General features: G+C 39.9%; 7 protein-coding genes and 2 non-coding genes across 20 annotated transcripts in view; 2 read left to right on the plus strand and 7 right to left on the minus strand.

The window, feature by feature from the left end:
• The window catches only part of rps4x (ribosomal protein S4 X-linked), a 9,476-nt gene extending 1,624 nt beyond the window's left edge, over nt 1–7,852 (minus strand). Inside the window, exons 1-6 of the mRNA XM_028564078.1 lie at nt 7,765–7,852; nt 7,088–7,165; nt 6,423–6,603; nt 4,097–4,194; nt 3,045–3,216; nt 2,796–2,953 (exon numbers count right to left, since the gene is read on the minus strand). Of these exons, the coding sequence (XP_028419879.1) occupies nt 2,796–2,953; nt 3,045–3,216; nt 4,097–4,194; nt 6,423–6,603; nt 7,088–7,165; nt 7,765–7,767 (690 nt within the window). The 5' untranslated portion in view covers nt 7,768–7,852. The remainder of the gene's footprint in view (nt 1–2,795; nt 2,954–3,044; nt 3,217–4,096; nt 4,195–6,422; nt 6,604–7,087; nt 7,166–7,764) is intronic.
• Nucleotides 2,504–2,573, minus strand: LOC114546262 (small nucleolar RNA SNORD61). The gene has a single exon (XR_003691007.1). It is a non-coding gene; the product is annotated as a small nucleolar RNA SNORD61 (small nucleolar RNA).
• LOC114546263 (small nucleolar RNA SNORD61) lies at nt 6,185–6,260 on the minus strand. Its single transcript, XR_003691008.1, has one exon. It is a non-coding gene; the product is annotated as a small nucleolar RNA SNORD61 (small nucleolar RNA).
• Nucleotides 7,853–13,320: 5,468 nt separating the features above from the next.
• cited1 (Cbp/p300-interacting transactivator, with Glu/Asp-rich carboxy-terminal domain, 1) lies at nt 13,321–22,290 on the minus strand. Of its 3 annotated transcripts, none has more exons than XM_028564262.1 (2): nt 22,219–22,290; nt 13,321–17,165 (listed from the first exon to the last, which is right to left on the minus strand). In XM_028564262.1, the coding sequence occupies exon 2, from the start codon at nt 17,143–17,145 to the stop codon at nt 16,570–16,572; it is 576 nt and encodes a 191-aa protein (XP_028420063.1). In that variant the 5' UTR covers nt 17,146–17,165; nt 22,219–22,290; the 3' UTR covers nt 13,321–16,569. The 3 variants fall into 3 exon arrangements, with proteins under 3 accessions (XP_028420063.1, XP_028420061.1, XP_028420062.1); XM_028564260.1 differs by having other exon boundaries at nt 22,066–22,249; XM_028564261.1 differs by having other exon boundaries at nt 22,171–22,229.
• An 8,759-nt stretch (nt 22,291–31,049) lies between these two features.
• Nucleotides 31,050–64,830, minus strand: hdac8 (histone deacetylase 8). 2 transcript variants are annotated; one of them, XM_028564372.1, is made up of 11 exons: nt 64,411–64,830; nt 64,246–64,298; nt 63,233–63,363; nt 59,721–59,862; nt 58,961–59,073; nt 58,712–58,789; nt 58,512–58,620; nt 57,281–57,453; nt 56,096–56,190; nt 43,716–43,821; nt 31,050–31,124 (listed from the first exon to the last, which is right to left on the minus strand). In XM_028564372.1, the coding sequence occupies exons 1-11, from the start codon at nt 64,522–64,524 to the stop codon at nt 31,102–31,104; spliced, it is 1,137 nt and encodes a 378-aa protein (XP_028420173.1). In that variant the 5' UTR covers nt 64,525–64,830; the 3' UTR covers nt 31,050–31,101. The 2 variants fall into 2 exon arrangements, with proteins under 2 accessions (XP_028420173.1, XP_028420174.1); XM_028564373.1 differs by lacking the exons at nt 31,050–31,124; nt 43,716–43,821 and adding an exon at nt 54,057–54,122.
• Nucleotides 64,831–66,022: 1,192 nt separating this feature from the next.
• phka1a (phosphorylase kinase, alpha 1a (muscle)) lies at nt 66,023–102,543 on the plus strand. 9 transcript variants are annotated; one of them, XM_028563808.1, is made up of 34 exons: nt 66,023–66,382; nt 70,782–70,940; nt 72,046–72,093; nt 72,984–73,152; nt 73,713–73,795; nt 73,971–74,051; nt 76,433–76,531; nt 77,050–77,196; nt 77,287–77,340; nt 79,281–79,403; nt 79,727–79,822; nt 80,951–81,058; nt 81,931–82,009; nt 83,270–83,404; nt 85,152–85,261; nt 85,760–85,904; nt 86,198–86,276; nt 86,962–87,125; nt 88,662–88,823; nt 88,924–89,018; nt 91,234–91,379; nt 92,679–92,832; nt 93,938–94,096; nt 94,188–94,317; nt 94,713–94,814; nt 94,939–95,054; nt 95,627–95,662; nt 96,482–96,517; nt 98,009–98,038; nt 98,708–98,752; nt 99,659–99,820; nt 100,064–100,117; nt 100,474–100,674; nt 101,803–102,543. In XM_028563808.1, the coding sequence occupies exons 1-34, from the start codon at nt 66,305–66,307 to the stop codon at nt 101,974–101,976; spliced, it is 3,759 nt and encodes a 1,252-aa protein (XP_028419609.1). In that variant the 5' UTR covers nt 66,023–66,304; the 3' UTR covers nt 101,977–102,543. The 9 variants fall into 9 exon arrangements, with proteins under 9 accessions (XP_028419609.1, XP_028419616.1, XP_028419610.1 ...); XM_028563815.1 differs by having other exon boundaries at nt 86,962–87,029; XM_028563809.1 differs by lacking the exon at nt 98,009–98,038.
• Nucleotides 102,544–114,197: 11,654 nt separating this feature from the next.
• leap2 (liver-expressed antimicrobial peptide 2) lies at nt 114,198–119,541 on the minus strand. Its single transcript, XM_028564584.1, has 3 exons — nt 119,235–119,541; nt 118,307–118,482; nt 114,198–117,121 (listed from the first exon to the last, which is right to left on the minus strand). Exons 1-3 carry the CDS (start codon nt 119,310–119,312, stop codon nt 117,067–117,069), a joined length of 309 nt encoding a protein of 102 aa, XP_028420385.1. The 5' UTR covers nt 119,313–119,541; the 3' UTR covers nt 114,198–117,066.
• Nucleotides 119,542–129,859: 10,318 nt separating this feature from the next.
• Nucleotides 129,860–133,500, minus strand: bmp15 (bone morphogenetic protein 15). Its single transcript, XM_028564583.1, has 2 exons — nt 132,973–133,500; nt 129,860–131,977 (listed from the first exon to the last, which is right to left on the minus strand). Exons 1-2 carry the CDS (start codon nt 133,316–133,318, stop codon nt 130,977–130,979), a joined length of 1,347 nt encoding a protein of 448 aa, XP_028420384.1. The 5' UTR covers nt 133,319–133,500; the 3' UTR covers nt 129,860–130,976.
• Nucleotides 133,501–138,173: 4,673 nt separating this feature from the next.
• The window catches only part of shroom4 (shroom family member 4), a 77,852-nt gene continuing 71,846 nt past the window's right edge, over nt 138,174–144,179 (plus strand). Inside the window, exon 1 of the mRNA XM_028564582.1 lies at nt 138,174–138,582. Coding sequence (XP_028420383.1) covers nt 138,460–138,582 — 123 coding nt within the window. The 5' untranslated portion in view covers nt 138,174–138,459. The remainder of the gene's footprint in view (nt 138,583–144,179) is intronic.

Consider the following 144,179-nt stretch of genomic DNA (forward strand, 5'->3'; position numbering starts at 1 on the left):
AAGTATTGACTTTCTACTCACAAAGGTTTAATTGTAGCCTATTTACAGAAAAGAAACAGCGTGAGTTCATCTGCCCCAGCAGCCGTTGGTAACTCTGTATCGTTCCCAGTCAGGTGCTGCGTGTTTTAACCTTTAACACACACACACACACACACACACACACACACACACACACAGCTCAGCTGTGTGTGTGTTTTAACGCTTGAAATGATAAATAACAGAACGCATTTTTTCCAATTTACATTTTGTGAATTCATGATTATTCTGCGGGCCAGACTAAAAGCTTTGGCCAGTTGACGTTGGCTGCTCTACAGCGACACTAGCGGCTGGCTGACCAAATTGCTCTTCCTGCAACGTCAACGGGGGTAAACAACACGGGGGATTTGAATGGGACTTAAGTATCGATACTCGCGGCATAAAAATCAATACTTTCTTGGGGGAAAAAATATTGATTTATATTGCAGAATCGATAAATTTGCTCAGCCTTAATTTCCTGGTTCTCCTTCTCCATAAACATGAAATAAAGGAGAGGGTTAACTTCTCTTGCTCCAGATTTCCCACTGTGTTCAGAAAGAACAGGGGAGACACTTTGGTTCTCTCACTATAACGTTAGAGTCTCTTCTCACTCCGAAGAAAAACGCCTTCACTCTCACTACTTCCTTGCTCTAACACACACACACACACACACACACACACACACACACACACACACAGAGGCTGGCTCGACGCACACACCAGCGGAGAAGTATAAACAAACATCAGCTGCGTGGAGCGCCTTATTTAGGTGCCACTTAAATGCCTGCGCTTCTCTGATGATCCGAAAACTGACGTTAAGGGGAACTCAACTGAAACATCGCCGCACGGGAGGCTAGTTAACAAACACTTGGCATTAGCGTTAGCTAGTTAGCGCTACACCTGACAGCAGGTAACGTTAGCCTACAGTTAGCTAGCAGCTAACGGAGCATTTTAAGAGTAAAAAATGACGTTAAAATGCTGACAGCTAAACGGTGAAGAGTGTGTCTGTATTTCACTTGAGAGAACTGTAACACCAGACTGTAGCTGCCGTTGTCTGAAAAACAGCACAGACTGAGCCTCACGCTGCATTCAAAGAAATTGTAAAATACGCTTTTCCATAAAGTGTTTTGCCCATTGACATACACACACAGTTTGGCCTCGCGCTCCATTTTTTTGTGTCGTTAACAGGAATTTACTGGTGAAATAAGATATTGTTATAAGTTATTGTTATTACATTTAATAAATCATTACATTTTTTATTTATTTATTCATACATACATACATACATACATCCATACATACATCCATACATACATACATACATATATATATATATATATATATATATATATATATATATATAATTCTTTCAGTTCAGGCAACATTTTAAATGTATTGTTTTAGCACTGGGAAATATGACATTTTTGATGCGTTTTCCCATAACTGTTAATTTTACATGTTTAAAAATATCTAAATTAATATCGATATATTCATTATCAATATCACATTTTTTTCAATATCGTGCACCCCTACAGTTCATGCAGGTGGACAAGGTGCACCAAAGTCTTTGTGATCATATTCTTAATTATAATTCTTCATTCACAGCATTAAAACATCTGCTGTAAGAATTGCAATAGAGGGGAGAGGGATAATCTTGTGCCCAACAGAAAAGTGACAAGTTACCCATTTAAAAAGAACATTTATCCAACAGCCAACATTTCAGCACAGAAAGAAAGATTAAATGTCAGCAGCAGAAAGACAACTGTGCTGCTGACAGCTCTGGTCCCATCAGTGGCCAAATAAATGTCAGGTAGCAGAGAGAAGTGAACATTTTACTACTGACAGTCCACAGGCCAGGTCCTCATAATCCTTAAATGGGTTTGATTTGATGATCGACAGAGCACATTAATCAAGTGTCTAAACAGTATGTCACTGAATATCTACCTCGTCTTTCTGTGAATTATGAGCCATTCAATAACAACTTATTCTGTTGACCTTGATAAGGAAAAAAAAGGGACAATGTACCATATTCAGGACACACTATACTGTGAAGTATCAACAATGTGCTTAACTCCAACTTAACACATTTTGGGAAAGTTAAGAGCAGGAAGCCATCACATTGAGCAGCAAATTGCGCATTTTGTGTTTAACACCAGACAAAATATCTTTAGTTTTTGTATTTCGTTGACCGCGTGTAGTCTATTCATTCTCTCTTGTGGACACTGGTTGCCTTCCAGGAGCACCTGCTTTGTGGTGCATCTGTCAGACCCAATAAGCATTTCCACCAGTTTTTCTGGCATATTTTACTATTTATGTTGACATTTAGTCTACTTATTTTTTTTTTTTTTACAGCACAGTTAGCATTTATTATAAATTAGGCTAGCAAAGTTAGCTTAAACCAGTTAGTCTCGGATGTTGAGTTTTTGTTGTAGGAAAAGTCAGTCCGTTTCAGAAAGTGTTTAAAAGATGAACTTCTGTTCTAGTCCAGGAGCTCAGAACTTCTTAGAGGAATTGGTAGTGTATTTTCATTGCTGTTCAAAACCAAAAGTCATCATTGCTCCAAAGTCCTCTAATTTCTGTCTCAACTGAGAAAATAAAACTAGCCAATAGCGTTTGTGGGTATGGATGGAACTTTAATGCCAATCTTGACGCCTCTTCTGTAAGCATACCTACACGCGGGTGTACTGTTTAGCTCTTAAATTCACCGACTGCTCTTCAGGAACTGGTTTATGAGGACGGACCATAAAATTGGACAGTGCCTGGTCAGAAAATTGTCTCACCTTGCCAACGATGAAGATGTTAGAGAGCCTGGTGGCAAAGTTGTTGCCTGTGCTATCCTTGACGTGAACCACGTCGAAAGAGCCAGGGTGACGCTCCCTGTTGGTGATCACACCAATACGCCCCAAGTTAGCACCGCCAGTCACCATGCACAGGTTACCTGGAGGAGATAGAGGGCGAGAAATCACGTCAGAATCTTTCACCATCAAAAGTAGGTAAGTGCTGGCTCTTTATTTGCGAAAAGAACCTACCAGTATCAAACTTGATGAAATCTGTGATCTTGCCGGAGTCCAGGTCGATGCGGATGGTGTCGTTGACCTTGATCAGGGGGTCGGGGTAGCGGATGGTGCGGGCGTCATGGGTCACCAGGTGGGGAATGCCCTTGGTGCCAATCATGATCTTCTTCACCTTGCACAGCTTGTACTGCAGCAGGAAGAGGACGGTGGGTTAGGAAGAGTACAACAGGAACATTTAAAAGATTATAACTGAACATAATTCTACTCTAATTAAATATGGTCCTAGTCTGTGGAAAACCACTACACAAGACATCTTTCAGCACTCCCCGACTCTGCCTTGCCAATCTACGTTGTAATTCTTCTCACAGTAGAGGATTTTAACCAGATTTGACCAAGGTTTTACAGATTACCGTAAACTAGTTTGAAACACCAGATCTTTAAAGCCTATTTCACATCCCAATTACACACGTTAAATCAGCATAGAACCGGCCCAATCTTAAAGTGCTCATGTTATGCTTTTTGGCTTTCCTTTGTGTTATATATTTTTTGTGCATGTTATAGGTTTACAAAGTGAAAAGCCCAAAGTCCACCCCTAAAAGGGACTTATCTCCAACAGAAAACACTGTTCAAACTGCTCCAAACAGCTCTATTGTAGTCCAGCCTTCACTTCTGTGACAAACGTGCGTCACTTTGTAACACGTTATAATGCTCGCCTAGCTGCTAGCATGGCACCCCTCATACTCTGCTTCTGACTGGCTAGTAGTCTTTAAATTAAATTAAACCATGTAAACCTTTTTCTGGTATAAGCTCTAAATTCAATTATGAACCTGAAAATGAGCATAATATGAGCACTTTAAAACTCATCCAGTATTTAAAAAAAAGTCCTCTCTATAAGATTTCAAAGATAGAAAGCTTTTAACCCATTCACTGCTAATCATCCTCTTTCCCTTCATTTCCTGTCCTTTCCCTTCATTTCTGATTTCTTGTTTAAATGGTGCTACCTGACTGTTACAACACTAAATAGCATCAAGGAGCCACTTCTCAAAAAACCCTTTTCCATTTCTTACCTTTGCCTCCTCAGCGGTGATGCGGTGGACAGTAAAACGTCCCTTCACATCGTAGATCAGACGGAAGTGCTCGCCGGTCTTCTCGATGCTAATCACATCTAGATAAACAGAAAAAAACTGTCTTAGCATTCAAATCATGTTTTATTGAATGTATAAGAGTTACTTCTACTGAAGTTAAACACCCTCTGGAGTGTACAGAAGTCAAAGCCAATTAATGCACCGTAAATAGTTTCACTTTTACAGCTGACAGACCACATCTTTACTCCTAATGGTCTGTCTCATGCCTTTTCCACCTGGCAGGTTTTTTCCTAATTTAAGAGCTCATGTTTGCAAGGTAATTGTCATCCCTTCATTACAACCCAACACTGGTTAACTCCCATCATGTCTAGCCAATTTAAACCATAACACCTATCCACACTCCTACTGTATTCATTCCAACCTACACGGTGGGAACAATATGCAAATTCTACCACACTACTTCATGCCTTATTTGACAACTTTCAGTCGACTCCAATAATTGAACCTTGAGGCTACCAATTTACGATCTTTCAATAAAACAGATCACAGAAGATGAACAAGGACAATTTACCATCTCAGAGACCAGAGGAAACCAAAAGCACCACCTCACATTTGAAGATTCACACTGATTTTAACAGAAAACTTAGAGGGATTCAGACCTTTAAAGACACTTCGATTAGATGTGCAGGCATATGTGGACAGATTCAGCATCACCAGTGTCCTTTTTGGTTCAAGTTTCATCCCACAAGTGCCATAAACCACTGAAAGCCCAAGTATGACAATGTGGACACACTATCCCAAAATGCCAGTTTGGTTAATTTATGTTACTTGAAATATAGTGAACTCCGTTAATTAGAACAATAAGTAGGCACAATTCATATCCACTCAAAGACACATTTATATATTAAAAAAAAAAAAAAAAAAAAGCCATCAATTTTATTGCAACAGAAATTTCTACAAATTATTCCTCCACTGCTTTCAGCCCACAGTGACTGAGTGTTTAGAGTGTGCGTTTGTGTATATATAAATAAGCAGCCATCATGCTGTGAAGGCTTCCCTTGGATTTGGAAATTAAAACACCACACCTCCATATGGAGGCTGTTGGCCAGTGTCAAGGTGGGTGACAGGTCTGAAAGAGGTGTGACAGCGAGCATGGACAAAAACTATTAACTCTTCTGTTGAAGGGCCCACAGCCCGCTCTGCAATACTTAGTTTCCATCATTGAAAAAACTGGTTGAAAAAAGAAATGACTATTTTTAATACTATAATTGAGATTAAGCCAATGACGATGTGAGATTATTCATTCAAGGCGCAACGTTAATTAAATTTGACAAGAGCTGGACAGACCAGTCCGCGAGTATTCACACATTTTTACACCAAAGGTAAATGGATGGTAAAGCAGAAAATCCATGTGTTACTTAGTGGCAAGTAGTGGGTGGACAAACCCTAAAATACGCAGTACAATTAAGAATAAAGCCACCCCTCAAATTTGTAAGTGACAGCACTGACGACTGAGACGGATTGACATTGAACGAGGAGTTCATTTTTGGTCCCAACCTCTCCCAACTTTGAATATAGCCAAGAGGGACACTCACATTGCCTCATCTGTTCAGTGGTTTCAGCAAAGTGTGTCCAATAATCACTATTCCACTCACAAATGGCTACATACCATCAATAAATATTAACAAATGAATCCAACAGACTTAGTTTCTCCCCCATAACTCACCTCAACACATCTAACCAAATGACTTGCTGCAATTCATCCCAGCCTTGTCCAATGTTGACAGTTTTTACATTAACAAACCCCATCGCAAATCCAAGGTGACCAATATGTGAAAGCTTGACCTTTCAGACAAATCTCTGATAGCTCCCATGTTCAAAAATGGACAAATTAAAAACTGAGGGGACACTTTCCACAGAAGAAAATCTGATGACCGACACTGAGCGAGGGTAAATAAAGCTTAAATATTGTCTATCAAATTAGAAGCAATCCCATCTCAGAGACACTTTGAGCAATAAAGCAACACATTAACTTGCCTCCAACAAGATCTGATAACAGTGTTGTAATTGGAGCTCAGAACTTCTTAGAGGAATTGGTAGTGTACTTTCAGCTCATTGCTGATCAAAACCAAATAGTCATCATTGCTCCTTGTGACTAAAAAAAAAAAAAGTTCACATCCGACAACAATTTACAGACCGCAAAACACTAACCAAAGACAGATTCTGCGGAGTTTAATAATCCCTTACAAATCCTAGAGTAGATCCGAGCTGCACTGACAGCTCTGAAGAAGTCTGTAAGTCAGCTCACCCATGAATCCAGCAGGGTAGGTGATGTCGGTGCGGACCTTGCCGTCAATCTTGATGAACCTCTGCATGCAGATCTTCTTCACCTCATCCCCAGTCAGGGCGTACTTGAGGCGGTTCCTCAGGAAGATGATGAGGGGCAGGCACTCCCTCAGCTTGTGGGGACCGGTGGAAGGACGAGGAGCCTAAGAGAATAAGTCATGTTATCTTGGTTGTCGTGGTCCATTACATTTATGATTAGAACTTCAGATTACAGACCAAAATACTCAGCACTCATAAGCATATATCCAATATTTTGTCCAAGCTATCAACATCCTTGATTACAAGTTACAATGTAAAGTTACTCCTTAAAGTAAATGCAATTTATTACATCAAATATTAATAACCGTTAAGTCTTAAATGTGTTACCATAGATGATTAAAATACACATTTGTGGCAATAGCCTTATGCAAAGAAATACAGAAAGATGACTTGGGTATGTATTCAAATCTGTATATAAAACCCTAAGTGAGCAACCCCCATCTGCCCTGCGTTTCCATCCTTTAAAAGAACATTTTACATGAGACCCCCAAAATACAAAGCTAATTTAGAGATTAGCCAATAACAGTTATCAGTGATAAAAACCAAACGACACGTTGAGAGTGTAAAGAAATAAGAAATGTTACTTACGAAAACTCCAGTGAGCTTGTCCAGCATCCAGTGCTTGGGCGCTGCGACGCGCTTCAGATGCTTCTTCGGTCCTCTTGCCTGGAAAAGAAGAGGTAACACGGGTTAAGTAACGGGGCAACAACAGGTTGTGACCGTCCGAAGAAACAATAACTACAAATGTATATTAGCGGAATGGACGATGCCTGGAAACTCCGATTAAGAGGTTACGCTCGGGTCAGTCCGGTTAGCATAGCTAGCTACTAACATGCCGCAGGAATTTAGCACAACCGTCTGAGGCCTAGCCGTGCTAACATTTGCATAAATATTTCACGTTTTTTTATTTTTTATTTGATTTAACATTGTAGTTACTCAAAAATGTACAAAAATCGCCTTAAGTCGCGTACAAAAAGCCGCACTACCATTACCGAAGAGCAGTTTTCTATCCATTTAGCAAACTAACAGCGATAGCCACATTCAAGCTAAAGAGCCGTGAGTGATAAAAAACCCAAGCTGGGTGACATGATTTTTAAATCATCAATAAAGAACAAGAATCGATACTTTTGGTTACAATTTAGACATCGGTCATTCTATAAGATGTGGAATTTCAACCTAGGACATGTACGTTTGTGGTAATACAACAGCAAAAAGTGATGTTTAGTGATTATTTCAAAGAGGAATCGTGAGGAAGCACAGCTCACCATGTTGGAGTCTGCGGGGAAAAGGACCTCCTGGCTTCCGGTATTGAATGTTAAGCCCGATTACGGCAGACTGGGAGGGACATAAGTGCTGAACGTCGCAATATAAATACCAACTAGTTATCGATCGTTTTTGTGTTCCGTATACTATAGATATGTAAGATATATCTTAATATAGCTACTAAACCAACATAATGTATTTTCACATTTTAAAATTAGATGTTTATTATTGTTATATTTTTATAATATGCTTGATTTTAGATACTATGTACAAATACAACTTTATATAAAAAATAAATATTTAAAACTATTGTTTATATAAAGCAGGCATACATTTTAACTTTATATTATGAGTATTTGCACATTTATTTCAATTAAAAAATCTCTCTTTATACTACAAAATATATATTCTACATATCTTTTACTGAAAATTTCTATTTTATATTTTTGCGGTACTTGTATTTATAATTATACACCACAAAACCACGGCACATTCCGTCTATGTGAAAACCAATCTATATTATGCTCCTGTGTGTATTCACACATTTATCTCTGGCGACCAACTTTGATTTATTTTCTGGAAACATAAATCTTCAGAGTCTGTTTTTTAGGGCAGTGTTGCGCCCCACTAACCTACCTTTTATTCATTTTGCAGAGATATGGAGGAGCTCAGCAACGTGGCCAGTAGCAATCAGCAAGTTGAGAACCCATCTACGTTTTCTCAATTTTAATTTCCTGAGCCACTTCCTTACAAATACTGTTGTAATGACCACTCAATCCAGGAAGTATTATAGGATTGAAGACACATTTCTGGAGTCATATTACAAAAGTTGAAGGAATAAGGGTCACTTTTGTTTAAACTGGCTGTCTAAAGGCTGCAATGTTACAGATGTAGAGCATGGTAATAAAGTCCAGCTGATGGAAGTAATGAAAGCTGGGACTGTTTTTGTTTTCTGAAACACACACACACACACACACACACACTCACACACTCACACTTCAGCCAGATTCCTCCTTTTAAAAAGTGCTTTTCCTACTTTGTACGCCCCAAACAGATCATTATTTATTAGTCATCTTTAATTACTAGCATCCCTTTTTTGTTTTGTTTTTTTGTGTGCAACTGTTGCCATAGCCATATTCATATTCATTATCATGGTCTTATTTCTTCTCTTTATTCTTTATTCAGTTTTGTTCTCTCAATGTAGCTTCACTTTCCACCTTGTAAGCAGTGGTGGAATGTGTATGTACTCAGGTAGCCTACTGTAGGTATACTTGTACTTTACTTTTAGAGCCACATATTGTACTTTTTACTCCACTACATTTGTCTGACAGTTTTTCATCCCTTTCCTGTCTGGGTGAAATCCTTGTATCTCCAGATGTGTTGATATTGAATTTTTGGGATAAAGTGAAGGATGAAGTGTGTCAAGAAACTTCTCCTCATTCTTAAGCTAAATATAGTCTTTAAAAAGCCTTTTGGATCAGCTGGGAAATGCATCGTCACAAAGCTCAAAAGGGCTGCTTTTCTGAAACCCTTAACAGTTTTAAAACTTTTTAGAGATATGTGGTTCTCACAGGACAGCGGCGCTACAAACATATGCTGATCTTATAGAATATGGTGCTTTTCTGTAGATTAAACTAGCCAACAGTATATAAAAGAGTTAAAATGAGCACAACCTTAAAGATTTACAGCAGTAAAATGCAACATACACATTAATGCAGCAGGAATATTAATCCAGAAACATCAGATAGAAGAGGAAACACACTGACAGGGAACATTTTACTGCACAAGGAATACTGTTTTTGCACTTTTTCTGAGCTCCACAGTCCATGTTAATTTATGTATCAATCAGTTGTTTCTGCATGAAAGGCACAGAGGAACAACATCAGGCCACTGGATGAGTTGGTGTACTGTACACGCACCTAAAGGATTATTAGGAAAACCTGTTCACTTTCACGTTAATGTAATTATCTAATCAACCAATCACACGGCAGCTGCTTCAATGCATTTAGGGGTGTGGTCCAGGTCTAGACAATCTCCTGAACTCCAAACTGAATGTCAGAATGGGAAAGAAAGGTGATCTAAGCAACTTTGAGCGTGGCATGGTTGTTGGTGCCAGATGGGCTGGTCTGAGTATTTCCCAATCTGCTCAGTTACTGGGATTTTCACGCACAACCATTTCTAGGGTTTACAAAGAATGGTCTGAAAAGGGAAAAACATCCGGTATGCTGTAGTCCTGGGGGGACAAAAATGCCTTGTTGATGCTAGAGGTCAGAGGAGAATGAGCAGAGTGATTCAAGCTGATAGAAGATCAACTTTGACTCAAATAACCACTCGTTACAACCGAGGTATGCAGCAAAGCATTTGTGAAGCCACAACACGCACAACCTTGAAGCAGATGGGCTACACCAGGAGAAGACCCCACGGGTACCACTCATCTCCACTAAAAATAGGAACATGAGGCTACAATTTGCACGAGCTCACCAAAATTGGACAGTTGAAGACTGGAATAATGTTGCCTGGTCTGAGGAGTTTCGATTTCTGTTGAGACATTCAGATGGTAGAGTCAGAATTTGGCGTAAACAGAATGAGAACATGGATCAGTCATGCCTTGTTACCACTGGGCAGGCTGCTGGTGGTGGTGGTGTAATGGTGTGGGGGATCCCTTTCGCCTTCAGAACTGCCTTAATTCTTTGTGTCATTGATTCAACAAGGTGCTGGAAGCATTCTTTAGAAATGTTGGCCCATATTGATAGGACATGGTCAAACACAGTATTAGTATGGTGTTCCTAATAATCCTTTAGGTGAGTGTATATGTTAAGTATAGCTCTGTGCAATGCTATCATCACCACTGGATGGCAGCACTGCATTAAGTTCCATATATATGCAAGTCTGACACCAGAGAAGAAGTTGATTTGACAACTTTATTGGAAAGAAAGCCTGGAAAAAAAGTATGTTTAATTAAGTGAATACACATTCATAGTGAGTTTTTTTTCTGTATGGAATAATCATCAGCTTTAATGTTAAAGTCACTGAACTGATCCCTGCCTTAAATCTTGAAAGAAATAACAACAAAATGTATATCTGTAAAGGTAATTTAGGAATTATTTTACATGTGAGTTATTGGATTGAATTGCTAACAATTTAATAGGACATTTTTTAGAACAAACTAAGTAATTTGGCACTAATTCTAGGGGGAAACACATAATTGGTCAGTCAGTACAAGTCAATACCTAGAGAGTATTTTACTTGGTGCAAAGGGGGTCAGCTGAACATGCCAAATGTTTTCCAATCTTTTTACAGTCCCATACCCCTTCAGACTTTTAACCTCCAGCTACATTCTCAACATTCTTATATAAAAAGAACAACATAGTAATGTAAAAAAAATAATAAAAAAATCCCCGGTCTATAATATGTTATTTCATTTTTTTCTCCCCAACCATCTAGCGACCCCCAGAACTTTTCTCGCAACCCCCTAGGGGTTCCCGACCGCCGAACCCCAGGATGAGAACTACTAGTCTAAAGCTCATTTTAATTCATGGGCCACATAGTCCTAGTTTGATCTCAAGTGGGCCAGACCAGTAAACCACTCCAGAAAGACCAGAAACTTTATCTGCCACAGAGTTTCTCGTCAGCTTGATGTTGGCAAACGCAAGTTGCTTCTGCTGCAACAGTGTTCTAAAGCCATTGTAGGAAAAAATAATAATGTTACGGACCCGGGAGGGAGGGGTGATATTCCAAGAAAAAACTTTCTAAGAACTCAGATATTCTCTGAGATTAAAGTGGTAAATTTGGAATCTGAATCAATTACTTCTCTGCAATTTTCACACATTGCAAAGTCATCCTGTGGGCCTGATCAGACCCGGCGGGCCGGTTCTGGCCCACGGACCGTATGTTTGACACCTCGCTCTAAAGGTAATCATACACTTTGACATACAGTATATATAGAATATAGTTTTCAATAATAAATTAATAACTAGGTTTTAAATAGAGCAAATTTCAACAGAAATCAACAACTCCTTATAGCAAATTGCATGGTTCTTTCCAGGAAAGCTAAAAGAAATTGTAATGTAATAACAGAGCCATAAGATAGTGTAGAAAAGAAAAGTTATATACTTAGTATATATTTAATATATCCTTCCACATTGTCAACTTGTGTATTTACATTCACATGCCAGCAGATGGAAGCCTTGTCCAATAATGTTGAAACTCCAACAGTTTATAAAATATTTTGACCATTCATTATCTTTGTTTAAACATATATGCGGCTATGATTCTGTATGCTAGACCTTAACTGGTAACTACATTTTGTTATATAGTCTATTCATGGCACATTTATCTGTTGATATGGTTTAACCTATCAAACATTAAACATTCATCAGTGTGCTACATCACTACATGTCATACTGTATGTAGTGTCTGTCTGCTGTTTTAAATGACAAACATTCACTCCAGCTCAGTTTTCACTTTCTTTATTTCCCCCTCAAAACTCAGAGCCGTAACAAAAATACAAGCATTTCTTTTTTTTTTAATATGATCTCAGTCATTTACATATTCATATAGATGTACAAGTGAGAGCCGGTGAGCAAAAGTGCTTTAAAAATCATCATCTTTGAATAATATTCATTTCATCATTAGAAAAACAAAAACAAGGAAAAGAGACTGCACGTAAAAACCAACAACAAAATAAGACTTCAATCTACAGGTTTTAAAGTAAATATGATGAAGGAAAAAAAAATAAAAAGAGGAATGAATCAGTGCAGAGTCTACTTCATTTTCACAAGCAGACCTGGCAGCAGAGCAGTGGCTGAACGTTTCCATTACTGTGAAGAGGAAACCTTGTAACAGAGACCTTTTAACAGATATATCACTGCTTATGTCGAAGGTTTTCACAGGCCTTGATGTGCTGGAACATTTTTCATGACCCGGAGGCCCAGAGGCAACGGCCGAGTGTGCAACAAATCACTGCTGTCACAGAGAAACTGTAAATCCACTTCATTCGCTGTCGGGACCGTGAAGGTGTACACTCAGGGCTGTTTCTAGCTTTTGGTGGGCCCTATGCAAGATGGGGGCCCTTATTTTGTCAAACTACGAGTGAAGGGGAGGTTCAAACCTTTAAGATGATCCGTGGAGATGCATCAATAAAGTTACACTTTAGGAGGAAAACAGGCTAGATTTGTAAAAAAAAAAAAAAAAAGAAAAAAAACTCTTCTAATTAAGCATCTCAAGTTGAACCAAGCAATTTAAACCTACTTTAAATTACAAAAATTACAAAATTAACACAGATTTTGCAGTTTTAGGTGTGGTATTCCAAGCTAAATTTAAACCAAAATATCTAAGAATATTTTGCATGGAGTTAAGTTTTTGTTATTGGACACCAAATAGCTGAGGTATATTTTGGTTCAAAAGGTTAATCTGCAATGTCGGGCGTCAAGGAGAAGAGGAAATGAAAGCCCTCAGACGATTCAAACATCTCGACCAGGCAACTTCTCAGGGGGAGGAGAAGAGGGAGGAGGCGGGGTCCCTTCACACAGCAAAAAATAACATTCACTTAGCTGGGATCAAGGCCGGACAAAAAACACACACACACACACACACACACACACACACACACACAGGGACTTTAAAACAATGTCGAGCAGATGGAAACAAACACAAGACTGTCTTCGATTTGAAGAATGTTATTTTGACCCACTTAGACGACGAGACGGAGGAAGAGAGGAATCTTTTGGATTTGGAATTGATGAGAGGCATCTCCATTTCTTTCAATAAAGCGCTTGTTGCGAGGGAAACATCCTGCAAATCCCTCCGTCAAATTACTCCTTCATCGGGTTTTCATTAATCGCTGCTTCTCGCGTTTCATTAAAGAAAGAAAAGGAAGTTCATTGACTGTAACCAAGACCCTAATCAACATCAAAAAGCGGTATGAGGAAGCTGTGTTTGTGTGGTGGGAAAAATAGCCGGCTTGTTGAGGAACTGAGTGTGTGTAAGCTGACCCGTCTGTATCTTTATAAATTAACGAGGCCCTGCAAATTTTTTCCTCTGCCAGTGGTTTACATGTGGACGGATTACCTGCTGCTCATAGTTTCCCCTCACACACTGACATTTTCAGACTTGCATACAGTCTAACATCACTATCTCTCTTCACGCACGCACTCGCGCACACACACACACACACCAATACCCTGTGAAGTCTGTGTGTAACTGAACAAGTGCCTGTTTCATGGTTGCTACTCCCATTTCCCTGCTGTAATACCATCCCCATGCTCCTGTGTGTGTGTTTATTTCGGTGCCTTTGTATGCCGCACATAGCTGGGTTTCAGTGAGTGTGTGTGTGTGTGTGTGTGTGTGTGTGTGTGTGTGTGTGTGTGTGTGTGTGTGTGTGTGTGTGTGAGAGAGAGAGTTTCCATTGAGGTGAGTTGTGTGCCTGTGCGTATATGTACAGGTGTGTTATTTCATGTGTGTGTGGTCCAAGAGGAGACCCACAATGCACAGGAAGACAGGCAAACCAGGTTGAGGTGAAAGGCCTTTGTTCCCGCCGCATACTTCAAGTCCCCGTCTCTTCTTACCACAACAGATACATAGGTCAGAGCCCGCATGCTAACATCCATCCGTCTACAGCAAGAAACAGCACAGGGGTGGAGGAGTGGGTGTCAATTTAACCCCTGGGGATTCTTTCAACCACTGAAGTCTGCAGCAACAAGAAACAACACATTTTCCATGAGAGAGTTGATTCCATATAAACAAATAACTGTTCAAATGAAGCCAGAGAGCATGAGGACTTCGAATATGGCTGCCAGAGGGGGCACAGCTGCGTTATTATGGATCCCACTGCGGTTCTAGGCAAGACCCGCCCTACGAAGCAGCCCGATTGGTTGAGGCTAGGCACTGACCTTGAGTAGTTCAGGTTAGGATAGCCGATTGGTCAGGGGATAGGGCCTGAACAAATCGGGTTCCGTTACCCCGCGCAAGCATGGTCGCCTGGCCAATCGTAGCGCGCGAATGCTACTGAAGAGCGGGTCTTGCCTAGAACTGCAGCGGGTTCCGTAATAAGGCGGCACAGCTAGCTTGTTTGTATCTGCCTTTAAAGACACAGTAAAGCTCATGTCAATCTCAAAAAATCATGCTAGCCGCAAGTAGCGGTAGGGCGTGAAAGGTTTAGTTCACTTTGGTCCGACTCCAATCATCCTAAAGCCTGGTGGTGCTTAAAACCAAACAACAGTGTGTATTCAGGTCAAAGGCTGCCCTGCAGTGTGTGCAAACAGCATCCTCCAGGCCTAATGATGACATAACAGACGATGCTTTCTTATCAGGGACACAGAAGTGTGGCTGAACAAACTGTTTTGACACAAACATCAAAGCGGTGAAACAGGAAAAACAAAAAGCGCATGAATCTGTTATCAGAATAATTTGTTATTGCATTAAGTTTGACAAGACCTTGTATCCTTATTGTAAGAGGGAAGTGCTATCCAGATCACTGACACCACCCGGGTCAATGGTTCTTACACTGCGAGCCAGAAAACAAAACATGAACATGTTCGTTGTGACTCACAAGGCCTCGATTTAATGCGTTTTAATGAGGCTGTGTTCCAGAGCAAGAAACAATTTTCTCCATTCAGGTCCCATGCTCCGAAAGATTCCCCATCCCTTGATCTAATTCATTATGTTCAGAAAAGTAGAACCGATTATAGACGCGCTACAGAAGCGCTCCTTGTCCAGAAGTCCAGATGGATATCAGCCACTGTCTTAAATAACAGGTTCTGAGAATGCGACTGGTTGAACTTAATTCAAACAAAAAGGTAAGGAAAGAAAAGTACATTGAGATAACCGGTTCTCAGACAATCAGTGTCTTTGTGAAGGCGAGAGACAGGAGTCTCTTTCCCGTGAGACCAGAGTCTAATATTGTCCATTAAGAAAACAGGAAACATGGTGTTTGACATCCATCACAAATCTCCCATAATGTCATGCTTCCTTAAAGCAACACCAAATCACTTTTCCTCTTCGGTCCCCCTACAGGTTGGAAGCGGAATTGTATCCATTATGTCTCATTCGAACTACAGATCCGCTACCCGATCTGGCCAACTTGCATAGCGCATTAGCCGCTAGAGGGCCGCAAAGCGAATGCAGAAGTGCCGTTCACCCTGTTACGAGTTGATGAACCACTGAAACGATTTTGGAAACATTACTTTAAGGTACAAAATAATCTTTGGTGTTGCTTTAAGTTGACGGAGAGAGAACAGAACTAAGAAAGTCCGATAAGTGTGTCGATGTCATCTCTACTGCTTTTTTTATCCAAAAAAGGTTAGAAACGTCTCCAACCACATCGTTTTTATTAAGCCAGCGTGACGGAGCAGAGGCAGAAAGAGTTCTTGTTTCTGCTTTGTTTTTGTTTTCTTTAAATGAAAAGGAAAAAAGTGTGATGAGCCAAAACCAAAGACTTCTTAATCCCATCAGGTTGGTTTCGACCACCAGTTCCATCCAAGAAAAGAAAAATGCACTGATTGAATGAAGCGAAAAACAGTTTGCTCTCTTTGCTCTCTCTCTTCTTCTCTCTGCATTAGCAAAACGACAAGTTTGACAGCAAGCTGTCTTTTTTTCTTTTTCTTTTATTGGTCTGTCTGCACATAGAGTACGAAAGCAAAATAGAAACGAGAATAGGCCTCTAACGTCTTTCTCTTTATCGCTCAGCGTCTCTTCCGTTTCCTCATTTTATCAACCAAGAAATGGAGGAAAGAGAACAACAACAACTCTCTTTGTCAATCAATTCCACTGCCAACCTACGAATCTCGATAGTTTTCTTTTCTCGTAGGTCAGCACCCGGCCGGCACGTCTGACATGAAGTCAAACTCGTTCTGACCCAGCCAGAGCTCGGGCAGCTCGTTGGCTCGGTCCAAACCCAGCTCCACCACCAGAGACATGAGAACCTCCTCGTCCACGGGGTCAAAGTCGATAATTCCACCTGCGCCGGAGCTTTGGTTGGCCATGCTGATGCCGACGCCCAGCCCACCTCCGCCGAGGCCTCCAGACGGCCCCAGAAGCTGGTTTCCCGTGCCCAGAGGCGAGGCGCTGAAGCCCCTTTGAGCGCCACCGGGTGCTGGGTGTCCGGCAGAAGCGCCGGTGAGGTTCTGGTAGTGCGAGTTGAGCTTCTGCAGCTGCATGCTGGCGAGGAGGTGCGGCCCCGTCTGGAGGCAGAAGGGCTGCGGTTTGGAGAGCGGCGCCGACGACAGCGTTGACCCGGGCGAGGCGGCGGCACCGGCAGATGGGGAGAACGGCACAGCGGAGGTTTTGGAGGACGGGTAGTGGAGCAGGGAGCTGAGAGGAGTGGAGGAAGAGGAGAGGTCCTTCATCGCAGCGTGGGCGTTGCCAGGAAACAGCAGTGAGGTCATCACCAGGAAAACACCAGAGCCTAGAGGAAGAAATGGGAGATGTTATGCAATGTCATCAAACTGGGACATGGGAAGGACGAGATAAGCTTGTTAGCTAAACAAAGGCCCGCTCCATCAAGTAGGCTAGATGTCATTAAAGACAAGACGTCACTGTCAGAGATAACTCCATAGAATCTGATGATCTCATATATAAACTCACGCTAAATCCAGTTTTTTTATTGTAGCATGGTCTGCTCTACGGTCTCATATCTATTTGACTCTATCTGACTTACACAGAACCCCTTCATTTAATTGACATTAAAACCCCACATCACAGTTTGAACCAGATGCACGCAGAAAACAGGGAATCGATATGATGGCATGCATCAGTGTTTAAAACCTAAAGCAGTGTTTGGATGGTGAACTAATTCCTCTAGTTTGACATTTTTGGAAATATATTCTCTTTTTTACCAAGAGTTAGATGATAAGATCGATACCAGTCTCATGTGTATCTGCTAAATATGAAGCTACAGTCAGCATTAGGTTATCATAGCATAAAGACGGAAGCACAGGGGGAAACAGCTAGCCTGGCTCTGTCCAAAGTTGAAAAAATGTGCCTACTAGCAGCTCTAAAGCTCACTAATAAACACGTTTTATCTCATTTGTTTAATCAGTACAAAAACTGAAGGGAGCCAGACTAGCTGTCTCCCTCTGCTTCCAGTCTTTGTGCTAAGCTAAGCTAATCGACTGCACCTTGGATAAAAACATACATACATATATACATATATATATATATATATATATATTCTCAAATCTGCACTTTCATATGGCTCTTTGTAGTTGTGCTTATTTAAAGCTAACATACTTGCACTTACTACTTGTTGTCTGGAGTTTGCACCTTCAAGGTTGAAAGCACTTAATTGGAAGTCGCTTTGGATAAAAGCGTCAGCTAAGTAACATTTAATGTAATGTAATGTAATACCCGTCTGGCTCTAGTTTTACAGTATATTCAACAGACAGATACTGTATGAGAGCGTTATTGATGTTCTCATCTATCTCTCAGTAAGAAAGGTCAAACTATTCATACTCAAAATGTTCTTCACATGCTTGGTCACACATAAACCTGAAAGACTATTTAGTAAAATAGATTTTAAACATGCATTACTGTGGGCCTAATCAAAGGTTATCAAATTTGGGAGGCTGTTGGTGCGACTTCCTTATCTCATATCTGTAATATGTGTACACCTTTGAAAAAAAAATTTCTAGGAAGCTCACATTCTGCTGTACAAAATGAACCTGCTCACTACGTGTATGCATTTATAGACATTTAAAAACCGGAGATGCTCTTTACCAGTTTTAAGTGATGCCGGTTTTAGGAGCCGCTCCAGCTAGAAACATCACACACAGGTGTGAATCAATTCGCTGCACATATGCGAGTTTCCACTCTGTCATTATGGCAACAACAATGATGCAGGAGATGCATAAGGAGTATGATGGCTTCACATTATGGTAGCAGAGTCACTGGGCTGTAATGTGTGCTTAATATCTCTACTGTTTGGTGGCAGGGACTTCTACTGCTGATCTGCATTTGGTTGCTGGGTTACATCGAATTGTCCAAATTTAATGAATTGAATAATTTTGCAAACATTTAGAATGGTACCAAGCTACATGTCAGCTGGGAGAAAAGCACTGTTTCCATTAAATATGAATGCATGGTAAAAAAAAAAAAATTACAGTGATAGTTTGACATTTTGTCAAGTTCTTTTACTTAAGTAAAGGATCTGAATACTCCCTCCACCTCTGAAAACATTTGCTCACTAAACAAAAAATGACAAATGACTTAAGTGGTCATTAAATAGTTTCCTGACAAACTTGTGGCTGCTTCAGACCGCAACAGCAATGGCGTCTTCAAAACTCTTAAGTCATGACTGTCTGGGAAGCATGCAACAAGCCGACCCTGGTGACTGGACGGCCACATGACTCCATGTGTTTGAGAGTGTGTGTATTCGCTTGATGTCTGCTTTTCCTCTTGACCTATTGGGCAGAAAACTAACCATGAAAAGGCTGCGGGTGAGTGAGTGTTTATAGGTCTGTGTGTGTGTGTGTGTGTGTGTGTGTGTGTGTGTGTGTGTGTGAATGGAAAAAAGAGTGTGTTGTGTAAACCCTGACACACTGAGCAATGTCATTGAGAAAAAGTCTGTTTTTAGTGTGTGTGACTCAAACCCTCTTGCAGATGCTCATGTTAAAGTCCTAGAGCTGGCTTATATTACATACAGTTCAAACAGCATGTGGGCCTTAACACACACACATCATGCGGCTATCCTTTGAGTAAGTTAATCACTTCTAATATCTCTCTCTCTCTCTCTCTCTCTCTCTCTCTCTCTCTCTCTCTCTCTCTCTCTCTCTCTCACACAGCCCCTCCTTCCAGCACTGGCTCTTATTTATCGAGAACATAATTGCTACAGGCAGGCATGCAGCTGCACTCCACTGATATAGTTAATACACACACACACACACACACACAAACACACACACAAAGATACCAAACAGCTGTCAATGGCAGGTCTGTTTGTGTGTGTGTGTTTGTTTGTGTGTGTGTGTGCGTGTGTGTGTGTGTGCGCGTGTGTTCATTATTCATTGACTGATTACTGTCAGGGCCAGCCTGCACATGGTGCCTCTGCTCAACAGCTTTCCAGCACGTTGAGTCCAGGACACACAAACACATAAAAACTGCACACTTTTTTTTCTCGGGGAGCAGAACAGAACACAACTGCAGCTTTCTTCTTTTTTTTTTTTTTTTCTTCTTTTTTTTGATTCCTAGAAACTATATAGAAACATATATCTTCATCCATTTCAATGGAAAAGATGATTCCAAGATGCAGCCAATTTGCAACAAATGTTTTAAGTCATGTTGAGAAACTAATACTGTTTGGTGAGTATTTCATACTCCAAAAGACAATTTCAGTGGCCTGTTCCTTTACAAGTGAAATCCCAACTGTTTCCTAAAGCTAAAGCGCAGTAGCTTTAAAATTAATCACATTTTATGGTGGGGGGAATTTTAAGTCATAAGAGCACATGTCGTAATTTGACTATGTTGCACATGCCATTTTGGAGATTTTAAGGTTGACACAACCACATATGCTAAACTTAAAAGCCTTGCTGAAGTACCTGAAGTTCGTCTTTTTAAGAAAATCTAAATGATTGAATCAGGTTAGTACCTTTTGTTTTTATTCCTCAGCAAAATAAAGTTGTAAGTTTCAGCCTTTGAATTGAGTCAATTTGACATTTATAAACATTCAGGAGACATGAAAATGCTTGGAAGAAGTCAAGAAGTAAGACGTTTTTTTCCCCTCACATGCACATGACAGCTTTTTGGGCTGAAGAGTTGCTTTAGACCACTGTTATAATGTGAAACGAGGATGGATTAGAGTCAGAAACGTCCTTGCAGGTTGCAGAGCAGAGAGGACAGTCCAGTGGAGTGGAGGAAGGATGCTGTGTGAAACTGCAGGAGGAGTGCTTATGTTTTTTCCTGTTCACAGCTGACCTGACTCATTGTTTTCTACCACCACCTTTTTTTTTTTTTTTTATGACGTAGTGGAATCAGCCCTGGCTGTAGTTTCCCTGTAAATGATTTCATTAGCCGCCTCGACTGCTGTCTTGGCCGTGGAGCGCTCTGCATTTATTTTAATTATCAGCCGTGAAAGTCTCCCTGCCAGATTAGTTGCTCTAACCGAGAGCAACAAGGGATACATATATTTATCTTATATATAATATTGATTGATCAGATGATCTAAAAGGGAAAATTGTACCATGCATGATGTAAAACAGAGAAAATCTGCAAATATTCACATCTGAGAGGCTATTTTTTGGCCTTTTTGCTTGATGAATGACTTGATTATCCATAAAGCTGCCCAAACACAGTCAGATGTCAGTAACTACAATGTCAATATGGGTTCTACAAACTTACATGAGTTCCTTTTGGGAATATAGGATCAAGTTCATTCCTGACCAAGATCCATTTAGTAGCTGTTCTGGAGCTTTCTTTCAAATTACATGTCTTCATCTTGTCACGCAACATGATGTTTAAGTCCTTTAAGTGTGTAAAAAGAGAAAAATTGGACATCTACCAGCTACTAAATGAACTAATTATAAAGTATTGATCACACACACACACGGACGGACGCACGCACGCACGCACGGGCGCGCGCGCGCACACACACACACACACACAGAGGTTTCAATTACACATTAAAGCGTGACGAGCCAATTGAAACGTCTGTCCCTTTCAAACAGACTCGAACACACACACACACACACACACACACACACACACACACACACACACACACACACACACACACACACACACACACACACACACACACACGTAGCCTATATCCTATACACACACCATATGCTGCCCCAGCGTGACGCATTCACTACTTGCTTTAATTGCCTCCAACTCCACACTGAACACGGTTAATGAGAAGACAATTAAAGAAGAAAAAAACAGAGTAGCCTACTTAATTTTTTTTTCAGCAAACTTTGTATCCGTTGTATCTTGTAAAACTTGGGAAAAGACTCCAATTGCTTTTTAAAACTCCAGTTAATAAGCTTGTGACACATGAATCACAAAGAATGCACATCATCAGACGCTAATTCCCATCAGCTTTATGGCTTATGCAATACTGTCATTCATTTCTACTATAAAGACAACATCATGTAGGGTTACATTTTGGATTTTATCCATGACATGTATGAGTTCAAACCAAAAGCTTCTGCAGCGAAAGCCCTCGATCAGCTCGATGCAGAAAAACGCTCGACTTCATGTAAGATGTTATGTAAACACTTGGCAAGGAAAACAAACTGTCAACCGAAACGGAATGGGACAAGTCCTGTCACATGCAGCGTAAAGAAACCGAACCAGAGGAAATCACCAACCTGTGAGAAAAGCCCGGTGCAGCCCAGAAAAAGTCAAATAAAAGTAGATGTAAAGAGTCCAAAGTGTTTGTTGTGGGGATAAAAGCCAGTAAACGGAAGTTGAACCTATATTTTCAGAGAATCGGAGGCTGAAGTGTGCGCACACTGACTGACTGCAGAGACTCTGGAGGGTTCAGCTCCTCAATGAGCTCCTTACTGAAGAAAAAGCATTTAGTGCCTCGCTCTCTCCTCACTGACCAGCCCGGCGCGTGTGTGTGTGTGTGTGTGTGTGTGTGTGTGTGTGTGTGTGTGTGTGTGTGTGTGTGTGTGTCATCCCAAAACGAGGAACTGGACAGATGGATCCGGATGGATACATGTTATTGGCTGAGGTAAACACCAGTGGGCGGGACTAAAATAGATGTTGAGAAATTGGTCAAATTATGAATTAAGCAAACTATTATTATTCATACATTAGAATTTATTTGTATTTTATGTAGCTACAGTATAATCACTGACAATCATGGTTAAGTTGCTCTAAGTTATTTACAATAAAATGACATTTCTTGGTCTTATAACTTCACATTTTGTGGTTTGTAGACCTTTAGTCCTTATAATATATATAGTACATCATTGTTTTGAATCATCTTACCCATCTCTTTTGGTCTTTTCTCCTTTATGCAAAAAAAAATAATTAAGTGTACCTTTATTACTGGAGCAACCTAGATCATGTCTGTGATTTTTCAATGGAATTTAAGTGATTATTGATTATTTTTCTTCCTATAGAACGAATTCCATACTGCAGACACTGTAATGTCCATATAAGGGACTATGTTATTTTTTTAAATATCATTGAGAATTCATAAATGCCTCAAACATAATCCAAGTTTTTTGCAAATCGTCCAGGATCAACCGTCAGTGTGGCACGAATAACACAACTTGTCTTGATGAGTTTTTGTCCAGATGAACTTATCAAAGACTTGTCATAGCGTGGCAAGAGTTCCAGTGAGCCAGCATGCTCAGTACCAGGACCCGAAAACTGAAGCCGCTTAATGGAATTCAGCCATCAGTTAATTTCATATTGACACCTGTGCTTTTTCCTACAGTGATATGTCAAATTGTCCTCTGTGGAGAGAAAAAAAGGCTCCTTCCAGCTCCGTGTATGCGGGGGAATCCAGCCTCCAGAGTTTAGTCGCCGCCGCCATGCAGGGCAGATGCTGTTCACTCTGAGGCAAACACCACATGGAATCAAATGGACCATTTCAGACCACTCTGTCTTTGTCTGTCACTCAGAGAGAGAGAGAGAGAGAGAGAGAGAGAGACATAGAGTCAGAGAGAGAGAGAGTTTTCTTTTTTTCATGCACATAATTTGTTTATTATCTGCATTATATCATAATTACCCTGTTCACTTGTATTATTATATCTGATGTATTTACTCCTTGTTGCTGTTTATATGTATATATGTTTGTCGTATTTTTTGTCATGTCAATAAAGCAAACTGAAATTGAAAAAACAATTGAGAGAGAGAGAGAGAGAGACAGAGACATAGAGTCAGAGAGAGAGAGACAGCCAAAGAGAGAGAGAGAGAGTCAGAGAGAGATAGAGATAGAGAGAGAAAGAGAGAGAAAGAGAGAGAGAGAAAGAAACAGTCAGAGAGAGACAGAGAAAGAGTCAGAGAGAGAGAGAGAGAGAGAGAGAGAAAGAGACAGCCAGAGAGAGAGAGAGAGACAGAGAGAGAGAGTCAGAGAGAGAGAGAGAGAGAGAGAGAGAGAGAGAGAGAAAAGATTTTACTGTATATTGATATACTGTTGTTGCTTTCCTGTTTTTATTTTTATTTTTTAAATGTATATATTTTAGTTTAGGATTGTATGTATGTATTTCTTTTCACATTATTATCCTTGATGCTTTGGCAATATTGTATTCTGACATTCATGCCAATAAAGCAAATTGAAAGAGACAGCCAGAGAGAGAGAGAGACAGAGTCAGAGAGAGAGAGAGAGAGAGAGAGAGAGACTGGGGGTCTGTGATTGATTTGCAGAACTACATGTTGTTGTTGTTGTTGTTGTGGAGATGTCCTTGTGATCAGAGACACTGATGAACGTGTAATGAATGATAGATTAGGTCAGGTTGGTTGGCGGTTGGAACGTGTCAGCAATGTCTCCCTAATTTGTGTCTCATAAACAATTCATTTACCACTTTTTAAATACAAAGTGACACTTAACACCCTTTATTGGTATCATTAAAATGTTTTTTTTTATTTTACCATATTTTACATGGTCTTATTGCTCACTCAACTGTGTGCATAACATTCATTTCATTGACATGCTTTTGTAGCTTTCACTTGTTGATTTTAAACTCACGTCTTCATTCTTTCTTGCTGCAACAAATCAACTTTCTCCTGGCGATCAATCAAACGAATCTCTAGTTGTATTCATCTTTAACACCGCACCACTCCATCCCAGTATCATCAGAGGCAAAAATCAACATTTTAACTCTACTTTTTCTGGTAAATATCAGATACCAGAGGTGCACCGCCGCCGGCTGTCCGTGGTCACAGGATATAGGCCTGTGGGACTGATTAAATGTTTAAAAGTTAGCTCAAACTGAAGACACCAGATCTGCTGAAAAACAGATTACCTTCTCCTGTGGGTGGATTTAGCCTATTTTATTCATAAAGGGACAAACAAAAGGCTGCTTGGGGTAAAAAAAAAAAAATCCCCCAAAAGTGTCATTGGGGAACCTACATCAATTAAAAAAAAAAAGAATTCTTAAAGAATAAGAGAGAACTCCTCTATCCCTCCCCCACGTCCTGCTAAAAAGAACAAGTCCATTCACCATTCATGTCAATAGTCTGTGGAAGGAGGACGTCATTACGCGCCAACAACATGCGTCGGCGTGGTCAAGTGCCACGCGCTCGGCCTCTCTTCCGTTAAGCAGATAAAAGGTGGCATCTGTCTTCATTGTGCGGGGAAAATCCCCTCCGCCATTGACCGCAGACACTTCACATGTTGATGAGGAGGAGAGGAGGATTTATTAAAGGAGGACGTATAGACGGAGCCCCCCGCCCACTTTGTTGTTCCTCCTCTGGGGAGAGACGTTATGCAAATCAAACAAACCGTTTGTGATTTCCATCTCGGCAGGACAAATCATTTTTAGCATGCTGGTCATACTGACAGGCTACAGAGCTGGACTTCTGTTCCGAGGGTTGATGGATTGGATTGGGGGGGGGGGGGGAGTGATGAAATCATTAAAAACTGCATTGACTTCCCCCGATCTGTCCCCCAAAGTAGATATGGTCTGCTTTGGTTTGGAACAAAAGTTTAAAATGCAAATGTTTGGCGCCACTGGCAAAGTCTTTACACACCACAGAAACCACAGAAGAACCGAGGAGGAGGCAGGCCGACGCTTTGGTTTATCTCAACTAATCAATAGCGAGGGTCAGATTTCTCTATTCAAAGCACCGGCTGAGTGGCGCTCATTTGAATAAAAGTCGTTGGGGAAAAAAGGTTTTGTCTTGGAGCAGTAAAAGGTGTGTTATAAGTGGGTATATATATGGAAATCCAGGAGCTCCCTTAGTGGGTACACTGCGTATACCTGCGGATCACATAGACTACACCACTGGTTCCAAAGGAAAGAATAAAGAACTTTTCATTAAGGTTTAATGAAACTGATGGAGCATCCGAGCATAATAAAATTAGCTAAAGAGCCCGGGATATAACCGTACCAGAGTTAACAAGCCGCCACCTTATTGAGCAAAACTAATCCCAAAACCATAGATTGCAGCACTGTCTTCCATTTTCATATTGGAAAAAAATAAATAATAATAATCTGCATGTGTCTATGGGAAGACAATTTGTGCCAGATATGAATTACAGCTCAATGCTGGCAGGGAAGCTCTGTCTTCACCGTAATGTGGAAGATCATTTTTCTTCTACAGAATACGTTGCATCTCACTGCTGGTTTATGTGGGATTTTTTAAAATGACAGACAATCTCCATAATCTTGTCTCTAGGTCATTTCAGTTCCATGAAAACAGAGCTGGAAGTGGAAAAAAAAAAAAAGTTAAGTACTATATTCTGACTCCAAAAGAACTCGTCATCTTTTGTTTGATGCACCCACATTTGTGTCATTTCTGACCAATTAGATGGGACCGGAAAGGTTATTTATGCTACATCAACCTAACACATCTAGAGTCAATCATAAGAAGGTATTTTTTACAAGCAGTAGATTAGTAAAGTATTAGTTTCTTTCTCCCAAATATCTGCTATATAAACTTGCGGGGGAAAAAATGATCAGGAAGGTTTTTGCCCACTTGGTTCAGTAAAAACACTAAAAGACCTCAGTATGCTTCCGGCAAAGTGCTTGTCAAACAGCTTTTATAAAACCGACAATCCGACAATCCCAACTGCCACATGTGCAGAGGTGTGAAAGTTGGAGCGTTTTTAACTTTTAATAAGCCCTCTCTTTTTTTCTATTCTTCACTCAACTATACGTCTGTCACGTTTTGGACGTACAACGACATCAAAAGCCTCCGAGGAGAGTCTCGTATAGGATCCACAGCTTCAAGACCATAAACAAACGGAGAACGCGTGGCGTTCAGGGAGGCAGTGCGAGGCTACGACAGCAGGCTCTTTGTCTCGCCTTTGAGCGGCCTTTCAGAAAAGCTATAAACACGTTTTCCTTTAGATGTGGTCGGACGACACTTTGTACGACCTGGTTTGTTTGAAGCATACTGAGGCACCTGGAACATATTCTGGAAAAAGTCCAGTCTATTATTACAGATTGGGGGTTGTTCTGGGTTCTTGGTTTTACTCAGCAAAGTTAATAAGATAGCTCAGTAAACCTGCCTCTTTAGAGGTTTATAGATCAAAACAAACAATCCTATTACTAGACGAAAAATGTTGACTTAAGAAAATTCTGCAAAATCCTGGATAATGTTGTGTTCAGGTTTGTGGCAGGACATGAACTGCATAGAAACTACACTACTGAATACATAAGGAGGTGCAGAATTATCCAATATGGATGTAAATTTGAGGGACACTGTGCTAGCATGGCTCAAAAATTAGAATATATATACACACACATATATATACACAGGTATATATGTCTATATATATATATATATATATATATATATATATACACACACACATATATATATATATACACATATATATATATATATACACACACATATATATATATATATATATATATATATATATATACACACATATATATATATATACACACATATATATACACATATATATATATACACATATATATATATACTGTATATATATATATACACATATATATATATACACATATATATATATATACACACACACACACACACACACACACACACACACACATATATATATATATATATATATATATATATATATATATATATATATATATATATATATATATATATATATATACATATATCAATTTTTTCAAAAAGTTTCTCTATCAGAAATTTGGGTTTCTTTCTACCAAATTGTCCAAAAAAAATAACGTGGATGGTTCCATACCACACGCTTCACAAGTAAAATAAATGATCAGTTCACTACTTTCATTGAATTTGGGTGTTTTATTCAATTTTATTGCATTTGAAAATAAATGTATAAAAGAACGTTGAAAAAAGAAAAAAACCATCGGAAAAAGTAACAAAAATGTCGAAAAGTGACAAAAGCGTTGAGGAAAGTGATAAAAAAATTCAAAAAAAGATGACCAAAAAACACTGAAAAAAAAAAGTTTTCATTTGAAAATTTTGACCCAGGAAAACTAAAAGTTGCATTGTCCACGGGAAACGATATTACGAATCCCGCTGTGGCCACGCCAAGACCCGCCCTTCAATAGAATTTATTGGCCAGGCGTCCATGAGAACGAAAGGTAACGTAACCCCATTTGTTCAGGTCCTATCCCCTGACCAATCGGCTATCCTAACCCTAACCACTCGAGGTCAAATGCCTAACCCCAACCAATCAAGCTGCTTTGTAGGGCGGGTCTTGGCGTGGCCATAGTGGGATTCGTAATTTTGCCCACGGGAAGCGATATTTTTTTCCCCACGGTGGCCATGCCAAGACCCGCCCTTCAATAGCTACTATTGGCCAGGCGTCCATGCTTATGCAAGGTAAGGTAACCCCATTTGTTCAGGTCCTATCCCCTGACCAATCGGCTATCCTAACCTTAACCACTCAAGGTCAAATGCCTAACCCCAAACAATCGACCACTATGGCAACGCCAAGCGGGTCTTGGCGTCACCATAGTGGGATTCGTAATTTTGCCCACGGGAAGACAACACGAGGGTTAAGTATTTAGCGAGAATGATGACATGGGAAAGTTTGTGTATTAGAATATGAAAACAAAACGTTGGATTCTTTGGGTAGGCTATTTTTAGTTTTGCTTGGCTACATACTGTAGGCCTATGCAACCGTAAAACAACCAGGAGACCCAGTTTGCTTAAATAAGATCGTATGGGTCACGATGGAACACAATCTTTTTTCTTGCTTTTTGTTGAAAAAAATAAAATTAAAAAACAAATACAACATAGGAATTCCAGCGGTGCCCTGAATCCTCTCGAGGCCCCCCGAGTTTTTCTAATTTGACTCTGCGGTGCATTGAAAACTACATAAACACACACAAAGTCTCTCACGTCTCTCATGTTTACAGCCCCTAGCCCATTCCCGTGTAAACCGCCCCCCCTCCCCCTTCTCGTCCTCCCAGTTTATGAGATAGAATTTCAATCGCCTCTCCTTTTCTGAACTCGTAAACGGTGTAATGAGTTTCATTTGCTTCGGCTACGTTGGGCTCAAACCGCCAAGTTGACCGCAGCAGTGTTCATAAAGATCACAGGGAATCCTCACACACGCACGCACGCACGCACGCACGCACGCACGCACGCACGCACGCACTCTCACTGAACACACTCACTTCTCTTCAGCATATGCCAGCTCTCACTGGTGACTCCTACATTTGGTGTGAATTTCCAGGCCATTAATTTGGAGAACATCACTTCTAAAGGAAACTGGCCGACATTTGTGGTTCCTTTTTCAAAACGCTCTCCATTAAAGCCTCTATTAACCACCCACACAGCATAAATCACTGCTTAAAAAACGCAGCAGAGACACATGACAACAACATGCTCTCCTGTCTTTTATTTCAACAAACGCCCGTGGTATGTACATCAAAACATGCCGACATTTAAAAAAAAATAAAAAATAAAAAAATCATTCTGTAAAAACAAATGCACATAAAAAAGGGAAAAACTCTCTTTTCAATCCAAAGTGTGGTGTCACTGGTCACATACGTATATTGAGAAGTAAACATGGTGGTGGAAGGCAGGTTTTTCATTTTCTTTTTCCATTATTGTGAAAACTGGAAGAAGAAAAAAAGAAACAAAGACATATCTTTACTTAAAGGTGCTCTAAGTGATGTGACGCGTTTTTTTTGTCACATACAGAAAACATCTCCTCCCTCCTTTTTTACAGTGTGTTCAGGGGACAGGCAGCTAGCGGATAGTGAGGAGATGTTTGCTGTATGTGACGGAAAAAAAAAACGCGTCACATCACTTAGAGCACCTTTAAGGTCCACTCTCTATTGTTTTCTGGAGCGGGTGAAGTTTGAAGAAGTATGGAAGATGAAAAAAAAAAAAAAAAGCTAGACTTCACTCCATGGTCAAAAGTGAACTTTTTAAAAAGCAATTTGGCCCTCGACACTGGAACTGATCAATGCAATCGGATTATTAGTACAATCCAAAACTAAAAAACAAACATGCCTGTGATGCTGCTAACATTAAGCCTTCACTTGTTTTCACACTTGTGTCAAACTCCCACAAGAACCTCAGCGTCACAAAGACCATTTGCCGATTTTGGTCAGTGTTCGGTCTGATGTGCAGCTGTGTGATGGGACTTAATGCCACGTCACAAACACTACAGCTGGGGGAGGGGGGGAGGGGGGTGAGAGGGGGGTGAGGGGGATGGAAACTAAACAAGACGGTTCTGCTTTCCAAACTTGTACAGACATGGAAACAATCAGATGCACTTTGCAGCTATTTTTAGACTTGTTTAGGCATTGTACAGAAAGAACTTTGCATTTACAAAGAAACTACAAACGATACATTTACAGACTTTTACATTTACAGAGTACTTGGGGACATTATAGCTACATTTAAAAAGGCAAATAAGAGTTTTTCTATTTTTTTTTAGCTGTTTATATTGCAGAGTGGTTTCTGACAATTTTTTCATTTTCAGAGTTCCACTTTTCACCGCTGATTCCCGAGATTTTGGTCAGCGTTTTGAGTGATTAACTGTTAGTGAGGACATGTGATGCTACAGCTGAGAATAACACAGAACATTAATACTTTCTTGACCTGCTATAGACGTATAACAAAGCGTTTGGGGGAACCTCACGGTTTCGCTTTTTTAGTCTGTTTTAGTGCTTATCTGTCCTCAGGGGGCTGAAATCACAGCAGCACCGGGGTGAACGTGAAACCGGACACCTGAGAAAATCTGTTTTTCCGTTCAGTTTGAAATATCGGCCTGATGGGATGCACACACGCGTCCACAGATACTAAAAAAAACTGGGTGCACTGACCGTAAAAAAAAAAAAAAAAAAACTTGTTGTAATTCAGTTTTACATACCCACAGTGAACTCACCACAAACTCTCTCATTCACACAAACACACATACCTCTTCCAAAAAAAAAAAAAAAAAAAAAAAAAAAAAGGATTAACAGTGAACACTGTACAGCAACCACATCACCCCCTTATTTAACCGTTTCCCCCTGGAAACACTCAGCTAATGTTTTCCAAACCCTCTCTCGCTCTTTCTCCTGCCTTCATCCCTCCCTCGATCGCTCCGTGCCTCGGGGCCGAAGGGGTCCGCTCCATATTGTCTTCATTAAAGCCGCCGAGCATCGACCTGGTTTGGAAACATGGTGTGGGTGTGTGTGTGTGTGTGTGTGTGTGTGTGTGTGTGTGTGTGTGTGTGTGTGTGTGTGTGTGTGTGTGTGTGTGTGTGTGGAGGAGGCTGAGGCTGCCGACTCCTAAACCACATTCTTTAAATTCCCTGTAAACAAGAGAAAGAAAGAGAAATGAGAGGGGTGAGGAGGGGGTACATGGGTGAACGCACACATATAAGGACACAAATACATCCGGACACACACACACACACACACACACACACACACACACACACACACACACACACACACACACACACACACACACACACACACACACACACACATAAACAGGGAGGAGGAAGAGGAGGAAGGAAGAAAAAAAGGGGTCAAAATCATGACATAAAGAGAGATATAAAAGAAGGCTAAATACACATATTAGACACCAAGAGAACCAAAGATGGAAGCAGAAATACACACGCGTACAAATGAAAATGCAAAATAACATCTGGCCGAGGTAAGCCTGGTCGCTCCCGAGGAAATACAGGCATGCAAAAAGGGAATCGATATGGAAATGACAACGCTGAGCAACACTGCAAGTTCATTTGCATGAGGACACAGATTGGTTTCCATGTCTGGCACGCACGCTCACACACACAGTTGTAACACAATAGATTCATTATAAAGTCTAGTTGCCGGTTTACTTTCTACGTTACGCTGCAAACAATGCTGCTTTGTTTGTCTATTGTTATGTTAAATTGCCTAATTGAGAAAAATACACATCACGCACGCACGCACGCACGCACGCACGCACGCACGCACGCACGCACGCACGCACGCACGCACACGCGTTCAGTTGATGAGTAATTGCCCTGACGCGGTGAGGGAGGATGTCCTGTTTGTTAGCCATTGTGGAGCTGTCAGTGGAGTCCTGTCATGTTCTGCCTGCAGTGACAACAACAGCAGCAGCAGCTTTATTGAAGAGAAACTAAATTGTTTGTAATGCTTCCATGTGTTTTTTCCTCTGCATGCTGATCGCTCGGTATCTTAGAGAAGCACAGATTTAAGAGTTCAACATCCAGAAACTCTTTGAATTGCACAAAAGAGGCTTTAGGTTGTGTTCAAACGGACTCATTTTAACGAGGCCACATTGCGTAGATGACTCCCACAGAAAACCACATCTGGCCAAAAAACGCGAACCTTTTCTTCTACCGTTGTCTGACTGGGGCTGTGATCCTCGTAATAGAATGAGGCTTTGTGTGGGGGCATTTTATAAGCCTTCAAACTCCCGGATTGCTCATCCCTCTTGAGGTTCCCGACCCACACGGCCCTGTTAAGACAGGCTCTAACACTCCTTCATCGTACACAGTGGCTGTGGTGGATCTGTGGTATATGGGAATCCGTAACAGTGAATCCATAGTTATCCTGTAATTGTTGATGTCTAGTCGGTTTTCTTCCGTCTGAACCATTTGCATTCAGACTACTATGTTGGGGACCAAGAAGCTGGTTAAACAGTGATTTGGCTCGGATTGAGTTGACTGGTGAGACACAGGGGAGGCAAGACAAAGGATCTTGGCCTACATGTGAATCCCAAAGCCAGTTTCACCAAACTCCTACAAGCCGCCACTTCACAAGATGGAGAAAGTGCATTCAAACACGAGGACGGCAAGGCAGACTGGTGGTGAGACAAAGAACTGCTTCACACCTGTGGCCAGGTTGCAGTTTTTCCATTGGTCGTCGGGTCCTTGAATGCACCACCCCGCCACTAGGAGGCGGAGGAAGGATAAAAGCTGTCCGCGTTTGTGTTTCTTTTTTTTTTCACGGTAACCCCGGTTGCTGAAAGGAGGCACTGGTCCGGGCTAGTTAGCCAGCATCACCTCGCTGGTCGAGATTTGAGCTGGGACAACTTTATATCGGTCTGATATAAAGGGGATCCGAGGAAATACTGGCCGAAGTATTCCCTCATCTGCAGCGGGTTTAATCAGCCTGAATTCAAGAAAAGGACGGCGTCCTGTTTCTTGTTTGGTCGACCTGGATTACGTCTTGTCCCCTCTGCTTCGGGACGAAACGGATCGTTAAACTCTGGCAAGAGTTTTAACTGACAAACAACGCACACAGTAAGAGGCTTACACAGTTCTGGGCAGATATTAGAACCAGTGCGTTTTTGTTTTGTTATTAATGTGCAAAGGGTTCGCTACCATGGTTGCCATTAATGTGATCTGATTTAATCATGTACTGGTCCATATGTGATTATTAATCTGTGCTGTGAATGTATAAATTGATCACTATACTCGTTGATTTATGTTGTGTTAAGTAGCTGGGTATTACTGTAATCGCTACCTGCTTAAATCACTCCTTTCAGGAGTTTAGTTACTGTCTGCGATAAAATCGTGAAAATCAGCTGTTAGTCACTGAATTAGTTATAGTGACGTTCTCCTCAGCAAAACGAAGTCTCAGTCTGTCCTAAACCACACGTTAGCCCAGACCTGAGTGGCTGAGGGGAACTGGGTCATTATCGATAACTAAAGATCAGAGTGCCTTTTTTCTTTATTCTTCTTCTCTTTCTCCTCTTACTAACACACACAAACACACACACACACACACGACACAGGCTAGCCGCGTAGCTCCCGAGCTAACGCTGCAGGCTAGCTTCACACGTGGGATCTGCTTACGTTGGTATAGAGCTAACACAGGAACTAGCTACCATACCAGCTGAGCGTGCGCGTTGCCTAGCAACCCCCGGCTTCTTCAGCCCCTGCCCGTGCACCCAGCACCACTACCGCCCTCTTGAGGCTAAATAGTTTGTGCAGCTCACAGGAGTAGCCATTTTTGGAGTTGTTTGATGTGTTAGAACTACGATCGACACCGCCCCTCCCCTTTCACTCATTCCCTCTCACACACACACAGACACAGACGTGTCCATGCTGCGTTGCTTTGTTTTGCTTTGTTTTTGGTTGTGATATTGTAAAAAGGTATATGAGTTTATTAGTGAAGGATTATTGATTAGCCACCGATAATTGTGACGTTAATAAATCTTATTATGCTTAATTAGCAGTTGCTTGTGATTATTTGTGTACTTGTTGTAATAATTGCTGGTCAATCAGGTCCGTGTTTGGATTCACCCCTTCCTTTAATTCCTTTTTAAAGGATTACCACAGAATGAGACTGTTCCACAGTTTGATTATTGGTCCCTGACTTGCAGGGTGGTGCCCCGTTTTTGATTGTTTGTCGATTTGATAAAGTTATTAATAACCATATTCATAACTTTATTAATATTGATAAAACATATTTGATAATTTGCCAATGATCAAATCTGTACCCTACGAGAATCCTACAACTACCATTCAGAGTGTCAGACACTAGCCGTTTATCACTACCGTATCGATTTATTAGCCTTTTGTAGTAATTTGCTAACTCGTTTTTTTTTTAATATAACTAGTTTTCACTCACTCTCAACGTCAACACGTAAAGGGATACGCCACCGTTTGTTGAAATAGGGCTTATCACAGTCTCCCCTAGCTGTAGATAGGTGGGCCAACGCATTGTTTTGGTGCAACACCGGCAGCGCCGCCGCTAGTTAGCTTAGCCTAGTGAATGGAATCCTATGTTGCCGGTTAGCATGTTGTGAGTAAAAGTGAGCCAACAAAAGACAAAAAAACAACCTAATTACTTGCACTGAGACAAAGAAATGCATTGGCCCACCTATCTACAGCCAGGGTAGACCGTGATAAGCCCTATTTCAACAAACGGTGGCGTATCCCTTTAATGTAAAGGTGTCACAAGTGGCTCAGGTTGGTGGAAAACTGAGCTGTGCCTTGTGCAGTCAGAAGAAGTAAAATTTTGTGGCACTAACTGACAATAAATATACTGCAATAAAACAACATCAAACTAATTAGCGATGTTCATTTCTCCTCTTAAATACAATATGGGGATGCACTTCAAAATAAAACAAATTCTCATTTCTATTTCTTCACGATAGCCGGACAACTCAGCAATATGTTCTGGTCCACCGTGGTAACTGGGGGTAACTATTTCATCTTCCTCTTATGCACGGCCCCTTGTGTTTAAAATTGGAGTGCTATTTTCAGTCTAGATGTGGCCTAATACTGTGCTTTTCACCACAATACAAAGCAGTGAATGTATTTTTGTTGAGACTGTCAAAGGTGTTAACTCAGCACAACGGTTTCTTTTTCTGGGGTTGAGATATTGCCTGGCCACATTACATTATTTGTTATAGTTTGTGCGCCACAAATTCAGGCAGTACAAAGGCAGTTATAGCTACGAGTGAGTCACATTGGCTTCTATCTTTATACAAGAGCTTTAAAAGATCACACGAGGACAACTAAGGACAAACAAGCTGCTGACCGAGTCCCTGGGGCAGCGGTTTCTCTACTGTGACGAGGGGAAAAACTCCAAAATGTCATGACGTGTGATTAAAAAACAGGAAAACTGTAGTAGAAAAGAGGAACAGCGGTCACAAGTTGACCCTCAGCAATGCTGAGTGAAAGACGGCTAACAGGATATTTTCTCAAATAAAAAATTGATAATCTCAACTTTTAATGGTTTTATTTGTTTCATAGTACAATATTCCTCCTGAATATGTTTAGGTGTTGGTCAGTTAGTTGTACGTCACCATCGGCTTTGAAAACTTGTGATGGGGACTTTTTTTTTTTTTGTATACATTTTTGTATATTTTATAGACTGAAAGAATAATAAAAAAAAATGGGAAAAAAGTCGCAGCTTCTTTCTTCCTTTTACCTTCCATCAGTTCTCTGCCTCTCTCCATCTTTCTGCTTCTTCACTTTCCAGATGTAGATGGTAAATTCTGGTAAAGTGACAGGGGGCTCTGATATTTACTACCTGCAAACCTACTGCATCTGGGGGTATTATACTGTGTGTGTGTGTGTGTGTGTGTGTGTGTGTGTGTGTGTGTGTGTGTGTGTGTGTGTGTGTTTCCTGGGTGGTATTTTTTTTAACCATGTCTCCTCGAGTTGGAATGTGTACATAGATATTCTCTGAACATGTTTCATGTATTGGGTGTATATCTGTGTTAACGTGTAACAAGAGTGTGTGTATGTGTGTCATGTGTCTGTGTGGAAGCACAGGTGTGTGTGTGTGTCTGTGTATGTGTGAGACAAGCATCTTGTCAGCACAGGGGAGAATTAACGAGCACGAGTAGCAGGATGCAAAGACACACACACACGATATACAGTCCCACAAAAAGGCTAGCAGTTTATACAATCACACACACTTCACACTGATTATACTGAACACACACACATACACAGACGAAGCAGCTCCCTGGGGAAATCACGCTACCAGAGTCTCGTAAACACAGAGTTGTGAATGCACAGTGAGACAGCTGCTGCCGCCTCTGACAATCACCTAATCAAAATCACATTTTAATTGATACACCCGCTTAACAAGGCTTAGTGTGAGTGTACGAGAGAGAAACAATGGGAAAGACTCAGTAATCCCCCCCCCAAAATAGAAAACACTAGAAAACCCCAAATCACAGTCAGCCTTATATTCAAAATGATTGTCACAATGTTTATCATTTGTTTGTTCTGTCAATATTCAGTTTATATTGGGATAATAATAAAAGTTGTTTCTGATGTGTGTGAGAGAAACATGTTGGCTTTTATTATTTCTGCAACATTAACTGACTTGGTAACAGAAGGCCTTGGTTTGATGACTTTTTCGATGTGTTAACACTGTGGCCCTAATGTCTCTCCAAAACTTAGGTCCAAAGTGAAATATCTGGACAAATGTTTTATATATTGCTATTATATTTGTTGCAGACAGCTTATTTTTTTATTACATAATGTATTGCTGGGTAGCTTGTGAATTTCACAAAGGGATCAGTCAAGTCTCATCTTTATCCATAATAACACATCATCAGTTATTTGTTAATTATATTTTGTATTTGTAATCAGAGGCTGCAAAGTAGCTGACATAAATAAGAAGATGTAGTGCAGTAGAAGTATAAAGTAGCAGATACAGAAAATACTCAAATGAAGTAAAAGTACAGTAAAAAGTACAGTACTTGAGTAAATGTACTTATTTAGTTTCCATCACTGTCTAAAGCTAATTACTAAGTAACTTCTTCACATTAGCATGGTAAATTGCCATTACGATGGTATACTAACAAACCACAAGGAGTAACATACAACAACAAAAGTAGCATCCAAACCATTAGCATTGTGTATTTAAACATACAACAAAACAGAGGTAACAAAGTACTTTACAGAAAGAAGAGACTGTGAAAGTGAGGAAGGACATGAAAGAGACAGAATTTAAGAGTGCTAACGTTAGCATGTCCTTCCTCACTTTCACATTCTCTTCTTTCTGTAAAGCACTTTGTTACCTCGGTTTTGAAAAGTTCAATATAGTGCTTGTTTGCTATGAGTTTACACATTTATTTCCATATAAGTATGTTAACAACCTTTGGCTGCCATTAAAGTACAGCTGAGCCTAAATACAATGTAGGCTAACAATGTAGAGCTAAATCTAAGTTTAATGCTAACGTTAGAATGTTAATGTACCTATGTTACCATTCAGCTCAAAGCAAAGCTAAGCCTAAGAACACCTAATTAAGTACGGCAAAGACTGATAAAAGTTAAGCCAAGTCTAAAAATAAAGAAAACTGATGAAGCTAAACACGACGTACAGTAGAGCGTTGCCTGACAAGCTAATTGCTAATGTAAACACACAGCAGATTCTACATTTTCTGCTGGTGTTAAAGAGCTTTTGTGAAGAACTTTGTTATAGATTGAAAAACAGTAACGCCTGCCTTGCATCACTTCCTGTTGGTACAAAATGGAATTTTCTCATACACCGCCAAAATAATGTTGCGGAGAGTTCATATTGTGCATGATGCTTGCCTTGTGTACAGCGTTCGTTAAACATATGGGTTTGGGACATAACACATGCTACACAAAAAAAAAAAAAAAAAAGGAAAGGATTTTGGAGATTACCACTTCTAAGATTCAAATCTTTACGGTCCATTCGTGCCAGCAGACGGAGCAGATGTGGGCACCCACACGCAAACACACACAAACATACATAAACAAGTCACACTGCCCAGTTTCTCAGGGAAACCAATGTTTATAAACAGCACTTGCAAACCCGAGAAACACGTATCCACCCCAATGATGTCATGTGGAGTGCCTAGAGGTGTGTGTGTGTGTGTGTGTGTGTGTGTGTCGCCTATTCTTATTCTGTGTTCGTGTGTGTGCATTAGTTAAGTCAGCAGACATGTGGGTCTTTCTTTAATCAAAGACAGAGACAAAAAAGAAACGCGCATTTGCTCCGATATTTAAAATTATAATACGCTCGTTGGTGGTTTAGTGTCTCCTTGTTGTGTGGAGAAGCACTTTGAGACGTTTGGTGAAAAGAAAAAAAAGACAAGTTTCTGACTTGACAGCGAGCACAAAATGGTAGAAGAGACAAGAGAGGCATAAAAGAAAAGAAGAATGAGAGGACACAAAACAGATGTGACAGGTTGAAAGCAGGACCGAAACTTCAATGAAAGAAAGAGAAAGAAGAAAAAAAAAAAGTGGGTGCAGGGAATTTAGTTTTAGATAGCGTGAGGGGAAAAAAAAACGCTGTAAAATCAATACATATTTTCAATAACTATAAATTCTGTAAATGTACACACTTAAAACTTAAAGACCGAATCAGCTCTGACTGAGCAAAGGCAGGACAGAGAACCAGAGATCTGATAGAAGAGGCAGATGGGACGCAGCAGCCAAACACACATTTCCCCACTTTCTCTCCATCTTTGTCTGCATTTAATTTCTTCTTCCCTTTTATTCTCTCCATCCATCCATCCATTCATCCAGCCGTCCCCTCCGTTGCCCCTAATAAAAGCCGTATGACTGTAAACCAGCGATACTTTCAACCCCTCCGGTTGTGATGATTTAATGCGAGCCAACAGACCAACTGAATTTCGGCAAATAAACTCCTGTTCCCCTGATTTGACGTGACCTGGACTTTTTCGAAATCAGAGAACCTTAATGCTGTTTGGATAAACTGCTACAACATCCAACAGGGTATTTGTCATTCAGCTACAGTAAGATGACCCGTTTAAATGTATGAACTTTTAGCTGCTAATTGATACCATGTCCGCTCTAATGCGGATTCAATTTGAGAAGACATATTTTCCCTTCTTTTTTTGGCTTTCCGTTCACACAGTGCCAAAGTTTCCCACTGGAAAAAAAAAAAAAGCTTTTTAAACACCAGTCCCACATTGTAGTTAAAAAAAAACTGAGCTATATTTAAAAAAAAAAATGCTGTCATATGTTTATCAGCCTTTATACCATGGTCTGGTTGAATACTTGATTCTGATTGGCTGCAGGGTGTCCATAAAAAAGTGTTATAGGACACCTACTAAAGGAGATCCGGTGAAACCGTCTGTTTACTGTTCTAAATGAATGCGCTACATTAAATCAAAAAGGAAATGTGGATTTGTTATTCCAACTCGTTCTCTGAACACCACAGGATCACACAGGCTGCAAGAAGTAAGAAGTAAGAAGTTATACTGGCCCTCTGGACTGACTAAGTTTCACAGAGAATAACCTTATCTCACATCCTGTTCAGCTCGCTCGCTGCTTCAAGCTGCGCCGCTGCAGCCGACAGTAAGGTTTCACATCGCGGATCAAATTGTTCGTAAAAGTCATTATTGTCTTGTTGTTCAACATACTGTCAAATTATTTTTACTGATTGCCAACTGTACACAATGTTATTGACTTTGGATTTGCTAGCATAGCATTAGCGTTCTGGCTCGTAGCTAAACTGAAGGGTTCTATCAGCTGAGCGGACTATAAATATCTCCGGTTGCTAAGGAAGGCAAATCGTATCTAAGGTCCTTCCTATTTCCTGGGGGAGCGAACAACGTTTGCATTGCATAAGAACCTGATGGATGGGAATGATTGTTCCAGGTATTAGTCAAACCGTCAGGCGTAACCAGTAGGGGTGTGCATTGGCACTGCCCTCACAATTTGATTACGATTCACCAGGTAACGATTCAATTCAATTCGATTCTACGATGCATTGCAATGCATCAACATTCTACTGCACACAAGGCAAATTTTTCATCAGTCATGAGCAGGTCTCAACATAAAAAAAAAATCCCTACTGGCCCCCGGGGCCAGTAGATCAGAGTTTTGCTGGCCCCTTCTACATTTTTACTGGCCCTGAAAGAAATATCATAGGTGTGATTGGCAAAGGACAAAAAAGCAGGAAAATATAAGCCGCACCTAGCATGAAGCTTCAGAAAATGGTTATAACCCACCCAGCTAGCCACTGCCACTGAATGTTGTGCCATAAGCTGTAAAGCTAGACCAGGGGTCATCAATATCCCTGAATGCCTCTGTAAATATTAATCACCAGTCAGTTTCACAGTCCAACTCTTTAAAGTCCAAACAGAGCCCGAAATGGGCCAGAATTATTTTAAGCAAACACTCCAGGGGCCGGACTTTCAAATAAAGAAAATAAAATTATATCTAATATGCATCTTCTTGTTTGATATTTTCACTTTCTTACTAAATTAATGCTATATTTTTTACATGTATTAGTGTAAGCAAACCACTAAAAACATGAAAAATCCATAATGATAACTAGATAGGCTACTTAACTAGAAAATGATCTCAGATTAGGGGGCGGTTCACTGAGGAGTGATGGTTAAAGTCTTGATTACTGAAACGTAATCCGTGTCCTGATTGGTGGAAAATGCTTACAGAAAGAAAGGCCTGTTGTCAGGTAAACATCTCACTGTCAAGAGCTTGAAGTGAAAAGTTGTGGAAAACAGCAGCTGTGATGATGAATGGACTGATAAGCAGTCAAGCATTCCTCCTGTATGCCTCATTTGAAATAAGACAATGTTGTTGCTAAATAATACAACCAGCAACATCATCAAGAATAAAGAATGCGGCGTCATTCACGTGCCTATTAAGTAGCCACATGTATTTGTTTTGGTCTTAAAATACATCCATAGGTTTACCGCTCCAGCGGAGAGGATGGTTCGTTTAGACAGCAGCTACGTTTACAAGAGTTTGTCCAAAGTTCAAGATTGGTTGCGAATTAAGATAAACACTTCGGCTACAAACTGACATTTTTCATTTTAGCTTGTTTGTAAAGTCGCGGTGGACGAGAGTGGACAGCCAGACAGAGCAGACTAAAATATCGCTTTCTGCCTGTACAACAGGTAGGTGGGTATTGATAAGTATTGACTCTGTAATCATTGAGGGTTTATTGTAGGCTACTTACAGTAGGCTAACGAGTGTAGCGTTAGTTCATCTGCGCCATCGGCGGTAAATAATCCCCGGTAACGTTTCCAGTCAGTTAGCTACATGTGCTGCGTGAAACAGCAGGGCTGCTGCTGTGTGTGCGCGCAGCGCGAGCATCGCTGTTCAGAATCCAAAATGCAACGCTTGTATCCAAATTAATTGGTTATAAATTACCTGAGGTGAAAATGTGAAATGTTAACATTCACACGCTTCGTGCCGCTCTGTATGACGTGTGCTGATGCAGCAGACAGAGCCACAGTGACTGGCCCGTGCTGGCCAGAAACTTCACAACTTTATTGTCCACTCAAGGCCAGAAAATAAACAGTGACATAATCGATTATGGCACTTTGCCGCATCGATGCTGAATCGTGCATGCCCCGCATTGCAATGCATTGCCGAATCGATTATTGTTGACACCGCTAGTAACCAGGGAAACAGAGTTATTGTTTGGATAAACTTTAGATTTCGATTGTAAAACTAATTAAAAGATATATATAAGCTAATGTTTTAAAAAATATGTTATTTGGCAAGTAAGCAGGTTAATGTCCTTCAAGGTGTCCATTGTCAGATATCAATGGACTTCGGTGCAAGTTGGACGGTTCACGCCTCGCCGTCAACCATTAATACCTGACAATGGACACCTCGTCGGGCATTAACCCTTACTTCATAGACGTGGATAATCAATTCTGATTCCAATTCCAAATTTTCCTTTTGATTCCGGTTCTTATTGATTCTTGATTCCGATTCTTTTTGGGGTGGGGTTGAAACGGGTCACACATTTTATTTTGATTCAACAGTTTTACCAGGCTTTTTCAAAGCCACACTTTAGAGCGTCACTTACTATGCTCCATGGCTGCAACACAACAGGCGCCTGGAGATTACGGTGGCCTCTACGGAAACCAAAACCTTCGCCTGTTAAATTTGGAACCGATGATCGGATTCAAAACCAAACGATTCCAATAAATAAATAAAAAAAAACGATACCATTGAAATCGTAATATTTTGAAAATCTTCCAAATTGGACTTGGACTTCCACTTATTATTTGTTTCAGTGCAGCGGAAATGTTTGATAATTTCATAATAGTTTCAAGCGTGATATACCGTATACTGCCATTGTCTATCACAACGAAAACGCCATGCTTTTTAGAACAGCTGGTCAGCTTAGTGGAGGGAAAGTTATAAATGATTAAGACCAAGTAGGCACTGGAACATGAGATCAATTAAAAAAGGCAACACTAAATTAATGATTGTGTTTACAGGTGGCACACACTTTGCTACATTTCATTTTGTGCGCTACATACAAGCATAAAGGCGGGTTCAGAATTAATGCAACGCTTATGTCTGCCTTGCAGTATTCACATGAATTTGACCGAGTTGATTTAAGCAAAGCACTTGATTTCCAGCTGATAAAGAAGCAGGGTGTGGCTGGAAGAAAAAAAAGTGCTGAGTCAAAATTTCCTGGCAGGAAAAAAAAAAATTTCACTGGAGACCTAAAACAATCCCTTAAAGTCAGTTTATGCTTTTGTAGTTTGGAGGAAGCAAAATTGAACTCAACCTTTCAGTTCTTCCAAGATGATTCAGAATAAAACGAAAAATAGAGCTTACATTTTTCAACATAAAACATTGTGTTGTGACCAGATTTTAAGCCATATTTAATCCAGTCACACTCTCCCAGACACACAGAATGCTGTGTCAAATTTAACATTTGACTGACAAAGGGAAAGGAAGGAGGATTTCCTGTTGCTCTGCGGTTAACACTTCCACACACCAGATCTTCAACATTTTTGTGACATCGAAGTGATCAAATTCGAAACTCAGAAACTCGGCTCTGTACAGCGTAACGTTGGGGCGATGAATTCGACTTGTAGACATACTCCTTGCTTGTTCCTGACCTCACGCTCCTTACAATAATTCTCCCGCCGCTCAACTTTTCGCCTAAGTTTCACCCTGCCGGAGGATCTCTCCTGGGTTCTGCGGACCGTCAACGCTGAGATCAAAAGGCCCGGCTTTAGGCTTAACCACACAGCTACACATACACCCTCAGATTAATATACAAACACACATATAAAAGGAAGATATAGAAAGATGCAAAAAAAGAAGAAATACCACAAGACGCAGACTGACTGAGGTTGTGGGTAAAAGAGCAGGGTCAGTGGTGTATTAACACACACACACACACACACACACACACACACACACACACACACACACACAAAAGGATGTTAAGAGCCACAGGGAGGAAAACAAAGAGAAGAACAAGTCATACTTTCATCCCACACAGAGACATATAGAAACAAGAACAGAAACATGAAACCAGACATGAAAAGAGCCGTGCAGAGGCAAAAGGGCTTTAGGTGAGCGAGGGTTCAGGAAGACACACACACCCACACTTATTTACCCTCCACACCCACACAAACAGACACACCTGTGCTTCCACACACACACCCACACCCACACCCACACACACACCTTTGATGGTGCTGATGACCTGGTCCAGGTGTTTGGCATCGTTGCGGTCTGGTCGACAGCTTGGGCTTATCTCCAGCGAGTAGTCCGGTCCATACTCTGTAAAAAACTAGACATCACAACACAACAATCATTATGACAGCTTCTGGGTTTATGGATTTCAAAACTCTATTTGACTCTTTTTCGTATTCACAGTTGTACTTTCATCCCTGACATCTGCACACAGACACTGCAGCAGAGCGCCAAAGTACACTTTCTCCTCTTTGTCTCGGTTTTAAAGAATGCAGCTGCTTTCCTGGAACATTTCGGGCTCTGTTTGGACTTTAAAGAGTTGGACTGTGAAACTGACTGGTGATTAATATTTACACAGGCATTCAGGGATAATTCCATTAAAGGTCCCATATTTTAAAAAGTGAGATTTTTATATATATTATAAAGCAGGTCAAGGACAGGTTATATAAATACCGTGAAAGAATCAATCCACAGAGAAATGCACACAGCCCGTATTCAGAAACTGTGCCTTTAAACGAGCCGTCAGGACTTCTGTACGGTTGTGATGTCACAACTAGAAAGTGCCGCTACAGTGCCATTACAGACAGTCCCCGGCAGCAATGACGATGCAGACATGCAGAGAGAGCGCATGTGGAAAACCCAGAAACGCTGACCAATCAGAGCAGACTGGGCTTTTTATTAACGCGAACGTCATTAGTTTGGCAGGTATTTGGTCATTAACAGTATGACAATCATGCTAATGAATACAATTATTTTTTCAGCAGATGTCTTTGTTACAACATGATGGAGCTAGCAAAGCAGTTTTGTTTTAATATGTGCAGGTGGGATTTATTCAGTTTGGGAAATGCCACGGTCTCTACAAAGCTATAGCTCAAATTGGCTGGCTGACTAAACAGGGAGGGACTAGAAATCCTGTCTGTTATTTTTTTTTGTATTTCAAGAGCGAATTGCTCCACAATATGAATACGGATTGATTATCACTTATTTTGTTGGTAACTGTTGTTGTATAATCACAATATTACACTTGAGGAGGCCTACACTGCAGTGATGCACCTTTCGGACTTCAAAATTAAACCCTCTCATGTAATATGGCTTAAACAAACGTCTACGTTAAACGCTGATGCAGTTTTAAATGTTTTATGATTTCAGAAAGGAGGAGGTTAACCAATAATTTATATTAATCCTAATTTTTGTTGTCAAATTTCATATCCATAAATGCAGCTACCGAAATTAAGATTAAAAAGATTTAGTCTATAATAAAATATTGATTAACCTCCTCTTATTTAAATTTTAGATATCAGATCCACTTCTAATGGGAGGCATGAAAACCTTTTTATTGTGGCCTACTCTTCTGTGGTCTCATATGTTATAATTGTAAAAGTGTATTCATTTTAGTATTATGTGGGTGGTTTAATTGTTGAGCTATATTTTTTCACTTGGCATTAGGGCTGTGATGATAACCGCATCACTGCAATACCGGCGGTGACGTGCCACTACCGCGGTGATGACATCACTACCGCCATCACCGCATTTTCTTTTTTTGTTTTTGTACTTTTTGCTGCCGAAGGTTACAGGAGAACACGTCGTGTGATATTAAATATTATGAAAGCAACAATCATTGTTTAGTTATCCTCATCGACAGTGTAGGAGCCACATAAGTGTATGTTGTTTATGGTCTCATTTATATTATTTATTGATTATTGTGTTGTGCACTTGTATTGTAGGTGGTGGGCATTTTCATCGCGGTTTGAGCGGAAGTTATAACATATTTGTTTGCTTCACCTGATCACCTGGTGAGCCTGGGAGCGAACACTTTCTGTTGACCAATGTTGCGGCTGTAAGCGGTCCAACATAGTGTTGCCACGAGGGACTAAACACAGACATGCATAAACACACTGACGCACTCAAGGATTATATTGCAAGGATTTATTCCGCCACACTAACACGCAAATTTCGACTCACAAAGTAACTTTACATTTGGTAACTGCAGTGCTAGTTGTATTTTACGTGTGGAGGAATAAATCATTGCAATACAATTGTGAGCGCGTCACAGTGTGTTTAGTATCTCTCGGTGTACTTTGTTGTATTCTCTCCTATTTGAAGAAGTTATGGAGAGAGAAAAAAACTTGTCTTATTGATTTTTATTTGATGATGATGATTATTATTATTATTATTATTATTATTATTATTATTATTATTACTACTACTACTACTACTACTACTACTACTACTACTACTACTACTACTACTACTACTACTACAGGTAACGTTTAATATAATACACAGTTGGGAAGGCAAAGACGTTTCTCTGTTCTCAGCAGAGGTGGACATTACCGCTGCAGTGTTTACCATTGCACTTTAGCCTAGCAGCTAGCGGAGTTTCCTTCTGTTTATAGATTAATCCTGACAAAACTGCACGGTTAAATTTCAGCCTGCATGCACGTTTTGTAGCCTAAACAGAGCAGCTCATGTTGGTAGTGAGAGCAACAAGTTAGCGGAGTGACGAGTTGCCCTCTCTGCTCTCTGTCTGCACTCGCCATTGTTGCTGAAATGGAAACACTGCAATCTTTTTATAGTCTATGACTGAAACATATGTTGTATGGTTTAAGCTGATGCTTTTTCGGGGGTAGCGCTATTCACTCTACTGGCAGTATTGACAACAGATAAAGCCGCCGTGTCTTGAGAAGCTTGTCGTTTTATTGTTCAAGTTTAACTCACTTTACATCATCTTTGTTATCTCTTTTAACTCTCACTTTTATTCACAGCTGCACTCGTACACTACTCTCCGTTACCGCTCGCTCTCCTTGCGTGACCACACGAGCAATGACATCACTCACTTAAGGCACCCTGCTATTCTTGCTCTAACTTACGCTACTCTCTTAAGGGGGTTGCGGTTAACCGCCATACCGCGTGATACGTTGCTTCTTCACCGCGGTAAGAAAAAAACTATACCGTCACAGCCCTACTTGGCATACGTTTTTATGTTACGCTTGTCCTTTTTTTTGTTTTACGGTTATGAATTTGCAAATAAAGCATTAATAAAAAAAAAGTAAAGTCATCGCAGGTTTCATCAAATAAACAACAAACGTTAACATCAGGGAGACAACATTAACATCCACAAATCTGCCAACTAAAGGCTATGTATGGCTAGAGTTTATTTAACCCTCATGTTGTCCTACAAACTTTAGAAAAAGTGCCAAATAAAAAAGTCGAAACATTGAAAAAGTCGGGGAAAAGCCATAAAAATTTTGGAAAAAAAAGTGCCCAAAACATAAAAAAAAAAAAAAAAAAAAAAAAAACGTTGAAAAAAGCTACTTAAACACCAAAAGGTTTTTTTCATGGTGGACAGGAAGACAACACAAGAGTTAAGAGTTTAAACGGCGTTCAATTAATTGCATATATAGTATATATACTGATATAAAACAAAAATTTAAAACGGGTCAATTTGACCCTAAGTCAACACAAGGGTTAACCGTGACTTCATTTAGAAAATAATTTGCGATTTCGTATTCTGAACTTCTGAATTTACCGTTGGACACGCTCAGGTATGAAACGGGAGGCATGAGATGGGAGGTCTCCAGGCTGCAGCCATACACTCTTGGAACTCTCCCTCAAAACCACAAATGTGAACCTCATGGTGGCGCAAGAGGAAAAGTCAAGGGCTTCACCAAAGTCATTGGGATTCATCCTTCAAATTTCATGGTAATCTGTCCGATATTTGTCGTGATATTTCTGTCTGGATGAAAGTCGTGGACCAACAATACCTAGAACCAGGCCACTCGTGTGGCAAAAAAAAACTAAACACATCAGAGCTTTCAGATGGACACATGTTCTTTATATATTTTCTGGGGGAGTGTGGTGTCTAGGAGTTGCATTTACACAAACAAATGACCCAGTCTATTCTGGTTTATGGACAGAAAGAAAATGTACCGTAATGCAGAACACAGAAGAGGAACCACAAATCAGTCAAACTTCCACTGGACAGCCTTGGCCTCACCAACATGAACAAAAAAAAAACCCTGCCTGAGATGATTTCAGCACATACCAAAGGCTCCTGGCATTTCATGCAGAGTCGGACCAATTCCATGAAACAAAACCAGCCAATATTTAAAAAAAAGAAAAAGAAAAGAAAAACAGGTGGAAATCCAGAGAGTGGGTTCAACTAGAAGTTAAAACCAGAGCACCTCAGTTGAAAAAACATATTTTCAGGGAATTTGTTGGGCCGTGACTCTGTGCCATGAGAGCAAAACATACTTGGAGGCCAGGTCTGACCACAAGTGCGTCAGTCCATTCGCAGTGACTGTGAATGCCTTGGACTCTGAAGAATCAGTAGAACACACCGAGCAAGTCATCGTGAATGAGGTCTGAAACTAAAGAACCATATTCCTCCGAACATACTACATACATAAAAAAAATCTGTTCTGAAATTATAGTCAAACGTTCATTCTAAAAGGCTGGGGCTAGCAGACCGTAGATCAATTTTCGGTCTTTTGACTAATCAATTCATTGTTTCACAACTAAATGTTATATTGATATTTTCTGACTCAAAGTGATGACAGTACGCACTTCCCGAAATGTGAGACTGCTCCTTTAAGTCGGCGAAGTGATTCTGCAAACATCCCGTAATGATTTGTGCCCTAATGCCACAGCCATTTTAAAGACAGGAATATCTTGTATTGGATTGAAACTCTTTAGTGGATTAGATGGATGTCATTAGAGAAGACTTCAGAAAGCCTGTTAGCAAAACACGCGCGCGCACGCACACACACCTGAGCCAACATGCAGGAGTATATTTTGGTGTACTTGAAAGACAAAGACTACTCTGTCTTTGTTTAATAGCCCTGTGTGTGTCTGTAGTCCAAGGATATTTTCTTGTGAGAGTATATGCTAGCAAATATCCAAGAGGTCTTTGTGTGTCTTTGTGTGTGTGTGTGTGTGTGTGTGTGTGTGTCTCTGTTTCCAATTAGCTCCGATGAGTTTCTGTGTCTTACCTCCGGTCTCAACAGAGCTCAACATGAGAGTTACTTAGCAAACATGCACACCCGCTATGTATTCCCATGAACCCAGTGCTCTGTCCCCTGCTGTCCAGCAACACAGCCACAGACACACAGACACACAGACACACACACACACAGACACACACACACACACACACACACACACACACACACACACACACACACACACACACACACACACACACACACACACACACACACACACACACACACACACACACACACACACACACACACTCCTGCTGCTTGCTTGTTTGGACGACCATGGAAAGAAAGCGAGAGAGGAAACGAGAAAGAGAGAGGTGCAGACACTCCTAAGAGTACTATTTTTCTATAATATTTCTATAATATTAGTTTAATATTCCTAGTACTTTTCAGACTACAGGGATCGGTAGAATGAAAGAAAAAAAACGATGCTGAATAAAGTAAATGATAAAAGAGAGACTTTAGTGCACGATCCAGTGACGCAGCGTATCTACGTCACCTGGACAGGGTCAAGAGACAGAAACTAGCCGCTGTCTGGCTCCAGTGTCTCAGGCAGAAACACACCGAGAGATAAATAGTGGAAGGTCTCCGATTATTTACCATGGCCCTTAACATGGACCCTCTGCCCATCACTCACTGTTCCTTTGAGCTTGTTTGGATGAGAAACAGTGGCCTTGATGCAGAGAACGCTGTGTATGTGTAAATCTAAACGTCTTTAAGTGTTTTGAAGCTTTTTTTTTTAAAGCAGATAAAATAAAGTTTTATAAATATGTTTTGCGTGTACGTTGTATGAAAGATTATTATGGATTTTTTGCCAAACAACGCAACAAGAAAAAAAACTAAAACAAGTGCCTACCACAGGTCTAATGCGGAAATGTTGCATATACCTTTAAGAAACTGTACTGGTATTAATGGTACTATAGTAACAAGTTGTGATCACAGTTTTGGATAGGTGTTAGTAGGTAGTATATTAAATAGTACATTAATAGTGTAACTATTGAGGTAGTTGTAGTCTAGTGGCAGTAATAGTCATCAACTTTGAGGGAGCAGCCCAAAGTGATTGTAATAGTATTAGCTACTGTAGTACCAGTAGTAGTGATGGTATTTGTAGTAATATGTATCTATCCATACTTGATGTTAAGTACAAGTATGTACTATTATGTATGTATTATTGTGTATGTGTCCAAGCCCAAGTGTGAGTGGAAAGACATAACATGCACGTGTATGTAAAAAAGTTTGAGTGTGTGTTCATACGTTGCACAAGCCCATCTGTTGACAGCAGAGTGTGTGTGTGTGTGTGTGTGTGTGTGTGTGTGTGTGTGTGTGTGTGTGTGTGTTTGTTTTTGCAGCGATCAGCAGGATCTCCAGCTCTGAAGGATGCCGAGCTGCACAGCGGAGAGGAAAAAGTCTCAGAAAACAAATGGACTGTGGCTGCTATCAAGCTGCTATCTAACAAATGTTTTCACCAAGGGAAGAAAACGGCCCGATGCCCGAGTCAGTCACATAGCGCACGTACACCTCCCTCTCTCTCTGCATCTGGACTCTCTCCCATCCTCCCTACCCTGCGTCTTCAACAATCCATCTTTTATAGATTTGTCTGTCAGTTTTCCTTTTAAGGCAACAAATACTATTTGTATGTTTAAAAAAAAAAGAAAATCCCCCCAAAAAAAATCAGGAAAGCCAAAAGGAGTCAAGCCCAAATGAGCCGGTGAACAAGATTTGCACCATTATGTGTAAAACTTGAATTTTCCATTTGTCTCTAATCTATTAATCCTAAAAGCAGATAAGTGTAAGATCCTGCTCATGCAAAGAACATGCAACTAGTGAAGCCCTCATTTGCATTTTTCTAAAACACAAACATTTGATGTAATCATGCAAATGCATTAAATTAGTGAACATATAGTAAAACAAACATTGTATGTACAACTGTGATCCAGTTAGAAAAGTTAATATGGTATTATGTGCGAATGTATGGTAAAATGGTTTTACGGTCTCCTATGGCTGACCTCAGTTATAACGGTTAATAAAAAAGGAAGAAAACAATTGCAAAAGAATTAAAGGAATTCAATTGGGGAAAAAAACTCTAAAAATGAAGATAACAATGTGAATAATGATCCTGTCTTCTAAGATCAAGCCCGTCCATGATCTTGAAAGACAAACAGACGTTTAAGACAACTGCAACACAGACACGACTCCCTAAAGGGAAACGAGACCGGAAACGGACTCTTCCAGCTCATTGTTGGTACATCCCAACATTCACCAAACACTTTCCCCGCCATGATTCAGTCAAATAATCTACAGCAGCAAGACATTCGATTAACGAAAATCAATAACACATATTTGAATATTGGCAAAATGCTCTCGGTCCACACAAACACACACAGTCTCCTGCTGCTTGCACGCACACACTAGAGCTGTGCAATTAATCAAAATGTAATCGTGATTATGATTTTGGCTCCCAATGATCACAAAAACAATAAAAGATTATTAAAAAAAAACAATTATTTAGCTCATTACATTTTGCAAGTAAACTCTTACTTTCTCTTGTGCTCTGAATTAAAAAATAAAGTTTAAATAGGAAAAGTATTAAGGCAAATTTCACAGTTGTGTTTTTTTTACTGTTGATTTATTTAACTTTTTCCACTGTTTTTTAAGTTCAATAATTGCAACATCTTTCCAGAAGTCAACGAGTAATTGTGTTAAATTATCGTGATTTCAATATTGACCGAAATAAGCGTGATTATATTTTTTGCCATAATCAAGGAGCCCTAGCGCCCGCACACGCACACGCACACGCACACGCACACGCACACACCTCCCCTCCCCTCCCCTCTCCTCCCCTCCCCGGTGATGTTTCCGGTGATTGAGCCTGTGACTCTGGGAGCAAACACATCCCTGACGGCAGCGAGGGGCAGGACAGGAAGTGGCTGCAGACAGGGAAAGATGAAGTAGGAAGTAAAGAGGCGGGACGCTTCCCCGCTGCCAATCTGGGACCAGAGACGTCCTCCCTTCCTGTGTGGCTCTGAGACAGACACACATTTGTAATTACTTCTGTTGCTGGACAAACGCGGATACATTTATGGTGCAGCGGACCAGTTAGCGTATCCCACCAATTCCCAGCAGTTCTTTAAATGTCTATGATCATCACTATTACATTTAAAAAACCTAAAAGTCAAGTTTTGCCCAAATAATGTAGACAAACTCTGGATGTGAGAATCTGCATATCAAGCAAATCCAGGTGCCAGTTTCCGTTTGAGACTTTTTTTTTTTTGCATACACAATATGTGCTTCGTGGGCATGCAGTGGAGACAGGAAAGAGAAGAGCGACAGAAAGCGGGGCAAAATGTGACAAAAGGATTTGAGCTGGATTCACACCAGCAACATTGTGAGTTTGTGGTATGCGTGTTAGCCCGCTGAGGCAGCCGCAGGAAGTTTGGATCTGTGGTTTGTTTTTATCAGAGCAGCGCGGCTGGGAGGAAATCAGCTGCTGGGAAATTACCGAAAATGTTTTAGAGAAGAGGAGGGGTCTGGGGTTGATAAAGTGAGTCACACGGACAGCTCTAACTGTTTACCAAAACTCTTCTCTATAGGGATAGGGATCTATAGGGAGGCACCGATTGTGAAATTCTGGGCTGATACCAATTTAAAACAACAATTTGTCTGATAGCCGATGTTGATTTTTGTTTTTTACCTCGCAGAACATGGGAGTTGATTTTCTACCACTGCCTTGGTTGGTTAGTTTGGTGTCTGAAGCCGGTTAGGAACCAAAAAAAACGAACAAACAAAGTCACACAATTAAACTCATCGATCGAGCATCAGTCTCTGTACTCCTGCCTGCTTCTCCTAACTGGGGGCTGCTGTAGCTAATACACTATATGGATAAGTTCCTCATACAACTCCACTTCACAAAATCCAAACTATCCCTTGAACATTCCCAGATTCCCTGTGCTGTCAACTGCGATTGAATTTAAAAAAAAAAAAAAAAGGTCAAAAGCGCAGTATGTGGACATCAAACGTTACAAATAAATGTTCAAATGGAAAAGTAATCACAAGCAAAGATGAAGGACACTTTCTTTGAAAAAAAACCAACAACAACAACAGGTTATGAAGACAATCCCCATGCCTGTCCAATCAGAGACTTCAATCCACCTCTGACCTCTGTGGCTATTCTTAGCAAGCCCCAAATTGCTGCCCTCTGATTCACACACAGATTGGCTCCACCACTATCACACAATGGGGGGTCAATCAGGATCAGCTAACTGCTAACAGACAATACAAGTCAACAGGGAGGGTTAATGACTTTCGACCCGAAAGCTCGAGTCCTGGTTCGAACTACAAAAGGCACTTTTACTTGTGTTTTTATAAGATATTGGAGTATAATAAGTGTGATAGAGGCAGGGTCATTGTGTGGGTTATCTGCAGTGTAATATTTTGTCTGGTAATCAGTGAATATTACAGCACTATTGTTAATGTGACTTGCCAACTGTGAGCAATGTTTGTGTTTTTTAGACTACTATTTTTAACCATTTAGTCCAGGGCTTGTACATGCCAAAGACTCGCCCTCCTGGGCACTAAGAAAAAAAGGATGAAGTTGATTCCATTAAAAACAAAATATTTTAATCAAAAACAAATTTGTTTGGATTGATTTCAGTGAGATTTGAGAAGATACAACAAACTAAAAAGGCTGTTTTTGGATGTTTGAAACTAGATGAAGCATCATTTATTATTTCAATTTTCTTTTCACCGACATTTGTCAGTTAAGGACACTTTTGAAGTGCAGCAGCACAGCGAAAACAAATAAGCATTTATTTGACTTTTACTTGGTGCAACTGCCTAACTGATAGTTTCCCATTCGAGGACGGTTGTTTCGTCCACATTGGTGGCAATGTATTATACAATGAAACACAAAAATGCTCTAAAACAGGACAGTACATTATATGGCTGTAATGAATGTGTGGTTTTGTCTACAGTAGAGCAGAAGGGTGGACACACACACAGACACACACATAGGAAAAGGGTACAAAGGTAGTTTTTGTTCCCTGTGTCGCTGGAACTTCAGCTTTGCTTGGTCATCATGGATAAATGCCCCTCTTATCGAGCACAACGGGCACAGACAGACACAGACACACACACAGACACACACACACACACACACACACACACACCTGTGTAAAAAGAAGCCAATAAGCACCTTAATATTAAAGTTAGGAAAACCCATTAGGCTGTTTTTGTGTGCGTGTGTGTGTGTGTGTGTGTGTGTGTGTGTGTGTGTGTGTGCGCACGCGTGTGTCCTCGCATCATCTGTGGCAGCTGCCTGCACTGATAGTTGCTTTGTTGCTTTGTTTCCAGTGAGTGCTTCTTAATGAGGTCAAAGGCTATTTAGGGCCATTGGATGCTGACAAGGAGAAACAAGAGGTACCTTCATTACGGTCAGAACATGCGCACACGCACACATAAAAACACACACATACAAACGCTCATGCACTCATAGCTATTCATTACATTTGAGCAAGACAAGGTGCAAAAAGCTGTTGCTGGAGAAAGAGACTCTTTGTGTGTGCTAGAAAAATAGATGGGTCTACTGATTTCTATTTGGAGAGAGGGTGGGTCAATTAGATTTATCCATTAGCATAATGAGAACATTTGTGGCTACACACGTGCTTTCCTTTACAAACATAAATTACTGGGATGTTTTTTCTTCCTTCCAAGACGTGTCTCAGTAGGTTCACTTGTTTACATCCCCACTATGACCTAATTATGGTGAATAACAGCGACGTGGAATAACCAGAGGACTACATGTTGCGTTTCATAATCCTGTTAATGGTAGCCTGCAGGAAACTTAATGACGCAGAGAGTTTGAAAATGCGACCATTGCTCCATATGAAAAGTGAATGTGATAGTAGTCACAACTTTTAGTTTTAGTTGAATTACTAACTTGCACTGTTTCGTTAAGGCAGATAAAGCATGTTTGCAAAGTTAAATGTTTACATTTAGAGGTTATTCAATATATTCTTTCATCACAAAATATACTCTAAACCAAGCCATGTTTGCACAGTTAAATGTTACATTATGTTATTCTATTTTATTTTTATTTATTTATTCGGGACAGTGCACATTAATGAACAATCTAACATTTCTGTACAGACTGTAAATGAGCCAGGTTATAGCATAAATGCTAATTTTCACCTGTAGTCCCGAGGCAGTTCTATTTTTTATGTTAATAAACTACATTCTAAAGATTTACTAATGAACCCTCTGGTTTCTTCAGGCTTCAGTCATGTATCAGGATACTCTTCAAACTGGCAGCATTATCAAATTATATACGGTGATAAATATTTATATTGATCAATATGAAAAAAAAATATTGTGATCATATTTTTTACCATAATCGCCCAGCCCTAGTTCATCATGTTTTCTTTTTAACCCTCCGTGTCCTCCTTGACTACGTAGCAACTGTGTGGAGGAGGGGTGGGGATGAAGCGCAATCACAGAAGGCTTGTATCATGTGGAAGCACCGACAGAATTGTCGTCATTACTTAGAATTCCTCATGGGGGAGACAGAAACTACACATATAGCTTTAACGTACAGACAACATCACTCACTCATTCAAATTTAGATTTCTCCTTCAATACTACTACTGCAGAATCTTTTAACCAGACCTACGTTAGGCCAACGTGGTGAGACAAAGGGAGAACTTGCTTTGACGCGTGGTTTGGGCTGCCAATAAAACAATGTCCATACTTTAAATATCTTTCAGTGCTGTGACCACACCTGTGTACCTCTGGCTGTTGATTACCTATATGCATTCTGGTGACAATGCTCCACCCAGTGATCAAACAGAAAACTGCATATGCATTAATGTGACCCATGTGGTATATAAGCAAAACAAAACACAAAGTTGCATAATGGCTCCAACAACCACTATAAAATGTCACCGTAGTGCCAAAAAAGGAGAGAGGAGCCTGTGTTAGAAGAGACAGACAGCGAGGAACTGTCAACACTCATACCCTTCTCTCACACACACACACACACACATACACACACACAAACTCTCTTACTCTCTCTCTGAGTCACCTGCAGACAAACCCCTTTATTGAGAAGAAGGCGGCCATCTTTGATTAGATGGAGTGACTCAGCAGACATGAACACAAGGGGTTGTGTTTGTGTTTTTTATGTGTGTGTGTGTTGGCCTGTGATTTTGTGTGACAGTACAATGAATGAGCGCGTTTGTGTTCATGTGGGAATATGTGAATGTGGGCGACTGTGGCTACAACAGAGAGAGAGAGAGAGAGAGAGAGAGAGAGAGAGAGAGAGAGAGAGAGAGAGAGAGAGAGAGAGAGAGAGAGAGAGAGTGTGTGTTGTCATACCTCGTGGTCTGGTATCTCAGAGGAGAGAGTCTTTCCCAGAACCGCTGCCGTCAGGTAGGTCCAACAACGAGCCGTATTAGCCAGGTTATAACCTCCTGGTGAGGAAGAGGGAGACACAGACAGATATAAAGAGGACATTTTGTGATCACATGCAACATATTTGTCAGATGCTGACAGTTCCTGAAATCCAAATCTTTGTCTGACCATGGCTAAATACCGCCAACGTTGTCAAGCGAAAAGGTTTTTTGAAATGTAACTGTGTGGAACGGATTCATTTCAATGAATCTAGTCGCTTACAAGGCTTTGTAAACAGGACGTCGAGACAAAGACAATGAACTGAAAAAGAGAATGGGGGGGCGTTGAAATGAAGTGTTTTCAAATTTAGCCGGCGCAGCCAAAGTCTCTGACACGCTACAACAAACTAAGAAGCTAACAAGACCAAATGTTAGCGCGTGCTCTCACACACACACACACACACACACACACACACACACACACACACACACACACACACACACACACACACACACACACACACACACACACACACACACACACACACACACACACACACACACACACACACACACACACACACACACACACACACACACACACACACACACAGAAAGAGAGAAGGATGAAGAGGCTAGACTTGAGTGAAATCAAGAGAATGACAAGATCCAAGAAAAAGTGGAGGATATAACTGAGACAAAGTATGTAGGACAGAGAGGGAGGGAAAGAAAGGAAGAGAGGTGGGATTGTAGTTGAGTAAAATGGCTTCATTGTGTCGTATAAGTAGGGTATCATCTGGCCAAGGGCTGAGGGGTCTGGAACAGAGCATGGTGTGTGTGTGTGTGTGTGTGTGTGTGTGTGTGTGTGTGTGTGTGTGTGTGTGTGTGTGTGTGTGTGTGTGTGTGTGTGTGTGTGTAATCCGTGTTTGCGTAATTGTGCAGAAATGAGTGGATCACTGAGATTCAAAAAGGAAATACAAACACACATAAAGGACATGGTTAATCATCTACCTTTCATCGGATAGTATTTTAATACACTAAGTGCACGCTTATATACGGGAACACACATAATTAACACATGCATACACTCCAACACATGGACATCCATCTATACAATTACATGAAAAAACACAACCTCAGCCAGAATAATAAACAAACTCATACATCGTACCTCCTCCCAGCAGCAGTGTAGGTAGCTGCCACTCCAAGACATGCTGCAGACACTTGCCCACCCCCACTGGGGTCATGTTAAAGGAGCACATGGGGTCGCCCGCCATGGTGTCGGCACCTAGCTGCATGACCAACGCCTCCGGGTTAAACTGTGCACGCACTTCCTGCATTACTCTGCAAAACAAGACAGCAGTAAACGTGTTGTTACCCACTGATGATGTAGGCTGGGCCAATCAAGAGCCAGTATGTTTTAACTCAAAAATAATAAAGAAAAGAAAGAGAAAAGAAAAATCCCCATCATGCATTTTTTTATGTTTTATCAAAATCTGACCAGCTGTAGCTTCTGTCAGCATTCGACTATGGACCAGCTGTCTACAGTCAGTTCCACCAATCAGAAGTGACGGAACACCAGTCTACAGTCATTTCCACCAATCAGAAGTGACGGAACACCAGTCTACAGTCATTTCCACCAATCAGAAGTGACGGAACACCAGTCTACAGTCAGTTCCACCAATCAGAAGTCACCACCTAGAAATTATTTATGAGCTGTTTAATCATTCTCATCTCAGTGAGCAGTAAAGTATGGGCTACTGCTTGATTTCGGATCATTACATTCCTTAATTGCAAGACAAATAGAACAAATAAAACCTGGCATATATGATCAAATCTTCAGTATATGTTATAAAAACAATAACTGGTGGCTCTAAAAAATAAAAATAAAAACCTGAGTCTGGGAAAATCCATGACTTTCCTCTGAAACAACATAAAAAATACTTTTTTTCTCTTCAAATATATATATCCCTTCAAAATTCAATGATAGCATAGATTAGACCTACTGACTGTCATTGACTATAACACCGGACAACCTGGTGAAACTACAGTGGATATTTCAGGGGTTTCTGGCACTATACAGACACTGACGCCAAAATTAGCTTCAACAAAAGGAACTTCAACAAGAAAATCCCAAATTTAAGCCCTGACATGGAAGGAAATACCCTGCTGAAGTGTCCTTGATAAACCGCTGAAGCTGCATTAGCACCAAGGCACTGACCCTGACCTTTAATCTCTGGGTGGAATGCGTCAGGAGAGGGAAGGGAAAATAGAATTTCTTCTCAGGGGTCCTTGAGGAAAACATGCCTTTAAGGTTGCCTCTGAGCTGCTTAGGGAATTCCTAATACTTTACTGTGTGTGTGTGTGTGTGTGTGTGTGTGTGTGTGTCTGTGTGTGTGTACCTGGTAAAAATCTGGTAGTATCGGTCATCCTTGATGCCGTCCTCCAGCGGGACGTTCACGGCGTACCAACGGCCTTTACCCAGCCCCGTGTCACACAGGTCACCCGTACCTACACACATACACACACACTTATCTCACACTGTCTCACAATATAGGAGATTAGATTTTAAAACATATTGTAAATATATGCAAGTATCCACCTGGGAAGAATCCAGGAGAGAACTTGTGCAGGGAGACGGTCATGACTTTGGATGTGAAGCTGAAGGCATCTTCCACACCTGCAGTGAGAGAAGAAGAAAAAAAAAAAAAAAAAAAAATAAAAAGAAAAAATCTGCGCACTTCAACCTGTACACCCACACCAAATATTGTTGGAGGGATCTGCAGGTTTGCAGAAAAGTAAACATGTTTAACTGATTTCCAGCCTGATAATACATTGTTTGTGTGCGTACCATCTCCATGATGCAGGTCAACGTCTACATAGAGGACCCTCTCGTATTTCTCCCTCAGTTTGAGGATGCCCAACACAGCATCATTCACATAACAGAAACCTGATGCCTCATCCCTGGGAGACAGAGAGAGAGAGAAAGTGTGAGAGAGAGAGTGAGTGAGTGAGTGAGTGAGTGAGAGAGAGAGAGAGAGAGAGAGAGAGAGAGAGAGAGAGAGAGAGAGAGAGAGAGAGAGAGAGAGAGAGAGAGAGAGAGAAATAAAACTGTAGGGTCTGAAAGTCTGACCTTAGCATGGAGCGCCCCCGTCAGCCTCATCAGTGGAACTGATGAGGACAGCTGGAGGTGCCTAAAGTTCGTGGCATCTAGAGGTGGGCAATATATTGATATTATATCGATATCGTGATATGAGACTAGATATCGTCTTAGAATTTGGATATTGTAATATGGCATAAGTGTTGTCTTTTCCTGGTTTTAAAGGCTGCATTACAGTAAAGTGATGTCATTTTCTGGACTTACCAGACTGTTGTAACTGTTCTGTTATTTGCCTTTACCCACTTAGCCAATATATCCACATTACTGATGATTACTTATCAAAATTCTCATTGTGTAAATACTTTGTGAAAGCACCAATAGTCAACACTACAATATCGTTGCGGTATCGATATCAAGGTATTAAGTCAAAAATATTGTGATATTTGATTTTCTCCATATCGCCCAGCCCTAGTGGCATCCATCTATCTTCTGTCTGAACAGGTGGACTTACTTCTTGGCATGGTGCCACCCTCCTGCCCAGTTGATAGCCACGTCACACTTTTGGTCCAGCAGACACTGGGCTGCTGTCAGTGTAGCGCCCCCTACTGCTGCTGCATAGTCATATATCCCCTCCACCACTGGACAGTCATAACCTGGAGGAAGAGAGACACATGTAGAAAAACAATCAAATTAAGCCCATTTTGGCTTAACAGAGCCCACAATGCCATGAAACAGCACTAAGATATATTTTAAAGATGACTTTTTTTGTGGCATTTAAAGGCCTTTATTGTTGATAGGACAGCTTAGACTTGAACGGGGAGAGAGGGGGGGAATAGCACTAAGATATATTTGAGTGTTTTCTAAAATACTGCACTTGAATATAAATAAACAGGAATGTAAATCTTTTTTCCCTTAGCTTGAAACTTTTTTTTTCTGCACAGGCAGCACTTATCAAGTCTAAATCGTGCCGTCATAAAAGAGGATAGTAGGATGGTAAAGGGATTTGAAACAAAACAAAGAAACAATGAAGTGTGATGTCAAAATAAATGAAAGAGATGACGGAGAGTGATGGTAAAGAGAGAAATGTCTCAATCCGGGAAAAGGTGGAGCAGTTTGCTTTTGTAACAAGACGGAAGGATGAACCCGAGAGGTGTGCAGAACACAAAAGGAGGAAGCAACAAGAGGGATGACTCCAGGGCATAAAGAAACGCGATAATGGATGAGGGCGAATGAAAGAAGGGAGGGAGACGGATAGGGAATGAGTCAAGGAAACGAAAACAAGGAGGGTGGAATTGAAGATTGGTCTAAAGTTAGAAATGTAAACTTTGGAGAAGGGTGGACTTCAAGGCAGCTCGTCCAAGAACAACAGACCCTGGTGGGATTGTTTTGACCGTGTCCCACCCAGTTGAGGTTCAGCTGAGTTGAGGCGGGACATTTTTATGTATTCCTATCTCAACCAGAGTATACAAATGATGTGAAAAGGACAGCAAGGATGCTATGCAGATAATACTTTCATTTAGGTCACTGAGAAAGAAATGTAACCCCTTTAAAACTAACTAAAATGTCTGTTACAGTAAGTACAATTCAAAACCTTGACATTGTACTGTGTACCCAGCAGGCTTGTGCACAATTCAGAATTGAATTGAGAATGACTCCTAAATTCCAATTCAATTCTTGAATTTGAATTGAATTTGAATTGATGTCAAAAACAGGATCTAGAATTACAATTCGAATTTGAATTAAAGGAAGCAGAATTGCAATTCAATAAAAATTCATATACATAATTTAAGGGAAGTGTTTAACAATGAAGCTTTACAATGTATGTCAGATATGATTGCATTACATATTCTATAAGCGATATTAGTCTGAACTACTTGTACAGATTACATTAACAGGAAATGTTTTCCCCCAGCAATGAATGTTAAAAGCTCTAGTCACAGAACAAATAGTTAAGTTTGATTTATTGTAATTGTAATTTTGTGGAACATGATGGAACATGACTCCATTTCCCAGAATGCTTTACTTTAACCAAGTATTTAAAATTGTTGCCAAACAATGTGAGGTGGACATTTGTTTGAAAGCTTCTTTTCTACACAATTTGATGGTCAACACTGGACTTCTTAAGTTTCAGAAGTACCTTATAACTTCAGATTACAAACATTTATAGATTTGACACCTGTAATAACAGCGACATGGAAAATAATGGCAGGCCTAAAAGGTCATCTGTACTAGTTCATTTTGAAGAACCAACTCCAACACTAACACCTGGAAACCACAGAGCCATATGCAAGCACTGCAGTGCTCCAGTCTGTGGCTCCATCAAGGCTACTTCAAATTTCAAAAGGCATCTACAATTTTGAAAACCATCTCTTTATGGTATTATGCTACTGATATTTGATATCATCAGTCTTGGGGTCACTACTCAAGAACGTGTAATACACATTATTCACTTTAAAAAAAAAAAAAAAAAAAAAAACATAATGCATTACCTTACATGTTATTCTCTCTGCATAGTAACTCATTACATTACTGTAGCGCAACACAGCAAGAGCCTGGCATATAGCTTATAAAGGGCTTAAACACACCAACTCACAACAACAGTAACAGTAACATTAATGTGTTACATTACTCAGTTACAGACAAATGTGATTATATTATGGCATTACTCCATAAGGAAGTAATGTAAAGTAATCCCCCAACACTGGATATCATACGTGTGTAAAAGCATGCAAGCACACTTTTTTCTTATTACTTATTGTAAATCAAGAAAACTATTCCATTGTGGAATTAATAGAAATATTTGTTCTCTGACAGAGTGATCTATATTTTGGAACAAAATGTATGCAGGGTTGAGGAGTGACTAGTTAAGTGTAATGAAATTATGTTATTAAATTACAAAATTAATGTAATTGTATTTAGTTGTATTACGGAGGTAAAATGTGTACTTTAATTAATCAAATCAAAAGGAAATTGCTTTGCATTGATAAATATTGGTAAGAAATTACATTTCCAAAGTAACCTTCCTAACACTGAATGTATGGGAGATTCAACACATTGTTTCTGTTGTGTGACTGTGTGGAATTTCTCTGAATTGTCATGAATTTAATTCCACTTCCTGTCATTCCAATTCCAATTCAACTTCCTGTGGGGCGGAGTCAATTCAATTCAAATTCATGAATTGAATGGAGGCCAATTCTGAAATTCTGAATTTTGCACAAACCTGGTACCCAGACATAAGCTTTTTGGATCTTGTGTTATAGTACCCTCTGCTGCCGACAGACAAGCACTGCAGTGCTTGTTTCCTCATTAATCCCTCTATTTTTTATTATGCTGTGATGAACAACGGCTACACAAAAACATTGGTATTAAATCGGTCTGTAGTGAATAAAAAGGATCATCCAGTACTATTTTGAGACAATAAATGTGTCCATAAATGTTCTCTTGTAACCCGAATTCTGCTGCAATTCATGATAAATTGTTAAAGGTGTCCTATATATAGTATAGTGTTTTCAATGGACACTCTACTGAGTCTAAGTCCTTTTCCTGGCTCACTGCTGCATATAGGATTTAGGTTAAAATGATTACACTTAAGTACTTAAGTCAGGCTCCTGCATATGTGGCAACTTTGCCCATATTTTTCTAAGACCTCACCTAAGTCCTTAGCATCTAAACTATGGAATGCTCTGCTTCCACCCTTATGGTCTGCTGTTTTTGTGGATTCTTTTCAAAATCAGATAAAAGACATACCTGTTCAGACAGACGTTAGGTTGACCGGTCTGCATTTTCAATATTATTGTGTAATAATGATTGTCTATCGCGTTCTCACCATGCATTGTGTTTCTTGTGTTTGTAAAGCACTTTGTGACTTATGTCTGTGAAAAGCGCTTTATAAATACATTTGACTTTCTTACGCACTGGATTCCTACATGAAGCAGCATTGCAGATGGGTAGAATTAACAGATTCCAGTAACAAAGGTGAATAGATTATTTTGGCTGGTAAAAGTTAGCGTCGGCTCTTCTCACCCAAGCCGTAGTCGACTGACTGGGGGTCATCGTTGTCTCCATCCTGGCTGATCTTGTGAAGATGCTCCAGGTAAGAGTCTGTGTGGAACTTGGCCATGTCCTCTATGGTGGCCACTTGAGGTTTAACGGTGCTGCAAAGAAAGGGGGGCGGGGGGGAACAAAAACAATAATAATGGTACATGCAGCTCGGACAATAACTGGTTGTTTAAGCAGTGGCAGAGCAACTCATGCTGCTGACAATTAAAATACTGTATGTAAATAAAACTACAGTAATCCGCAGACAACTATAGGCGCTTCATGGGATACTACGACCTGGTGAGACATCACTTTCAGATCAGAAATGACCAAGTGTGCAGCTTAAAGCTACAGAAATATTGGCACCAAACACAGCCAGCAATAAAAGAAAATGCCAACTGCACAGAAACTGCTGAATCAACGCAATAAATACTGCATTGATATAGTGCAGTGGAAATTGCAGGGATCAGGATATGGAGGGGGGAAATTACCACAATCGTCCTCCTTAAGTTTAAAGAAAAGCGATACAAGCTGTGAGCTCAGTGTCCATTTTCCAATGTTCAAAGCAAACTTTGATGTAATAATCTAATAAAATGGAGAAGTAGAAAATGGCGAGGAAAACCACCAAACCATCTTTGGAAATAGTATGTCTTACTGTGCTGGAGATGAGAAGTATAATCAATAAAAGGTAGAGGCCAAAATATGTCAGTGGTCATACGGTGTGTGTGTGTGTGTGTGTGTGTGTGTGTGTGTGTGTGTAGTAATGGTCTGGAGGGGTGTTTCATGTCTATGTTGTTGTACGGGATGAGGTTAGGGCAGTAAGTTGTATTACTGTATGTTTATGTTTGCCTTGTTCGGCTTTGTTGTTCTTGTTTTTAACCGTATGTCTATTATTTCTGTGTAAGTACTTTGAGAGCAACAAAAAGCCGAAGTCAAAATGTTTTAACCTGGCCATTAAAACTGATTCTGATCTCGTGTTGACATTAGCTTCCACTCACCTCATGTGTTTAAGGAGTCCATAGGCTTCTATCAGTGAGTGGACCATACTCGCCTGGAAATGAACACGAAATTAAAAACACAGACTGGAAAATGATAACAACAAAGCAGGCGAGCTAGTGAGTAAAAAGCCTGGTGGCAAACTAACGTTAGCTCTTCCAACTCACCCGGTTTGGCACTTTGGATAAACTGTCGCAAGTCTCGATGTATTCCGGGCTGTAAACATACGCGACCTTCCGTTTACCGCAGCTGTCATCATCACTGTCTCCCCTGCGACTCATTTACGTGGTTTAAAATAGAAATTAGTTGACGAAGAATTGAGCTAAAAGAAATTCACTGTGATGAGAGATGCGAGCGGCGTCTTCTTCTCAGGTGTGGTGTTACACCGTCAACCTTCCCCCCGGTAAAGTCGGTTCACTACTCCGTTAGACGTTAAACGACGATGATAAAAGTTGAAATATATACATGTATTTTGAGCAATTTTAACTCGTTTGAAAGACGGACATTTTGGTAACGAATGGGACGGATATGCTGAGCTGCTTCCTAACGGTCACAAGCTGTGAATCCAACGACCGTTCCGCGCGCGGACGTTTCTTTACAGTGGAGCGTACGCGGAGGGAGAAGCATTCTGGGATTTCTTGTAGTCTTTTCGCTTTTCTAGCTAACGACATAAAGTTTCAAAAAAGTTTGAGGCAAGATGAATAGAATAGGATAAAAATAAAAAGAATATATAAAATATAGGTTTAATAAAATAATAATTGTTTGTGTCAACGTTTTAGTTAAGACACGACTTAGTAGGCATATTACACTATTTTCTCCACTTTTTGTCATTGTTAGATGACAAATAAGACATCAAATACAGTCCACTCCTCAAATTTAAAACCATTTTCTGCATTTCTAAATATAGTGGGGTATACACTTGTTCTCTTAATACATCCATGGGTACACTACTGTCAAGTTATTTACAAGTAATAATAGCTTTTCCGGTTGAGAAAATAAAAATATGTATTAACAGTTAAGCACTGATAGGCCTACTGCAGTGAAGGTATAGTAAAAAGTATATATATAAACATGCAGCAGAAGAAGTGTTCTTATTCTTCTTAACGTAACTTAATTTTAATGTTTTTGTGGGGGTGTTTGGGAAAGGATACTTCAAAAACAGTTGCATGACCCATATGGTGGTATAAAAGCTAATGTTAGGACCATAGACTGTAAAATATCTATCTGTTCTATCATTAGGACACTATATTTTCTTCTTTCTTAATCACTTTTGCGTTTCAGTTCCACCCGTCGAAAAATGCCGTCTGATGTCAAAGTAAAGTAGTGAAAATATTCTAAATTTAGCATACACTTTAAGGGATAATTGGCCGAGTTTAAACCAGCTCTGTTTCATTGCAGTGTGTGTGCAGATGAACGGTTCCCTTCGTGGTAACATTGTATCTTGAGGTTGTTTTTTTTCTCGGAGTGATACTTATTGTGCAAAGGAACTTGAATTATAACCGTTGTATATGGTTATTATATCACAGCTAGAACCAATCAGATTGCTTGATTTGAGCTACCCGTTTTATAATATTTTATAATATACTGTATATTTTATTTTAGGACACTGTTTGTTGAAATAATGATATCCGCCTCCTCCCACAATGCGTAACTTTAAGTTATGAACTTAAACTGCACTTAGTCTTCATGTCCCCAGCAAAAAAACAGTAACTTTATAGTAGAGAGAGTGCACAGCTCTTTCTGACACGCTTTTATTTTGAAGGCAACATCTCTTATTGTTCCTGCTTCCTGTGACCAGTTTACCGCAGGTAGCAGCTTCAGGTTTCAACCGTTTCAACACTTGCTGGAACTTCTTCGCTGCCAGCGTTGAGCTGTGTTTTTAAAAGACAGTCAGCCAGGCTGCAGCTTTTCTAGTCGCGTAGAAAGCTGCCCTCCTCTTTGCTTTGTGGACGATCGAGAAGCGCCGAAGAAATGACTTTAATGTCGAGGATTTAGCGAGTTTGTGTTGTTGAGTACTTGAAGCCACCTGAAACTGAGCAGAACTGTTGACTAGTTGTCACAATGAGAAGCAGGAGCAACTCGGGCGTTAAACTGGACAACTATGCCCGGATAGTTCAGCAAACTATCCTGCAGCACCAAGTGAGTATTTGTTTCTTTTTTTTTTTTATCACATTAAAAGTTAATCCAAATTGACGGTATAGTAACGTTAGTTGCTTCAAACCTGCAGGCAGGTTATGTTAGCTTGTTAGAGAGAACACAAACTCCAATGTTTTCATGCATGGACTAGTTAAAGTAAATTTATATTGCGCAAGGCATACACACACACACACACACACACACACACACACAGTACTTGTGAGTGTGTGTCTTAATTAAATTACATGTCATTTAGCTGATGCTTTTATCCAAAGCGACTTACAATTACTACATATGTCAGAGGCTGCACACCTCTGGAGCAACTAGGGGTTAAGTGTCTTGCTCAGGGACACATTGGTTGATTTATCGCAGTGGGAATTGAACCCAGATCTCCCACACCAAAGGCATGTGTCATATCCACCGCGCCATCACATGCTTTGAGTCATTTTTCAAGTTTTATAAGAGATGATTTGCACTTGTACACTTCTAAAGACCCTCATTAACATACATCCTATGCTCTTAAGTATGGATATTATACCCATATGGGATTGTGGCACCAAACCATTGGCATTCATCTGCAGCTACAACAGCCTCCACTCTTCTGGGAAGACATTTTTTAGGAACCTGACTGCAGGTCAAAAACCTATTTTTTATTGACCTGGCTTTGTGCACATGGGCATTGTCATGTTTAAACAGGAAAGGGTCTCCCCCAAACCAGCACAAAGTTGGAAGTAAAAAAAAAAAAATATATATATATATATATATATATAGATATAGATATAGAGAGAGAGAGAGAGAGAGAGAGAAAAAATATCATTGTATGCTTTAGCTTAGCATTACCCTTCATCTGAACTAAGATGAAACATGAAACACTCCAGCCATACAGTCCTACTAAAAGTCCACATACTTTTGGCCCTATAGGAAATGCAAAACTACAGGCCAGACCCCAAACCTTATCCTAAACTTAATCTGAACATACATGTAAACCCTCAAATGGTCTTTTAAAGAAGTCAGGACCAGACAAAAAAGTCCTCATAAGGTCTAGAACTCAAATTGGTCCTCAGAAAGATAGTACAAGAACACATACACCTCATGTATTTTCCGTGTGTTCCTATAGGACAGCAGGTTACAGAAAGTATTTGGAATCTCAAGACACAAATAGAGAAAATCCAATGAATCAGTTAGATGCTCGTGGAATAGAGGCTTGGTAAGGGGGCAGGACTCAGACTCTCTGTAAAGGGTATTTCACAATACAAAAACTGTCCCAAATGGCTACCAGTCAGCATACAGGTCACTGCTCAGATGGATCACTGCACTAACAATCAAATGTGCTCACTGAGAGCCGAGGCTTGCTGCAGCAGTTGATAAAGAGTAAGAAAATGTATTGACAGTAAATCTATCTGTCTGTTCTTCTGGGGGTATTATATGTCTTAGCCAGAGATCTGCAGTGTGTAGTCAACAGTCCATTCCATTAGTAAAAGAACCAAACACACGCTACTCTAAAGACATAAATCACCCTAGTTACACTCACTTTTACACGAAGAAGAAGGTACATCATGTTGACTTTCTTGCTGGTGTATTTCTGCAACTTACCCAGAAGCCACATCCGTCTCTGTTAATGATGAAACTCATCTTGATGATGAAAGACTGCCATTAGGTCTCAGTTAGCTGTAATTAAAGTGACATTTTATAACTTAAACATCAGGAGAAATGATTATTTAGTGGCTCTTCTTGACCAACAGCAGTTACAGAGAGGGAAAAGATATATTAAATATGGTACACAAAGATCACATTTTATTCCAGTTCCTCAGCGAGCTGCATAGTTTCAACTTTCTTATTTCCTTCAGTATTTTGCTGTTGTGAAGGATTGTGGTCTCTATTTACAAAAAGAAGCAACTGAGCTTATGGGTAATGTAGTTAAGGTTGCACATTTACATAGGTAGATTGTCTAAACTGATGTGAAATGAGAAAATACCTTATATAAAGCTAATACGTTTTTAAACAAATTTTCACAGAAAAATAATTATTTTTTATTTTTTGAAAGGAGCAGATTTGTCTTAATAGATTTATTTTATTTTATGTTCCAATGCAACCAAAAGTTGTATTTTCTGCTACAACAAGACAATCACAGTTTACATTTAGACCCTCAATTTGAAAATTTTCACAGACGCCACCTTCTCTCATGTGTGTGTATACCTGCTTTTTTCTTAGTCTTGTGAAGTAGTTTTTTCACATATTCTTGTCAGATTAACCAATGATAACTATTAGTTACTTGCAGTCCTAGTTCATGGATTAGTAAATGAAAACAAAAGGGGGACAATGCAAACATGCACTTGTCCCTCAAAGTAATACTACAACAGTTAAAGTGATGGTTCGGAGTAATTTCACCCTAGGGTCTTTTGCACCATGACCTCGAGCCAAACACCCCCCCAGAAGCTTTTTTCACCTGGGTCTAACATTGGGAGAGTTAGCGTAGAGCAGCGTTATCAGCTGAATAGCTTAGTGCAGGGGCTAATGGACCCACGTTTGTATCTCGTAAATGACCCCACTAATAATGCCCGAAATGATACCAAACTTCTACAGGTTATGTACTCATAAAACGATGGATTGGAAAGTTTGTAAGTACACCAGAAGTTTATGAACACTTGCCTGCTGGTTTCTGCTCTCTGCTGTTGTTGCTGCTGCCGGCAGTAAGACGAGTGCTTAGGGCCGTCTACAAATTACAACACCGAAAAGAGATGCAACAAAAATATTTTTTTATTTAACTTTTTTTTTTAACTAAGTGCTGTAGTATAACTAGCAGGAGACAAGTAATAACTGAGGTAAGTTTGGAGACATTACCTTATTTAATCATTAAATTAATAAATATTTTAGGGCCGGGACTCAATTAAAAAAATTAATCTAATTAATTACAGGCTTTGTAATTAATTAATCGAAATTAATTGCATTTTAATTCCATAAATATTTGACCTGAGAACAGTGAGAAGTAATTTTTTTCACATGGATTTTTAGTATACCATTGAATAATAACTGAATACATAAGCTTAAGCAACACAATATTGTTTATTTTTGTTCAACCAAGTCCAGCAGACCAGTGCAATTTTTGCCATTAAGTGTAGCAATAGCATATTTAGAAATATAATACATTTCAGAAATTCAGGTAGCCTATAGGTAGGTAGACCTTCTGTAAACTATGTTTTTTTTTTAAGTAAAACACAATACTTTCAAGTACATTCAGACTTGGTTACCCTGGTCCTTAAACCAGTCATCTGGTGGAGTGTAGGTTGGGTGGGGGTCCTTGTACTCGGAGTTGTGCTAACGTCCACGCTAGCTGCTAAATGTTTTGCGTCGAGGTGATACTTGAGGCTCGATGTGCTGCGGTGACATGCACATTCCTTGTTGCATAGCTTGCACACAACCATGCTCTAATCGACGCTTCCATCCGTTCGTTTTTTATAACAAAATTTCCCATCCACGGAGCCAACCAAAGCGGTCTCGTCAGCTTCTTCGTTCATGTTCACTGTGGTTTGTTGTTGTCTGAAGCATCTGAAGCAGGTCTGAAGTCAGGAACGCTAGTTGGTGCTCCAGTATAATCGGTCCGCCGAAACTCATCCAGTGAGAAACGTCCCGCGGTGCAAAAATAAGTGTGATTAAAATGCGTAAAAAATGTTTAACGTGTTATTTTTTGTGTAATTAATTAACGCATTAAAGTCTGTAATTAATTAATCTTAATTAACGCGTTAAAGTCCCGGCTCTAAAATATTTTTGTTGTATCTCTTTTCGGTGTAGTAATTTGTAGACAGCCTTAAGCACTCGTCTAACTGCAGGTAGCAGCAGCAACAGAGAGCAGAAGAGAGCAGGCAAGTGTTCATAAACTTCTGGTGTTATGAGTGCATAACCTATTTGTACTAGTGTAGAAGTTTGGTATCATTTCGGGCATTATTAGTGGGGTCATTTACGAGATACAAACGTGGGTCCATTAGCCCCTGCGCTAATAAGCTATTCAGCTGATAACGCTACTCTACGCTAACTCTCCCATTGTTCGACCCAGGTGAAAAAAACTTCTGGGGGGGTGTTTGGCTCGAGGTCATGGTGCAAAGGACCCTAGGGTGAAATTACTCCGAACCATCACTTTAAACTAAATTGTTTGCATGTCAAATGTAATCCCATTTTGACTTTGAAATTTATGAATTATAACCAGTTTTCTTTTTCAAAATAAACATCAATTCCCAGGCTGTTTTACTAAAATTAAAAAAACATATTCTAGCTATATATTCTGTTGAGCTGCACAAGTAAATGTGGAGCCCCTGAAGCAGTTCACCTCTACATCAGTGTCGGAAGTGTCTTATTTGTTTGTGTTAACTGCCGACCTGTGACCTTTGACCCCTCTGTGTGTGTCCAGGATCCAGTGACAGGTCTTCTGCCGGGCAGCGCTGAACAGTCTCACTCCTGGGTCAGAGACAATGTTTACTGCGTCCTGTCTGTGTGGGCGCTCAGTCTGGCCTACAGGAAGAACGCCGACAGGGACGAAGACAAGGCCAAGGCCTACGAACTGGAGCAGGTAGGTGTGTCTCTAGAGCTGGGCCATATGGTCAATCAATTATAAAAAAAAAAACCATATGGTAAAAATCAATTATCGCAATATTTTTGACCAAATACATCAATGCCGATATTGCAGCAATAATGTACTGTTGACTATTGGACCGTTCAAAAAAATCTTAACACAATGAGAGTTTATATATATATATATATATATAATATTTGATTGTTGATTATATATAATCACCAATAATGTGGATACAGTGACTAAGTGGGTAAAGGTACATAAAAAGTTCAGAAAATGAAATCACTTTACTAGAGGTGGGAATCACCAGAGGCCTCACGATACGATATCACGATACGATATTATTGCGATTTTAAACATATTGCGATATTCTTCGATATATTGCAATTTTTTAACCTTTTTTCCAACTTCGAGTTGTTCCCAATTTCAAATGATGTCCCCAAAAGAAAACTGACAACACATTATAATAATAGATCCATACTTGGCGTCTGTATATCGCTACAGTATTGCCACGGAAAATATCGCGATACAATGCTTTATCATTCCCCCAACCCATGCACTTTACTGTAATGCAGTGTTGCGGCTGTAAGCAGTCCAACAAAGTGCTGCCACAAGGGACTAAACACCGAGAGATGCATAAACACACTGTGACGCACTCGAGATTGTATTGCAATGATTTATTCCTCCACACGTAAAATACGACTAGCACTGCAGTTACCAGATGTAAAGTTACTTTGTGAGTCGAAATAAGTGCCCACCACCTACAATATAAGTGCACAATATAATAATCAATAAATAATATAAATGAGACCAAAAACAACATACAATATGTGGCTCCTACAACTTGTGACCTATCGATATTACGATATCCAAAAGTTAAGACGTTATCTAGCCTCATACATCAGTGTCGATATAATATCAATATATTGCCATGCCCTTTGTGTCTGTGTTTGGGGTTATGAAAAAGAAGTTATGGGACTTACTTCAGTCCCAGTGCAGTGTTTCTCTCTGCCGATTCAGGTCTCATGTTTCTCTGCCTGAAAACCAGGAACGATGTGTTTTTAAAATGCTGACATTCAGCCATTTCTCTCTCTTTCTCCAGAGTGTGGTGAAGTTAATGAGAGGCATCCTTCAGTGCATAATGAGGCAGGTTTGTATCTCAAAGTATTTTTTGACACCCTTTCTCATTTTGCTGATACTCCTTGAGCTCTAGAAAATGATTTTGACACACACCTTTTCCTCCGTTTCTTTCTCTCACACATACAAAGACACACAGGACAGGTTAAACTGCAGCTAATGCACCTTTTTGTTTTTTTAAGCCTAATTTATTTATTTATTCCTACTTCTTCTCACGATCGAGAAGAGTTCTGCTACCACATTTGGAAAGGTTTTAGTTAAATGTAATTTGTTCATTCTCAGTCTGTATTCATACATGTTGTGGCGTAAACTAGGCGTTGCATTAATCTGATGAGGTAACAGTTAGTAATTCCTCATCATACACTCATTAATGCAAGAATATATAAAAGAAAATAATGTCTGCTTTGGTCTGAATTTGTGGGTTCATCACTACATGCAACCCAACCAAAGTTTTAAACGGGCAACATATATACTGTAGCACCTTTCATCTAATCCATCTTCTGAAGATTCAACTATGAAACTGTAGATAAAATAAGCACATGTAATGAGAATTAAATTCCTGAAAAATCCAGGTTCTTCATCACGTCGATGCATATTTTACCGACGTACTTTGTAATACAGTCGGAGACATTAAAGGATGTTTATCACAATACAAACAATAATCTCATGGTATATGTTGTGTTATTGCCCTATATATATATATATATATATATATATATATATATATATATATATATATATATATATATATATATATATATATATATATATATATAAAGTTACTGCTCCGATACTTAAAATATCCTCCATATTGATCACAACTGCATCATGTTAAATCTTTATTCAGCAGTATTTGCCTCCTCATGATTTCTTTTCGTTGGGTACGTTATCACTTTCCTGCAGCTGGATAAGGTGGAGAAGTTTAAATACAGCAGAAGTACCTCAGATTCACTCCATGCCAAGTACAACACCAAGACCTGTGCTCCGGTTGTCGGGGACGACCAGTGGGGTCACCTGCAGGTCGACGCCACCTCACTCTTCCTGCTCTTCCTCGCTCAGATGACCGCATCCGGTAAATGTGCAACAGAGAGACATTTTTGCATGTTAAATATTGATGAATCTTTGCAGTATAACTACAGTATATACTTGAGTTACCTGTTATACCCGATACATGTTTTGTTTTACCTGCAGTTACGACAAACAACTACTTTTTTTTTCGGCTTTTCCACCTTTAATTTTTGACAGGACAGCTATTTTTAGATTTGAAAAGAAAAGTGTGTGAATTTTAATTCAGGTTTTTTGATCTTCATCCTGCCTGTTTTGTATCAATTCTTGCTCTACGAAAAGTCTTGTCTTTAGCAAGAAAAACCACAAAAAACTGTTGACACATTAGTCTTGTTTTAGTCTTCATCAATACACCAGTTAACAATACCTTTTGTGAACAGGTTAAGTTGAAGTTTTAACCAAGACCAAGTTGGAGCACTTTCGTCAAACTGCCTCAAGCTCAGAATCCACCTGGCTGATTCACTTCAGGGTGTCGCCAAACAGAACGAAACGACATCTTCGAGATTGTAACTTTAACCGTGGAATACCTTAATAAGTTGTCCGGTACTGTCTTTGTGTGTCTACCAGGTCTCCATATTGTCTACACCCAAGATGAGGTGGATGTAGTTCAGAATCTCATGTTCTACATTGAGGCGGCTTACAAAGTGGCTGTAAGTGTTCGTTCATTGTCAAAACAAAAATCACTTAAAGGACAAAGCCTCTCTATACGGAACCCCCTCCATTCCTGGATCCAGTTTAATAATTGGTGATTCATTTTCTGGAGATCTTTTCTGGAACCGTTAATGTCCCATTTATGCTGTCTTCTTCTTTTCTGGCTCCTCACAGGATTATGGGATGTGGGAAAGAGGAGACAAAACCAACCAGGGCATCACTGAGATTAACGCCAGCTCTATAGGCATGGCCAAGGTTGGTAATACACACACACACACACATACATAAACACACAGATTCAGAATACTCCCTCAGGGAAATTGTTCAGTCAGATTTGAGGTAAATGAATGAGCAACAAAAGAGATAGTCAATACGTGACATCAGTGTTGTGCCTGAATGCGTTCAGTGAACTCTTTCATTTTTTGGGTGAACATGGACTGAACGTACTGTATTACTGACTGAGGAACGTTACTGTGAACTCGTTCATTCTGGTGTCTGTGAACGGCACGCTCTCTCAGTTTAACTTTGTTCAATAGATTCAGCCAGATTTTTATAGAGCCTTCCAGGCCAAAACCCGGCTAAAACACACCGTAAACAGGCCTAAATGTGTAGCGGAAAAAACACCCAATCTGGCAACACCAGCCACCAGTGTCGCACCGCCGCATGCGTCCTCAAAACAAAAAGCAGCATGGAGGCTTCGTATGATCATTTAAACAAGTTTTATGAACTTTCCCAACACTGCGTGACACAAAAAATAAGTAAAACTAGGTTAAAAAGTAAGATTGGGTTAAAAGATTATGTTGCTTAAACAATGGATTGTACAAATGGTATTGTAGTGCAGTGTCAACATAAATAAAGTACAGTATAAATATATAAGTACCAGCAGTGAATAAATAACGGATATTGCTCATGTAACGGAGTAATTATTGTACATAATTGTCCAAGAATATTTGAGATTGAGACGTGATGTGAAAGCTACGTTTCACTTGACTGAGTGCGGTGTTAGAGTGAGGAGAGCGGTGGGGAGAGGTACAGTAGCTGGAGGAGAAAACAGCCGGAGTGCTGAGTGAGAGCACAGCTTCCCTCCACAGAGACGGAACAGGTGCTCCAGTAAAAAAAAGAAATCTCTGGCTCGGTGGAAGGTGTCTAGTCACCGCGGTGGCCTTTTAAGCTGACCTTTAGACGGCCCAGACTCTCCAAACGGACTCCGGGTCAGACGGAGGGACTTTTGTTTTGGTGCTGAAAGTAGCAAACACCGTAGCACCAATACATCCTGATGTCAGTGGCGATAAATATAATGCTGCTGTCAGATAAAATCCTTCAGTTGAAATCTCTCTCCAAGAACTAGGAGTCATTTTTAGCTTAATAGGAACATGTTGTTTTTTTTTTTTTTTTTTTTTTTTTATGTTATTGGATATTTAAGAGTTTTATCACATTTAAAAAAAAGTCTTGTCTCAATCCATACAAATCCTGATCCTCGTGAGGAAGTTTTCACACAACAGGAAACTCTCTCTCTCTCTCTCTCTCTCTCTCTCTCTCTCTCTCTCTCTCTCTGTGTGCACACGACCCCGGCTCCGTCCTGTACAAGAGGTATCAGGTTCTCTGTGGTCCCCCAGGAATGGCTTCTCACTCTAAAATAACACAGGACTCGTAGTACCCAGTACACACACACACACACACACAGATAATTATATTCAGAATACTTTATTTATGCCCTCAGGGAAATTGTTCAGTTCAGTCAGATCCATGGTAAAAGTAAGACACACACACACACACACACACACACACACACACACACACACACCGAGTTTAATTTAAGACTTTGGAAAGAGGCAGGCGATCCCTGCTCCAGTTATTCCATGTTGTTCTTGGTGGGGGCAGCAGTAGCTCGGCCCCTGTATGGTATGTAAGTACAGAGTGTGGACTGGTAGCTGGAGAGGTACCAGTTCACCTCCTGGGCACTGCCGAGGTGCCCTTGAGCAAGCCATGGGCAGCCCCTCGCTCTGACTGATCTGTAATGTGTAAGATAACAACATGACATGTAATTTCCCCTTGAAGGAGCGTGAATCTTTATTTATTTTATAATTAATTGTATAATGTAACCCGGATTATGTTATAAAAACATAATCCCAGGAGCAATATATTTTATACCAAACAGTGGATTTCTGTGAAAATCTGGGAACAAGATAAACCTTTATTAATTCTTTTCTGCATGAATGCTACATGTTGCGTTTTTATCTACAGTAAGTGTACTGTACTGTATGTTGCAGTGGAGGAAGTATTCAGAGCTTTCACTCCAGCAAAAAGTACAATATTTACCTCTGAGATGTAGTGGTACAAAGTAGCATAAAATGAAAAAAGTTAAATAAAGTTGAGTACAGTAAATGTACTAATACTGCTGTCTTGTTTTTAACGAGGGTGACAAGACGTATTGATGAACGTATGCATGTTGTTTTTTTGCTTTTTGTATGTACGTTGTCGTATTGCTAATTGTATTTGAATTTTATTTTCTTTCACTCCTCTGTTGTTATGTAATGATTGTGTTATATGTTGCCCCCCCTTGAAAATGAGAGGATACATCTCAATGGGTTTATCCTAATGAACAAATTTGAATATGACTGCTGTACGTCCTCCAGGCAGCTCTGGAGGCTTTGGACGAGCTCAACCTGTTCGGAGCAAAAGGAGGACCTGGATCGGTCGTCCACGCTTTGGCTGACGACATACAGCACTGCCAGGTACACACACACACACACACACACAATATTATTATCTAGGGTTTTCTGTGGGCTCTTAAAAAGTCTTTAAAAAAGTCTAAAATTTCTAAATCTAAATGTTATGCATAAAAAGTCTTACATTCGCGTAAGTATTGTGTTCTAGGTCTTAAATAATTTTAAACGGGTCTTAATTTTCCCACGTCAATGTAACGCTACCTCTAATTGAAATCTTCCTGCAGTGCTTTTAGAATGTGTTTTTTAAATTTTTTTATTCTGTGGTGTTGTAGTTCTTTGGGTCGCTAGTCCAAATATAATTCACTGTATTACGACTACAAATGAGACCAACATGCAACTTAGATGTTTACGGACTTTGACATCTGACTTTGTTTTTGATGTCGTGATATAGGTCTTAAATTTCGTTCATAATGGTCTTAAAAAGTCTTACATTTTTGACTTGGTGAAACCCTGCACAAACCCTGAATGATATCTTTGAGGTGGAGAAGCAGCCTTGATTCCCACTTTCCTTCCTCCGTCATCAGTCCATCCTGACGTCGATGTTACCCAGAGCGTCCATCTCTAAAGAGGTGGACGCCGGAGTCCTGGCGATCATCTCGTACCCCGCCTTCGCTGTGGATGACATCAGCATCGTCAACATGACCAAGGAGGAGATCATCTCTAAACTGCAGGTGCAGAGAAGTGCAGTGAGATAGCAAAAAGATGGACTTCCCACGGTAGCACACTGTGTGAATGCTGACTTCCTCTCTTGGTCTGTTCAGGGTCGATACGGCTGCTGCAGGTTTCTCCGAGACGGACACAAAACGCCTAAAGAGGTAAACCACTTGTTATGGTTCGTGCTTATCCATTTAAAGGTGCCGTAGGTAGGATTGGGAAGATCCAGGACTTAGCCAAAGAATTTGAACATCGACAACTTCTCAGTCCCTCCCCTCCTTTCTGCTGAAGCCCAAACGGTCTCCTAAGCCCCTCTCCCCACAAGGGAGAATGATCAGTGATTGACATGCTGTTAGACATAAGTCTTACCTACTGCACCTTTAACTCACTTTGTTCAGATAAGCAGTGGAGAAATATGTTATTCCATGGCCTCTGTTTATTTATTTTTTTCTTTTCTTTTTGTATCTTACCACAGCAGAACAATATCGGTTTCTTTTCTCTGCTGTCTCTTTTTTTCCCCCAAACATAAAGACGACAGGAAATTAATACAGTTTGGGAGAGGTAAGGTGTACAGTGCTTACATAAAACAATGGGTGGTAGGAGCCGGGAGGACTTAAGAGAAACTTAAAAATAATGGAAAATGTCAATAATAATCACGCTGTTGACGGGAATAAAACAAAAGAGAACTTTTCAACATTGAAGTAATTTTTTCAGGGTCCTTTTGAAAAGTAGACATTACTAATTTCTTTAATATCTCAACAAAGTCTAGCCGTGAGGGCTTTACATCCAGTATTTGACCCACTTAAGCCAACGTTTACATGGCCTCTCTATTTCATGTTTTCATCATTAAATGTCAAAAACGTCTTGAGTTTTGACTATTTGACTATATCTTGTTTAAAGGTTTAAACTCCCTTCTTCTTTCAGTCCCTTTCGTCCTTATTAGTATTAGTAGACATAGCTACGTTAAGCAGAAGGCTAAATGAATTCAAACACGTCTGGTCACACTGAGGCCAGAGTGGGGCTGCTCTGGCTGTTGGAGGAGCCGTATGTCACCGTCGGCGTTGTTTAGATCTTACGTAATGGGAACTTGGAGGAGGCTGTTTGGTTTAATGGACTGTAGCAAAAGGTCTTCACCTTTTCTCTCTTTGGATAGAAAATAGGTTGTCAGAGTAGTTAAAAATACATTCTTAAACTTCTCTCTGCACTTTATGCTCAGATTTTCATACGTTAGGCTTTTGGTCATGCTGTTTGGCTTGTATTTTATTTGATTGAACGTTATAATATATTAGACTACAATAAAATCCTGGACTTCCATTGATGTCCCTGGTGTTTTAACAATCCATCATCTTTTTGTCAAGACAGAGTAGACATTGAATGTCTGACATTTTGGATTATTAGAAAATAGAAACAAACACAATTTGAAGAGCGTATCATATGAACAAACTGCTCTTCTTTTTTAGGAAGCAGACCAGCTTAAAAGGCTAATTAATGCCCCCCCCCACACACACACACACACACACACACACACACACACACACATATTTCTTTTCAACTGCTAAAAAATGAAGAAGAAAATTTTACACACAAGTCGCAGCACTTATTTATTTATCTACTGCTGTGGTGTCTCATTGCCTTGTAGAGCTGCTGAGAGACCAATCTGTACGTGCTAAAGGTTGGATATACTTGGATATTCCAGTTATCAGTGTGTGTGACAGCCAAGTGGTAAAGTTGAGTATGTGTGCTCTGCAGAACATTTCCTGGAGTTGTGAGAGTTACAGAAATGCAGAATTTCTGGCACAACCTCCCCATGGCACGAAGAAGAGAAATTGTCTCAAAGGCTTTAAGGGTCCAAACTCCAGCAACACTAGTATAAAGAAAGAACTTTATATCCGTCTTTCCTCAGTCCGACTCAGAGCTTGTGTGAATTATTATTATTATTATTATTATTATTATTATTATTATTATTATTATTATTATTATTATATTTGTGCAGCCGGGTGGACCTTCTCATAGAGAACTCTATAATGTGCCCCTTCAGGGATCAATAGAATATCACATCCGCATTATTATATTCTGCCCTCTATTGTAATTTGATCCCCAGGATCCAAACCGTCTGTATTACGAGTCTGCAGAACTGAAGCTGTTCGAAAACATTGAGTGTGAGTGGCCGCTGTTCTGGACCTACCTCATTCTGGATGGCATCTTTATCAACAGCCCTGAGCAGGTAATTTGTGTGTGTGTGTGTGTGTGTGTGTGTGTGTGTGTGTGTGTGTGTGTGTGTGTGTGTGTGTGTGTGTGTGTGTGTGTGTGTGTGTGTGTGTGTGTGTGTGTGTGTGTGTGTGTGTGTGTGTGTGTGTGTGTGTGTGTGTGTGTGTGTGTGTGTGTGTGTGTGTGTGTGTGTGTGTGTGTGTGTGTGTGTGTGTGTGTGTGTGTGTGTGTGTGTGTGTGTGTGTGTGTGTGTGTTTCCAAGCATCATGCTTTTGACAGTATGTACACACGCCTCTGTGGATGTTGACGGTGTAAATGTTTGATGTAAACTCCTCCCAGGTGCAGGAGTACCAGGAGGCCTTGGAGGGCATCCTGATCAAACAGAAAGACGGGATACGACTGCTGCCAGAGCTCTACAGTGTCCCCCCAGATAAGGTAATGCCTTTTTAGGGAAGGTGTAGACATTCCTGATGCCATTGTGAACTTTTTATAGGATGTTGATCACAGTTCTGTATTGTATTGTCAATAAAAAGGAAAGGAACGGTACCAAATTCAATACTTTTAAGTGTGATTTATGCTTAAAATCTGCGTTTAATCTACACCGTGGCTACCTACGTAGGTACGTGGAGACACGGACCCTACGCCGTTACCTTCACGACGCACGTTGTTGGCCGTGGCTTGGCAGCTCTGCATTTCCCCCGACTCATTTCCTGGTTCTCCCTCTCCATAGACAACATGAAATCAAGGAGAGGGTTCACTTTTCCTGCTCTAGATTTCCCACCGTGGTCAGAAAGCACTATGACTCTAGAGTTGGCACTCGCTCCAAAGCTAACCACCATCAGTCTCTCGCTCTACCACACACTCCACACACACACACACACACACACACACACACACACACACACACACGCCGGCGCTGCTATTCTCTTAAAGAGATCGACGCACACACCAATGCACAAATATAAACTTCAGGCCACCTACGTAGGCTGCAGAGAAAGCTCTGCGTGGAGCCTCCGCAGGACCATAAATCCCACTTTAGGCAGCGACCGAATTGCCTCTATAGTATAGAGTACTGAAAAATGCCTCGCCATTCAATGCCATCAATTTCATCAGCATCAGTGAGCCAATAAGCATGCAGCATGCTTCAGATCTAATAATGCTGGTGATTGGCTGTCTAACGTAGAGACACGCAGGAAAAAATCTACGTTACGCTCAGGGACGGGGCTCACATAGTAGGAGCTGAAACATAAATAAAACAATTTGTGCGTAATGTTGTAATTTCTTTTTGTGAAAATGGACATTTTTTAAATTGGTATCGAAAAAAGTTCAGGAACCGCTATTGAAGTCACAGTATTGGTATCGGTATCCAAAAGAAAAAGAAATGTAAACGATACCCAGCCCTACTTGGATACTGTGAAAATGCCCTCATATTGTTTTTTTCTGAACTTTATTATTCCTTTTGTTCTCACTCAGATGAATAGTTTGCGGAGGGTTTTTATTGTATCTGCTATGATTTATGCAACATTTTTACTTTATTCTGTTGTTTGTTTTCAATGCAAACAGGTGGAGGAGGAGTATTTGAACCCTCACTCTGTGGAGAGGGTGCCGATGGGCAAATGTCCTCTGAAATGGGGACAGTCTCTGTACATCCTTGGAAACCTTCTGGCCGAGGTGAGCCGTCGTGTCACTAGCTAAATCATCCTTCAGTTTATGAATTATGGATTATTTTCTAGAAAAAGTGGGAAGTTAAAGCTTGGTTTTATTTCAGTTAGCCTAATAGCTGGTTTGATTTGCATTGAGAGATGATCTTATGGAAAGTACCCCATGCAAATCTCTAGGTATGGTAAAGGGTATGTGATGATGGGGGGCTATTTTAATTCCAAAGGCCAAGGGAACTTTATCAGGATGCATTGTATCCTGGATCCATGAAATAACTGGCCTTTAAAAATATAAATCTGCCTGCCTCTATGGGAATTTAACATAGGGGTGTACTTACTTATTACCCCTGTATTTTAAGGAAGAACATTTATTTATTTATTTATTTATTTACGAAACATTATTCATTCACAAAGAAAATTGGTTTCCTTAAAGGTTGGATTTTTCCTAATTTTTTTAATTAAGGCATTAAGATCAATTTCCAAAAGATGATTTTTGTATTCCTCTTTTTAGTCAACTTTAGCATGGGTTCATAAATTTATGAGCACCACTGTATTCTCATCACTTTTGCACCATTGTCTTTCTTTCTTTCATTAATGAACAGCATGTATGTTATGTATGTGTTTTTATTTAAATGCTAAACATGTATTTACTTTTCTAATTGTACTATGATTTCACTTATTATGTTTTCTGAGGTAATCTCTTGTCAGTCAATTGAACAATACGGCACACTGCTTTTAAAATGCTGATTAATCCTTTAAATCAAGTAAAGTTTATGTGTTGGCTTAATTTTGACTTGTTTGTCTGTTCTCGATTATGCAAATACCAAACCAAATTCTCGTTGAATTCGGGACTATGACTTTTTAAGCTCTGTCTCATTTTTAAAGGGATTTCTTGCCCCCGGAGAGATCGACCCTCTTAACCGACGTTTCTCCACCGTCCCAAAGCCAGATGTGGTCGTACAGGGTGAGTTAACAGCACACTTAACATGGATTCAGTGTGTTCTTTCAGTCCCACATTAGTAGGGTCGCTACCGAATTCGATTATTTTAGGCACCGACGAGTTGCCTCTAAAGTATCAAAAAAAGCATAGTCATTCAATACCAAATTTCAATACCTAAAGAGTAAATCTCATCAGCGTCATTGAGCCAATAAGCACGCAGCATGCTTCTACCAAGGTCTAATAATGTCTGTGATTGGCTGTTTAACGTAACACATCGTAGAAACACCCAGGAAGAACTCTACGATACACACAGAGACGGGGCTCATGTAGTAGGAGCTGAAACATAAATGAAAAGATTTTTGCCGTAATGTGCAGAGGTGGAAAGGGTACAAAAATATTCTACTGAAGTAAAAGCATAACTTTGATGAACTTTTACTTAAGTACAAGTAGAATTACCAGTATAAAAATCTACTCAAGTAAAAGTAAAAAGTATCTCATTTAAAAGTTACTCAGAGCAAAAGTTACCTAGTTACTTTTTAACAGCAGGAGGAGATATACATTCTTATTTACACTTACTATACTCATTTAATTTAATCGCAGTCTTTTGCGATTTGTTAAGGGCACAAAGCAAAGAAACTCAAATTCAAAAAAAGTGCCAAAAACCTTTTAAAAAAAAAAAAAAAACAACAGATGTGCTTTAAATGTAGCAAAGTGCAATACTTCAAGCAAAACATACTTAGGTAAAAGTACAGATTTGAAAAACTACTTCAAAAGGTAAAAGTACACAAAAAACTACTACAATTACAGTAACATGAGTAATTGTAATTAGTTACTTTCCACCTCTGGTAATGTTTGAAATTGTAGTTTATTTGAAATGTTAAAAGGGATTTTATTAAATTGGTATCAAAAAAAAATATCGTGGGGCGACCTCTAGCACCCAGGAAGGCCGAGTCCTTTCGACCCAGGTTCGAGTCCGACTTGCGGCCCTTTGCTGCGTGTCATCCTCCATCTCTCTCCCACCTTTCCTGTCTGTCCACTGTCACTATCTAATAAAGGGAAAAAATGCCCCAAAAAATAATCTTAAAAAAAAAAAGTAGCGTTCAGGAACCGGTATGGAAGTCACTGTATTGGTATTGGTACCTGTATCAAACTTTTTTTTTTTTAAACGATACACAGCCATACACATTAGTGTGTTAGACTCTCCTAGTGACATCTGTCTTTTGGTGGCAACAGTTGATGTTTTTTTTTTTTATGCGTGTTCAAACCTTCTCTCTCCTCTCGTAGTGTCAGTTCTGGCAGAGACTGAGGAGATTAAAGCGCTGCTGCTGAAGAACGGTATCGACGTGGAAACTGTCGCTGACATCCATCCCATCCACGTGCAGCCCTCCAGCGTCCTCAGCCACATCTACGCCAGACTCGGTAAAACCTCAGAGGACATTTTCTTTATTGCTCTTTCTGGGTGAAAAGCTTCAGATCAGGACTATTTTTTTTTATAATCAAGAGAAATGTACTGCTTTTTAACAAGATTACATGAAAAATGTAAATGTCAGTAACCCACAGAAGGAACGGGTAATGTCCTTTAGACACAAGGGGTCCTTCCAGCGCCCACGTCTTTTAAATAACAAATGCACCTGCGTCCATCTGTGCGCCCATGTGCGTGCTGGTCCTACAGGGAGGTGTGTTCAGGTGCATTCTTGGCGTATTGCTATCTTGAGGCAGTGGGAAGTGATCGCGCCATTGACCAACAAAAACCTGGTCTAAAGTCGGTAGCGCAGCATTTCATTGTTATTTTAACAGCGCATTAGTAAAATGTGCCTAGGCTCGTGCACAGCGCGCGCACACGGTTTGTTACACACACAGGGACGTGCAGCAGCACACAAACATGCAAAAGTATTACAATGTGAAATAGTATTTTGATACGATCTGCTAGCGCGCTTTCACTTCACGCACAAGCAGATCAGTTTCTTCTCCTGAAAATCTCCGCCATCATAATAGCAATGCGCCAAGGTACAAACGGGCCTGGCTTTTAAAGGGAATGGGAGATGACTCTCTGATTGTTTTATTGCATGTGACGCCCAAAACGCACCTATGATTAATTAAGACACTAAGTACAACCCTTTTGAACCATGCACCCGGCGCACGGACCCTTTTTTCCGCCGTTAAACTAGCAAAAGTGTGTTCGTACACACCCTACAGGCACCTGCGCCATGCACTTGACGCCGTGCGCTTAGATTGTTAAAATAGGGCCCAAGGTGTGTGTTACATAAAAGTTTGTAATGGCTTTATCCAGACGTGACAGGAATGTTACTCATAATTTCCTCCACACAGCATGAATAAAAGTAGAAAAAATATAGTGTCGGTCTGATATGACTGATACTACTATTTTCTTTACTTACTGGTGAGTAAAGGCCTTGCGCCATTGTGTGACGATAATTCTTGGCTCAGCAGCTGTTGGAGCTCAGTTTCTAACCGCTGTCCGTGTTGAGTGATGTAAGTGCGATAATAAATAAATAAAATAATAAATAACTTTTTGCTCGCATCAGAAAAAAATGAAGTTTAACATAAACACCAGAGATCTTCAACAGGGGGTCACAGTAACTGCAGGAGGGCCACCAAATTATTTAAGTTTAAAAAAAAATGTTTTAATGTCTTAACACAAATCCAACATATTATTAGCAAATATATATCAGCCTATTTGTGGAAAAAAAATGATGATAGGCTTACTGGCCTAAAGGTAGTCACTAAGGTAGCCATGCACAGATCCAGTTCATCCTGAGGATTCACTGTGCCATATGTTTATCATTAAAAGATGATTTATAAAATCATGCCAACAAATAATTTAATAGCTTAGTAGTCCATGCACTAAAAAGGTATCTGTAAAGGCTTTATGCCACCCACTCGTTATTGTAGGCCCAGCTTATTATGCAACTTAATTATAGACAATATGTAGTAGGGGGGCCCTGTTCTCTCTCTCTCTCTCTCTCTCTCTCTCTCTCTCTCTCTCTCTCTCTCTCTCTCTCTCTCTCTCTCTCTCTCTCTCTCTCTCTCTCTCTCTCTCTCTCTCTCAGTTAAGGGGTCCTTGGTTTAAAAAACATTGAAAACCCCTGATCGACACAATTGTTTTACTCTCCAGACCTTTCCTCATCCTTTTCCTGCTGTGTTGCAGGTCGTAACCCGAGGCTGGGTCTGTCGGGACGGCCCTACAGGAGAATAGGGGTGCTGGGAACCTCCAAGTTCTACACCATCAGAAACACCCTCTTCACATTCACACCTCAGGTTAGTAAGACAACAGACATCGTCTGGGGGTAAGTTAGTTATAGCCAGTAGTGGAAAGTATCCAAGGACATTAAGCAATAATAAGTAAGTAATATAATGTAATATACAACATTTGATGTACTTGTACTTGAGTATTTCCATTTTCTGCTACTTTGTACTTCTACTCTCTACTACATTTCAGAGGGAAATATTGTCATTTGTTTCTGCGCTCCATTTGTTTGGTTTGCAGATTCCGACTTTTACTTAAAAGATAGTATTTCTACACTGGCAATGCTACTTTTACTTAAGTAAAAGTTTGGAGTACTTCTTCCACCACTGACTTTTAACTTACAATATGTGTTTGCCAATTTGAAAACATTTTAAAAGACCAAGTAGTCCTATAACAGTATATTTTTTTTTTTTTGTCACATTCCCTCAATCTAAAATATTCTGGTGCTTTGAATTCACTTGTCATGAAACCTTTGACATCATTCCCTTTTCTCTCCTAAAACCCTCCAGTTCATTGACCACCAGCAGTTCTACTTGGCGTTGGACAACAAAATGATCGTGGAGATGTTGAGGACGGAAATCTCCTACCTCTCATCCAGATGGAGGATGACCGGACGACCCACCGTCACTTTTCCCATTTCACAGACTATGCTGAGTAAGTACACACACACACACACACACACACACACACACACACACACACACACACACACACACACACACACACACACACACACACACTCACTAAACATAAACACTCACTAAACATAACGCCTTAAAAAGTGTTGATAATGTGTTGAAGATGCTTTATGTCCATTCTAAGACTGAAGGTGAGAATAGGGTTACTGTTACATGAAGCAGCCCATCTGCTTTATTGATGTTAAGGTCTGTATTAAAAATTGTAATTTTTGTGTTGAGCAGAGTGTATGTTTTTTGTGTGTGTTTCAGCTGATGAGCACACAAACTTGGACCCAGCAGTGTTGGCCACACTGAAGAAGCTACAGGATGGATATTTTGGAGGAGCAAGGTGATTTTTTTTTTTTTTTTTTTTTTTTTTTTTTACAGAGGATACCAAGGAAGCCATGTCCAATCAATCAATTAATCAATCAAACTTTATTTATAGAGTACTTTAAAACAACCAAAGTTGACCAAAGTGCTGTACAGAAAAATAAATAAAGACATAAAGTACATAACTCACACAGGCATGAAATACAAACCGAATACAAATAAAACAAGATAGCCATACAGTAAAACAATAAAATCTAAATGCCACAGGCCAAGGAGAAGAGGTGGGTTTTAAGACAAGATTTAAAAACAGACAGTGAAGAAGCCTATCTAATGGACAGACGATCGTTCCACAGTTGAGGAGCTGCCACAGCAAAGGCACGGCCCCCTTTGAGCTTACGCTTAGTTTTGGGGACACTCAGGAGCAGTTGATCCGCTGACCTGAGAGAATGGGTGGGTGTATAGCTCAGAGATGTAGAGTGGGGCAAGACCACTGAGGGATTTAAAAGCAAATAAAAGAATTTTAAAGTGGATCCTAAAATGTACGGGCCAGTGGAGTGAGGCTAAAATGGGGGTCCCATGTATTTGCTTCTGCGATTACAGGGGTTTTAATAATAGGGAGAGGACATTTGAACACAAAATAAACATTGATCAGCCAGTACAGAACTGATAAACACCAGAGGATAACCGACGTTTCTTCTCTCCAGGATCCAGACGGGAAAGCTGTCGGAGTTCTTGACCACTTCATGTTTCGCTCACCTGAGCTTCCTGGACGGTAAGGGTTCTGGCAGCATGAGCCACCGCCGCGAAGAGTATGATGATGATGAGAGTGACGGCGATGGATACGTGCATGAGTTACGTAATGATGATGGTAAGGAGAAAAAAAACAGATGGGGATCGATGGGGGGGGAATGGTGACACCAGCGATGGAAAAATTGAATAAAAATGAAGTTTAAACTCCCAGGTGGCATTTGTTTGTTTTCCATCATTGGTTTGACCTTTCCTAGTGGTACAAAAATAAAAATCTGTACACTGTAGTAAAGGTAAAGTAGTGCAAAGTAGTTTGTGCTTTGCCTTTATGTACGGGTAATACCATGAATAACCTACTTGGACACTCAAAATTACACATGAACTGCAATACATGTAATTTACATTATGGTTATGTCTTAAAGTTCAATAAAGTCTGTGTGATTGGTGGAATTGGTCTTCTAACATGTCTTATTGTTGCAGCCCATCCAGTAATCTAATTGTATTTCTGTTGTTGAGAGTGATCTCTTTCAGCTAACCCCTTATTTTGAAATCCCCATAAAAATCAGCCAATCTTTTCATATTAATTATCTAACCAGAAACATGACATGACACAAAGTATCCTGTTGCAGATTCTCATTAATCACCCCTTCCTTCATCACTGATCTGTCCCCGTCTCCATCCTCTCTGTGCTGTTCTGTAGCTTTCGCTACGAATTTCTCAACCTTGGGCTTTGGGACGCCACGTGGGGTCACTTGGTATACATTTTGATTGGAAAAAGAATCCAATTATATCATGTGTATAATCCATCATAAAACAAGTCCAGTTCACATGACAGCTCTAAGCCCAGCTTTGCTTGTGTTGCATTCAAAATATGATGATCTTAAATTGCTAATTGGGAAGTTTTGTACTTTAGCAGTAATTTCTTATGCATTTTTATTTTATTTTTTTTACTAGGATTTGTTGTTGCATTCAGTGCACGTCTGGCCTCATTTAATATACTGTACATGCATGTTTAGCATGGCTTGTCTTACAGCTGCTGATGGCTAGTGAATGTGTTGCTGTCTACAGATCATCCTTTTGCAAGCATTTTGATTGTGAATGATGAGGCATTGTTGTTACTTTTACGGTTTAAAGGGTCAATTCATCCAAAATCTGGGTGTATGTAGCCATGCAGATCATGTCGGGGTTGTTTTTTAGATCCACTACTGCTGCCACCCCAAAGCACTAGAAATATCATTTAAAAAATAAAATTCTTTACCACAGTTTAAACAAGATTTTAACTTCTATAGAATATAAACCATATGCATGGCTAGATACTACTGAGTATGCATGGGAGAAAGTTTTGGGGTGATTTGGGTGAACAAACCTTTTTTTTAAATCTGCATGTTAAAGCAATAACAACACTTGTAATTACTTATAGATATGAATATTTTCATAAATAAGATGGTTTAGTTTAAATGCTAGGGTTCTCTGACTTTTTACACAAAAAAAGGTGAATTGAATCTCCTGTTTTGGTATTTTAAACTTGATAAATCTTTTTTTTTTGTTGCTCTTTGTGACTCTTGTTTCTCACTTTATCTCCATCCACCACACTTTTCCCCCCATCTTTTTGCATTCTCTGTCTCGACCTCTGTTCCTTTTTTGTCCTCCTATCCAGAGGCTGACGACCTAGCCCAGTACCTGGACCACCTGCTGGCCCACGCTGCCCCGAAGAAGCCCAAACGGCAGGTGGGAGCTCTGGGGAAGTTCAAGGCTTTGGCCACCAAAACCAGGGACATGGTGTCTCTGATGAACAAGGCTCAGGACCTCGACATACAAAGTGAGCGGATTCAACATCTCCACAAAATGTGACACCCCAAACACCAATATCTGATCACAGCACGTCCTGTACACCTGGCTCCATTGTTTGTTTTGTCCAGATGTCAACATGTACCTGCCGAACAAGCTGTTTCACTCTCCTCAGCCTTCCCTCAACCTGAACCTCCCAGACCCCTCTACACTGCAAGGAACCCAGGTGGGGTTTTATGTGTGATGTTCTTTATTTTTTTTAATTCTCCACCGATACCCAGTCGCTGCTTTAAAAGTCCTATATTGAAAAAATTTAGATTTTCCATGTCTTTTTTTTTTTTTTTAATTATTAAACAGGTCGAGGTGCTCTTTAAAAAACACTATGAAAACAGGTACTGAATATTCAGACGGACAGAAAAAAAAAAAGAAAAGAGTTTTAACCCTTAGAGAACGGAACTCCCGCAGGCAGCGGCCGCAGGAAGATGTTCCTGTTTTAAATCGGTCCATAATAAAAACTATAACCGTTAGAGCATTCTTTTTTCTTTTTCTTTTTTTTTGCAACATTAAGCTAAGGCTTATGTCTTTTGCGCCATTACGTTGTACGCACACAGCGACGCCATCATGTTACTTGGCGTCCAGTGCTAAACAGCAGGCGGACCATTTCTATAACAAATGAAACTATCAAAACGCCTTAACGCTCTGCTCATAAAAATTTGTGTATCTCAAAAACAAAAAAATGTACAAAGTTCTACATTACGCCGGACGATTAATCGAAAATGTATCGACATCAAAATTCTGAAGCTGCTATTGACCTATTTTTCCCATGACGATAATTTCGATAATTTATTCCTGTTGATGGGCCTACTTTCTCCTTAAAAACATTCTACCGCGTGTGTATTCTAGAGGATGGATACCCGAACAGAGGGCCGGGTTCGGACAGTTATTTAGAAATTCTGGTTTGGTTCGGTCTGGGTCACATCAACGCGATAAGGCATTGAACATTTTAAATGTAATTATTATGTAGGTGCGCGCCTGTGTTAACGTGCGCTTGCTGCCCCGTGTGAGCTGATGCTCTCATCTGTTGACATTTCCGAATTTCTTCCTACAGTTGCTTAACAAAAGCGGGCTTTCCACACAAACAAACGTATGTGTCATTAGTATGAGAAAAAAAATTTGATTTTAACTGTGTCGGGCTCGGACATAAATATCTTAATGGCTGTTGGGATCGGGCCGGGTTCGGTTGCTGCTCTGTCTGACGTGGGCTGGGCTCGGACAGAAAAATGCGGCCTGATCCGCACTCTAGCGTAATCACGTGACTGGAAAGCATAATGAAGGATAACTCAAACACCAAGTCCGAGTCAACTGAGCAACTTGTGCCCAAAAAAAAGCAGTGTCGTCTGGAAACATTTTGGCTTCAGAAAAGATGATTTAGAGAACATGATTAATTAATGTTCATTTATTGTTTTATCGAGGTAAAATGTGCAATTAATCGTAATTTTGATTTGAGGTCATATCGTGCAGCCCTAGTTCAAATAACTTCTGGAGTGTTAAGGAATATTTTGTTCATGTTTCTACATTAAGGAATCTTTTTGATCAATGTGTGTTGTGTGTTTATCTCGTAATATTTTGTAAAAACACACGTCCATTTTTTCTTGTACTTATGACACAATTTGAATACTTTTAGTAATTATTATGATCTATTGACTTACATAACCTTTTAGCTTAGTTTTGTACTGTTTTTTAAGGGATACGAAGCATTTGAAGATACTCCAAGAAATGACATCACAATAAGCAAGCATACCGAAGTAGGCACTGGCCGACCTTTTCTATTGCAGAGTTCAAAGGGGATGGATGGATAGATGGATAGATTTTTATTGATCTTTATTGATCCCAAAAATGGGAAATTCCAGTGTTATAGCAGCAAAATATCAGACACACAGCACACATGCAGAATATACATGAAATAATAGGATACAACATACATGAAATAATAATAGGACAGAATACAAGAACACATATTTAAAATGTATACAAGTTGGGAATAAAAATGTACAATTACTTAACTAGTATTGATAAAGATGTAGATAAACCTATTGTACAAGTTGCACTTAGTGCAGTTGTGATGTCTGTGAGTCTTATCTAACCCTCAGTGATGAAGTGTTATTGCCTGTGGTAGGAATGATTTCTTGTAGTGGTCAGTGTGACATCGAAGCTGTCGGAGCCTCTTAGAGAAGGTGCTCCTCTGTTGGACCAGTGTGGGGTGGAGGGGGTGGTCGGGGTTATCCATGGTAGAGAAACCGTTTGTTCATTGACCTCCTCTTCACCACAGCACTGTAAAGCATAATGTCTACGTGTTCTAGTAGAAACCTAAAATACAAGCATGAACCTGAAAATGAGCATCATACCTTTTGATCTTTTAACTTCCCACATCTGTCCTCCAGGCTTCGGAGGAGACAGCCTCAGCGAAGGCTGTTATCCCCACAGATGCCAGCGGAAACGTCGACCACAACGCTTTGGTCCAGCTGCTGAAAGACACCCAGAGTCTCCAGGACCAGGGCGATATACTCTACATCCTCTTCAAAGACAAGTGAGATCCACTGTGTTAGTGAGCTGTATCGTAACCGTCACGTCCGTCTTAAATGGTAGCTGATTCATAGAAGCAAACATAGGGGTAGAGTGCTCGCCCCTCAACCACCAGATTGACGGTTCGATCCCAGGTTCCTCCGGCCACACGTCAAAAGTGTCCCTGAGCAAGACACTGCACCCCATGTTGCTCCCCTTATGCTGTATGTACATTACATTACATTACATTACATGTCATTTAGCGGATGCTTTTATCCAAAGCGACTTACAATTAAGCGCTTTCAACTGTGAAGGTACAAACTCGAGACAACAAGTAGTTAAGTGCAAATACATTAGCTTTAAATAAGCAAAGCTACAAAGAGACATGAAAGTGCAGGTTTTTTTTTTGTTTTTTTTATCCGATGTGTAGTCGGAAGAGATGGGTTTTTAGCCTTCAGCAGAAGATGTGTAGGCTTTCAGCCATCCTGATGTCGATGGGGAGCTCGTTCCACCATTTGGGAGCCAGGACAGTGAACAGTCTGGATTTCGTTGAGTGATTAGTTCTCCGTCGCTGTGAGGGGGCAGCAAGCAGTTTGGCTGATGCAGAGCGAAGTGAGCGGGTTGGGGTGTATGGTTTGACCATGTCCTGGATGTAAGCTGGGGCTGATCCGTTCGTGGCCCTGTATGTAAGTACTTACTTGAAGCGGATGCGGGCAGCAACTGGTAACCAGTGAAGAGAGCGGAGCAGCGGTGTAGTGTGAGAGAACTTGGGGAGGTTGAAGACAAGCCGAGCTGCTGCGTTCTGAATGAGCTGCAGGGGTCGGACGGCACATGCAGGCTGGCCAATCAGGAGGGAGTTGCAGTAGTCTAGACGTGAGATGACTAGAGCCTGAACCAGAACCTGAGCCGCCTTCTGCGTTAGAAGGGGACGTATCCTTCTGATGTTATGCAGCATGTATCTACACGATCGGGTGGTTGCAGCAATGTTAGCAGTGAAGGAGAGTTGGTCGTCAAGTGTCACACCCAGGTTTTTAGCAGTCTGGGTGGGGACTACCACAGAGTTGTCAATTGTTATAGTCAGGTCTTGGGTAGGAGAGCCCTTCCCTGGAAGGAAAAGGAGCTCAGTCTTGTCAAGGTTGAGTTTCAGATGGTGTGCGGACATCCAAGAAGAGATGTCAGTTAGACAGGCCGAGATACGTGCCGCTACTTGAGTTTCAGACTCTTTAGGATTCCTACTTAATCTAAAAATTTAGTAAATTTAGCTGTAGCGACAGCGTTATTTGGCAAGAAAGTTGAAAATCTGCCGTTTTTGTTTTAATCACAGGGGCATGGACTGGGACACTAATCTGCACGGTAAAGGCTCCACGGTGAGATCTCTGCTCTCTGACCTGTATGAGAAGGCAGGTGAAGTCAAACACTGGGGCCTCATCAGGATGATCTCTGGCATGCTGAAGAAGAAGGTGGAGGAGCTCGACTCGGTATGGCACATTAAGAGCAGCTACAGACAACACACACGTACATACAGCACACAAGCCTACATATAGGCCCACACCCTAGAGAGTAGTTATCCATGTCCATATCTACTGTTTATATTCTATCTGCACTGAAAGTTTAGTTTGCTACATTTAAATAATAAATTCTTTCTGAAGAAGGCCGTGTGCTAAAACTGTGACCTTAGGAGCTTGAAATAAAAAAAGCCAGAGTCTCATTTGAATAGGTGTCTTTTTCTAGAGTTCTTCAGTGTCTGTTCTGAAGCAAAATGATATATATATATACATACATACATACATACATGTGTGTGTATATATATATATATATATATATATATATATATATATATATATATATATATATATATGACTATGACGAAGAAAAAACAGCTCTAAAGGGAAGTTTACGGGGCAATCAATTCAACATAAAATGTAGTCTCAGGGAGAAAAACATGCTCTGGTTTATTGGCATTTCTTTAAACCAATCACAATCGTCTTGGGCGGCGCTATACACCGGACGGAGCCATGGTGCCGCTGCAAAATAGCCTTGGGAAGGAACTTGTTTTGATGGAACGTGTACGTTCAAAAGTTGTTTTAGTCGTTGTTTTAACAGAAAACTCAGATTGGACAGATAGTCTAGCTAGCTGTCTGGATTTACCCTGCAGAGATCTGAGGAGCAGTTAACCCTAGTCCTCAGAAATCCACAGAAGTTTAGAACGCCAACACAAAGAAAGAGGAAGGTGGCAGACATTAGGCCGAAGAGAAGGACATGAAAGGGATTTCCGGCGGCACCTGAGCAATCCCGGAAGTGGAACGTTGTGGATATACACTACATAAAATGTCACTGAAATAAATTATGTTTGGGGTGTAAAGTTCTCTGCTCTTCATATGCTCTCAGGTTTTAAATCCATATACGACGACATAAAAACCATCTGTACCATAATTTTTTGGGGTCATTATGTTTGTTAAAGGATGTCTTCTCTCTTATATTCATACACATGCCTGCATATCGATTTGTTTATTGGTTATATACTGTATCTGGATCCTCATCAACAACTCTTACATGCACCCCTATCTCTTTTCTGATTGGTAGGCCTGCTCTGACTTGCTGGCGCATCAGAAGCACCTGACGGTGGGTCTGCCTCCGGAGCCCAGAGAGAAAACCATCACTGCTCCCATACCTCCAGACCAGCTGGCCGCTCTCATCGACGAGGCCAGCGACAACAACATCAGCGTGGCCATTCTCACTCAGGTGACTCACATCCTCCACCATCATCATATGGGCGTTTGTCCTCCTGCCTTCCTCTTTAATCTCGCTCTCTCCCTCCCTCTTTGTCCTTCAGGAGATCATGGTGTACCTGGCTATGAGCATAAGGACTCAGCCCGGCCTGTTCAGCGAGATGTTCAGGCTCCGTATCGGTCTCATCATCCAGGTCATGGCCACTGAACTGGCCCAGTCGCTCAACTGCTCAGGTAAGGAAGGAAAGAGAGGAAGAAGATGATACTTTATCTACCGCGCATACTTTTTTTTAAAATGAATCGATTAAAAAGTGGGGTCAGTAAAATGTAAGTGAATTGTGAAAAATGTCCATTCACAAGTTCCTCAAACCCCTAGTGCCAGTAAAGTATGAAAACCAGAAAATATTCACATTCATGAAGCTGGAACCAGTGAAAATTTGCCAATTGTGCCTTGTGTTTGCAGAATTAACTGTGTGTGTGTGTGTGTGTGTGTGTGTGTGTGTGTGTGTGTGTGTGTGTGTGTGTGTGTGTGTGTGTGTGTGTGTGTGTGTGTGTGTGTGTGTGTGTGTGTGTGTGTGTGTGTGTGTGTGTGTGTGTGTGTGTGTGTGTGTGTGTGCGCGCGCGCGCAGGAGAGGAAGCTACAGAGAGTCTGATGAGTCTCGGACCATCAGAGCTGAAGAACCTCCTCCACCACATCCTCAGTGGGAAAGAGTTTGGAGTGCAGTGCAGCGGTCAGTCCAACCTATCATAGCAACCAATCAAATGCTGTATCGCACACACAGCCAATCACATTCTTATGTTACTGTAAAGTTGCCAAGTTCAGTCGTTCTTCCCCCCCTCCCTCCTCCACCACAGTTAGAGAGCTGGATGCTGGCGTCAGTCCTGCCATCTCCATCCATCAACTGGGCAACGTTGGCGCCACCAAGAGCGAGAGAGCCGGCATCAGCAAACTGAAGAGTGACATGAGGATGGTAGGAGCCCTGTAGGAGTTGCTCATTTCAGCAAAAAGAGATCCAGATTTGTTTTTTAAAAGCATGTCTTTTTAAGTGCATTAAAAAGAGGCGCGAGAGAACCGTTTATCACTAAACAGATGGACCATCAGAATATTTGTACCCATCCATTCAAAGTGCTGTTGACTTTGAGAGACAGGTGGTGAAAGAAGAGATTAACGGAGAAGAGGGTCTTATTTTGAAACTGTTGCGCTTTTTGGCAAACTGACAAACTTGTCTTTTCACAGCTGGAACACCGCTTGTCTTTGACGGATCCGAGTAAGGTGACGATGAATCAGATTAGGTGGTAATTCACCTGGCTGATGCTGATGTGTGGAAAGAGGCGAGCTGCATCAGAGGAGAAATAATTAAGAAAAATTGCATTGCTGGTTGTTAACAAAAAAAAAATTGAGGTTTAGATGGCAAATGTCGATTTTTTGCTATTGAAAAAAATCATCAAAAGCTGGAATATTAATTTAAGTAATTTTTGAGGTGGAGTTTCAGATCAAAAAAAATCACCAGAGCAGCTTGTTGACTTGGTTTCTGTGTTGCAGGCGGAGCACAGGTTGTCCCTGTCGGATCCATTTAAGGTGATGATCACGCAAAGGAATATTATCTATCGCAATTTTATATCTATTTCTTCTTTCTTTCTATTTGAAGTGAACTATAAAACCAGAATATGCTGTAGGTGTTAATTCACCGTCAGTGTAAACATCACCAATCAGATTGATTAGAATCGCTGTCCTTGTTTCTGTCAGTTACCGATGAAATGTGTGCCAGAGCTTTCAGCTGCTTTCACACAGCCTTCATCGCCAGATGGAGTATGCTCGTTTGTTGATGTTCAAACGTTTCAGACTTCTCGTCTATGTTGGACAGCAGCTGAAAAAGCAATCCACCAAGTTAAGGTTCACTTACTCAGCTTTTTCTGGAGCTTTCAACTTGAGTTGAGCTTGTTTTGTCAACTTCTATTTATCCAACCTCAGAATAGAATTAAAAACACTTTATTTTCTACTTTTTTGTATGCAATAAGGCAGAAATTACTCTTTGGTTTGCATGTGGAAAAACAGCTATTAAAATGGGGTGAAAATAACTGGAAAGCTCAACTTCTAGGCCAACGTGGATCTTGAAAGTGAAAATAGGAATAGTTTGAACATGTACAGAGCAAATTCCATCTGCTGATTAAGATCGATCAAGCAAGCAAGTGTACCTTGAGTCGAGATTGCTTCGCTGTTTCCTAGGTCACAAATTAATTGTCCAGCTCGCCCTCTAAATGCTGCTTGTTTTGTCTTTGTTTTGATCCAGGAACCCCGGTTGTCTTTGACAGATCCGGCTTTGACTTTGCAACCGATTGGTAACAGATGCAATTTAGGGTTTGAACATTGCAATTCATTGTGTTTCATGTGTTGCAGATGGACCGAAGGGTATCTTTGGCTGACTCAGTTAAGGTGATGATGATGATGATGATGATGATGATGATGATGATGATAAAGATATTTAGAGTCTGTGAGAAGCGAGGGAGGATTAGATGCTGAGGTTTGATAGTGGTAAATCCGCCGTGGGTTAAGTAAATTGAAAACAAAGTCATACAATTGTGTTTAAAATTTTCTTTTGGTGCAGATGCAGGGCAATCTCAGGTTTGCTTCATCAGAGCTGATCAAAGTGATGATGATAGTGATGAAGATGATGATGGTGGCTGTGTCAGTGATTAGACTTTTTGTACAGTAGCTAATTGAAAAGGGTTTTGACTTGTTGAATCTTATATTATCCTTGAAATGACCTAAAGATCCATAACCTAAAAGGGTTTGGCAGGCTTAAAAGTCAGTGTGGCATTTACATACATACATACATACATAATAATGTTATGTATAAGGAACAATGCAGGTTTTGTACTTGGTTTTCGGTAGGACTGCACAATATATCCTTTTTTTTCAAGATATTTTTTTGGGGCATTGTAGACCTTTATTATGCAGGAAAGCTGAAGATGTGAAAGGGGAGAGAGAGAGGGAATGACATGCAGCAAAGGGCCGCAGGTCAGAGGCCTAGTCCACACGGACACGGGTATTTTTATAACCGTGACTTTTTTTACGCGGTTCGGCCTTCCGTCCACACGAAAACGCAGTTTCAGGGCCCTGTAATCGAACATTTTTGAAAACTCCGGCCAGGGTGAGCATTTTCAGGAACGCCGGTTACAGTGTTGACGTGTGGACAGCATAACCGGGTTTTTTGCCTTGCGACGTCCGAGTGTGCGCCGTTATCCGCTGTGTTTGACGTCATATTGTGCGCCGCTAACTGCTTTGTTGATGATTCTTTGCAATGGCTTGACAGCGTGTTTTTGCGTTTTCATGTGGACGGAGATTTATTTTAAACCGAGCATGTGTGGACGGGTTTTTTTTTTTAAAACGGAGGAGAAAAAACTCCGGTTATAAAAATACCCGTGTCCGTGTGGACTAGGCCAGAGTTGAACCTGCGGCCGCTGTAACTAGGACTGAGCCTTTGTACATGGGGCGTACACTCTACCAGGTGCCCCATATATTTTTTTAAAAAAAATTTTATCGTCATTGCAATATCAACTGGCGCAATAAACACATCGCGAGAGGCTGCCACATATCGCAAAAGACACTCTTACACTTTTTGTGTAATCAGTAAATATCAGTAGTGGTGCCTTTTTTATATTCAATTTAATTTTGAATTTGTTCAATAAAATAATGTTGGAAATGATTTCCTTTCATTTGTTTAAAATTAAACAAATAATTTGTTGTATTTTAGCAGAATACTGAAAGCAGCAGAAATGCAGAACTGAGTACCCACTTTAATATCGGTTTATTTATCACAAGTAATAGCGTTATTGCGATATTCCACAGAGTTGTCGCATATTTTCCTCCTATCGTGCAGCCCTAGTTTTCGCTATAAGCAGGTTTTCTTTGTCTCCATTTCAGCTGGACCAGTCACAGACCTCCCTGCGTAAGGTGACAACAATAACAACATTCAAACGTGGTTTTCTGGGTGTTAATTTATCTGAAATAATATAAATATTAACATTGTTTAAAAGTCAAGGAGCCGATCATATGAGCGATTAACACTCAACGCTACCTTGTGGCTGCTAAGTTACAGTCTTGCATGGCTGAAACTTCAATCTCAGTAGCTAATAATTATACATTGATAGTAAAGCTGCAACTAATGGTTGTTTTCATTATCAATCTGCCGATTAGTTTCTTGATTAATTGTTAAACATGATGCCAAAAAATAGCAACAAATTTTGTTGCGTGGTCACGGAAGGCTTGTATCATGTGGACGCGCCGACAGTGTTGTTATTGCTTAGAATTCCTCATGGGGGTGACAGAAACTACACACTATATTTAATTTGTGTGTGCCGAGTTTGGAGCCATCTTAACCATCAATCAGGCTGTTTCTTGGAAATTAATTTTTTGTTTATTATTTTTCCATCCATTTATTATTGTCTAACCACATTGCTATAATTTCCCATGCTGATTCCTGCATGCTGCCACTCTTAATTTAGCAACGTAAGAAGCCAGAATCCACTGGCTCTGGGGTTGTTTTGTTGTCATCGCTGTTTTCATCCTGCCCAGTTCTGTGTTTTTCATCTTGTGCATCTTTTTTCCTTTTCTGCCTCTCAGGGCATGCGATCTCAGTCTCTGGACATAGAAAGCTTTGAATCTGGGGTAAAGATTTGTCTATTAAATAATATTTTTTTTGAGTTGTAACTTCTAACATAATGCAGTACAATACAAGCTAGAGCCCGACCGATATATCGGCTGTCCGATATTATCAGCCGATATTAGGCATTTTCCAAACTATCGGTATCGGCATTTGTAATGGCCGATAAAAAATATTCATTCATCATAACTATTTATAATGACAAATGATTCTGTTAACTGAATATTAAAAAAATGAAATAAAAATGGACGAAACACCCTTCAACCATGTTATGAGTGCCGGCGTTGCATAGTTTGTCCACCAGAGGGCACTCTACAATGTCTTTTGTTATTGTCTTTTTGTTCAAAGGACTTTAAGTTTCATATCTTAAGTTTTTATTTTTATACATTTTATCAGAACTTTAATATATTTTGATGTTCCTCTGTTCTCTGTTGTGATAATAACAAACTATTATTTTTTAACTACATTGTCATATTATTTTAGTGAGGACTCATAAATAACTACAAATAACTAATGTTAAGTAAAGTAAATGTTTTGTTACGCATTTCTGGATAAAAAAAAAAAAAAAAGAATATATATATATATATATATATATATATATATATATATATATATATATATATATATATATATATAATGTGTGTGTGTGTGTGTATATATATGCAAATATATCGGAATATCGGATTTTTAAATCATCAAATATTTGTATCGGTATCGGCCTTAAAAATCCATTATCGGTCGGGCTCTAATACCAGCCAATCGCATCATCAGTTAGGTCAGATTGGTAGTCTGCTGAAGTGCTTTATGCTTTATAAAAGGACGACGTGGGTGCTGTTCTCCCACAACAAACGGAGCTTTTAATATGTTTTTTTTTTTTTTTTTTTTTTTTTTTTTTTTGTCGGCTGTGGCAGAGGTACAAGATGCAGTCCATAGAATCTCTGGACATTCCCGAATGCTTGCCGGTTGCCAAGGATTCCAGACACGGCCAATGGCTGCGCAGGAGGCGTCTGGACGGAGCCTTGAACCGAGTCCCTGTGGGCTTCTACCAGAAAGTCTGGAAGATCCTGCAGAAGGTCGATTTCAAACTGCTTTTTCACATTGATTTTTACATGATTCTTCACGGTTTTTAATTGTGTAGAGCATGTATAAAAGCCTAGAATAAAAGTCCTAAAAGTGGCAGGAAGTAGATTTTCTGTACACAATTCTAATCGTTTAATAAATACAGTACAAAATGTGTATTATTTTAAAGTCCAAATAATTTGCTTCAATGTTTTTTTTACATAAAGTAATGACCATACAAACCCATTGTCTTCTAGTGCCACGGTTTGTCCATAGAAGGGTTTGTCCTCCCTTCTTCAACCACCAGAGAGGTAAGAGATCCACTTTATTATTGTCAACCGATAAATACAACGTTTTGACAACTGTTGGTGGTTTTGTGTGGTCTGTAATTTTTGCAAATCTGGTGCTATCTCCTTCTCCCTCATCCTCAGGTTTTGTTATTCACACTTTACAATTCAAAGCCACTCCCTAGCTTTGGGGTTCAATAGCATTTTAACAAATCTCAAACCCTTTGGGAGTCCAGAATATAAAGTCAAAGCAGCACAGGAATGAAATGTGTTTACTGTGATGTACATCTTGCATGTTTAGAGAAACAAATTAAAGTCAGTACCAGGTTGTGTTCAGTCAAATGGAAGATGTCTTACAACGTCTTGGCTTTCACCTCCAGATGACACCAGGAGAGATCAAATTCTCCGTCCATGTGGAGACGGTTTTGAACCGCGTCCCTCAGCCTGAGTACCGGCAGCTGCTGGTGGAGGCCATCCTGGTGCTCACCATGCTGGCCGACGTGGAGATCCCGAGCATCGGCTCCATCATCCACGTGGAGAAGATCGTCCACATGGCCAACGACATGTTCTACAAGGATCAGGTGAGCATGACCTCAAAAGACACAAATCCAGGACTCACGTTTTGTAGGAAGTAAGCAAGTAAGGCAAGCGTTGTGTCTGAAATTCCATACTAACATGCTACATTACTGTATATACAGTATATATACTGTGTGTGTGTGTGTGTGTGTGTGTGTGTGTGTGTGTGTGTGTGTGTGTGTGTGTGTGTGTGTGTATATGAGATTTCTTTAGTATGTCCGAAATCAAGGGCGTAGGTTTAGTTTCAACACTGGGGGTTCTGGGGGTTGTCCCCCAAAACCTTTTGAGCATCAAACACTTCATTTCCTGTATCTGAAATCGTTGAAAAACATATTTTTACTGATAAATATCCAAAATATCCGACTATACGGATATATACGTTTGTTTGGTAGGTGTTCGATTCTCAATTTTAGGATTAAAAAATTTGTTTAAGTGTAGTAAAGTTGAGACGGATTCAACTTTTGGAGAAACGCAACCCTAAGAAGCAGGCCCTAAGAAGAAGATTATATACATGTTTTGAGCCCCCTGACTGGTTATTTTTTACCTCTTTTGGGGAGCGGGTTGTCATTCAAATTTTTTTAGGCGGGTCCATCTACCTTTTCTAAATCTTGGTGGGATGACATATCTCCTGCATCCCCCCTGAAATCTACGCCTATGTCCGACATCTTAGTATGAAACCAATAGTACGTGAATTGCATACTATTTCCAGTGAAATACAAACGTATTATAGTATACAAACACTGGACACTACGCTGGCAAAAGTACCCCACAATGCAATGCGGTAGCACAACGTTCATAACCGACAAACGGACAGCAACCAAGGCAGCTCTGTAACACCAATAACACTCCATATTACATTTCTACATATTTAAATCTGTGATTTCTTTTCACCTGTTCTAGTTTTTTACCTTTTTCAACGATTTAAGAATTATCTTGCAATGCTACTAGAGCGACATGGCAAGGAGGCTCCCGGGAAGTGACGTTGAAAATTACAGCTCAGTGCGTCCGAAAAGATCCACACTACTGTTTATTTACACCGAAGTATGTTGAACGATGGTATACATATTGAGTATGTAGTGCAGCGTGTGCATTTTCAGACGCAACAAAGATGTTGTTCTTCCTCCTTCCTCTAGAGAGACCTGGGAGCAGAGGAGAACTTCCTGGAGCGGGACCCGTCCACCGGAGTGTGCAGGCTGCTGTACGACAGCGCCCCGAGTGGCCGCTTTGGGAGCATGACCTACCTCACCAAGGCCGTGGCGGCGTACGTGCAGGACTTCCTGCCCAGCGAGGCGTGTGCGGTGCAGTGAGAGCACGACCCACGAAACCAGAGCAGGGGTGAAACCACTCGGTAGCAAATGAAGTTAAAGCTAAAATGAAGCTAAAATTTGCAACAGTTTTCACATTAAAGTAACAATAAAATGAGCAGTACATAAATATGTATATTGTCACTATGTGTGTTAGTGCAGAGTGTAATAGAAAGACACGTTACAGTATGTTTTATTTATAGGCTTAATGTGAAAATGTGCTGATGATCTGTGATATATGTTTTTAAATGAAAACTTTGTGTTGAAGGGGCATCGACACTGGTTTAGTCCCCAGTGTTTTTTCGGCGTCCTTGTCTCCATGGCAACCCACTCTTTGCCTGTGTAAAGGCCACAGGTATATCATTTTATTTGGGGAAAAGGGGGTTCAGAAATTCCTTAAAACACCGCAGGCACTGTGGCATTAATACACACGTGGTGCTTTAGTGAGTATTTACCGCAGCAGAACAGTAAACTCAAAATGAACTACAAGGCCCATGTTCATATTAATGAAGGTTTATAAAAGTAATTGTGTGCACATCCCAGCTTCTGGCAGGTGCAGGACAAATGAAAGTACTCAAAAATGAAAAGAATGTAATGTCCGCAACACTGCTTTAAACTCCCATATTTAATATAAAATGCAACATTTCGACCCTACTGGGTCTTCTTCAGGCAAATGATGAACACCTTTGATGAAGGGATATATGTAGGGCTCACATTCAGCTGACACACCATCTGGCTTCAATTAGTCTGATTAGGTGTGAGCGGCCCAAAAAAGCCCCACCTATGTCAGCTGAATGTGAGCCCTACATATATCCCTTCATCAAATGTGTTCATCATTTGCCTGAAGAAGACCCAGTAGGGTCGAAACATTGCATTTTATATTAAATATGTGGGTTTAAAGCAGTGTTGCGGACATTACATTCTTTTCATATTAATGAAGGAACATGTCACCCAGAACAACTGTGGCTCATAACTGTTTTTTTTTTTTTTTCGTTTTTGAACAACATTAGACCAATTTGGAGTGGACGTTACAGTTACGTCACTGCAATTGCGCATGCATTGTGGTGGCAGAAAAACAGCCGAAACAATGGTGAATATGCTGTTTATCACAATACATCCATGGTTTTTCAGGGACAACTTTCTTATAATACATCCATGGGGATAGCTGGCAAGTTTCTTAGCTAGCTTGAGTATTCCACCATGTTTTAATGCTACGTTGGTTACAGAAAATGAGCTGAACAGCCGACTGGTGAACAGCAGCAGTGCTAGCTTCAGAGACGGATAAGCTAGCTAGCTAACCAGCAAGCCCTAACGTTAGCTTATCCGTCTTCAGATATGCTATAGATATAGAATACCACCAGAATATCTCCTTAAATTGGTAAAGGTCAATTTCCATCCACTACTCATGCAGGTCTAATTTTAAGAATTTCTTTTGAGAAAACAGTTGATTGTATTCATTTTATCAGTCGAAATCAATGTGATATGACCCTCATAATGCATGTCAGTTATTTCTTTTACAGCAGAGTAATCACTGACTTATGTGAACTTTCAGCCAGAATACACATAGTTTTCATGCGTTTTTACTGAATCTTATCATTTATGAGCTCATCAATAACTTTGGAAACAAACAAACCATTAGCGACTTTACCAGTAAATTTAACAAAATCTCATCTAATCAAATGTATTACCTTACCTAATTATTACCTAAAACTCATGTCACTTTACCTCCAATCCTACATACTGTATGATGTATAAAATGACAAATATTTAAGAGATTATCTACAGACTATTTATTTTATAGCTCCTAAATGATAAAATAGAGATGTCTTAAAGAGGACTGTTTGGGAGATTTCTTGAATGCCTTAACATTGTTGCACTTATGGTATGTGTGTGATTGAAACTATAGGAGTGATGTTTTATTTTTAAATATGCAAAAAAATAAAGAAGCAAATTTAGAGATTGTGTAGTAATTAAAACCACCATGTTTTTTTAAAACCTAAAATAACTTTTATTGTGGAAATCAAGTGTTTTCAGCATGCAGTGTACTTGGTTTGAATGCAGTGATTTCTAAGTCAGCTTAGTAAGTCCAATTCAGGTTTCTGTCCTCTCAAGAAGGGAAAGGCCTTAATTTACTTTAATCTGCAGAACTATAATTTTGTTGTTGGTTATTTGCAGCAAAACTTAAAGCCATTTACTCACATTTTACATTTCACCTTTAAGTGTGTGCTGCACAACAGTTTGAAGGATAGTGTCTAGTGCATTTTGAGAAAAATAATGCCTCTTGTTTAATGTACAATAAACGACTGATCGATCAGTTATTTTGTGATATCAGAAGATTTGAGTGCCACACTCCATGTGAAAAACAAGCATGGCGGAATGTGTGAGTCACTTCTCTACATAAGACTAAACCCTGAAAAGAAAGAAGGCATTGGTTTCTATGTTACTATATAACAGTATCTCCTGAGCAACGGATGGATGTTTTTCTTGTTTTTGAAAGTAATTCTGTAATAAAAGTGAGAAAACACATTGTTTCTGGGCATTTGTTATCCCAAAGAAGAATTATGACCAAGAAAGTCATAAAAAATCATGCCCAGGCACTCAGGCACTGGTTACAAAAAGTGATTTAAAAAGGCCTTTAATAAATAGGGCAAGACATTACAAATACAGCAATGTGTGTCGCTTTGAGACCTTCCTCAGGGTGTGGTCCCCATTTAAGTTTCACCTTCTAGCTTTTTCTGGAGCGTTCAACTGTCTCCCTCTCTCTCTTTTCCTCGGTTTTTCAAAACGTTTAAAGGTTTATGCGTATTTATCTTTGTTGGACGTTAACATATACTGTATAGTAGTTGCTCATTTATCTTAAAAACAAATAAACTAACAGTAATCACCTATTTATTTTGTTTAGTTTTTTTAAACGTCTTCAGAACAAAAAAAAAAAATTTAATAATCAAGTAACCATGACATCTGCAACCCCTTCTCTAAACTGAAGCTTTCATTAAAGGAGGTCCGACCGTAACTGCAGTCACAATGACGAAGTGATGGCATCCAGTAGGTCAGGGGTGGCGAACCTGTGGCTCTTGAGCCAAAATGGTGGCTCTTTTGCCTGCTCCTTTGAGGCTCTTACTGTGTGGCTGGGGGCTATGTTATTGGTGGATTTTTTTTTTTTTTTTGAAACATTTCAGATAAGTTTAAAAAAAAAAAAAAAAAAAAAAAAAAAAATTTGAATGCATTTTTTTTAAATAAAAACTAATGCAGCAGAGTTTTTTTATGGACAGACTCTGCAACCTGAGGGAAAAAAGCAGCCACAGATCACCTTCCTCATCAACCCTTTCACTGCTGAATCAGATTGTTTGAAAGCCCCTCTAGTGACAAATTAATGAAAGAGTCGCTTCGAGTGGCCACAACAATAGACAACCAGACCTAAAAAGGATTGTGGATAACAAAGATTGTCAGGTTTCCCACTGAGTCATTCTAAGTAAGAAAAAAAACTATGAAAACTGCTATGTATTATGACTGTCATTAGATCTGGAAGTCACTGTTGCTGTTGTAATGTGGACGTGCATGTGTTGTGTGGCTTTTTGCTATGGTTTGTGTTTTCTTTTGTGGCTCTTTATGCTGAACTGGTTGGCCACCCCTGCAGTAGGTGGTGCTACATGTGCACAGCTTCTAGTTTTTATATTTAATTTTTTTTACAGTGTCATAAGTTAATGGCTCTGGGTCAGAGCAATTCTCAACATTTTATCTGATATGTATGAACAGCTTGTATCCTAACAGAGTCGGGGAGAGATATGCTGTTGTTTTCTGTTGCATTTCCAAAAACACTAAATAGCCAGATTCAAGGTTTATTTTGACAGTTTGTATTTTTTAAACAAAACTGACTTTCTGTAATATTATGTGGTTATATATTTAAATCTGAAGTCCATCCAAGTATTATATTTGCTGTTCTCCTATCTTTCTTTGGCTACTGCCATTATTCAGATTACTGGCAGGGATTGTAATGTTTATTCTTCTCTTATCTTTGTTAGTTGCTTCTGTTTTCCAACTCTGTGTAAAGCTACAGGGTGAAGGCTTTTGTGGAGCAAGAGTAGGCTAATAGAATAGAGAGGAAATCCCCAAGTAGGCCTATTTTACCTTTATTTGATAGCAGACTGTAATACCACCTTTAACGAGCAAAGCAGAAATGTAAGGCCTTATTAAAAAAAAGAAAACATAGCAACTTGTATTCAATATCACAATTTTCTTCAGGCCATCCAAAAAAAGTTAATCGGAAAACCAATTATAACCAGCTGGCATTAAAAAAACAAAAACAACAACAGCTAAACAACTGGACAATCTTATTTATTCTCTGGAGAAATATGTCAAATTGAAACATAGTTTGACTCTGGAGCTTCTTTTCAATTTGAGTGCCCAAAGCAAAGTTGGAAACCGAGAAGGAATGTTACTCAAAGCCCGACAAACTGCATATTACAGCTTTATAGTTGCCTTTTAACACATATGGTCTCCTTAAAGCGTTAATTAGATTTCCCTTTGACTGTGACTGTGCATGGTTTGAGTATCAGCTGAAGGGTCAGAGACTAGACTATCTCCCGACATGAAATGTCAAATAATTTCAGATAAAAAAAGATTAAAACGGAGCTTTCCAAACTTTTTCTTTTGTAGTTACAAGTATTTTCAGCCCCTAAACACGGAGTACAGCTTAGGCTGGTGGGAAGATAATTAGTTTTGCTAGTATTGTGATAAACCACAAAAGATTTAAATATTGACGTGATAATGGTTAGAGGAAAAATCAGGGGATCACTAAGTCATAAGAGTTAATCCTACAATTGGATAAAGTTTGTGATGATTTATAATTGAAAAGAGCTAGCAAGGTGAAAAATGCAAGCTAATTCATGAGAAATAAGTAGTAACTAGTTATGTTCTCAGAGTACATGAAAAATCTATATAAAAGATCAGCTTCAAATGAGAAAATATTCAGAATATTTTACATTCACCCAGAAAAAGTGAATATATACCATGTTAAGTTTGCAAGCATGGTGTTTAGAATTCAAAGTTGACTGATAACCAGAGACTAAAATACGTGACCTGGGTTATGTTAAAAAAGCAAACACAGACTCTGTGTTGGCCTGGAAATGGAGACTTCTGATGCTGATCATACGCACACATACACACACACACACACACACACACACACACACACACACACACACACACACACACACACACATAAACGCATAAACTGCCTGGTCAAATACAGTTAAAGTAGAACAAAAAGTCTTCAGTTGTTGAATCAAAAAAACGATTCAAATGTAAAACACATGACCCAGTTTGCAGCAGTCAGCAGAACCGTGTCATAAATCTACCAATGCCAGTTCAATAAAAAAGATTTCTCAAGACATTTTATTTAATTGCTCGGTTTCAGTTATCAATTAGGCTTGCACAGTTAATTATATGATCAATAAGTGAACCCAGATGTTTTTAAAGCAGCATTTGGCATGCTGGTGCTGCAGCAGACAAAACATCAATGAAGTTTGGCAGAAAATGTATGACTTTGGTGATCTTAATTTAGCACTACAGTTTGACCTGTTTGGGAGCACGTGTATTTTTTAACCTGTTGCAGTTTTTGACTTGCCTGGTCCGAATTTATAAGATTGCCATTTTTATTTACTTTGCTTTGAGGAGCTTTAGAGATTATCATGTTCTGTTACTTACTAACATATTCGATAAATTTCAATCAGGCTTCCGCCAAAAACATAGTACAGAGACGGCATTAGTAAGAGTGACCAACGACATTCTTATGCATGCAGACAAAGGGGAACATTCCATACTCCTTTTACTCAATTTGACAGCTTGCATTTGACACCATCGATCATATTATTCTGTTGGACAGGCTGCATAAATGGGTTGGTATTTCCTGCACTGCCTTCAACTGTTTTTCTTCTTATCTGTCAAACAGATATTTTAATGTATGTTTAAATGATCATGTGTCCTCTTTGGCGCTCCTTCAGTGTGGAGTCCCTCAGGGATCAGTCCTTGGTCCAATCCTCTTATTATACATACTTGTTCTGGGTCATCTGTTCAGCCGTTTTCAGGATGTGTTAAAACTTCGTTTTAGGCAGAAATCTTGGACAAACCCAGGCTCTTGGTGGGCGGAAATCTGCCGGTGCCAGTTGGGGGTATGATGAACAGTGGCAATTATAGTAACAAAAAAGACAATGAAACTATGACTAAAAATAACCGTTGTAGCAGTTCAGGGCATAGCAACCTTTCTGTTAAGTGCTGCACCCCAATTATGCTGTTTTCTAAACTTAATTTGTATTGTTTAACTCATATTTCTTTTTATTTATTTCCTCATATGTATTGTACATGTGTGTGAAGCACTTTGTAACTGTGTGTTTTTAAAAGTGTTTATATAAATGTTATATATATGTTACTTACTTACTTACTTACTTACTTACTTGAAACTTATGGATTTATGTTAATGTTTGGGAAAGTGAGTAATTTAATGTTTTGTAGCTTCACAAGCTTCTTAGCATGGCTGACTTTTGTTTACTCATTATAGGTCAGCTGTTGCAACAACCAAACTCAACGCTACTTTAAAAGTTCAGGTAAAAGTTCAGGTCAAATATCTGAATTCATTCATTGGTTAGGTCAATTGCAACATACATTGCATTGTCTGCACTGTATGTTTGAACAGTGTCTGCAGTTACAGCTGAGGAAGAGAAGCCACAGACCAGCTGCATGTTGGCTCAGTGAAGTAGGAAAATTTGTCAATTTTAAGTAAATGAAAGTAAATTGTAGCCTGTAATTGTACTCTCCTAAAATAAAAAATCATATGCAGATCTAGCAGAGGCCTGTCGTGAACCCAAACAGAGGTTTTCCAAAACAGATATGAAAGCAGAGAAAAGCTTGAGCTATTTCATAATGACATTTTGAAAGTATGTACATACTGTAGATTCTGGATCAGCTGTACTTAAACCCTCAAAAATATATACAAAATGATAGATTTTGTGTAAATCCCTTTTTCAACGACAGCCAACCTGCCCGTGTCTGTTGTTGTCTGGCCGTTGTCCCCCATCACCATATGTCAACTGAAAAACTTTGACACACAGTGAAATGTTGGCTAGTAAAGCTTGTATGTAGAACACTGTGTGCAAGGCCAGATGACTCCTGCCCAGACAGCAATTGATAGATAGTGTGGAGGAAGCTGCCAATAGTTCGGCATTAGGTCGCATGAACTTTTCACAATATGAAGGAACAGTAAACACATCTTTTAAACACCACTGATCTGACACCAGGCAATGGTATTGTCGCCCTGGTTTGAATGTGTTAGGTGGTCTAATTACTCCCAGTGTGCATGCTTGGGTAGTGTACACTATATGACCAAAAGTATGTGGATACCCAAACACTACACCAATGGGCGTTAATCCACTGCTATAACAGCTTATTAGGCTTTCTACATATTTCTGCTGCAGATCATTACTGAGGAACAACACTTATGTGTGGCAACAAGGCTTTGGATTTGTCCCAAAAGGGTTGGATGGGGTTGAGGTCAGTCAAGTTCTTTTAACCCTAATGCCAGACTGGAAAGCCAGAAAACTCCAGCATATTTCCAATGCCAAACTCTTTCTACAGTCTCCGTGCATGGCAATATTATGGTCAGGTTAGGGACCTCTGCCAAGGAGGCAATGTTTTCGGCTCAGTTTGTCTGTTTGTTTTTTTATTTGTCCGTCAGCAGAATTACGGAAAACTACTTGCCTGATTTTCATGAAACTTGCTGGAAGGGTGTCGCATGGGCCATGGAAGAATCCATCAATTTTTGGAGTGGATCCAAATCACAGGAGATGGGGCATTTGTACTGCATTCATGTGGTGTCATAATAATGGAACAATTAAATTCCTGGTTATATTCCATTACCTTACCTGATCCGTTTCCTTTGCTCTTTGTTGACACACAAAGGCCTACTGGACACAGCAATCGACGTGTTGTATAAATGCTCTGAGCAATAAATACAGCACATATTTTTGTAGCTTCCATGTTGTTTTCACAGTACGACTTAAAGCTCAGGAACACTTACCTGATGCGGCAGATGGTTTGTTAATAACACAATCATCTGAGAAGCCATCATTGAAAACTGATTGGGAAAGGGCATGCATTTTCAATAAGTACCTGGCATGTGATTGGATTAATCATCTATAAATAATGTCCGCCATTGTTGTTTTGAATGAACAGTTGCAGCCGTCACACGCGACTGTAGCTGATTGTTCTTCGCCGGTTGGTTGGGCACCGCTGTTGTTCAGAGACAAATGCATTACTTAAAGTCTAGTCTATATTGACAACGATTAATTTAGGGGATTGCTTCAGTGCCACCGTATGATCCGCCGGATGTCCCCCATTTTTTGGCCGGATGTTCCTTCCGCTTTCTTTGTGTTGTCATTTTAAACTCCGGTGGATTTATGAGGACTATGGTTAACTGCAGATCTCTGCAGGGTAAATCCAGACAGCTAGCTAGATTATCTGTTTAATCTGAGTTTTCCATTGCACAACTAAAACAATGTTACGGCATCGTTGCTCCGTCCGGCGCTTAGCACCGCCCAAGACAATTCTAATTGGTTTAAAGAAATGCCAATAAACCAGAGCATGTTTTTCTCCCATCCTGGAATGCTGTGTGGACTAGCCAGACCCTCCTCTGCAGCGCTGTGGAGGAAGGTCTACTTCAAGCCTGACAAGATGGATTTTGATATGATATGTGATCCTGGGATTGTCTTGTTGTTTCCTTTCCGCATATTGTCTAAAATATCATTGTATGCCATAGCATAAAGATTTTGCTTCATTGAAATTAAGTGGAAAACACGTAAACTTCCATTTTCATTTTTTTTAATTAAGACGACTTAATAGATATGGGGCCCTATTTTAACGATCTGAAATGCAAGTAGGCCTATCAGACGTGAAATGCAAGTAGATTTGTGGGCGGATCTCGGGCGCTGTTGCTATATTACCGGGGGGATAAATGACTCTTGCGCCCGACGCAAATCTAATCCCAGACGAGATCCCGCCGGAGTGTCCAATCCCACCATTGTTCAACATCACGTCTCCTTAAAGGAACACGCCGACTTATTGGGACTTTAGCTTATTCACCGTAACCCCCAGAGTTAGACAAGTCGATACATACCCTTCTCATCTCCGTGCGTGCTGTAACGCTGCCTGACGGTTCCAGCATTAGCTTAGCCTAGCACAGATCCTGCAGGTAAATGGTTCCAAATAGCCTACTGCTCCGAATTGTGACAAAAGTGACAAAATAACGCCAACATGTTCCTATTTACATGTTGTTATTTGTATATCACTCCGCCCAAGTACTATATTCTTCCGCCTGAGAATATAGTTCCCGGTTTGTTTACAGTTAGAAGACGGCTGTGTCTCATGTTACGTTGTTTTTTGTACACGCTGTGACTCTATAAATCACAACATGTAAATAGGAACATGTTGGCGTTATTTTGTCACTTATTCGGAGCAAGAGGATTGCTGGAACCAGTCACCTGCATGTTCTGTGCTGGCCTGATGCCGCTGGAGCTGTCAGACAGCCTTACAGCACGCACGGAGATGAGAAGGGTATGTATCGACTTGTCTAACTCTGGGAGTTACGGTGAATAAGCTAAATTCCCAATAAGTCGGCGTGTTCCTTTAAGTCCTCTAATATTTCCTCATTTATGTCATCAACACATCCATGATTCATGGAAGTGTTGTGTAAAACACAACAAGCCACAAAGAATGCTGCAACCTTTTGAGGACTGTACTGTAAAGTGCCTCCTGACCTATCCAAACACCTGAAGCGCATTTTCAGTAATATTTTTCCTTGTAATTATATATGGTTTGCAAAAATGGGAACTGCTGCGTGTAGATGAGAGAAGCAAAGTGTATGCGCATTGTGCACACGCTACATTATGGCCAAGCATGCGCCCCTAAAATAGCATCTGAATAATGCGCCACTGACTTTAGACTAGCACCACTGACTTCAGACTAGCACCACTGACTTTAGACCAGGTTTTTCCTGGTCAGAGGCGGAATTGTTTTCTGAAACTGCAGAATAGCACCAGGGAACGTTTGCGCCGGATCACGCCTCCTCTTTTTGCTGAACCGCCCCCGGGAGCGCCAATTTATTCCCTAATTTACCGACGTGCGTCTGTGGAGGGAAAAGTCTGCTGTGTGTCAGGTGCAAAATAGGAATGATACATGCGTCGGTGTACAAAGGGAAATGCGCTGGGTGCAAAATAGGGCCCATGAACTGAAATGTTTAATTAATATACTTCATGTACTGTGATTTAATTTTGTCTCAGGAAATCTTTGACATGTAGACACATGCACAGATAACTCGCATGTACATACACAAAACACACAAAACACACACACACACACACACACACACACACACACACACACACACACACATGCACATACATTTCTGATGACTCTGCACATTCTCATATGAGGTTGGAAACTCTCACACACTTGGCTCATCTCTGTCGTTGTGAAAGAATAAACATCTGAACGCCAACAGCTGTTTGACTTTTGAACACTGACAGCAGATTCAGGCTCGAGTTAGCTCATGACAAATGCAACACTGAGTGTGAAAGCAGATGAGTCAGAGTGCATGAGTCCAGATGTATTAAATTAGTTTCAGATTAGTGCTGGTGTTTGCTGCAGCCAAGCCCGAATCAACATATCATTCACACAACGTGAACATCCAGGAGATATTTATATCGTTATACATTTCTGGGTAGTTTTTGTGCTAAAATTCCCAACTCCTGTATTTCCAGAAAGCAATGCAAGGAAGGCTTATTTGTTTCAAATCCATATGTGCTGTGAGGAAAACATGATCAATAGAGGTGTACGGTATGTGGCATTAAAAGTTCAAGTCCAGGTCATTGTGTCTATGTTTGAGTAAAAAACAGACGTTTTCCTTGAAATAGTTTAATCACTAAAGATTAGGGGGATATACTGAAATGGGGTCATATTAATAAAAGAGCAGAAGATCAATCAGAAGTCAATAAATTATTTCAGATATAAGTAACAACAAACAACTCTAAATTACAATTCATTTTACATAGGACTTTTTTTCAATGTGTCTTATTTCCTTAACTGTACTTGTAATATTCTTCCTGTTTATAGGGTATGTGAGAATGGTGGTATATGATTTATTTTATCAAATCACTGTAAACTTATGTGATTATCTTCTCTCATTAGTTACAAATAAAGCTATATAATAATACTTTTGAAACTAATTTTTACTTTTACTTTAATTACATTCATTGAATCGCTGAGAAAAGAAAAAGAAATTGCAGACGGTGGCAAAGTTCGTGGCAATTTATAGGTGAACCTAACTTAGGAACCAGGCGATTACCAAAATAGCAACAGCTAAGGAAGCAAAATGTATTCATGACAAAAATTAAGTTTGCTGTAATATCTGCTATGTTGCTACTAGGGCTGCAGGGATGCAGGTTTTTGGGGGGAGCATTTCCACCTTTAATCACTGGGACAGCCGCAGGTTGGATTTGAACCCTGAGCGTCGAAGAATAAAGCTCTACATATGGGCACACACTCTACCAACTGAGCTACCCGGGCACCTGGGATGGCATAATTGTGTAGGTCAACCTGGAAGTTAGCATCACCCTGGTTCCCCTTGACACAAAGCCAATGGGATTTTTCTATTGGATTTTGGATTATTGCAGAAAATAAACTCTGGCCAACATAGGTTTATGATTCTTATACGTTTTGTTCAGCATGGTAATCTATTCAAATGAACAGCCCTTTTAATATTTTTTAAATAGCCAGAAGTGAAAAGTTAACCATAGTCCTTATTTCAGGCATCTAACCAAAAACCCATTAAAAAACCCATTGCCATCGAGACAAGGCAACCGGAAGTGCAAAATGCTAATTCATTTCCGGGTATTCCTGCAGCACTCTGAATTGATTCACGTCATATAAAAATAGGAAATCAAATTAATACTGTAAATATATATCCTCTTCTTTTACTCATGTAAGAGACACATGTATTAATCTGCATCTGAAAATAGTCCCCTATAAATCCACTATTTCCACCTATTTGAGTAATGTTTGCTCAATAATGCCCAGCTGTTTTAGGAAATAACTAAGTCTGAAAAAGAAACAATATGTTTGTGACCCGTTTAAAGATATTTTTTCAACCAAAATAAAAAAAAATAGTAACACATGCATTGAATTTTTTCAAAAGCTTTATTTCACTTTTCTCCAGCCTTCTACATGTAAGTAATACAGTACAGTAGATAGTACACAGTACAAAGATAATTTGGGTTTAAAAGTGCAATCCTAGTAAAACATTTGTCAAACATGATGAGTGTACAAAATATCAGCAACCACCTGCTCTGTGCATGAAGTAAACTATGCAGGCGAGTTGAAGCGAAATCCACGGTCGCTTATTAATTTGAAGAGATGGATGTGCAAAAAAAACAAAGCTGTGCAGCTCGTTATTATGAATCTGTTGCTAATATTTGTACACTTGGCCAAGATATTTGTTAAATTGGTTAGCCTACACATTTAAGATTGACTGAAGTAGATATCTAAAAGTTTCCACTGAAAAAGTTGAACAAAATCCAGTTAGTGTGATTGATTATTCTAAAACAAACCATTAAAATAACATAAACAAATATATGTAAAAAATAAAATAAAGAAATACATACATACATAAAATGATGTAAATTGGTACATTTAAAAATAATAATAATTTGGAAACAGAGGATAAAATAAATTATGAGAGAAAATATGAGAATCATTGCATTACACCAAATCAGTACGCATGCATTACATTTTATGAATGTTGCCTTCACTAACTTTGACAAGAAGCTCTGCCTTCTTAAAAATAACGCTCTAAAGAAAACACTAGAACAACAAACACAGGGATGTTGAAATCAAAATTGCATCAATATTTTGTAACATCTGATGCTTCTCTTTTATCTTATCTCCTCCCTTTTTGTTCCTTCATTCATGCCCTTTTTCCTACTTTGCTTTATCAATCCTTTTTCTCTCTTGAACACTTTTTGACAGTTGACTGTGATCGCAGCAAGTCAGTTAAGTCATGTTTAGGTGCTTTGTTTAAGGGATAACAAGTGCATTTGTATGCCTGTTGGAGATTTAAGGCCTGTTGATTAATACGAATGATTCAGATTGATGATGTTCCTGCTGTTAACAATAGCTATAATATAATATATAAGTCATAATGCATGAGTGACTGTTAAATATGTGTCATATTTAAAGATTTTTGGGTGTAAGATAACCAATTGTTGCTATAACAGAAGCAGGAATTAATAACAAATCAGGACAAACATGCTGTGGCAACTTTCTTTTACTGACAGTTTAAACTGGTTTTGTTACCAGTGCAGTTTCTTTTTTTCGGGTTCTGTTTGTCTAGAGGAATTATACTCAAGACTTGATAGTAGGCTACTCTTGCTGTTTTCTTGAATCACTTTTTTATTGTAAGTACTCTTGCTTTTCTTTTAAATCAAGTTTTAGCCAAGTTACAGAGTACCACCGGATGAGCTAGCCTACATGCTATTCAAATTTAAAGCACACTCAGCTAACGTTAGCTTTACGTTAGCTATGTGAAAACACTTGATGTTGGTAGAGAATTAAATAATATGTGTATAATCTCGGTTAACAAAGAGTAATGCCACCTGTCGGATGACTTATTGTAATCTAGAAGCTAAATAAGTGGTTGTGTAGTTTTAATACTGTACGACTTCAAAAGTTGTGATGCTAATCGCGATTAGCGCGTTAGCATGCTAGTGACATCCGTGCTTCAATGTCTGATAACAAGGCGTCATAATATCAGGCAAACAATGTGCCGTCGCCAGTAGAGCCTTGTTATCAATTTATGCAGACATCAGACTTGATTCTATCATTTGTGAAGGTACAGCCACAGTAACTAGTGTTAGGTTGTAAAAAGTTAAAACCATGCTTATGTTTTATGTTTTAAATAATAAATTGTATTCTGCAGTCAGGTTATGAAAATAGGAATGGAATCTAGAATGACTAGCCTACTAAGGTAAAAACAGCTGGTTATTTCTCTCCCCCTCTCTTCCTGTCTTTGGTTAAATTGATTAGGTTAAAACCAACTATTAACACATGAAGAGAAACGTCTCTTTGAGTCTCCAACCTCCTGGTGCCAAGTCTGGGTTAGAACAAAGGAAATGCAAACTCTGTAAACTTGAATATAATCAGCACTAAATGATAATCAACCTTAGTCTGTGACCTGGAGTAAACCTAAAATCAGAGGTGTGTCCTTAATCAGAGACCCACAATTCCACAGGAATATAATTCGGAAACCGAGGTGAATTCGGGACTTCAATCTGTGACCCCGCAAGGGAAGCAGTTGGAGTCCGCTGTTTACAGCGTATTGTTTTGTCATGTCGCATGGATGCAATCTGTGTCCCCACTAGGGGAAACATGTTTTGCAGTCTGCTGCTGGCAGTGTTTTATGTTTGATTGTCGTTTTCATGTAGTTTCATTAAACCTTTTACTTAACTTTCAATTCGACCCCAGCCTCATCCTCCAGAAATCAGAACAAACATGTCTTTTGATATTTCTTAACACTAGCGGGATGAAATGGTACTTTTGATTTGATTTTGAATCACAAAGTCTCAGCTTTGAGCTCCATATCAGTGTGAAACAAGTAGGCTAACGTTACTTTTCAATTGTTTGTACCATTGTTGATGATCACATCATGAAAAACATCAAATATGCAAGGCTAAATTACTCCCTTCTTCCATTTTTGCACTTTCGCAACTCTTCTTCTGCAATATCTTCATTTGAGTGATATTTCAAATGTTGGTCTTTTATGGAGCAGTGGTTTCCCCCCTGACATGCCTTTTCTTTGATGTATCTACTACCTGCAGTGTAAATTCATATAAACATTTAGATATTATCAGCAACGTATTGGCACATATAAATATAAAACGGATAAAAAAAAAAATAAAGCCTGGATAAGTGGATAATCCAAGTAATGAGAACCTTTCATAAGGATTATGGCCGCCACATTCATGTCAATGCACCTGCTGTGTCCTGGGCCATCTAGTAGTTCACAGGCTCTGAGAGGGAGCGGTGGGTGGTAGAGCAGTGTCCCGCCCTAAAGAGATGATGAGAAAGTTATAAAGACCGAGAAAAATCTGTGAGACAAGGTTCATTGTTCTCAATAAATTCTATGAACTATCTCCAAGTTAAAAGAGAAGTTGGCAGTAAGTGTTTTTTAGGGGTCTGTTATTTCCTAACAACTTCCATAGAAGTTTCCCAGAAAAAAAGCGAAAGTAACCAAACGTTTCATATGTGTTATACATTGCAATACGTCCTAACTTAGATGGATTGTTTGAGTGATGTACTGTATATTTAGAGCAAACAAATTTAGATTTGGATATTTTCTGATTAGCTTACCTGTTTGCTATTCACTTCCACTTTTTTGTTTCAGTATTTCTAAGCATATCTAAGCATTCCAAGCATTCTAATAACGTAGTTTAATTGTTTTTATGTAAAACTGAAGGGAAGTAAATGTGAGACAAAAGAATTAGGCTAGCTAACCCCTGCTGAAATGTCATCGTTAACAGAATGCGTTAGCATCGATATATTGAATCAATGATCCACAATCCAATGCAAAGTGAAAATATAACATAGTATCGATACCTCAATAACATAGTATCGATACATATCGATACTTATTTATTCTTTTTATTCAAAATAATAGTTTGTTTTTCATTTAAATGTCTGGAAGAGCTCCGAAATGGAATTAAATCAAATTTCTGTTGCTTTTTTTGAATTGCTATTTAAATGTAACTGTATTAAATGGGCATATATTTCGTCTCACATCGATCGCAGGCCCCTGAATTGAATCGAATCGAATCAAAATCGTATCGTGATGGATATCAGCAAATATCTTATCATTGTCCAAAGAGTCAATATAATATCGTATCGTGATAAAACTTGTGATTTACAACCCGAATAATAATAAATAAAATTAATTAAAATAATCATCAACGTGCCGCAGGCTACATTTAGCATGATGTTTGTTGAAAACTGAAAAAGGACATGACTTCCGAAATCTAATTGTTTTCTACTTAACATACTGACAAGGAATTGTATTGCGATAATTAGCTGTGATGCAGCTGTGGTTTTACATTATATACAATGACAGCAACCTAAATTATCAGTTTCTTGACATTGACTCTTCTTACACCAAAAATGTTACCTCCACTTAAGTACAGTTCCCTCAAACCTTTACTTCAGTGGGGTATTTTGTGCTTTTTTTTTGCTTGTCAGTTACCTGCAGAGTCCTGTGGAGCATTCATAGTTGTTCTGGCAGTAAGCTCCAAATGGTTTACTATTCATGATCCTCCACAGCGGGGTCATCCGAGCTGTCCTCCTCAGAGTTTGGCCACTTGAGTCTGCCTTCCGGTCAGAGCTGGACTGGACCTGTGGGACCAACGGACCTGCACACACCTGGTATTACAACACAAACAGACGGACACACAAAGGTACAGAAATGTTTATTAGAAAGAAACCAAACAAAGGGAAAACCAGGGACAGTGCATTAATTAAAGTACTGATTGATTTATTACGGTAATTCTTGTACGTAATTCACGTGTGCAGGCCCTTCATTTTAAAATGAGTGTGTTTTTAACAGTGTACAGACTAAATTTAGATGCACACGATGTAAGTCAACTGTCCCACTTCAGCAAAGCAGTACAAATCAATATTTGCATTTTGACCAAATACTCCACGTGGACCTTGATTTAAGATTAACCTGCCAAGATAAAGAGTTACATTTTCACACTCAAATAAAAGCACTTTTTTATCGGTCATCAAACTGTGAACATTAATAGAACATTTATACCTTGATATTTGTACAATGCAATTGTACAATTGTAGTACTAGTACTTTTTTATTTTCTTTATTAATTACCGTAGTTTTTTTTGGCATGAAACACACCCTATTTAATTTGCATTTTCTCAGTAATGGTTAGTTAGTGTCTAGGTTTTAAAGCACCCTTTCAGCTCTTTGCCTTTTATTTTTATCTGGATGCATTTTTATTAAAAAAAATGTACAGTGTAGAACATGTGTTTCTAATATTGCAAACACTCAAAAGAAGACTGAATTCTGGTTCGTGCTAACAAGAGAGAAGAAAATCCATCCTTTGATTTAACATCAGGCACATTTATCCGGAATTCGTGAAGTCAGGACAACACACTCACCTGCTGAGCCAGCATTAGCAGCACAATGCACAGTGCCACTGCCGCTTTCCTTTGGGTGAAGAAGCCTTTCTCTTGCATCTTTACGCTCTTCACAAAAATCAACGGTTTCCGGTCGTTTGTCAGTAAGACCAAGGCTCTTCAGTTTTGAGTAAAGTGGATCTCGACCAGCTACGTTCCCTGATATCTGACACCTTCTGGAGGACTCAACCAGCTCAGCTTTAATGGAGCCTCTTGAGTCGAAGAAGTGAGTCTGAAGGTTGTGTGGAGCAGGTTCTCACTAGTCTCTTCAAGTCAGCCTGACTCAGCGAACTCAGCTGTGACACCGGCAAAGAAGGCTGGGCTCTCCTTTATACAGACAGGCCATGATCCCAGGGGAGAGGAAGCCAGAGGGAGGGAGAAAGAGTCACAGAACATGCTGTGTCGTCTACCCTGCTCTCTCTTGTTATCTATTTTTTTGGCTCGAATGTGACATTATGTAAAACTTTTTTACATAATGTCATTTTAGTGTTTTAAAATCTGGTCAACCAACACACTTTACATGTTAACGCTCAGATAACGTGAGCCCAGGTTGACCAAAACGCCGCATACATGATCGTAACGATAAGTTAGCGGCAACAGAGAGACCCAGCTGGGAAAAAAAAGGGTTTAAAGAGGTCCCCGCATGTGTGTGTCACTGAACCTGCAGAAAGATAAGGCTTTATCAATCTGCAGAGTCTGTGTGCTGCAGGTTATCTTTGACTACCGATGTCCTTGATCTGACACAATCTTACCATCTCACTCAAACAACGTAGACAGGATTTAAGGTGTGGTTGTGTGGTTTACATAAGCAGGTACACACTAAACACGCGACGCCGGCACGTGACTTATATAGGTGTGCTCCATATATCAGAATATGAAGCTAAAGTCCGGTCCTGAGGCCTTGGTCTTGGTTTGGCGCAGTGGAGAACCAATAGGTTGTGGCTTTTCCTAATTATACGTGTGATCTATCAAGCTGCACTCTGCAAAGTAAAGTACAATTTTGAGTATTCTCATTTTATGTTACTATTACTTCTACTCCACTACAATTCAGGGCAAATATTTAACTTTACAGATTTAGATTAATACAAAATATTATTTACAAATAAAACGTGATTTATTATTATGAATTAAACTACCCAACAGTTTAAAGGAACACGCCGACTTATTGGAACTTTAGCTTATTCAGCGTATCCCCCAGAGTTACATAAGTCCATACATACCCTTCTCATCTCCGTGTGTGTTGTAACTCTGTCTGACGCCCCCACCACTAGCCTCACTTAGCCCAGATCCTGGAGGTAACTGGCTCCATCTAGCCTATAAGTGACAAAATAACGCCAACATGTTCCTATTTACATGTTGTGATTTATAGAGTCACAGCGTGTACAAAAAACAACGTAACATGAGACACAGCCGTGTTCCTTTAAGCAAAATTAGCTCCATATTTATCAGCTGCAGCATTAAAGTGGTAAACACATTAATGCATCAATAAATACAGTACAATGAAAATAGAAATATTCTGAAATGGGCCATTCTGCAAAATGAATTCTTTAAGCATATTAGGCATATTTTAATAATGTTTTTGGACTTTTACTTTTTAATAGACAGTATTTTTACACTTTTGTATAACTACTTTGACTAAGTTAAGTTAAAGATCTGAGGACTTCTTCCAGCGCAAAAAAAACAGTACGTGATTGCGTGCACGTGACTGAATCTCAACAACTGGGTTAGTAAGACAAAGGTGAAATTGAGAGTGCCAACATTTTTGCAGGATGTGTCTTAAAAATTTTAAAAACAGAATTGGACTTGGACAGAAATGAATAGAAAAGTAAAAGTACAAAAGAAAAACGAAAAGAAAAAGAATAGATCAAATAAAAACAAGAGGTATATACAAATATGTAAAAGAGTAAAAGTAAAGTAACTGTAAACAAGCAATTAAAAGGTTAGGCGGTAAGTGAAGGTTGAAATAACAAGTTAAAGTGACATTCACGAGGTAAAGCGATACTGTATGATATGATTGATAGCAGCGAGAATAGACTATATGTAAACAGCATATACCAGAAATATAATATGATGTTATGAGGCAGCAGAACGTCATAACAATAGATACCAAGAGAGCTGAAGATCTTTCTGTCCATCTGTTATGGCAATGTTACAGCAACAGTAATGTTCCCATAGCCAGTTTTTATCCAAACTGCTGCATTTTTGTTAAAGGGCAATTTAGGTTAGCCTGGAAACGACAAAGAAGTTTTTTATCCAAAGGGCCAAAAGTATGTTTAAACACTCAGGTTTAAAGGAGGATCACGAATGGATGTAATGGAAAATTCCTTCGCTGATTCCTGTAAGCTTGTTCATCACAGAAACGTCTTCCAGAGGGACAGGAGACTGACAGGAATCCTGCACTACATAAACCCAGAACATCTGCATCATATATTATCACCGAGCATGACTCATCAGATTGTGCCTGACAGGCTGAGCAGCTGCAGAAGGGAAACTGTAGAGATAGAGAAGGCTTCAGAGAAGAGGACAAGCAATTAAATGTGGGTTTTTTTCCATGATTGTGATGCTGTGCTAATGCAGGACAGATGCACAGTGTTGGACTTCTGCAACTGGTTTAAATAGTTAAAGGGACAAACACTGTGGACAAAACACATTTTCAGTTAAGTTGAAAAGATTCTAAGTGAAGCTTAATCTGGAAAATCAAAAACGTTTAGTTTTTGCAGGTTAGATGCACAGCCTCATCTCCTTAAAATTACGTTCCCATTCAACGAAACTGCATTCTCAATTACGTTGGGAGGGACACGTGTTTTGTCCCGGATAACAATGGTTACCAGGCCCCCAGGAAGTGCAGCAGACTTTGAAGCAAATTTGACATAGTCGCCAAACAATGGAATTACAACTTCTGTGTCTATCACGTGATGCCATGGGGTCCCAAAAAACACTTTCCCATTGACTTAAATAGCAAAAGAGACGTATGTAAATCAGTGGATACGTTTTTTCGAGTGTCACAACCCCCGCGAAATGACTTGTTTCATTATAAAAATGTTATCAATACAGTACAACAACATTTGGAAAGTCTAGAAGAGCTGCCCAAATGAATAATTTAATCACTATTTAAGTTAGAGGAGCGCTAAACCAGATGTAGCAGGGTCGGCCAGTTAAGGTCTCTAGTGCGTCTTCTCTACGGGCCCACACAGCGTGGAAGCAGCAATGATCATCCGGGAGTTTCATTTGAGTAACTTTTTTGGGTTCATGCGCCACTGAGCAACTCTCATAGGAATGAAAAAAAAAAATAATTTCCAAACCAAAATTTAACGTTGACTTGTTTGTGTTACCAACATGATATCATGACTTTGCGTAAACATACACTGCACTTTCCTAAAGCCAAGTGGCATGTTATCTGTACACATTTTGAGCTATATGAGTGTGGCGTGTTATCGCGAGGCTACGGTTGGGTTTAGGAATGTCACACGCGGGTTGGGATTAGGAAAAGAAGAACAGGGTTGGGTTTAGGAAACGTCACACGTGGAAACATCACACGCGGGACATCAAGTCACACGCAGGACCAGATCCCCGCTCTCCTGGGTGAAAGTCCTGTGTTTTAACCATCCTCCACCTTGACCAGCCTCCCTACGCGGATTTTCATCCTTTCATACTACTCGCTACGGTGTCAATTCACACGCAATCACAAGGTAATATAAGTCAATGGAGGCCAAACGGCGTTGATAAACACGCTAAAAAACGAGTATGCGTCTTGATAACACGGCAATAATGGCATACGAATTGGCGTGTCATACACCTGCGTAATGTACTTAACTTACGTATATAACTTAAATTACGTAACACACATACTTATTTTAACCCAAACTATTATCTTTTTCTAAACCTAACTGAGTCAAATTGTTGCCTAAACCACGTGTTTAAAACAGCAACCATTTCACAACGTGCGCTGGAAAATACGTTTCCCTCTAAACGTAATTGCGAATGCAGTTTCGTTGTATGGGAATGTCATTTTCTAGGAGACAGGATTGAGATGCATAAAAGTGGATTTAAAATAATAACTACATTTCCTACAACTTTTTCTGTTCTTTATCAGTCACTTCAAAGTTCTTAAAAATGTCTCGATACCATAGATCACACTGAATCATACGTCATAGTCATAGTGACAGCTAAATGTTTAATTTTGATTAGCCTTAATGATAACTGTGGACCAAATGATAGTCAAGATATGGACTTTTACCACACTGTTTTCCAGCTCAACTACAGGCGTTCTTTGGACTCTTTATTCATTGCATCATGGTGAGGACAACTCCAACTAACACTCAAAGATTTCAGACTTTGAATTGGCTTTGCAAGGTTTTGATTTCTAATTTGCTATTTTGTGATAAGTGTATACTAAAAGCTAAAATATATACTAAAAAATGTTCAGCTTTTACTATGTCAATAGATTGCAAGAGCCAATGTCTTTCACATCATGATATATATGAAACTTTGCACCCTGGAGCATTTTCTAAAATTATTATATAAGGTTTATTCACGTAAACTGCAAGTTTCCACACATCTTTCCATTGCTCCTGCAAAGTGCAACAACCTGCAGAAGGGGGAGGTTTTGATTGTTGGCACCGACCATTAATGTTGCACTGAAGTGTACTTCATGCACTGAAGTAAAAGGGAATAATTCCCTTGGACAAACAGATCGAAGAATGGTTGCAGACATGACCTGATCTGACCAGTTATCAGTCCTCATGTACAATGTGCAGGATGATGTTCACAGAAATAGGTTACTCAGAAAAGCCCTATAATTATGGACAGGCCTTGAACTAAAGCCAATAAAATTCCCTAATAGTGGTTTTGGTGATGGCTAGTCTCTGGCAGCGCTTATCTCTTATCACTCTCTAAAATTTTTTAGGGGAAACCTAATAATGTCTTAAAATAAAAGTTTACCAGGAAACAAAGCGGCCTGTTGTGTACATAGACAGTATATATAGAATGGACTCTGCTCTGGACGGAGACCAGTGAATGATATTAGAAGCACTTAGAGCATTACTGCGCAGCCTCCAACTGAGCTTGAAGATGTAGATTTGACGTGAGCAACGTGTCTGAAAGTTGTAAGTCTTCTGGTAGCTGTGCCAAGAGAAATCTCAATCATTCCCAATCTTGCAGAGACTAAGAGCGTAGGTATATGTAAAGAGATAACATAGGAACAGGCTAATTATTGCTAACTAGCATGCTAGTTAACATTAGTAATTAAACTTAAACAGCTAATGTAAGTCGAAACTGCCTGCGAGCTTCTCCTGTACTATACGGTAATTCCTCTACTATGCGACAGTAAGTCGCGTGGTCATGACACAATCGTTAGCCTATTTTTACAAAAATGTCTGTCCATAACGTGAGATACAAGGTAATGGAGCCTTTTATACATTTTCGTGTTTTTTTAGAAATAAATAATGGACAAATAGAGTCATTAAATGCTTCAGATGTAAAGTTATTTGCTGTCAAAGTGACGTCAAAATGAATGGCAGTCAATGGGATGCTAACTGGGGTGAGTGCTTGTTAGCATCAAAATGGTGCCATAGAAGCTACGCTTGACAGATGCTCGCTTATCCCCTTGGTTGTGTAGGGCACTATCTACTTTCCTAAACAATAATAGATGCATTTACAAATAGTTGTGGATAGGAATATCTTAACAGTCATTTTATAAAGGCTAACATTTCTCTAGAAACACAAATACCACGCCATCTCTTTTGATAAGTACGAATGTTCCTTAAACAAAAAATAATTGATATTTAATCTTTGCTATTTTGTTAGCCAAAGTTTTATAATCAGTTTTAGACAAAATAGCAAAGATTGAAAAGCTGCATTATGCTCATTTAAAATATATATATTACATTTGAATTAAGCCCTGTTGACAACCTGGTGGCACAGTGAAGTTTTTCTGCAATGTCTGCAAAGCTTTGTGAGTTACTAATAGCTAGTTGGTGAACTATGCTCCAGCTGGTGAGCTAACCACTTAGCCAGCTGGGAACATGCTAGTGCTATTAAAGAGACATATTCATACCATCCACTCCTGTCTCAGTTAGCAAACCATGTTTTTTTTTTTTTTTTTTTTTGGGGGGGGGGGCAGACTCTGGTTTTATTAACATGGATGTATTGGTGCAGCTAATAAATTACCATAGCTTCCTCTGTTAATCTCTTTTCCAGTTAGGACGGCATTGCTATTTGTCAATAATGCAAATAAATGTGTCAAAGTTCACCAAATTTGACCTTGATGCTAAAGAGTTGTACGGACATACCCAATGGAGATGCACAATTAGTGTCCACTCCATTGAAACAAACAGATTCCAGTTGAGTATAATCCGCTGTTGCAACCTTGCCACTTGACCAAGAATGCTCTTTATGTCATGTTTGTTAATGTGTTCATTCACAGTGCCTCCGCTGCCTCACTTGGGTGACTTTCAGTGGTACTGTAAGGGAATATTCATTTTGTAGAACCTAAAATAATACATATTCAAGCAAAGGTTAAAATCAAAGGCTACTGGAAGTGGTTAAATGTGCCTTGAAGAACCGAGTCCTGTTTTCCTATATTTTAACCCTTCCTTGGACAACTATGACCTGGAAAACTTTGTGTCTATGCTGCTTTGGTGTCATATAGAGGTGCACAATGTATCGACTCAATATCGTTATTGCGATATCACGTTGCGCAATATTATATCGAAAGTGTCGCAATAAGTGTGCAATATTTAGTTTATTTTGTGGAGCGCTGCGTCCCGTCCGTTGGCTGTGTGGCTTTGTTGTGTTTGTTTTAGAGCCCGCTTGAAACGCTATAATGATCATCATTTCATTGGCCAGTTACCGTGCCACTTGCACATGTTGGTACACGTCAGCGCACGGGTCCACTACGTGACAAACCATACGGAGCGTACCACGTGTGTGCATATTTCGACAGAGTGACAGCTTAAGTGAAGAAATAGATAGAGACAACAAAACGGAATGAATCAGAGAAGCGAACGAAAAGTTGTGTCCTGCTTCCTTTATTTATTTATTTGATACTGTCCAACCAGTAGAACATGTCCTGTTCTGTAGACATGGTCCTTATTTATTTATTCATGTTGTATCAGTCCAATATGACCGTCAGTTGAAATAAACCTTGTGTTGTAAGAAAACTTTTACAACGTTTTATTTGTTATGAGTCTATTTTGATGTGTTTTCCCGTAACTTTTGTAATTTGACATATGTTAAAAAATATCGATATCGCAATATTCATAATCGATATAGCAGTATCCCATTTTGTTAATATCGTGCAACCCTAGTGTCATGGCTATCCGTTGTGGCACAGCTTGCTAGTTTCTTCCATTTTCATGAAGAGAAGAATAACAATAAGCCCAGTTTACTGATAGGACATGCACCCTGCATGTCCTATCGCATGGTGCCGCATGGTGCATTTTCAGACTCTGCTGCAGGACCTAGCAAACTTAAACTCTACAAATTTGAACACATAATTAGCAATCAAATATTTAAAGCCTTATAATGCTCACTTGGGTTGATATAACCAGGCAGATCTACATGTATGAATGTAAGATGTGGACACATTCTGCCTACTTGTTTTTTGCGATAGCAGAGAGTCTCAGATTAAAGCTAATTCTTCCTGAATGCATGAATCCTACGTCTGCCAGGCAAATAAAAGCAATGACTCAGCATACATTTTACACATACATTTGTGCCTGTGTGACTCTCTGGGTGACTCATTTAATTTCACCACCTATCTCACACACACACACACACTTTCTTTCTCCACACAAGATCCCGTAATAGAACTGAAAAGATGATGTTTCCCACTGCAATAACTGACCTTTATGGCTCTCTGTCTAATCTGATTCGGAACAGGACACTTCTTCCCGGTGTGACACATCCTTGTGTGTCACTTATGGGAACCAGTCTCTCTAAAGTGTGCTTCTGTTATTTCAGAACGTTACAACATCTCTCAGCAGAGATTAGGATGAGAAGGACACACGCATATGAAATCCCTTGAGGAAATAGACAGTCCGGGAGGTCCCGTAAAACTGAGGATTTCCAGTCACTATAATCAAAATATTACAGTAACAGATCAGCACTTCCGAGCCTCGGGCAAAATAAAAGAATATTCATGACTGTGCTTGAATTAAACTTTTATTTCTTATAAATATTCTCATGAAATACACTTTTACTGCAATGCCAGCCTTTGTCACTTGTACGCGGCCTGTTATTAACCCACAGATGCCTTGTTTTTGTTCAGTATTATTTTATCATTTTAAAACTCCAAAACAAGCTGCAGTTTAAATTCCTTAACTGCGTTTAAAGAAAACGTCCTTGCATCTCCATATCCGCTTTTTTGCACGTGTAAATCCGGGTGGAAAATAGAGATAAATCCCCCACCACAATACCTTGGTATCTGCAGTTATCAACATCAGTTATCTGCTTTGTTTGTTTGTCTCCAGTTTGACCTTTTCTCCCACAAGACCTTTCTCAAAGGCCTCTCCTGATAGGTCAGGGTGAAGTAAGAGGCAACTAAAAAACTAAACGTTGACTGCAGAGACCACAGAGGTCACTGGATGCAATGCACATTCATTGACCACAATATGAACAACAAAACTAGGAAGAAAACAAACCAGTTCCATAGCTGAATTCAGGATTTGTGCAATTGTGACAAAGTTTTTTTTGTTAGTTAAGAGCGCCATCTGTTGGACTCAATGCAACAACGCACTTCCCTAAACAGTTTATATTGGACAACTTCACTCAGAAATAAAGGCTTTATTTATACAGCAATCTCGTACAAAATGATTGCTTGAATGAAAGAAAAGTATGTTAATAGTTGAGTACTTACTCACTTACTTACTCCTCTTCATCCCCTATGGGACATAAGGCTTCCATGAGCACTCTCCATGTTGGGCCTCTGCCCATGACAGGTTCATCTGTTCCAGGTCTTGTGTCACAGTTCTGCGCCAGGTGGTTTTGGGCCTCCCAGGTTTTCTTTTGCCAGGTGGTGTCCATCTTAAGGTGACTTTTGTGATGCGGTCCTGCTCCATCCTCAAAACATGTCCTAGCCATCTCAGGCGTCTGTGTGTAATCTCCTTGGTGATGCTCCTTTATCTTATTAGATCTTATTAGGCCAAAAGATCTGGCATATTGGTCGGAGGCATAATAATTCCGTAATTTAAGATAATTCTTTACAAGTTATATAAATGTATTGTGTTCTGTGCAAATAAACTATTTCATTATAGTACCAGTTTTACACTGGCAGCAGCAGACGTCCCAAAATGGCATCTTGCAGCAGTTTTACTATGTAAACTTCTGACATGATGGTATAATCATGAAGAATGCAAGTACCTTTAATAATATAAAGAACTTTTAAGGGTGACTACCAGGTGCCCGGATAGCTCAGTTGGTAGAGCAGGCACCCATATGTAGAGGTTTACTACTTGACACAGCGGCCTGGGTTCGACTCTGACCTGCAGCCCTTTGCTGCATGTCATTCCCCCTCTCTCTCCCCTTTCATGTCTTCTGCTGACCTGTCAATAAAGGCCTAAAAATAGCCAAAAAAATCACCTTTAAAAAAAAAGGGTGACTACCATTTTTTTTCAACCTCAACCCTATTTCCCTATGTTTTTGTGTCAAAGTGACTAATGGGAACAACAAGCTTTGACATTGGTCCAGTATTAAGCATGCGAGAGAAGCTACAATGTAAGTTAATAGGGCAATTGTGCAGCTTATATTTACGTTCACAAAAGTGCTCGTTTTGCCACCGACATCAGATTAATATTCTAGCAGGTACCATGTAATGGAAAAAACGCCAAGAGTCTGACAACATTATGGAAAGGATTTCTAAGGAGGTCGACCTTTTTTTGTTAAAGAGTAACATCCTTTTTTTAAACATAGAAACATCCGTGAAATTACGTTTACTAAACCCACCAGACTCCATGTAAATAAACTGTTATTTTGGCATCGTAAAATACACTTCAAAGTCGACAAACAAAATAAAACTATGAAAAGCAGTTTTGGGTAGTCTTTCCACTTCAACATCACAAATCTAGTTTTGGTTAAAATACACACAGTTTACGGGTTTACATGTGAAAATATGTTTGCTCTATACATGCTAAAAGTATTACTTTTTTAAAAATGGAGTCTGGTGGGTTTAGCGCTAGCGACTTCAGAGCAGTTTCTGGTTAAACAGAAACCTCTTAAAGAAGTTTAAAGGTCTATCTCTGAAGGGATCCTTTCAATAATGTTGTCTGACACTTAAAATAATAATCGGAGCATTTCAGTGGCAAAAAAGCACTTTTAGCAGACCAAATTGAAGATGCACATTTGCCCTATACGGTTACATTGCAGCCCGGTCTGTAATTAAAAGGTTAATTTCGTTTTTTTTTTCTCCAAACTTTACCGATAGAAATTAATCAAATCCCCATTAAAACTATTCCCCAAAATTTCCCTTCAAATATTTATACAGCAAATGACAAAATACCACCAAAGTCCACTAAGTAACTACTTGTCTGGATTGTCTTAAACTTTTAAGATTGAAAATTATAACAGAGCCAATACAAGTTTTAATACACTTTATCAAAAATGACAACAAATTAACTTTAGAAACATGCATTTATTTTATTATTCATTTTCACTCGTAATAAAAATTGCATTCCTTTTCACTACAACCCTTTGTCTTCTTTAGCATTCAACAGTTACACCTTTGTTAATCCTTCATTTTGTGTTTGTTTTCAAAGACAGGCCAGTAGCATTAGTTTTTCTTCAAGCTTTGAGAGCCCTCCCATCATAAATACATACAAAATGCAAAAATATCAGATAGTACACAGCAAAAATGCGACGTCACAAGGCCTTTACAGTTCCATCCAACAAGGCTGACCCCTCGTCCATTAAAATACTTTAGCAGTGTCTATTTTCTTAGATTGGCCACAAACATTATATCTAGGAATCTCTTTTTTTATGTTTTTTTTCTTTTCTTTTTTTTTTTAACCATACAAATACAGGCTTTTTTTTGCTGGTTCTTAGTGAGAATTGCAGCCCTGATGTGAAACACAGAAAAGGTTTTTAAAAAAAAGAACGATACAGAAAAAGGACACAAGAAAACAAATATTCATTAGATGGCTGTGGTTTGAGGTTAAACATTGAAGATGGATTCAACATGAGTTTGTCTTCCAATGAGACAAATCACTCAGTTTAATATTACAAACCATTTACTCAATCAGTTTTCTTAAAAAGTTACTGATGTTTAATAAATTTTATTAGCTACTGTAGAAGTTCAATTCATTTTATCTTAGTTAAATTACCACTTAAAGTTACCCTCAGGTGGCTAAAAATACTTCCACATTTACCAGCTCCTTTATCTCAGTAGAAAAAATACATTAGTGACTATAGCAAACACATTCACCAATCTGCACAGTGCTTTAGCTCACAGAACAATTATTCAAACAAAGGGGGTGGGAACAGTAAATAGACACATCCTCTCATCTGCACAACCCATAGTCACAGCCACGCAGGCCAATTACATTCAGCAGCTGCCTTTTAAAGTGCTTTAACAGGAATGGTGAAGATCTGAAACCACAAAGTCTCCCTCCTTCACGTCTTGAGCTCATTATGGTTAGCCGCGAAGCCGTAGATCAAACAAATGACCCATCAGACCTGCCCCCCTTTAGTCTCGTCTCTCAGTGCTAAGCATATCCCAGTCTGCTCAAGTCTTTAGCGACACGTGCACGACTCGGCCACCATGTCCTCCAGCTCCCTGTACTCCACCTTCTTCTTGTGCACGACTAACACGCTCATGGGCATGTACTTGTAAGGCACGCAGGACGGAGGGGGAACGTCCCCGACCCCCAGGTCGTTGATGACCGTCTGGATGATGGCGTGGTTGGGGGAATGGAAGCCGTACGGGAGCACCCTCGGGCAGTTGCCCTGGCAGAACCGCGGGTTGTACACCGGTGGAGCGATGAAGTAGTGACCCCAGCCGAGCTCGTCGAACGAGAGGCGAAACGAGTGGAGCTTGCAGCGGTTCTTGGGCGTGCTGGTTTTGGGTTTGTAGTTGGGGATGTCAGAGATGATGGGGGAAGAGGAGGAGATGGAGAAAGAGGAGGAGGAGGAAGCGGGGGCGTTTCTCAGAACATCCAGCGAGGCGTCTTTGGCCTCTGAAGAGGAAAGGTCTTTGGAGCGGCGGCTGCGTACCAAAGGATGCCAATGCCCCATTCGCCTCATGATGTCTTCCCCTTCGGCCCCCAGCAAGTCCCCCATCCAGTCCTTTACTTCCCTTTCCTCCTCCAGGTACAAAAGGAGAGACGGGACTTCAAGAGGTTCACCTCTCCATCTTTTTCTCCCTCCAGGACGAAACCACCACCCCAACGAGAGGCTGCCGTCCTCTTCGTCACGCCAAGGCTCTGTGCACCAGTACTGGGCGGTGAGGGTTAGGTGCGCCCCCGGGCCTGAGCGCTTCCCCTGCTGGACGTGCGCAGTGATGTCCGTCTCGGTCCACCGCTCATGGGGCTCGAGGTTGACCAGGCTCTCTTTGCCCAGCGACTTGATCTGAGCCCTGCAGCGCGACAGATTGAGGGCCTGGGCGGCGCTCGAGGTTGTGGTGGAGGAGGAAGAGGGAGAGGATGAAGAGTTGAGGTGGACGAAAGAGGCTTTGATCAACTGCTCTGAGGGAAGAGTGTCAAGGTTGTACTGTACTGTGAAGCTGTAGTGGTTGTCTGAAGGAAAAGATTTAAAAAAAAATAAATAAAAAAAAAGCATGAAATTAGACTTTTTGTGGTGAATCCCCCTCTGACTCACACCATCTTAAAAAGAGAATTTTTACCCAATATGCCGAATGTTGATTTGTGTTTTTTCCCTCCAAACCGGGGCATTGAGTGTGACTGTTGTGGGCATTTACCAGGCAAGGAGTGCCTAACAAAAGACACCATCAAGGTGCATTATGGGAAGTGTAAGATCCAGCATTTTTTGGAATGAATATATGAAAAATCTTAAATCCTACTCCCTCCAAACTTGATGAAAGGCAATATTCCCAATCCCTACCCAAACCGGGTGCAAATCTGATTCAAAAATATAAAATACTGAAAAAAACTGAAGTTATATTTTGAAGGATATTCTGTACGACAATCAGTTTGAAACTTTTGACACTTTCTCAAGATCTGGGTATTTTGTTGTTAAAACCAGTTGAGAATAAAAAGAATGGCCTAGGTTGCTTCAGTGTCAGGAACGTTAACAGGCCAACAGATTAGAGGTTGGTAATCACATCCTCTTCTACTTGAGGTCATACATATAGGTCGTTTTATCCATCTCATCCCCAAAAGTTAGTCAGCTAGAAATATCAAGCAGAAACTACTCCGATCTTTTACTTATGTATAATAAGCAATTTTGGATTAGGTTGATTGTATGCATGGTGTTAATCATTTGAATGTTGCAGCTGTTAAAGTGGACCCAATTTTAAATTGGCCTACTGGCTACTGCTTGGTAGCTTATGAATGCATGTATCCCTCCAGGATCAATAAAGTGGTATCTTTATAATACTTCATAATTGATTGATTTGCTGATTATATTATGTATTCTCAATCTGAATCTGCAAAGTAACTAAATACAACATGTCCCCTCTGAACCGTTGTGGAGTTCGAGTAAATTCACAAATCCCATCAAATGCAGACAGGCCTACCTCTCAATGGAGTTCCTACTCAAATGGGAATCTCACCTCTGGACGCTGGCAGGTGGTACACCGACGACGCCGACGGCCTCAGCAGACGCACCGTGTTGGAGCCGAACTTGCGGTGCTGTTTGGGCCTGCCGTCCGGTTCGGCCGCGCTCCGGTACAAAGTCAACATGAACTGCAGGTTCTGGTCCGCTTTCTGCTCTTCCGTCAGCGGCCGGTGGTGCGCTCCTTTGTGCTTGGCGCTCTGATGGCTCCGACGGCTGCGCTTCATCGTGCGGTGATGAGAGGCCAGTTCCCGCCCGGCCACGACTCCGGTGCACAGCAGGAAGATGAAACAGGACAGGCCACAGGCGCGCAGGAGGCCGTGTTTGGTGCGGGTCGCCTTCATGTTCGTTGTAAAACCTCTGGTGCTAGAGAGCTCCACCAACGAGGCTAGAATTGGCAACCATCTCCAACCAACTGCACGGCCGAGGCGTAACCTACAGGCTCACCTGATCACTGGCTATTTTTGACAGTTAACTTCCTGAATTTCAAGTGACCCCAATTAACCCCTCGGGATAGGAGCGTGAAGCCACGTCACCGGTGCGTCAAGGTGCGTAAAAGTGCGTCAAATGGGCCCTTTTTGTGATTAATTTATTGCACAGATTATTTTTGTAAATTCAAAATCTTGATTTTTAACATATTCTATTCCTTCTCGTTGTTAAATAATGTAGTCCTACTATAATAATATTATTAATAATAATATGTTTGATTTCACATTCTCTTCACTTTATTCTTCTTAAAATATCTTCACATTGTGCTATTCTTGATCAGGTCTAAACTGTAGGCCTATATTTATACTCCTTAAGTAGTCTAATGTGATGACATTTTGTTGAGCTTATGTCATGCAGACATGAAACAGAGATTGTAAGTTTTAGCACCCAAAGTTTCGTAACTTTGATTCAAGATTAACTTTAAACAGTGTATGTTGATTTTATGCCAACCACCAGAAGTGACCAAGCCAATAATTAATAAGCTACATCTGAATCAAAGCGATTTGTCCCACTCTGTTTTGCTAAGTATAGAAATAAAAGAAATCTAGCTAAACTATAGGGCAGAAGCAAAATGCGTACTTACTTACTTACTTACTATCAAACAACATATACAAATCATACAAATCAACATATAAATTGTACACTTCCATGAATCTGCTTGGGTTGACAAAATTGTCCAAACCTTTAAAAAAAGCTGCTTCATAAATAAAATAAATGTATTGTGGCCAAGATAAGCAGCAAACTTGTCTTTCTTAGTTGCCATCAAAGTTTAGCCTACATTTGGAAGATCAGTGATTTCCATGTTCACAAAAAGTAAGAAGACACAGGTTACACATATTTTAAAAAACAGAAAAAGCAAAACAACACAATTTAACATGCTCGACACATAAACTGAATTGTGTAAAGGATGCCGTTTGATCATACCTGTGTAAGGGTCAACATGTCCCTCTTTGGTGCCCCCAGGTGGTAGAATGACATATTTGAAACACACATCTACAAAGTGTGACTTCATGAAATACTGTGCATTTACTCAAGTACTGTACAATTCTGACATACTTGTACTTTACTTGGGTATTTCCATTTTATGCTACTTAATACTTCTACTCTACTACATCTCAGAGGGAAATATTGTACTATTTACTACATTTATTTGACTTTTATAGTTACAAGTTACTTTTTTCACACGACATATGATATGATGCAGCACTATTCTACACAGTAGTAGATCTACAGTTGGCTCCACGTTGACTTTGAAAATAGTTTTATTTGAATTTGTTGTTGTTAGTGATAAGAACAGAATAATATCATATTCTATGATAATATAACACTTTTAAAGGACACATTCTGCAGTGTGAGTACTTTTTCATTTAATACCTAAAAGTTTTTTTTTTAATAAAGTAACTTTATGCTTAATAAAAAAGTGCATTTTTGCTGATAATACTTCTACTAAAGTAACATTTTGAATTCAGAGTATTTTTAGACTATGGTATTTCTACTTTTACATACATGTAAGTGAAGGATCTTCTTACACCACTTTTTCCTATCTTATTCTTTTGGTAAAAATATTTTCGGTTTGTTTTTGTATCCAGACTCCTCCCAGACTGTATCTGTAGCCTCTGATTTCAGTTTTTTTTGGATAAGTTGAAGCCTGAGAGCTTTGGGGTCTTCTGGTAAATGAGTTGTTCTCCACGAGGAGCTGCATAATGGATGACATGCTGTTTCTGTAAAAGAAAAAGAAGAAACACAAGCTGTTGAACACTAACTTGATCTCACTTGAAAGCAGCACTCACCACCAACCCAAATGTTACAGTTCAGAGTTTCTGTGAACAAACAAGGGTTGAAAAGAAAAATAGATGGTCTGATCTGACCAAAACAAACTCCTCGTGGTCTGGATGAGAAGTGAGATGTCTGGGCTTGTTCACATCTTTGATTCTCTTCGTGTTCCCTCTTTCACTTGTTCTTTTTCTTGACACACACACACACACACACACACACACACACACACACACACACACACACACACACACACACACACACACACACACACACTGCAGCGTGGGGACATTCCACAACAGTGATTATCTACAATCCCAATCATTTTAGTCTGCAGGCCGGGAGAGTGTGGGAAAAACTATGGGGGAAATGCAGTGAATGTCTATAAGGACTTTTAAGGCAGAAATAAGTTGAATTACTGTGACAGAAATTCTTCTTTGTCTTTCTGTAAATTTATTCAATAATCTGCAGATGGACTTACAGCAACACACGTACATTAAGTGCATGTATGCTCGAATGAGTGAGGCTAGCTGTGAGAGCCTGTACTTTATCCAACTTCAGGGTCAAACATGATCTGATATCACAGAGACACGTTGTCCCTGTTCTCTGAATAGTACAGACAACAGAGATGCTTTGTACGTTACACATACTCAGCGTCATACCTGAGTAACTCTTCAGGGTTACATGAATAATAAGAAATGCCTAATACACCAATGTCTTCAATCTTGGACTGCCATTAGAGAAAATTAGAAAAAAACAACCTTAACTTCAAATCCCAGAGCACTCCACTATTTTGCATTATTTTCATACAGTAAAACAAGAAACAGACTTTTTTGTCAGCCAAATAAAGTCCATAAATTGTCATTGTGCGATCTGCTCCATTAGGGATCAAGTAAAGCTTGGATTCGCATTACAAAAAAAGATAAAGGATAAGTAATATATTGTTGCAAGCAGTACGTTTGGCTCATTTTTGAAAATCTGCTTGTTTAAATGTTGTTGTTTTTTAAATATGGTGGTCATACAAGCAGACTGGTACGACTGGAAAGGGTTTAGAAATGTGTGGGACGTGATGGCTAATGTTGTTGTTGGCATGCATCATTCATTACAGCAAGGTGTTCTTTCTGCTGGGCTTTTGGCCTGTCGCACCTCCAATGGTGCCTGTGGTGGACTATGCATGGCAGGGGGGTCCTCTTCCCTGAGGCAGGCCTAAACCTAACCGCATACCGCAAGGTTTTGCTGCAGGGTCTTCAGCTGGGGACCACCGCTCATTGACGTTTCGCCCCTTAGCCCAGAACATCTCCTGGTGGCGGGGCAGTGAACAGGGACGTCTCCCTGACACCCCCTGCAGCAAAACCTAATTAGATGTTACTCCCCAAGTCTTGTCTCGTCGTTTCAGCCAGAGCCAGTGGCTTGCTTTCTCCGCTTCCTCCGAGAGCTCTTTCACATAAAAAAAAAGGGAGAATTTTTTACCAGAGATGCTTATTTTCAGGAAAATGTACTTATATCGAAAGTGAAAGTCCTTATTATGCAATTGTTATGCAGCCTACTATTGTTACTGATGGAATTATGTGGAAGTTACTGTTCTGTTGTAGCTGGTCAAGTTGAAGCTTCTTTTAAGTTAAGCTACATACTGTGCGTTGGGAAGTTTAATCTGTAACCATGCACCAATGTACTATGTAAAATCTCAAAATGCAAAGTTAAGTCAGCTACCACATGAGTGGAGTAAAAAGTAATAATGCCCCCTTAAAATGTAGTGAACTGGATGAATAAAGTAGTAGAAATTGAAAATACTCAAAAGTAAACTTGTGTGCAGTGACAGTGGTGGAATAAGTACTCAGATCAAGTACCGCAGTGTTGAAATACTATGTCAAAAGTAAAAGCATTCAATGCGTTTTTAGTAAAAACACATTCAAAGTTAGATGTTAATACTATTGTACTTTTACTCAAGTAAGTACAATAGTATTAACATCTAACTTTGAGTAGAAAAGTAAAAATACTCATCATGCAGAATAGCCCATTTCAGAATAATAAATACTATATTTATTGATACATTCATGTGTTCATCACATTAATGTTGCCGCTGATGGAAGTGGGGTTAATATTAATGACTTTATATACTGCTAGGTAGCTTGTGAATTTACCCCCAGGATCAATAACCTTAATCCATAATAACACATCATACTTTATTCATTGATTATATTTTGTATTATTAATCTTGATCTGCAAATAATTGAAGGTATCAAACAAAGGTAGTGGGGTAAAAAGTATAATATATCCCTCTGAACTGTAGTGGAATATACATATAAAGTAGCAGAGAATAGAAATTCTTAGACTAAGTAAAGTAAATAAATACATTCACCATCATATTATCAAATGAACTGTTGATAGTTTTTGCAGGGGTCGGTGGCAAAGTGGCGGGTATCATGTTTCAAATGAGAAGAAGACTGCCACTCGCTTCTTTTACTGTTATTTGGTTGTAGTGGCCGCCCATACTGTTAATATTAATAATAATAACCCTAACCTAACCCTAACTAACCCTAACCCTAATAATATACAGTCTATGTGGCCCCCGTGGGCCTGCCTGTTGCGCTTCTAGCCCCTCCCCGCTCCTCGCTTCTCATTGGACACGTTCAGCCAGAGCCTTTGCTATTTGTGGGTCTTTCTGTCAATCAAATCCGTTCGAATAGTGGGCGGGGACCATAGGCGAGGACCGCCTACCTCGAGTCACAAAGTTTTCCCAAAGTTTTTTCCGTCGAGCTAGCAAAATTCACCGGAAGTATTTGATTTAAATGTCAAAATAAAAAGGCTATACTTGTTATTTTTGGGGTAAATAAGCGGATCAGTAGCAGAAAGTATGAAACGAAATGGTCCGTAAAATTGTGTGATAAAGTATCAAGCGAGATTGGAACTCAAAAAACACGCTAACGTCTACTTTTCGTCAGCGTTAAAACACCTTTGACCGGAAGTTGCAACCGACACATTGGTCATAACGTCGACGAGCTTGAGACGCTAGCTAAAAACTTTTTCCTCCCTCCCCCTCTTCCACTCACTCCGTCCTTCCACCCATCCATCCATCCATCCATTCGTTGTTGTTGTTAGAGCGGTGATGGAGGAGCAGAGGGACCGCTACCGGTGCTAGCTAGCTAGCAACGATTCAAGCCAAGCTACTAAACAGACACAGAGAGAAAGAAGGGAAGAAAACAAGCGGACCGGAGGGAGAGAAATGGAAACGGTTGAGCAGCTCGTCTCTTTCCACCACATTCAGGTCCAGTTGAGCGGGGGCGCGCCTTGGGGGTTCACGCTGAAAGGAGGGCTTGAGCACGGCGAGCCTCTCATCATCACTAAAGTAAGCTGACCATGACATTATTGATTTATGTATGACAATCTAAATTACATGAGCTAAAACTGCTTAAAAGTGTCTCTAATGCACTAACTGTGTTTATACTGCACTACGTTACATTTACATGACATTTGTATAATATTTATGTATATATTTAACACTTTTGGTCTCATATTTCCATAGTATTTCACTCAAAATGACTGTAGGGATTTTATTTTATAAGGATGTGGTTGTTGGAATACTCCAGCTCCACCAAAACAGCAATCGCGGTTGTTTTTTTTAGGCTTTTGTGACTGCTTTCTCATTCATATAGAGCTTTTCAGTCCGTTTGGCTGCTCATCCCTTGGTTTAAACTTTTCAACCCAATGCAAAAAAAGTCTTAAACTCTGCGCACACTGCTTTTCCTGCATCCTCTTCTGTATATTTTACTTCTGCACAGCTAGTTTCACTCTTACTCCTCCTCCTCCTGCGGAGAATTAAATGTAATTGTCCTAAAGCTCTAGCAAATATCCGGGCAAGTAGTTTGCCAGCTGTCACTGTCTTATGAATAAAGAAAGACCCCACATAATGTAATGCAGTGATTGGGTTCTCAAACATGGGGGTCACACCGGTGCTAAAAAAGGTTCCCAAGGGAGATCCCTGGCAAAAATGAGGCTCTGTTCATCTTCCTGTCACTTCATTCACTGAATGACCAAAACCACTTCAGATGGAGTCTGGGGCAGACATGTGCACTCCAGTGGGGGTGTATGTGGGGAATCCTTGAAAAGAAAGATTGTGGTGCTCTGATGAGATATTCTTAGAATTGCTTTATGCTTGTTTGTAACATATCTTACAGATTAGTGAGCCTATAAACCAAGAATTATGGGAGTTGATAGACAAGCAGAATGATGTAGTGTTGTTATTTGTGCAGAGCTCTAAGACGTTCATTTTGGGTGTGTTTTGGGGGAGTTTGAGTGCTTTGTAAGAGATTTAGTGTGTGCTTTCAGATGTTTTGACGTGACCTCGTCTTGTGCGATAAAGTTGTGGGGGCCGACGTTTCCTCACGGCCCCTTCTCACGGTTTCACGCCGCGGGCAGTGAGCTGCTGGAAATAAAGAGGGTGGCTTTGAATTACTGCAAGTAATTATTGGTGTATGTTCTGCTGGGGGTGGTCTGTGTGTGTGTGTGAGTGTGTGTGTGTGTGTGTGTGTGTGTTCAGTCCAGTGCATAAGTAGGCCGACTGACATTCAACCTCTGCTCTCCCTCTCAGTCTTTCCTTCACTGTCTCTCGCTCTTCACTCTGTTGAAAAGTCGCAGCAGCGGTGGTGTAAATGTTGGCCGGTGTACTTCTATATTCACCACAGCAGGGAATGGAAAAGCTTGGCTCAGTCATCTGGAAACACACACACACACACACACACACACACACACACACACACACACACACACACACACACACACACACACACACACACACACACACACACACACACACAGTAACACAGCCCCTGGGAAAATGTGACTGTGACTGCACAAGGAGATAAAAATCAAACTGCTCTATGGCTGTTTTGTGTTCAGTGGCTAGTTAAAACACACACAATAAAGTAGCTCAGACATTGAGTGCTGGACAGGAAAATGTGGTGCAGAAAAGTGTTCAATGATTAAGTGTTAAGTCCTTGAAGGAAAGAGGAGACAGACAGGAACACAGATTAAAGGTAGAGTTGATGTATATGTATGTGTGTGTATGGAAGACATGAGTGAACAATGTGTTTTAGGTTTAGAGTTCCCCTCAGCCTCCACACAGAGGTTCACTGTGTCTGTATGGACCACAGCTGAATACAGTCATAATCCTCAGAGAGAGAGAGAGAGAGAGAGAGAGAGAGAGAGCTCCAATATTGCTGCCAGGGCAATCTTAAAGCCACCTGAAAGCACTTTTTTCAAAGCATTTTTTCATAACAACTTTAAATTGATTGCCTAATATACAGTATATATCCACTTCATATTTATCTCATACACATTTGTCTATTTGACAAAATAATATTAACTCATGGTCCACTTACTGTCTTTTTCCACATCTTTCAGCCTTTATCCGTTAGTGTCATGTAGTTAGTTAAGTTGCCATCATGACCTGAATATGGATGTTCAAGTGAAAACAAGTGGTCGTATTTGGGGGGAGATTATTCGTAACATGCTGAGATTTATGCCAGAGAGAGTATCGCAGTATAATTTTTCGGCCTGTGCTGAAACAATTCGCATTTCAGTCGAATGAAAATTAGTCCACAACTATTTCAAGAATAGATTCATATTTTAAGCCTCATAGATCACACACACCAAAATAAACATTTCCTGCTTCCAGCTTCTCAAATGTGTGGATTTTTACTGCATTTCTCTGTATTATATCATTATAAATTGTAAATATTTTAGTTTTGGACTGTTGGTTAGAACAAAGAGACATTTTAAGACATCACCTTCAGCTCTGGGAGCTTGTGATTGCCATTTTGCACCGTTTTCATAGAACATTTTATTATATCCATCCATTTTCTGCCACTTTTCCAGATCTGGGTTGTGATGGTAACAGGCTAAGCAAAGTACCCCAGAACCCTTTCTCCCTACATACTACCTCTAGTTCTTCGTCCATGGGGAATTGAAGACATTTCCAGGCCAGATTGTATGTAGATATAATCCCTTCAGTAGTTTCTGGGTCCGCCCTGGGTCTCCTTCCAGTCAAAAGTGCCAGAACACTAATCAAATAATTGTTACTTGCAGCCCTGTATGATATAGCTATTTCTCAGATATAGATGTCAGGTTTAAAAAAAAAAAAAAAAAGGAATGGTTAAAGTGAACTTTGGGAGTATTTTTTGTGTGCATGTACATGTGCTAGTCACCAGTGTAACCTTGAACGAGTGAGTCTGCTGTTTGTTGAGGCAGTCGTGGAACATCTGTATGAGACATAGAGTGTATAAAAATGTGCCAGTTGCCCTTTCAGAATGTCCATGTTTTGGGGGGGGGGGGTGTTCGTGGCCCTTCTGAGAGTAGTGTGTTCGGAGGAAGGGGGAAGGGAGGCTTCCCAAGTCTAAGACAGCAGAGGGATATAAGCCATTTGGTCAACATTCCTTCAGGAGCATAACAAATTACCACTGTGGGGTGTGTGTGGATGGGTGTGGAGATATCGTGCATGTGTGTGTTCATACAGTACATACATGCGCACCGCTCATACACAAAGTTACTCGACTTGAATACTTGTCGTCCCTGCAGCCCGTTGTGTGATGAAGATGAGCTTAAGATTTTATCTGCTCAACAAGTTAGCCATTAGCTTTCAGTCAGCCGTTCATTGAGTCAGCCTGTTGGCAAGTCAGTCAGGGCTTAAACATGCTTCGGTGACAGTATGTAAAGGTTGTTGTGGAAATAAGAGTGCGTGTTTACAGACTAAAATACAGTACGGGCATGTTTTAGGGTAATTTCTCATTTAAAACTACCAGTTGTCATTCCCATGTGTTTTTGGGACAATGTTTATGTCCTTTGTGTCAAATGTGGTTGTGATGACTAAGTGGCGAGTTCCCTCCATTGTTGTATTTGACAGAACAGCTGCTGTTAAGCTGTCAGCTCACTTTCATAATGTGGGTTTTGTGATCTACTGGGAGCCCTCGGGTGGTTTCTGTTGAGGACAAAGTTGGTGTCTCCTCAACAGTTTTTTGGCTCCCTGACTTTTAAGGCGGTGTTCCCATGGGGCAGGTTGGAATCCAAGGAAATGCAGATCAGTCTTTGCTATAAAAACCTCCCAAGATCGTGTTGTTAAATTTCTCTGGCTTTCAACGCTGTGGATTTAAGAATCAATCCCAGTTGTTCATGTGAACTGTGTGGACTCCAGACCTCCGCGGACCAGACATGTCTGCTATCTGAATGAACATCAGACTCGACATGTTCTACAGGAGTCTGTCTGAGTGGACGGAAGCACTAGTCTCACTTGTGTGCAGCCTTCGTTATCTTCTTGTTTGTATTATGGAGATAAGGGAGTTGTAATTACCTACAAATTATCTGCAGTGGTGTTGTGTATATAATGGATTTTATACTAAAATATATCATATGTTTTAGACGTCAAAGACAAAAGGAGGGTTCGTCAGACTTAAAAAAAAAAATTAAAGACACCGACAAGGAGATTGTCCGTTTCGGACACGTTCTCACTCATTGGAAATACTCTGTTTGGTTTAGGCGAGGGGTGGCGCCTGGGTAGAGCGTGCAGGTGGCAGGACATGGCGTAGTTTACACCGCAGTCACGTAGCCTGTTCGTAATCGAGACATCAGAGCCTCGTGCCGTCACTTGAATTTGTCTGGCGATTTCAACGTCGGCCCTTATCGATTAGGGCTGGGCATCGTTCACAAAATGTCGATACTAATACCAATACCGTGACTTCGACACTAGTTCCTAAACAATACTTTTTTCAATACCAATTTAATAAAACATAAAGAAATTACAACATTACACACGTGAGCCCCGTCTCTGTGCGTAACGTGCGTGAGTTTTTCCTGCGTGCCTCTACGATGTGCAACATTAGACAGCCGATCACAGATATTATTAGATCTTGGTAGAAGCATGCTGCGTGCATATTGGCTCACTGACGCTGATGAGATTTACTCCTAAGGTATTGAAATTGGGTATTGAATGATGGGGCATTTTTTGACACTCGATACTTGAGAGGCAATATGGTCGGTGCCTAAAATAATTGAATTCGGTACCCAGCCCTATTCTCGACAGAAGTTCCCGAACCTCGTCGTCTAACTACATGGACATTTTTGTTGGCATCTTCATGTAAATTATCCTTCTTCTTCACCTTAGGGTGTTTGTATTCCTCCAGTTTCGCTCCAGCTGCATGATGGAAGTGTCATCAACATGCCCACTTGCTCGCTGTAAACTCTCCGGACAATGACCTACTCTATTCACACATGGGCTCGATCGGACATTACACATGACTTTGTACTAGGGAACTGGCTGGGTGAAGTCCATTTAATGTCCGAGCCAACTGATTCGGACATTTGCATTATCACATACAGAACCTCCGGGTAATGTCTAGATAGGGCTGGGCAATATATTGATATTATATCGATATCGTGATATGACACTAGATATCGTCTTAGATTTTAGATATCGTAATATCGTAATATGGCATAAGTGTTGTCTTTTCCTGGTTTTAAAGGCTGCATTACAATAAAGTGATGTCATTTTCTGAACTTACCAGACTGTTGTAGCTGTTCTATTATTTGCCTTTACCCACTTAGTCATTATATCCACATTACTGATGATTCTTTATCAAAAATATCATTGTGTAAAATAGTCAACACCACAATATCGTTGCGGTATCGATATCGAGGTATTTGGTCAAAAATATCGTGATATTTGATTTTCTCTATATATCGCCCAGCCCTATGCCTTGATAATTTCAGGTATGCGGTGCCTTCTGTGAAAGGGGGCTCGAGTTTGAGATTCAAACCAAATATGGCATTCACTTTTTCACCTGAGGAAACGGATCCAGTCTGTTCAGAGAGTATTAGCCGACCACTAGCTTGGGTTCCCCTTCGCTACACAATCCTTTTTCTTTGTGTTCCTCCACATGTTCTACGACGCTGGAT

The sequence above is a fragment of the Perca flavescens genome, chromosome 19 (assembly GCF_004354835.1).
Source record: "Perca flavescens isolate YP-PL-M2 chromosome 19, PFLA_1.0, whole genome shotgun sequence".
NCBI lineage: Eukaryota > Metazoa > Chordata > Actinopteri > Perciformes > Percidae > Perca > Perca flavescens.

What these genes read in the sequence shown, in the direction of transcription:
- leap2 (XM_028564584.1), bottom strand. Translation starts at nt 119,312, where the DNA reads ATGCAAGAGAAAGGCTTCTTCACCCAAAGGAAAGCGGCAGTGGCACTG. An exon ending in TGCTAATGCTGGCTCAGCAG is followed by an intron (nt 118,483 to 119,234) that starts GTGAGTGTGTTG and finishes TTGTAATACCAG; the next exon opens with GTGTGTGCAGGTCCGTTGGT. An exon ending in TGCTCCACAGGACTCTGCAG is followed by an intron (nt 117,122 to 118,306) that starts GTAACTGACAAG and finishes TCATCTCTTTAG; the next exon opens with GGCGGGACACTGCTCTACCA.
- bmp15 (XM_028564583.1), bottom strand. Translation starts at nt 133,318, where the DNA reads ATGAAGGCGACCCGCACCAAACACGGCCTCCTGCGCGCCTGTGGCCTG. An exon ending in CCACCTGCCAGCGTCCAGAG is followed by an intron (nt 131,978 to 132,972) that starts GTGAGATTCCCA and finishes CTTTTCCTTCAG; the next exon opens with ACAACCACTACAGCTTCACA.
- phka1a (XM_028563808.1), top strand. Translation starts at nt 66,305, where the DNA reads ATGAGAAGCAGGAGCAACTCGGGCGTTAAACTGGACAACTATGCCCGG. An exon ending in GCCAGATGTGGTCGTACAGG is followed by an intron (nt 82,010 to 83,269) that starts GTGAGTTAACAG and finishes CTCCTCTCGTAG; the next exon opens with TGTCAGTTCTGGCAGAGACT. An exon ending in CTTCTTCAACCACCAGAGAG is followed by an intron (nt 100,118 to 100,473) that starts GTAAGAGATCCA and finishes TTTCACCTCCAG; the next exon opens with ATGACACCAGGAGAGATCAA.
- cited1 (XM_028564262.1), bottom strand. Translation starts at nt 17,145, where the DNA reads ATGACCTCACTGCTGTTTCCTGGCAACGCCCACGCTGCGATGAAGGAC.
- hdac8 (XM_028564372.1), bottom strand. Translation starts at nt 64,524, where the DNA reads ATGAGTCGCAGGGGAGACAGTGATGATGACAGCTGCGGTAAACGGAAG. An exon ending in CTGAGATACCAGACCACGAG is followed by an intron (nt 43,822 to 56,095) that starts GTATGACAACAC and finishes TGTGATGTCTAG; the next exon opens with TTTTTTACAGAGTATGGACC. An exon ending in GGTCATCAGCACCATCAAAG is followed by an intron (nt 31,125 to 43,715) that starts GTGTGTGTGTGG and finishes TCTTGTTTACAG; the next exon opens with GGAATTTAAAGAATGTGGTT.